Source organism: Pelodiscus sinensis, chromosome 9 (assembly GCF_049634645.1).
Source record: "Pelodiscus sinensis isolate JC-2024 chromosome 9, ASM4963464v1, whole genome shotgun sequence".
Lineage (NCBI taxonomy): Eukaryota > Metazoa > Chordata > Testudines > Trionychidae > Pelodiscus > Pelodiscus sinensis.
Window position 1 is genome coordinate 65,259,951 of NC_134719.1, and position 128,556 is coordinate 65,388,506.

General features: G+C 63.8%; 5 protein-coding genes and 2 long non-coding RNA genes across 8 annotated transcripts; 5 read left to right on the forward strand and 2 right to left on the reverse strand.

Moving 5' to 3' along the window:
• Positions 1 to 9,902: 9,902 nt before the first annotated feature.
• NOS1AP (nitric oxide synthase 1 adaptor protein) lies at positions 9,903 to 59,060 on the forward strand. The gene is given in 11 exon segments (XM_075937089.1): positions 9,903 to 10,080; positions 34,871 to 34,942; positions 44,167 to 44,277; positions 44,481 to 44,539; positions 45,781 to 45,889; positions 46,764 to 46,884; positions 47,035 to 47,198; positions 50,535 to 50,702; positions 53,249 to 53,414; positions 55,855 to 56,130; positions 56,133 to 59,060. Coding segments are annotated over 11 exon segments (1,437 nt in total). The 5' UTR covers positions 9,903 to 9,975; the 3' UTR covers positions 56,219 to 59,060.
• A 742-nt stretch (positions 59,061 to 59,802) lies between these two features.
• On the reverse strand, positions 59,803 to 62,222 carry SPATA46 (spermatogenesis associated 46). Its single transcript, XM_075937091.1, has 2 exons — positions 62,067 to 62,222; positions 59,803 to 60,311 (listed from the first exon to the last, which is right to left on the reverse strand). Exons 1-2 carry the CDS (start codon positions 62,170 to 62,172, stop codon positions 59,821 to 59,823), a joined length of 597 nt encoding a protein of 198 aa, XP_075793206.1. The 5' UTR covers positions 62,173 to 62,222; the 3' UTR covers positions 59,803 to 59,820.
• Positions 62,223 to 63,175: 953 nt separating this feature from the next.
• On the forward strand, positions 63,176 to 65,249 carry C9H1orf226 (chromosome 9 C1orf226 homolog). Its single transcript, XM_075937148.1, has 2 exons — positions 63,176 to 63,621; positions 64,826 to 65,249. The coding sequence occupies exons 1-2, from the start codon at positions 63,176 to 63,178 to the stop codon at positions 65,247 to 65,249; spliced, it is 870 nt and encodes a 289-aa protein (XP_075793263.1).
• Positions 65,250 to 65,603: 354 nt separating this feature from the next.
• LOC142830632 (uncharacterized) lies at positions 65,604 to 66,565 on the reverse strand. The gene is made up of 4 exons (XR_012906077.1): positions 66,424 to 66,565; positions 66,018 to 66,389; positions 65,769 to 65,967; positions 65,604 to 65,715 (listed from the first exon to the last, which is right to left on the reverse strand). It is a non-coding gene; the product is annotated as an uncharacterized LOC142830632 (long non-coding RNA).
• A 4,176-nt stretch (positions 66,566 to 70,741) lies between these two features.
• On the forward strand, positions 70,742 to 87,300 carry UHMK1 (U2AF homology motif kinase 1). The gene is made up of 8 exons (XM_075937090.1): positions 70,742 to 71,036; positions 72,625 to 72,917; positions 78,062 to 78,253; positions 78,820 to 78,914; positions 80,050 to 80,126; positions 82,468 to 82,566; positions 85,998 to 86,086; positions 86,410 to 87,300. The coding sequence occupies exons 1-8, from the start codon at positions 70,793 to 70,795 to the stop codon at positions 86,554 to 86,556; spliced, it is 1,236 nt and encodes a 411-aa protein (XP_075793205.1). The 5' UTR covers positions 70,742 to 70,792; the 3' UTR covers positions 86,557 to 87,300.
• A 12,727-nt stretch (positions 87,301 to 100,027) lies between these two features.
• UAP1 (UDP-N-acetylglucosamine pyrophosphorylase 1) lies at positions 100,028 to 119,837 on the forward strand. 2 transcript variants are annotated; one of them, XM_075937087.1, is made up of 10 exons: positions 100,028 to 100,311; positions 102,094 to 102,298; positions 103,670 to 103,845; positions 105,417 to 105,589; positions 112,154 to 112,347; positions 113,417 to 113,560; positions 114,306 to 114,494; positions 115,137 to 115,184; positions 117,907 to 117,973; positions 119,401 to 119,837. In XM_075937087.1, the coding sequence occupies exons 1-10, from the start codon at positions 100,044 to 100,046 to the stop codon at positions 119,530 to 119,532; spliced, it is 1,596 nt and encodes a 531-aa protein (XP_075793202.1). In that variant the 5' UTR covers positions 100,028 to 100,043; the 3' UTR covers positions 119,533 to 119,837. The 2 variants fall into 2 exon arrangements, with proteins under 2 accessions (XP_075793202.1, XP_075793203.1); XM_075937088.1 differs by lacking the exon at positions 115,137 to 115,184.
• A 1,101-nt stretch (positions 119,838 to 120,938) lies between these two features.
• On the forward strand, positions 120,939 to 125,185 carry LOC142830631 (uncharacterized). The gene is made up of 2 exons (XR_012906076.1): positions 120,939 to 121,016; positions 121,059 to 125,185. It is a non-coding gene; the product is annotated as an uncharacterized LOC142830631 (long non-coding RNA).
• Positions 125,186 to 128,556: the final 3,371 nt, after the last annotated feature.

A 128,556-nucleotide genomic window follows, 5' to 3' on the forward strand; every position in this document is an offset into this window, starting at 1 on the left:
GCGTGCTCCGTCCATGCTGGGTCTCCAGCTACTTTTCTAGGGGCTCTGGGCTTTTTCAGGGCCTGGGGAGGCGCAGTGAAGTCTGGCCCACCCCAGGCTACGCTAGGTCCAGGGACAGAGTCTTTCATTCACCCAGTGCTGTCTGCCCAGGCGCTTGGGGCAGCTTAGCTCTGATGCTCAGGGCTGTGCGTGTCCTAGCTGGGCCGGCCAAACGGTCTAGCTTGGAGCAGCCCTCAGCCGGAGGAGACGTGCCGAGGAACTAGAGATGGAGCGTCGCTGGCCGGGTACCCTGGGTGGGTATGCACGAGGCTGGCCGGAGCCTCCTGCCAGTGCGGCTGTCCCAGCTACATTCCCTGGCTAAGCGAAGAGTGTTGACCAAAATGTGCCAAATACCAAGAGGCATTTCCCCAGGCTCCCCCCGAGCAGAGCAGCCCAGGGCTGCCGATGGGCAGGAACCGGCTGCGCCTTGGGGATGGGACGCACCTTCCCACTTGCTGCGGTCGGTCTCCGGAACCTCTCGCCTGCACAAGGAGCATCACTGGTGTTGGCCAGGAGAACGGGAGCGTCTGCTCTGGCTCCTGGCTGGCCAGTGCGGCTCCTTGGTGCCGTCCCGCCTGGTGGAGGACTCCAGGCTCGGGCTGTGAGTAGCCCTGTCTCTAGGCAATTGGCCTGACTCGACAGGCAGAGCCCCTTGTTACACCTTGCTACTGGAGCAGGCGTTACGGGCTCCTTGTCCTTTCTGTGTGACTCCAGCACAGGCCGAGCGTTAACCCAGGAGCAGAGGGCAGGCAGTTTCCCTGGACTTAGGTGCATTTTGCAGCGGGTTCGTTGTTGTTTGGGCGGGTTAAGGGGACGGCTGACCGGCTGGCTGGCTGGCTGGCTAACCGCGTTGTCAGCAAAGGAAGAGTCTCCAGGGGAGGGAAGAGGTTGCTTTTGGCTCATGCAGATCTGGAGCACAGACTCTGAGATTCAGGTGCAGCTTCTAGTGGCTCTGAGGCTTTCTCGCTGTGTTTCCTGGGGACCGGCCTGTTTCGAGGTCATTGGCTTTCCTTATGTGCGTGTATGGACAACGGCGAAGCTCAAGTATGTGGCTTGTTAACTAGCCGTGGTGTGTTATAAAAGTACGATGGTGATTACTCATTATGGGTATGTCTACACTACCCCGCTAGTTCCACGAGGCGTACAGATAGTTCGAACTAGCAAGCCATTCCACACTATCTAGCCCGTGCCGCATGTAGCCGCACGGCACGGGGTTCGAACTAGCCAGCATTTAAAAATGGCGCCGGCCGGCTTATGCAAATGAAGCCCGGGAAATTCAAATCCCGGGCTTCATTTGCACGTTCGGTATGCATACATTACCCCGCTAGTGCGAACTAGGGTGCTAGTGTAGACATACCCTATGTCTCCTTGTCATGAGGCTGGCAATTAACTCACTTTGCTCCTTTGCTTGGGACCGGAATGTGGGCAGGGGACCCCGTGCAGAACCCCCTAGCGCCTGAATGCCAGCTGGCCGGCTGCTTTTCTGCAGCAGTCGGGGTGTTCGGCGTGGGGAAGGGCAAGGAAGCATTCTCTAGCCCCGCCCCCAAGGGTACAGCAGCCCTGAGTCCAGGGACCGTAGTGGGCTGAAACTCTGTGACGTGTCCCCAGCAGCCAGGCGTGGGCCGTGCCAGCTCTGGGTTGTGCGGGCCGAAAGGGAACGCTGGGCAGTGGTGCTTGGGGTGTGGGCAGATGGGCGCCTGAGTGTTGCCAGCGACTATGGGCATAGGGCCAGATAAGAACCTCGGGGCAAGAGGAGGGTTCAGCATTGAGCCAGTGAAGACGTTTGGTCCAGCTGAGCACAGGGCAGCAGACAGGCGGGGCCCGGGCAGGCCCGGGTGGGCGTGCAGCCGTGCAGTGTGGATAACGGAGGGAGGAATCCCTCAAGCAGTCCTGCTCTTTGGCAGTGGGGAGCAGCCACACACAGCCGACCACACAGTGCCGCCTCCTGACACAGTGATGTCCTAGCTGGCTCGCTGCAGCGGCATCCCAGGCGAGACACAGTGGGATGCAATCGCTGTGCGTGGGCACAGGGCAGTGTCAGCCGAAATCTGCTTGAGACACGGCACCTCTTGGCCCTGGGCTGTTCCGGGCCATGCGAGCCCAAAGCTTGTGGTGCAGGTGTCTGTACTTGTGCTATGCAAACGGCTGGAAGGGGCTGATGTGAAACGGCAGCAGGGAGGGACCTGGAATAGCCTGATTTATCATCGTTTCAGTGAAGCTACTAATGAGCGAGGAGGACAGGGCAGCTATTGCTGTGGGTGACAGGTAATTAGCCGAGTTCCGATTATATACTAATTGCTGCGTGTGGCCATCACACTTCTGCAGCTGATAAATAATTGCAGCGTCCGGCCTCAGCTGAGAATGCAGCTCACTGCTCCTGAGACATCTTATGCTCAGCTCTTGAGCACATGGCAAGGGGCGGGCGAGCCAGGATTCCCCACACTCAGCACTGTGGCTAATTGGAATCACTCTTGGAAGTGATGTCACATATTTATAACAAAGCAGAGCAAAGAATGGTGATCCGCTCGCATCTTTCCCACCTTGGGGCTGGAGCAAGACTCAGTTTACAAGGTATGTTCATTTCCTCGCACAATTGTGGGCTAACATGTTTGACACCTGCACTAATATCATAAACCTGTTTCCATCGCTGCGTGAAAGCCTCCTTTTTATTGTTGCTTTTTGGAGCATCAGATCTTCAGAGCACCTGAAATCTGCTGTGTTTTCACATAACCACTCTACCATGCTATTGTGTGTATGTGACAAGTCTATTAGGGGTGCACTGGGAAACAACTGGATCACTTGAATGATTTGCTCTGAGTGCCTTAGCAATAGGAGAGAGAGCTACTGGTCTCATTGTCTCGCGGCACATGGTGAGCCATCACTGTTGTTGCATTTATGGATCCTGAAAAAAATAAAACAAATTTAGAGATGGGGCGCTGCGAGAGGAATCAGTGTCAGGCGGAGCAGGGGCCTTGTGAGAGGAATCGGTGTCAAGCAGAGCAGGGGCCTTGTGAGAGCAGTCGGTGTCAGGCGGAGCAGGGGCACTGCGAGAGGAATCGGTGTCAGGCGGAGCAGGGGCACTGCGAGAGGAATCGGTGTCAGGCGGAGCAGGGGTCTTATGAGAGGAATTGGTGTCAAGCAGAGCAGGGGCCTTGTGAGAGGAATCGGTGTCAGGCAGAGCAGGGGCCTTGTGAGAGCAGTCGGTGTCAGGCGGAGCAGGGGCCTTGTGAGAGGAATCGGTGTCAGGCGGAGCAGGGTCCTTGTGAGAGGAGTCGGTGTCAGGCGGAGCAGGGGCCTTGTGAGAGGAATCGGTGTCAGGCGGAGCAGGGGCCTTGTGAGAGGAGTCACTGTCAGGTGGAGCAGGGGCTTTGAGAGGGGAATCGGTGTCAGGCGGAGCAGGGGCCTTGTGAGAGGAATTGGTGTCAAGCAGAGCAGAGGCCTTGTGAGAAGAATCGGTGCCAGGCGGAGCAGGGGCACTGCGAGATGAGTCGGTGTCAGGCGGAGCAGGGACCTTGTGAGGGGAGTCACTGTCAGGTGGAGCAGGGGCTTTGTGAGGGGAATCGGTGTCAGGCGGAGCAGAGGCACTGTGAGGGGAGTCAGTGTCAGGCGGAGCAGGGGCGCTGTGAGAGGAGTCAGTGTCAGGCAGAGCAGGGGTGCTGTGAAAGGAATGGGTGTCAGGTGGAGCAGGGGCCTTGTGAGAGGAATGGATGTCAGGCGGAGCAGGGGCGCTGTGAGAGGAGTCAGTGTCAGGCAGAGCAGGGGTGCTGTGAAAGGAATGGGTGTCAGGTGGAGCAGGGGCTTTGAGAGGGGAATCAGTGTCAGGCGGAGCAGGGGCCTTGTGAGAGGAGTCGGTGTCAGGTGGAGCAGGGGCCTTGTGAGAGGAGTCACTGTCACATGGAGCAGGGGCTTTGTGAGGGGAATCGGTGTCAGGTGGAGCAGGGGCGCCGTGAGAGGAGTCAGTGTCAGGCAGAGCAGGGGTGCTGTGAAAGGAATCAGTGTCAGGTGGAGCAGGGGCCTTGTGAGAGGAATGGGTGTCAGGCGGAGCAGGGGCACTGTGAGAGGAGTCAGTGTCAGGCGGAGCAGGGACGCTGTGAGAGGAGTCAGTGACAGGCGGAGCAGGGGCGCTGTGAGAGGAGTCAGTGACAGGCGGAGCAGGGGCGCTGTGAGAGGAGTCAGTGACAGGCGGAGCAGGGGCGCTGTGAGAGGAGTCAGTGTCAGGCAGAGCAGGGACGCTGTGAGAGGAGTCAGTGTCAGGTGGAGCAGGGGCCTTGTGAGAGGAATGGGTGTCAGGCGGAGCAGGGGCGCTGTGAGAGGAGTCAGTGTCAGGCGGAGCAGGGGTGCTGTGAAAGGAATCAGTGTCTGGTGGAGCAGGGGCCTTGTGAGAGGAATGGGTGTCAGGCGGAGCAGGGGCGCTGTGAGAGGAGTCAGTGTCAGGCGGAGCAGGGGCGCTGTGAGAGGAGTCAGTGTCAGGCGGAGCAGGGGCCTTGTGAGAGGAGTCAGTGTCAGGCGGAGCAGGGGCCTTGTGAGAGGAGTCAGTGTCAGGCGGAGCAGGGGCGCTGTGAGAGGAGTCAGTGTCAGGCGGAGCAGGGGTGCTGTGAGAGGAGTCAGTGTCAGGCAGAGCAGAGGCGCTGTGAAAGGAATCAGTGTCAGGCGGAGCAGGGGCCTTGTGAGAGGAATGGGTGTCAGGCGGAGCAGGGGTGCTGTGAGAGGAATCAGTGTCAGGCAGAGCAGGGGCCTTGTGAGAGGAATGGGTGTCAGGTGGAGCAGGGGCCTTGTGAGAGGAGTCAGTGTCAGGCGGAGCAGGGGCCTTGTGAGAGGAATGGGTGTCAGATGGAGCAGGGGCGCTGTGAGAGGAGTCAGTGTCAGGCGGAGCAGGGGCCTTGTGAGAGGAGTCAGTGTCAGGCGGAGCAGGGGCCTTGTGAGAGGAATGGGTGTCAGGTGGAGCAGGGGCGCTGTGAGAGGAGTCAGTGTCAGGCGGAGCAGGGGCCTTGTGAGAGGAATGGGTGTCAGGCGGAGCAGGGGCCTTGTGAGAGGAATGGGTGTCAGGTGGAGCAGGGGCGCTGTCAGAGGAGTCAGTGTCAGGCGGAGCAGGGGCCTTGTGAGAGGAATGGGTGTCAGGCAGAGCAGGGGCGCTGTGAGAGGAGTCAGTGTCAGGCGGAGCAGGGGCGCTGTGAGAGGAGTCAGTGTCAGGCGGAGCAGGGGCCTTGTGAGAGGAATGGGTGTCAGGCGGAGCAGGGGCCTTGTGAGAGGAGTCAGTGTCAGGTGGAGCAGGGGCGCTGTGAGAGGAGTCAGTGTCAGGCGGAGCAGGGGTCTTGTGAGAGGATCGTGCATTCCGCCTCGGGCGCCAGTTGCCAGCAGCTCTCCTCAAGCCGCTCCTGTTTGCAGCCCTGTCTCCACCACACTGCGCCCTGGAGCCTAGAACAGGAGGCAGGGAAGCTGCTCCCCCCTGTGGAGCCTCTGGACCAGTGGGCAGTGGATTCCCTCAGGGAGGCAGGCCCCACAGAAGGCTAAGAGGAGCCCTTTCGCTCCACTGGCAGAAGTCTGTCCTGGGAAGCTGACAGCTCTGGAGTCTCGTGCTGCTGTAGGCTCGCTGGGGTTTGCATTGGGTTAAAGTTTGTTTCATTTCCTCTATGAGAAAGGCCCCTAAAACCACTGCACCAGTGAAAGCTATGCACAGCCACAAATTACACCCACAACTACTGGTGCCAGGCTGCAGCCTCGCATTTCATCTTCAGCTCCTTCTTCCATCGACACACAACTCTGGCCTGGGGTTCAGTTATTCCCAGAGCACAACAAATCCTCTGGACTCAGAGGGTGCGTCTACACTGCAGCGTTTTTCCCGAAAAATGGCTATTTTTCTGGAAACACAATACTTGCATCTACACTGCCATTGAGTTCTTTCGACTTTCTGTTGAAAGAACGGAGGGGATTTTCCGACAACGGTAAACCTCATTCTACGAGGAAGAAGCCTTTCTCTGGCATGTGTGGACACAGAAGAAGGAGTTCTTTCGAAAGAAGAGGCTTCCAGGAAATAACAGAGGTGTTCCGGTGGCCACTCCGTCCAGACTAATCACACTTAAATGCAAGGTAGTGTCCAATCAATGGGGATGCTATCTTTCAAAAAAGCACATCACTTTTTCGTTGCGCTTTTGCTGTGTGGACGGTGTCTTCTGAAAGAAACTTGCAGTCTAGACATAGCCAGAGAGAGGCAATTTTAAGTCTCCTCTTCAGGTTTTTTGGGGTGCTGGGGAAGGTGGGGAGGTAGTTTGGTCTTTCTGCTGGCCCGATAGCCAAAGCTATTTTCAGGCAGCAGATTTTGAGTTCTTTTCTGTGCTGCATTTGGCTCAGTTCCCAGCAGATGGTGCTGATGTATCATCCAGGGTTCCAAATCAGTAGAGATGTGCCTTTCTGAAAAACTCTGGAGGATGGTTAGCTGGAGGTGGTCAGGATAACTAGAAAGCAAGTGTGAAAAATCTGGCTAAGAGTGTGGAGTAATAGAGGCTTCTATAAGACAAAGCCCCAAGGATCCGGGCTGTCCCAGTAAAAGTGGGATATCCAGTCACTGGAATGTGAGCTGGCATGCAGAACATTACCGTGGGCAAGCCTGGCTTGTTGATAACATTCAGAATGCTAAAAAATCTTTTCTTTTATGGAACAACCCTTCAAAAACATGCCTGTACTTTGTTTAGGGACACCCAGGCCACTTCTCAGTCACTCTCCTGTGCCTGGGGGTGTCCAGACATCCCAGGCCTTGGGCTCTGCAAGGCACAGATCCAAAGCCCCATGTTCAAAGAGTTCCACCCCCTTGGGTTTACGCCAGAGTAAACTCTATGCAGTTAAAACCAATCAGGCTGGTGTTAAAATACCAGTCACACTTCACATCACAGTTGCATCACTTTAAAGCAGCTCTGCTAGAACTTGGAAGTGCCTATTAATAGGAACAAAAGGATTCTGGCCTTTTGATGACGGGAGTCATCAAGTCCAACCTCTGCTGAAAGCAGGACCAAGCCCAACTCAATCAGCCCAGCCAGGGCTCCACCCCCTCCCTAGGGAACCCATTCCAGTGCTTCACCACCCATTACAAAGATAGCTTCCCCAATTATCACCTCTAATATCATTAGCTCACAGACATTTACCTCCCCCCTTCATCTCCCTTCTGTTCTGAAATGTGATTTGTCCTTTTCATATTTGTTCATTTTTTTTAATTGTACCCTTTGGTATATATGGTTGTGACAATTTTCTTCCACTGTTTGATCTGAGGAAGTGGGCCTGGCCCACGAAAGCTCATCGCCTAATAAACCATCTTGTTAGTCTTTAAAGTGCTACATAGTCCTGTTTTTTGATTCAGCTAAACCAGACTAACACGGCTACATTTCTATCACCATCCTCCTAGGGAAATCATTTTTCCAACCTAGACCTCCCCCACTGCAACTCCAGACCATTGCTCCTTGTTCTGTCATCTGCCCCCACTGAGAACAGCCTCCCTCCATCCCCTTTAGAACCTCCCTTCAGGCAGTTGAGGGCTGCTATCAACCCCCACCCCTTCTCTTCTGCAGACTAAAAAAGCTCAGTTCCCTCAGCCTCTCTTTGTAGGTCATGTATCCCAGTCCCCTCATCCTTTTCCCCCTCCACGGGACTCTCTCCCTTTGTCCACATTCTGCAGGGGTAGCAAATTCCATGGGCACATGGTGCCCCCACTTCAGGAATATTCAGGGCCTAGCGACATGTTTCCACCAATGTTCCCAGCTCTGCCTGCCGCCACTGCATGCCTCGGAGAATCTCCTGGCCCTGCCTGCTGCCCCCGGGTGACTTAACGGGGCCTGAAACCCATGGCCGCTGCCACCACCAGCAGCACAGAGGGGCTCAGGTGGCTTCCTGCCCACCCTGGCTCCAGCTTGCTCCCAGAAGCAGCCAGCAGACACCTGTGGCCCTGGGGGTGTTTTTCTCTGTGCGCCATCCCAGCTCTGAGCACTGACCCTGCAGCTCTCATTGGCTGGGAACTGACCAATGGGAGCTCTGGGGGTGGTGCCTATGGGCGACAGTGTGAAGACCTGCCCCCGCTTTGAAGTCCTGGCCAGAGAAAGGTGCCGGTCGCTTTCAGGAGACACCCACGGTAACCCGCCAAACCTGCCCCTCTCGTGCACCCCGACCCTCTGTCCCAGCCCACAGCATGCACCCCAACTCCCTCCAGAGCCTGCGCCCCTCCCGCACCCCAACTCCCTCCAGAGCCTGCGCCCCTCCCGCACCCCAACTCCCTCCCTGTGCCCCTCCCGCACCCCAACTCCCTCCAGAGCCTGCGCCCCTCCCGCACCCCAACTCCCTCCAGAGCCTGCGCCCCTCCCGCACCCCAACTCCCTCCCTGTGCCCCTCCCGCACCCCAACTCCCTCCAGAGCCTGCGCCCCTCCCGCACCCCAACTCCCTCCAGAGCCTGTGCCCCTCCCGCACCCCAACTCCCTCCCTGTGCCCCTCCCGCACCCCAACTCCCTCCAGAGCCTGCGCCCCTCCCGCACCCCAACTCCCTCCAGAGCCTGCGCCCCTCCCGCACCCCAACTCCCTCCAGAGCCTGTGCCCCTCCCGCACCCCAACTCCCTCCCTGTGCCCCTCCCGCACCCCAACTCCCTCCAGAGCCTGCGCCCCTCCCGCACCCCAACTCCCTCCCTGTGCCCCTCCCGCACCCCAACTCCCTCCAGAGCCTGCGCCCCTCCCGCACCCCAACTCCCTCCCTGCGCCCCTCCCGCACCCCAACTCCCTCCAGAGCCTGCGCCCCTCCCGCACCCCAACTCCCTCCAGAGCCTGCGCCCCTCCCGCACCCCAACTCCCTCCCAGAGCCTGCGCCCCTCCCGCACCCCAACTCCCTCCCTGTGCCCCTCCCGCACCCCAACTCCCTCCCAGAGCCTGAGCCCCTCCCGCACCCCAACTCCCTCCAGAGCCTGAGCCCCTCCCGCACCCCAACTCCCTCCAGAGCCTGAGCCCCTCCCGCACCCCAACTCCCTCCCAGAGTCTGAGCCCCTCCCGCACCCCAACTCCCTCCAGAGCCTGCGCCCCTCCCGCACCCCAACTCCCTCCCAGAGCCTGAGCCCCTCCCGCACCCAACTCCCTCCAGAGCCTGCGCCCCTCCCGCACCCCAACTCCCTCCAGAGCCTGCGCCCCTCCCGCTCCCCAACTCCCTCCAGAGCCTGCGCCCCTCCCGCACCCCAACTCCCTCCAGAGCCTGCGCCCCTCCCGCACCCCAACACCCTCCAGAGCCTGCGCCCCTCCCGCACCCCAACTCCCTCCAGAGCCTGAGCCCCTCCCGCACCCCAACACCCTCCAGAGCCTGCGCCCCTCCCGCACCCCAACTCCCTCCAGAGCCTGAGCCCCTCCCGCACCCCAACTCCCTCCAGAGCCTGCGCCCCTCCCGCACCCCAACTCCCTCCAGAGCCTGTGCCCCTCCCGCACCCCAACTCCCTCCAGAGCCTGAGCCCCTCCCGCACTCCAACTCCCTCCAGAGCCTGCGCCCCTCCCGCACCCCAACTCCCTCCAGAGCCTGAGCCCCTCCCGCACCCCAACACCCTCCAGAGCCTGCGCCCCTCCCGCACCCCAACTCCCTCCAGAGCCTGAGCCCCTCCCGCACCCCAACTCCCTCCAGAGCCTGAGCCCCTCCCGCACCCCAACACCCTCCAGAGCCTGCGCCCCTCCCGCACCCCAACTCCCTCCAGAGCCTGTGCCCCTCCCGCACTCGCGCCTGAGGTGGGTGGGCGCCGCACGCGTTGCCGTGGCAACCGCCGCCCAGCAACAGCTGTGACGCGGCCGTGCGGGGCGGGGCTCCCGGTCCGCTCTGGCCCCGAGTCACGCGCTGGCCGGCCGGGCTGGCACTGCGCATGCTCCGCGCCCCGCCCCTCGGCCGCCCCGCGGGGAGCCGGGCGCGGGGCGCTGCAGGACCGGCCGCTGCCGCCATGCCCCGCGCCGCCCGCTACAGCCCGGTGGAGCAGCGCGGGGACCCGCGCGTGCCGCTGCACAGCGACCAGGCCTTCCAGCGCGGCCTGTGCTTCGAGGCCAAGGTGCGGGGCGGGCTGTGCGGGTATGGGGCGGTGCGGGGCTGTGCTGTGCAAACGGGACAGGCGGTGCGGGGCTGTGCTGTGCAAACGGGACAGGCAGTGCGGGCTGTGCGATGCGGGGCGTGCAGGGCTGCGCTGGGCTTGCGGGGCTGCGCGGGGCGGGCTGTGCGATGCGGGGCGGTGCGGGGCTGTGCTGTGCAGACGGGACAGGCGGTGCGGGGCTGTGCTGTGCAGACGGGACAGGCGGTGCGGGGCTGTGCAGTGCGGTGCAGACGGGACGGGCTGTGCGGGTATGGGGCTGTGCGGATGCCGGTCGGTGCGGGGCTGTGCGGGTGCCGGTCGGTGCGGGGCTGTGCTGTGCAAACGGGACAGGCGGTGCGGGGCTGTGCTGTGCAAACGGGACAGGCGGTGCGGGCTGTGCGATGCGGGGCGTGCAGGGCTGCGCTGGGCTTGCGGGGCTGCGCGGGGCGGGCTGTGCGATGCGGGGCGTGCAGGGCTGCGCTGGGCTTGCGGGGCTGCGCGGGGCGGGCTGTGCGGTGCGGGGCTGACGGGCTAGGAGCTGCCCGGGGCGGGCTGCCATGGGAAATGCGCGTTTCCTGGTCCCGGTTCTCCCCAGCCGGCGCCGGGAGCCGCGCTCAGGTGTCGGGCGGGCGGGCGCTTGGCTTCCCTCCAGCGGGAGCCGGGGGGAGCCTGGCATTCCCGGGCTGGCTGAGCTGACCCCACAGCCGGGCCTCTAAGGGGGATGGCGATGTCAGCGCAGGTCAACACCCGCCGCTGGCTGGGCCCCAGTCTACTTCTGGAAGGACTTAGGCAGCTCCCCGGGAAGTGCATTCCTCAGTCTGACTCACCCCGCCGTGACTGTCACTTCCCTTTGGCCTTGGTGGGGACAGGACCTGTCCCGGGATCCGCTGCCTCTCTTGCCTGCTGGCCAGCGCGTCTGTGGCCCGGTGGCCATGCAAAGTGGCAGCTGAATTGGACAGTGGCCATGGAAAGATCCGATTTGCTGCCCGTTCAGACCCTTGGTCCAGTCAGTTTGGGGCCGGTGTCTGGCTGCAGCCAGCGCTTGAGCTGCGTGTTCCAGAGAAAAACAAACGTTTCCGCCCCGCCAGGTCTGGCGTGTCACTTTGGACTGGACTGGGGGTGGGAGGTTTTCAGCGTTTCAGCCTCTTGCAGCAAGGCATGCCTGGGGCTGGCTCTTCGGGAAGGACTTGCCTCTAGACTGGGTCTTTGCATCTCAAAGAATTTCAAAGTGCCCTGCAAACTGATCCCATCCCTGTGGGGTTTGTTCCTCCCTCCTCTGGCGTGGGGGGGGTAGGAAGTGAGAGTAAAGCTGGGACGACTAGGTGGGGTCTCGAGCCGGCCGAATGGCGCTGCCCGGGGACCGACCTTTTATTAGGACAACTGGGTGAAAACGGCAGCAGGAGACTTGGAGTGAGGAGGATTGTTCCCCACTGCGCAGTGCTGGGGCATTTGTTTCCACGGAGCAGAATGCTTCCTGCGGCACCTGTGCTTGCCAAGGGCTGCTGATCAGCTTGGTTCACGAGCTGGCAGTACCAGCTTCTTCGTGATTCTGAGCCTCTCGGTGCCAGTTCCATCTTCTCCCCCACACAGAGCAGCCTGTGCTCTTTGTAACTTACACCTCTCTCGCTCTAGCTACCTTCATTGCCCTGCTGGGATTTTTCCGGTTGCTGCTACAGCTTGCTCAGGCAGGGGCTAGCGCTTACGCCTCTTCTCCAAACAAAGGTGCACCTTGTTTTGCAGCAGTGTGGTTACAACAGTTTTAGTTCTTCCTTTTTCACTGTTGCTCTGTGCTCTTTCTTTGCTGGTGCCTGGTAGGTGTATGTTTGGCTTGCCTCCATATGCACAGCAGCGGGCTTTGGATCCGGCCCAGCAAATCCACTTGAAATCTGCGGGTATCCACTTCCACAGACGTGGGTATGTCTGGCTTCTTTTTGAGGATACGGCCACAGTTACCCACAAATTTGCAGGGTTCTAGATACAAAATTTGTATCTGCTTCGTATCCATGGATATCTGGATGTGGATGCTGGTATCTGTGGATCATTTTTGCAGATGCAGATACCGATTTTGTATCCACGCAGGGCTCCGCCCAACGGATCCTTCAAGTTCCAAGCCCCTTGGTGTGTAAGGGAAATGTAGTTTGTTTTGGCAAATGAGCCCTGCCCTATTCTTTTAATACTAGCCAAATAGCCCGTCAGAAAACGGGATTTTTCAGGTCTCTCCTCCACATCCTATTCCCTTTCTATCTCGGTCTTCTCCCCTGAACCTCCGGTCTCTCACTCCGTCTCTCTCTCTCTCCCCTCCTTCTACTGCTTCCCCCCCCCGCAGCTCTCCTCTGTCTCCTGCCGCTCACTCTCTTTCTCTCCTCCTCCTCCTGCCTCTCTTTCTCTCTTCTCCTTCTGCCGCTCACTCTCTTTCTCTCCTCCTCCTCCTGCCTCTCATTCTTTCTTCTCCTTCTGCCGCTCACTCTCTTTCTGTCCTCCTCCTCCTGCCTCTCATTCTCTCTTTCTCTTCTCCTCCTCCTGCCGCTCATTCTCTCTTCTCCTTCTGCCGCTCACTCTCTTTCTGTCCTCCTCCTCCTGCCTCTCATTCTCTCTTTCTCTTCTCCTCCTCCTGCCTCTCATTCTCTCTTCTCCTTCTGCCGCTCACTCTCTTTCTGTCCTCCTCCTCCTGCCTCTCATTCTCTCTTTCTCTTCTCCTCCTCCTGCCTCTCATTCTCTCTTCTCCTTCTGCCGCTCACTCTCTTTCTCTCCTCCTCCTCCTGCCTCTCATTCTCTCTTCTCCTCCTGCCTCTCACTCTCTTTCTGTCCTCCTCTTCCTGCCTCTCACTCTCTCTTCTCCTTCTGCCTCTCACTCTTTCTGTCCTCCTCCTCCTGCCTCTCACTCTCTTTCTGTCCTCCTCTTCCTGCCTCTCATTCTCTCTTCTCCTTCTGCCTCTCACTCTCTTTCTCTCTTCTCCTCCTGCCTCTCATTCTCTCTTCTCCTTCTGCCTCTCACTCTCTTTCTCTCTTCTCCTCCTGCCTCTCATTCTCTCTTCTCCTCCTGCCGCTCACTCTCTCTCTCTCTTCTCCTCCTCCTGCATAGGGAGTGTGGAACCCAAACGGCTGTTTGCGCCGCTTGCTCCCACGTGGCAGCCTGGCTGAGCAGCTGCCTGTGACCTTCAGCTGCCCCCCTGCACTGTTTCCCTTCACCCCAGCACTGATCCTGCAGCCTCCCAGTTGTCCTCCACCTCCCCCTCATTCCCCCGCCCTCCCCCCAGCCAGGGTCTGTTCACAGCCAGGGGGCGGGGCCTGGACCCGCTGTCACGCCGCACGTCACCGTCCCGCCCCCCCTCGCCTCCTGCCGTGGCGCTCGGCTGACTTCTGCGCCACTCAGCTGGGCTGCTGCGCAGGAGCAAGCGACCGTTTGGGCCCCGCGCTCCCCATGCAGCACGGACCCCAAACGGCCGCTTGCGCCGCTTTTTCCCGTGTGGCGGCCCAGCCGAGTGCCCCGGGGGAGCAACGCCAAGCGCGACAGCGTTAGTCACAGGCATTGGGCTACTGTCTATTCGATTCTTTGTGGCTTTCTCTAGCATTAGCAGCCTGATCAAAATAGCTTTGTGAAATCGGCCATCGACACTGGCTTCTCCATTCGTGTGATCGCTGCCAAGTGTCCCGCGGGGCTGGGTGCTGTACAGGCTCCGAGTAAGACGCAGGAGGGAGCTTTACAGAAACACCCAAGTTCCATTCACAAAGTGATGTAGGGCTTCGCTGGAGTCTCATGGAAATTAGGAGCCTAAGGACGTGTGGGGCTTTCGCCAAGGAATTTAGGCTCCTCTGTCACTAACTGCTTTTGCAAATTGTACTTCTAGTCCCCGTCCCAGCACCGAGAGTCTTGCAGTCTCATTTCTAAGGCCTGACATGGGTGGATTTAGCAGCAGGAAGATAAACACCAACAGTGACAGGAGCTCCTTGCTCCTGGTGACAAGATGCTGGCCTGCACCGCGCACTGCCAGCCCTCTGTCCTCGTCCGGCCTTCCTGAAGGCTCAGGCGCCTGTCCTCCGACAGGCCGGCTGGGCTGTGCCTTTCTGGGGCAGCGTGGGAGGCCGGGGATGCCAGAGGGAGGCGGGTTTGGCCCTACCAATACAGAGGCATTCTTCTTACTCTTGGCAGATTTGGGTTGGGGTTTTGCAGTCTCAACACCGGTGAGTCCCTCCCAGAGTGCGGGAAACTTGGCAATCCCTCCCATGATTTGACCTGAGCGGCAGGCGTTTGGTGACTGTCTGTCTCTGGCAACGGTCACCCGCGTCCCGGGTCACTGCGCTGCACTGGGCTGCAGGGAGCTGTCTCAAGCAGCAGTGACACCCCACTTGTAGCGTCACCCGGGCAGGGAGGGCAGTGGGGCGAGGACGCGCAAGGCTCCTGCGGTTGAAGCTGTGTGTGTCACTTGGCCCAGCCGGGAGAGCCCTGTTCACCGGCGCGGGCTGGGCCTGGCCGAGGACCCTGCTCTGCTCAGCCACAGAAGACGTGGTCTTGGAGCCAGTCTGGCATCTGCTCCTTGCCTGTGTGGTGGGCTGCCAGACGACTTCCCCAGGAACGGACTTCACTCTCCCCCCGCTCTGTGCCAAGGGTGCAGAGTTCAGCCCACGTGGAGCGGAGGTGGTGCCCAGTCTGGTCCCTGTCGGCCGGGGGGCAGCCTGGGAGCAGAAGCGGACCCCTCTGCTCCCTGGGAAGGGTGGTGCGGAACATAAAGCCCGGTCCGTTCTTTTATTTGTCCCAGGCTGCATCCGCTGACGCGGCCCAGCTGCCTGTCTGCTTGCGGTCTCTCCTGCCCCGCGGAGGGGGGCGCCTTGGCCTTGCTCTCTGCAGCCCCCTTTGCTCTCCTCCCCTGAAGTGCTGTGTGTCCGGTGAGGTGCAGGTGCACCGCGGAGCATCCTTTCACCCCGTCTTCCCAGATTGTGCTGCTCAAGGGGCTCCTCCTGCCGCACTGCCTGAGCCGTGTCCTGCCTTTCTCCAGCCGCGTGTGGGCTGGGCAGAACTCAGGGAGGTACTGACGCGTCCCTCAGTCTTATGCGGAAGGATCTCGCGGCCGTGGCTCGCCCACGTCTGAGGGGGATGCAGCAGGTGTGTTGCTGGCGCTGCCCTGCCCAGGGGTGGTGAGGCGGGAGGCAGGGAACCTCTGACCAGATCTGGGGGCGCGGTGGGATGCAGTTACCCACGCCGGAGTTCAGCCCGGAGGCCGGGATCTGTGGCTTGCAGCCCCTGGGAGGACAGGAGCAGCACTCGGCTTCTGGCGATGGGAATTCTCAGCCTGCTTGCGCGCTGCGTGGGGGGAGGCGAGCCCAGGCCTGAGTGTACTCGCGGATTCGACACGCGGGCCCGCGCAAAGCACTTGTGCAAAGGGACCTCTCTTGCCTGGAGTAATCGGCCCCCGTGACGCACGGTGCACGAGTGACCCATGCGCTCTGCCTGAGCAGGGGCCTCGCTGGGCCACGGGGGGTTAGAAACGGGTCTCGGGTCACCCTTGAAACCCGCCAGTGAGACTCATCCAAGTCCCCATTGGTCTCTGTGGGTCCAGGGCAGGGCCTGGCGGGGGGTGCGGCAGGAGGAGCTGTGGGGCAGGACCTGCTTCTGGGCCCCTCCTGGCCTTTCCTTGGCTCTGGCGCAGCACTGTCGCAAAGGCCAGACTGCCCCTTGGCGGTGGGCTGGCCCCTCTCCTCTCCAGCAGCGCTGGGGGGGGGGCGAGGAGGGCAGGGGCTGCAGGTTGCTGCTCCGTGGGCTCGTAGGAGTGGCTGGCCCCCTCGCTTCCTTTGCCAGCCTGCAGCATGCTGAGCAGCCAGGGCGCAGGGGTCAGCCAGGCCCACGCCCCACGAGGCGGAGCTGGGCTGCCCGTGCCAGAAGGCGCAGGGGGGCAGGCCAGGGCGTTCCCAGGAGTGGGTGGGGAGGAGCCCTCAGCTCATCACCAGGTCGATCTCACCTGGGAGCCCAGCCGTGTGGGGTGAGGGGTCTGGCTGCCAGCTTAGCCCCACTGAGTATGGGCACCCGCTGCCAGTGAGAGGCAAACCGGGGCGGGCGGGGGAGCGGCAGGGCAGGGCGGAGTTGACTGACCCGTACGCCAGATGACTTGTCCTACATGCACCTGAGCGGAGGGGATGTGCCACATGTAGGTGACACGTGACACATCACCTTCCTATTGGTGCGCACAACAAAATTCATGGGACAAGAGTGCAGCAGGAGGCTCAGGTCTGGGGCAGAGTATGAGGAACAAGAAGTGGGGTGCAAGCTGTGGGGAGGATGAGGGATTTGGGGTGCAGGAGGGAGCTCCAGGTTTGGGGAGGGGCTCAGGATGGGGGTTGGGGTGCAGGAGGGAGCTCCAGGTTTGGGGAGGGGCTCAGGATGGGGGTTGGGGTACAGAAGACGTACAGGTTTGGGGAGGGGCTCAGGATGGGGGTTGGGGTGCAGGAGGGAGCTCCAGGTTTGGGGAGGGGCTCAGGATGGGGGTTGGGGTACAGAAGACGTACAGGTTTGGGGAGGGGCTCAGGATGGGGGTTGGGGTTCAGAAGACGTACAGGTTTGGGGAGGGGCTCAGGACGGGGGTTGGGGTGCAGGAGGGAGCTCCAGGTTTGGGGAGGGGCTCAGGATGGGGGTTGGGGTACAGAAGACGTATGGGGTTGGGGTGCAGAAGACGTACAGGTTTGGGGGGGCTCAGGATGGGGTTGGGGTACAGAAGACGTACAGGTTTGGGGAGGGGCTCAGGATGGGCGTTGGGGTACAGAAGACGTACGGGGTTGGGGTGCAGAAGACGTACAGGTTTGGGGGGGCTCAGGATGGGGTTGGAGTACAGAAGATGTACAGGTTTGGGGAGGGGCTCAGGATGGGGGTTGGGGTACAGAAGACGTACAGGTTTGGGGAGGGGCTCAGGACGGGGGTTGGGGTGCAGGAGAGCCTCAGGTTGGGGGGCGGGAGGGGCTCAGGATGCTGTTTGGGGGGCAGGAGGGGTACAGGTTCTCCGCTGCGGGTGTGGACAACCATATGGGCTGGCTTGGGAAGTCAAACGCGAGCTAAGTCTCTTCCGGGGTGGTGCTAATCCATTGTCTGGGGACAAATCCAATAGCTGGAGAATCCTGCCCTGTCTTCTCAGGGACAGCACCCCCTCTGTGCGCCTCCGTTGGCCATGTCCCAGATCGTCCTGCGTCTGAATGTGTCCTGGCCAGGCTGGTGGGCGCTGGAGGGGGCTTTCGTTCTGTTCTGCGCGCTGTGGCTGGCGCTCTGGGCTGAGATCAGAAGCCAGACCCCTTAAACTGCTCCAGGCTTGCGATCAGAGCCCCGCGCTGCGCCCGGGCAGGGGGAGGGGCGCAGCGCCCCGTGAACTAACGAAATGGGCGTTGAGACCCTCCGAGCCTTCTCTGCTCCGCTGCCTCTTTCTAGCTCCAAGGCAGGAGTGTGCAGGGAGCGTGTTGTCTGGGGGCTGAGCCTGGGAGTGCGGGTAAGCCCTGCCCCTCGGACCAGGCCCGGGCGCATCCATGGACTCCCCAGGAACCCCTGAGCCTGAGCCGCTCTCCACGGAGCTGCGGGGAGCTTGGACAGACATTGCAGCCCCGAGACGTGGGGCCGCGGGGCTGCTTGCTCCTGCCCCTGCCCCTGCGGTGGCCGAGGGGACGCCTGGCTTGGTTCTCTCGTGCGGGGGCAGCGGGGGGCGCTGGGGGTGCTGGGGGACATGTTCCAATGAGCGGTTCTGTGCAACGGCCGCCGAGTTGTTTCCCTGGGGGCTGGGACCAGGTGTGCGGGTGACGCACACACCTGAGCCCCCGGCTCAGACTGAGGCCACAGGCGCTGGGCTCTTGTTCCTCTCAGGCTCTCCTGCCACTTCCCAGCTGCTCCTGGGCGGGCCTCCAGCGGGCAGCAGTCCAGGTCCGACCCGACGGGCCCCTTGCCCTCCTGCAGGTTTGTGCTGAGCCCCTCCGTGCCCGCCAGGCGCCGATGCTGGCGAGTGGAGAGAGCGCTCGTCCCAGCGTGGGCGTCATTCGCAAGCAAGCTCGTCCTTTGCTTTTGGGGTTGTTTCTGTGCGGGGGAGAGGGGAACCTTTTGAGCAGCTCTGAGTCCCGGTGTTAGCAGGCAGGCGGCTGCCCCGCGCTGCTTCGGGAGTCCCTGGCCAGGCCTTGGGCGTACCTGGGCCTGGCTTGTCCTGGGCACACGGGGGTGGGGCTTGGGACAGGTGGTTTGCCCTCTCCGCGGCTAAGCACTGTGGTGTCTGTTCCCGCAGCTGCTGCTGCGCCTCTCCCCCGCGGGCCCTCCCCAGGCCCTAATGCAGCCCCCAGCTGCTAGGCTGTGGGGGAGGGGCCACCCCTCACTCGGCTGGGGCGGGCATGCTTGGATCCTGCCTGGCACGCGTGCTGCGCGGCACTGAGCTGGCTGCATTCTTTCTGCCGCCAGCCCTGCTGAATTCCACCGGGGGCCCTGCCCTGGGCTGTGCCTGTGCAAGAGTGCGGGGGGTGTCGGCAGCCAGGCGGGGGCACGAGCACCCTGCAGAACTGGTGCTTTGTCTTTGCTTGTCCGCGGCTCCGGGAGACGTGGTGCAAAGCAGCTGCTGGCGTTTGCAATGCGCCTGCTGCCTCTGTAGCCTTGCCAGGGCACCTCGTTAGAGAGCAGCCCCCCGCTCGCTCACGCTGCGCTTTCCACTAATTGGAATGAGGGGAGGGCTGAGGCCAGCGTGGGGCGTGTTGTTGCAGCAGCCCAGGGAGGAGAGCTTGGCCGTGCCTGGCGCGGTGCAGACCGGCCCATTGTCAGCGCGCCTGGTGGCCTGGCTGCTGTCCGGTCCAGTGGGGCTGTGGGCCAGGACGGAGCCTTGTGGACAAAGCATTGGGTGCAGAGGCCGGAGTGCCCCGAACCTTCCGGCCAGCACGTTGGTGCCTTCTCTGCCTGTCCACTTCCCTGTCTGCCCTCCTGCAGCTCGGAGCGGCCGCCGCGCCAGGCTCCGGGCAGGGGCTGCGTGTCAGGCTGGGGCTGGCGCTCTGCATGGCACAGGCTGCCGGCCGTAGAGTGGGTGTAGGGGGCTGGGCCCCGGTGTGTGCCACGTGGCAGCTGCTGCCTGGAGGGAGACGTGTGAGGATGCGGCTGGAGCGAGGGAGTAGTCGGCTGCCAGTGAGGGTGGCGCTCATCCAGCCATCTCTGCCCTCTCAGCGCCTGGGCACCTACCTGCCTCCCATGGCCATGGGGCTGCCCTGCTTGTTTGCCTGGCCGGAGGGCGGAGAGGGCTCCAGGAAGGGCTGGGAAAGGCCTGCTGCCACTCGGGCCTTGCTCCCTCCTGCAGCGGGGCTGTGGATTTGCAGGTGATTACTGCGAAAAGCCCAGATGTTGGTGAGCCGTGTGCTGAGCTCTCAGTGCTGTGCACATATGGCTCCCTTAATGCCCTGCAGGCTTTGCAGAGGGCTGGTTCTTTGCTGTCTCGCTCTGCCGGGACTTTGCACACACAGCTTTGTTCCTGCCTCTGTCCTGAGCCGCTCCCCTCCTCCAGCCCACTGCGTCCCAGTTCTTCACAGCTCCCCACGTCACCTGCCCCAGCCCTCTGCATACCCACCAACAGACCCCATGGAGGTTCTGGGCCACCCGGGAGCTTGTTGAGCCTGTTAAGTGATGGCAATAAGGCACTCCTGGGAGGTGCCCAGGCTCACAAGTATCCAGGAGCAGAGGCCTCCCATCCTGGAATCCAGCTCTAGTTTTGCACCAGCCTATCAACTCACAGGGCCTTGGCCAAACAGGATTATGGATTCGCTTCAGCACAGAGTCACCTAAGGATAGTTGCTTTTATTAATTCACCGCATCACTACTACTGCAGGGTTAATACTGCCAGATGGTTACACAGCGACACACCAATAAGCACAGGCAGAGCAATGCATAGGAGAGTAACAGGCACTTAGAAATGGATACGCCCCTTCAGTCTGCGGGGAGTCCCGTTCCTGTCACCTCGCACTGGGCCGCAGTGGACGTGACTCCAGCTGGGGGAATCCAGGGCACCCTCTGAGGTCTAGGTCCCTGGTGAGACTCACCAGGCATGGGACTCACTACACTAGTTATACTATAGGGCTGTGTCTAGACTGCATCCCTTTTCCGTAAAAGGGATGCAAATTAGACACATCGCAATTGCAAATGAAGCGGGGATTTAAATCCCCCCCGCTTCATTTGCATAAACATGGCTGCCGCTTTTTTCCGACTTGGAGTTTTGCTGGAAAAAAGCGAGAGTCTAGATGGGGATCTTTCGGAAAATAAAGCCTTTGGAATAAGGGGTCTTTCGGAAAAGGCTTTATTTTCCGGAAGATCCGTGTCTAGACTGGCGCTTTTTTCCGGCAAAGCTCCGAGCCGGAAAAAAGCGGCAGCCATGTTTATGCAAATGAAGCGGGGGGGATTAAATCCCCGCTTCATTTGCAATTGCGATGTGTCTAATTTGCATCCCTTTTACGGAAAAGGGATGCAGTCTAGACACAGCCCAGTTGTTACCAGGTGAGCGTGCACCAGCTCAGTGCCACTTTCAACATTCCCATGGGGCTGAGAACCGAGGTCGTGTTGTTTACCCCATACTTGGCTCTCAGTTAGCCGTGGGGCTGTGGCTGATGAAGGCCATCTGATAAAGAACACCTGGTGTTTCTGCCTGCGGGGTTCATGGCTGGCCTAGAGGAATCGAACTTTAACCCCTGCAGGCCTACACGGCCCAGCCCTGCTGCCGCGTTCAGGCAATGAAACCTGTGTTCCGCTTATCCCTGTGGCTGGGATGTGGACTTTCCCACGTGACCTGGAGCAGTGGCCCTGTCAGTGGGCGGCAGAGGCAGCTGAGATATTGCTGTGTGGATATTCCAGTTCTGGGAGGCATCGGCAGGGCCTTTGGAGTGGTGCCAAGAGCTTGCTTTCCCACTGCCTGCAGGGTGGCCGCTGCTGGGATCCTGGGTCCGGTTCTGGGACCCACAGTTCAAGAAGGCTGGGATTGGGCCGGCCTTGGGCGGGGGCTGGACTTGATGACCCCGTGAGGTCTGTGCCAGCCCTGGGATTGTGAGATTCTCAGGCTGTGGCTAACGGTGGGAGGGCTCCGAGGAGTGGAAAACGTGCCTGGGAGCGACGTGCAAAGGGCTCTGCCGGGTTAGCGGGAGGAGCCGGTTCAGGGTGACGGCTCAGGCTCAGTCCCTACCTGGGGCCGAGCATTAAGTAAACGGGCTCCGTCTGTGGAAGACGGTCTGACGGGCTGCCAGCCGGGAGCTGTAGCTGGACCGATAGGGCGCCCGTTTTAACGGCGAGGGTCGGTAACCGCTGGCACGGGGGCGGATTCTCCACGCTGACAGCTGCCATCCAGGCACTAGCCCACGGCAGCCGGGCAGCGAGCTCGTCAGCCCTCCGAGAGCTGCTGCTACAGAACAGTGAACTCTCAGCCAAGCACCAGGAAGAGGTTCTGGGGTTCCCCGTCTGTTGTTCCCCACGCAGTTCAGCGCGGCTCCCAGCGGGGGAGTGGGCGCAGGGGCATGGCTGTTGGGCAGCAGCTGGCAGAGAACACCCGATCCCATTGCACACGTCCCTACGCGTGTGCGTGTCAGCGGCATCCCCTGGGCTTCGAGAAACCGCCCTGGCAAACAAATGTGCATTGACTCCCGCCCGTTCACGTAGCCCCCCAGACGTGGGAGACGCCGCCTCCTTCCGTTATACTGTACCCCTGAAAATGCTGGGACCGGTCTCTTAGGGCTGTGGAGAGAGGTTCTGGCGCCTTTCCACCAGCCGCAGAGTCAAACTGCCTGACCCCTGACCTTTGCTGCCGGTGGGATGAGGCGGGTGGTTCGGTCAGAGCCCGGCGGGCTGGCTGGCAGCGAAAGGAGCAGCTGTTGGCAATGTATTTATAGCCGCGCGTTCAGTGTGTGTTCGCCGCACGCCACAGCGAGCGAGACCGGCTCCATCCAGCCCTGCGGAAAAACCCCAGGTGCTTGCTGCTCGTGCCGCTTCGCAAGGCGCGGGCCCCGGGCCCCGGCTCAGGCTGCCTGGGCCCCTGTCCTGAGGCGCCTAGTGGGCGGATTCTAAGGAATGACGGGCCCGCAGTGGAACGGTTTGCTTGCCCAGCGGGACAAGGGCTCCCGCAGTGTACGAGTGGGGCCCGCATCCTGCCTCCTAGCTCTGTGCAGAGCGAGTGCGGGACCCGCCTCTTTCAAAAGCACCTTCCCATCCCTGGCACACGCCCGCGGGCAGCCGCACCAGTCCCCCACCCGGCGGCAAGTATGGAACCAAGAATACAGTGAAAACGTGCACCGACCCAGGAATTCCACACGGCTTCCTGCCCGCACGCGGAACCAATAGTAGGAAATACCCCCCCCGACTGCCCAGCACGGCGCTAGTGGGCGTGCACCGTACCCCCCCGACTGCCCAGCACGGCGCTAGTGGGCGTGCACCGTACCCCCCCGACTGCCCAGCACGGCGCTAGTGGGCGTGCACCGTACCCCCCCGACTGCCCAGCACGGCGCTAGTGGGCGTGCACCGTACCCCCCCCTCCCCGACTGCCCAGCACGGCGCTAGTGTGCGTGCACCGTACCCCCCCGACTGCCCAGCACGGCACTAGTGGGCGTGCACCGTACCCCCCCGACTGCCCAGCACGGCACTAGTGGGCGTGCACCGTACCCCCCCTCCCCGACTGCCCAGCACGGCGCTAGTGGGCGTGCACCGTACCCCCCCGACTGCCCAGCACGGCGCTAGTGGGCGTGCACCGTACCCCCCCTCCCCGACTGCCCAGCACGGCACTAGTGGGCGTGCACCGTACCCCCCCTCCCCGACTGCCCAGCACGGCGCTAGTGTGCGTGTACCGTACCCCCCCTCCCCGACTGCCCAGCACGGCGCTAGTGTGCGTGCACCGTACCCCCCCTCCCCGACTGCCCAGCACGGCGCTAGTGGGCGTGCACCGTACCCCCCCGACTGCCCAGCACGGCGCTAGTGTGCGTGCACCGTACCCCCCCGACTGCCCAGCACGGCGCTAGTGGGCGTGCACCGTACCCCCCCCCGACTGCCCAGCACGGCGCTAGTGGGCGTGCACCGTACCCCCCCGACTGCCCAGCACGGCGCTAGTGGGCGTGCACCGTACCCCCCCCTCCCCGACTGCCCAGCACGGCGCTAGTGGGCGTGCACCGTACCCCCCCCCTCCCCGACTGCCCAGCACGGCGCTAGTGGGCGTGCACCGTACCCCCCCGACTGCCCAGCACGGCGCTAGTGGGCGTGCACCGTACCCCCCCCCCCGACTGCCCAGCACGGCGCTAGTGTGCGTGCACCGTACCCCCCCCGACTGCCCAGCACGGCGCTAGTGGGCGTGCACCGTACCCCCCCCCCCTCCCGACTGCCCAGCACGGCGCTAGTGGGCGTGCACCGTACCCCCCCCCCGACTGCCCAGCACGGCGCTAGTGTGCGTGCACCGTACCCCCCCCTCCCCGACTGCCCAGCACGGCGCTAGTGGGCGTGCACCGTACCCCCCCGACTGCCCAGCACAGCACAGCAACAGCACAGGGCTAGTGTGCGTGCACCGTACCCCCCCCCCCGACTGCCCAGCACAGCACAGCACAGCACAGCACAGGGCTAGTGTGCGTGCACCGTACCCCCCCCCCCGACTGCCCAGCACGGCGCTAGTGGGCGTGCACCGTACCCCCCCCGACTGCCCAGCACGGCGCTAGTGTGCGTGCACCGTACCCCCCCCCCGACTGCCCAGCACGGCACTAGTGTGCGTGCACCGTACCCCCCCCCCGACTGCACAGCACAGGGCTAGTGTGCGTGCACCGTACCCCCCCGACTGCACAGCACAGGGCTAGTGTGCGTGCACCGTACCCCCCCCCCCCCGACTGCACAGCACAGGGCTAGTGTGCGTGCACCGTACCCCCCCCGACTGCCCAGCACGGCACTAGTGGGCGTGCACCGTACTCCCCCCGACTGCACAGCACAGGGCTAATGTGCGTGCACCGTTACCCCCCCCCCCCCGACTGCACAGCACAGGGCTAATGTGCGTGCACCGTACCCCCCCCCCCGACTGCCCAGCACGGCGCTAGTGTGCGTGCACCGTACCCCCCCCGACCTGCACAGCACAGGCTAGTGTGCGTGCACCGTACCCCCCCCGACTGCCCAGCACGGCGCTAGTGGGCGTGCACCGTACCCCCCCCCCCCCGACTGCCCAGCACGGCGCTAGTGTGCATGCACCGTACCCCCCCCGACCGCACAGCACAGGGCTAGTGTGCGTGCACCGTACCCCCCCCCCCCCGACTGCCCAGCACGGCGCTAGTGTGTGCGTGCACTGTACCCCCCCCCCCGACTGCCCAGCACGGCGCTAGTGTGCATGCACCGTACCCCCCCCGACCGCACAGCACAGGGCTAGTGTGCATGCACCGTACCCCCCCCCCCCGACTGCCCAGCACGGCGCTAGTGTGCATGCACCGTACCCCCCCCCGACTGCACAGCACAGGGCTAGTGTGCGTGCACCGTACCCCCCCCCCCCGACTGCACAGCACAGGGCTAGTGTGCGTGCACCGTACCCCCCCCCGACCGCACAGCACAGGGCTAGTGTGCATGCACCGTACCCCCCCCCCCGACTGCCCAGCATGGCGCTAGTGTGCATGCACCGTACCCCCCCCGACCGCACAGCACAGGGCTAGTGTGCGTGCACCGTACCCCCCCCCCGACTGCCCAGCACGGCGCTAGTGTGCATGCACCGTACCCCCCCCCCCCCCCGACTGCCCAGCACGGCGCTAGTGTGCATGCACCGTACCCCCCCCGACCGCACAGCACAGGGCTAATGTGCATGCACTGTACCCCCCCTGACCGCACAGCACAGGGCTAGTGTGCGTGCACCGTACCCCCCCCCCCCGACTGCCCAGCACGGCGCTAGTGTGCATGCACCGTACCCCCCCCGACCGCACAGCACAGGGCTAGTGTGCGTGCACCGTACCCCCCCCTCCCCGACTGCCCAGCACGGCGCTAGTGTGCATGCACCGTACCCCCCCCGACCGCACAGCACAGGGCTAATGTGCATGCACCGTACCCCCCCCGACTGCACAGCACAGGGCTAATGTGCATGCACTGTACCCCCCCTGACCGCACAGCACAGGGCTAATGTGCATGCACCGTACCCCCCCCGACTGCACAGCACAGGGCTAATGTGCATGCACCGTACCCCCCCCGACCGCACAGCACAGGGCTAATGTGCATGCACCGTACCCCCCCTGACCGCACAGCACAGGGCTAATGTGCATGCACCGTACCCCCCCCGACTGCACAGCACAGGGCTAGTGTGCGTGCACCGTACCCCCCCCGACTGCACAGCACAGGGCTAGTGTGCGTGCACCGTACCCCCCCCGACCGCACAGCACAGGGCTAGTGTGCATGCACCGTACCCCCCCCCGACTGCCCAGCACGGCGCTAGTGTGCATGCACCGTACCCCCCCGACCCGCACAGCACAGGGCTAGTGTGCGTGCACCGTACCCCCCCCCCCGACTGCCCAGCACGGCGCTAGTGTGCATGCACCGTACCCCCCTCCCCGACTGCCCAGCACGGCGCTAGTGTGCATGCACCGTACCCCCCCCGACCGCACAGCACAGGGCTAATGTGCATGCACTGTACCCCCCCCTGACCGCACAGCACAGGGCTAGTGTGCGTGCACCGTACCCCCCCCCCCCGACTGCCCAGCACGGCGCTAGTGTGCATGCACCGTACCCCCCCGACCGCACAGCACAGGGCTAGTGTGCGTGCACCGTACCCCCCCCCCTCCCCGACTGCCCAGCACGGCGCTAGTGTGCGTGCACCGTACCCCCCCCGACCGCACAGCACAGGGCTAATGTGCATGCACCGTACCCCCCCCGACTGCACAGCACAGGGCTAATGTGCATGCACTGTACCCCCCCCTGACCCGCACCAGCACAGGGCTAATGTGCATGCACCGTACCCCCCCCGACTGCACAGCACAGGGCTAATGTGCATGCACCGTACCCCCCCCGACCGCACAGCACAGGGCTAATGTGCATGCACCGTACCCCCCCTGACCGCACAGCACAGGGCTAATGTGCATGCACCGTACCCCCCCCGACTGCACAGCACAGGGCTAGTGTGCGTGCACCGTACCCCCCCCGACTGCACAGCACAGGGCTAGTGTGCGTGCACCGTACCCCCCCCGACTGCACAGCACAGGGCTAGTGTGCGTGCACCGTACCCCCCCCGACCGCACAGCACAGGGCTAGTGTGCGTGCACCGTACCCCCCCCGACTGCACAGCACAGGGCTAGTGTGCGTGCACCGTACCCCCCCCCGACTGCACAGCACAGCGCTAGTGTGCGTGCACCGTACCCCCCCCGACTGCCACAGGGCTAATGTGCGTGCACCGTACCCCCCCGACTGCCCAGCACGGCGCTAGTGTGCGTGCACCGTACCCCCCCCGACTGCCCAGCACGGCGCTAGTGGGACTGTCCGGAGCGAGAGGAAAGCTCCCGGCAGGGGTCACTCGTGCCTGCCCCTTGCCTAGAGCCCAGCCCGTCTAGCCCCGGGGATCCAACATCCGCGCTCGGTTTTGCAGCTGCGGATACAAGTTTTGTGTCTCCCAGGGCTCGGCCCGGCCCTCCCCAGCCAGGAGGGAGAGGAAGGGGCAGGCTGGGTTTCCCTGAGGGGAGGGGACCAGCAAGCAGCGTCCTGGCCCCAGTCTTGGGGACGCCGGGGGAGGAGTGCATTCCGGGGGGGGGAGCGTGCCCCCAGCCTGGCTGCCTTGGGGGGCCGGGACAAGCGCCTGGCGCGCGTTTCTGAGGGGCCCGAAGGGACAGGCCAGTGCCTCTAGGAGGGCCAAGGAGCAGAGGGCTCCCCCGAAAGGGCTCGGGCACGCGGGTGGGTCTGCCGAAAACTTGGACTTTTCTTTGTCCAACCCAGTTCTTGGATTTCAGGGTTTGGTTTGTGCTGAGAGGTCTCTGCTTCCTGCGAGCCTGTCCCCCCCCGCCCGCAGAGCCCCAGAGCACAGCGCCGTGGTGGGACCTGGGCCGGCCGAGCAGAGCCCCAGAGCACAGCGCCGTGGTGGGACCTGGGCCGGCCGAGCAGAGCCCCAGAGCCCCAGAGCACAGCGCCGTGGTGGGACCTGGGCCGGCCGAGCAGAGCCCCAGAGCCCCAGAGCACAGCGCCGTGGTGGGACCTGGGCCGGCCGAGCAGAGCCCCAGAGCCCCAGAGCACAGCGCCGTGGTGGGACCTGGGCCGGCCGAGCAGAGCCCCAGAGCACAGCGCCGTGGTGGGACCTGGGCCGGCCGAGCAGAGCCCCAGAGCACAGCGCCGTGGTGGGACCTGGACCGGCCGAGCAGAGCCCCAGAGCCCCAGAGCACAGCGCCGTGGTGGGACCTGGGCCGGCCGAGCAGAGCCCCAGAGCACAGCGCCGTGGTGGGACCTGGGCCGGCCGAGCAGAGCCCCAGAGCCCCAGAGCACAGCGCCGTGGTGGGACCTGGACCGGCCGAGCAGAGCCCCAGAGCCCCAGAGCACAGCGCCGTGGTGGGACCTGGGCCGGCCGAGCAGAGCCCCAGAGTCCCAGAGCACAGCGCCGTGGTGGGACCTGGGCTGGCCGAGCAGAGCCCCAGAGCCCCAGAGCACAGCGCCGTGGTGGGACCTGGGCCGGCCGAGCAGAGCCCCAGAGCCCCAGAGCACAGCGCCGTGGTGGGACCTGGGCTGGCCGAGCAGAGCCCCAGAGCACAGCGCCGTGGTGGGACCTGGGCCGGCCGAGCAGAGCCCCAGAGCACAGCGCCGTGGTGGGACCTGGGCCGGCCGAGCAGAGCCCCAGAGCACAGCGCCGTGGTGGGACCTGGGCCGGCCGAGCAGAGCCCCAGAGCACAGCGCCGTGGTGGGACCTGGACCGGCCGAGCAGAGCCCCAGAGCCCCAGAGCACAGCGCCGTGGTGGGACCTGGGCCGGCCGAGCAGAGCCCCAGAGCACAGCGCCGTGGTGGGACCTGGGCCGGCCGAGCAGAGCCCCAGAGCCCCAGAGCACAGCGCCGTGGTGGGACCTGGACCGGCCGAGCAGAGCCCCAGAGCCCCAGAGCACAGCGCCGTGGTGGGACCTGGGCCGGCCGAGCAGAGCCCCAGAGTCCCAGAGCACAGCGCCGTGGTGGGACCTGGGCTGGCCGAGCAGAGCCCCAGAGCCCCAGAGCACAGCGCCGTGGTGGGACCTGGGCCGGCCGAGCAGAGCCCCAGAGCACAGCGCCGTGGTGGGACCTGGACCGGCCGAGCAGAGCCCCAGAGCACAGCGCCGTGGTGGGACCTGGGCCGGCCGAGCAGAGCCCCAGAGCACAGCGCCGTGGTGGGACCTGGGCCGGCCGAGCAGAGCCCCAGAGCACAGCGCCGTGGTGGGACCTGGGCCGGCCGAGCAGAGCCCCAGAGCACAGCGCCGTGGTGGGACCTGGACCGGGCCGAGCAGAGCCCCAGAGCACAGCGCCGTGGTGGGACCTGGGCCGGCCGAGCAGAGCCCCAGAGCACAGCGCCGTGGTGGGACCTGGGCCGGCCGAGCAGAGCCCCAGAGCACAGCACCGTGGTGGGACCTGGGCCGGCCGAGCAGAGCCCCAGAGCCCCAGAGCACAGCGCCGTGGTGGGACCTGGGCCGGCCGAGCAGAGCCCCAGAGCCCCAGAGCACAGCGCCGTGGTGGGACCTGGACCGGCCGAGCAGAGCCCCAGAGCCCCAGAGCACAGCGCCGTGGTGGGACCTGGGCCGGCCGAGCAGAGCCCCAGAGCCCCAGAGCACAGCGCCGTGGTGGGACCTGGGCCGGCCGAGCAGAGCCCCAGAGCCCCAGAGCACAGCGCCGTGGTGGGACCTGGGCCGGCCGAGCAGAGCCCCAGAGCCCCAGAGCACAGCGCCGTGGTGGGACCTGGACCGGCCGAGCAGAGCCCCAGAGCCCCAGAGCACAGCGCCGTGGTGGGACCTGGGCCGGCCGAGCAGAGCCCCAGAGCCCCAGAGCACAGCGCCGTGGTGGGACCTGGGCCGGCCGAGCAGAGCCCCAGAGCCCCAGAGCACAGCGCCGTGGTGGGACCTGGGCCGGCCGAGCAGAGCCCCAGAGCCCCAGAGCACAGCGCCGTGGTGGGACCTGGGCCGGCCGAGCAGAGCCCCAGAGCCCCAGAGCACAGCGCCGTGGTGGGACCTGGACCGGCCGAGCAGAGCCCCAGAGCCCCAGAGCACAGCGCCGTGGTGGGACCTGGGCCGGCCGAGCAGAGCCCCAGAGCACAGCGCCGTGGTGGGACCTGGGCCGGCCGAGCAGAGCCCCAGAGCCCCAGAGCACAGCGCCGTGGTGGGACCTGGGCCGGCCGAGCAGAGCCCCAGAGCCCCAGAGCACAGCGCCGTGGTGGGACCTGGACCGGCCGAGCAGAGCCCCAGAGCACAGCGCCGTGGTGGGACCTGGGCCGGCCGAGCAGAGCCCCAGAGCCCCAGAGCACAGCGCCGTGGTGGGACCTGGGCCGGCCGAGCAGAGCGGGCGTGCACCGAGCGTTCGCCACGCGTGCTCCCGACACGGCCGCCGTGACTGCCACAGGCTCCGTCCTGAACAGCGTTGGAAGGGGGTGCACCTTGGCAATGGGGGCTGGCGTGCCGGCTGACACCGGGCCTGGACGGTCGGGGTGCTTGCTGGGGGAAGGGCCTTTTTAATTAACAAAATCTAAAGTGAGCCAGGGCTCCTGAGCGCTGCAGTGCTGCTGCAAACCGATTCAGAGCTGGGGGAGCGCGGGGCCGCGCCGGTCAGTGGGAACCAGCCACTGCTCCAGATTTTATGCCCTGTTGTCTTATCGCTTAATTTAAGCATTATGATTCATACCCCAGGAAACAGTGCGCCATGTCATAGGCACCGGCACCTAATCCCGGGAAAGCCAGGGTGCTAGCAAGGGGGAGGGGAGGAAAGGGGGCCGTGCAGGCGGGGGAGGGGAGGGGAGGAAAGGGGGCCGTGCAGGCGGGGGGGGGAGGGGAGGAAAGGGGGCCGTGCAGGCGGGGGAGGGGAGGAAGGGGGCCGTGCAGGCGGGGGAGGGGAGGACGGGGGCGTGCAGGCGGGGGAGGGGAGGAAAGGGGGCCGTGCAGGTGGGGGAGGGGAGGAAGGGGGCCGTGCAGGCGGGGGAGGGGAGGACGGGGGCGTGCAGGCGGGGGAGGGGAGGAAAGGGGGGCCGTGCAGGCGGGGGAGGGGAGGAGAGGGGGCCGGGCAGGCGGGGGAGGGGAGGGAAGGGGGCCGTGCGGGCGGGGGAGGGGAGGAAAGGGGGCCGTGCGGGCGGGGGAGGGGAGGGGAGGGGGCCGTGCGGGCGGGGGAGGGGAGGGAAGGGGGCCGTGCGGGCGGGGGAGGGGAGGAGAGGGGGCCGTGCGGGCGGGGGGAGGGGAGGGGAGGGGGGCCGTGCAGGCGGGGGAGGGGAGGAAAGGGGGCCGTGCGGGCGGGGGAGGGGAGGAGAGGGGGCCGTGCGGGCGGGGGAGGGGAGGGGAGGGGGGCCGTGCAGGCGGGGGAGGGGAGGGAAGGGGGCCGTGCGGGCGGGGGAGGGGAGGAGAGGGGGCCGTGCGGGCGGGGGAGGGGAGGGGGCCGTGCAGGCGGGGGAGGGGAGGAAAGGGGGCCGTGCAGGCGGGTGCGGAGGGAGGGGGCAAAAGGGGGCCGTGCAGGCGGGGGAGGGGAGGAAGGGGGCAAAAGGGGGCCGTGCAGGCGGGGGAGGGGAGGAAGGGGGCAAAAGGGGGCCGTGCTGGCGGGGGAGGGGAGGAAGGGGGCAAAAGGGGGCCGTGCAGATCCGCTGAATGGGAAGCGAGCTGTGCGTTCCCCGGGTTCCTTTGTTCACTCTCGCCTGCGGTCAGCCGGCTGCAGGTAACCCCGTCCCAGTGCCGTGGGGGTCCCTGGCCGGGTGTCGCGGGGGGAGCTCTCAGCAAAGGGCCAGGCCAGCTTTCGACTGGGGTGCAAACACGTCCTGATCTCCAGGCCCGGGAGCGCCCGGGCACGTCCCTGAAGTGCGGAGGAGCCTCGTTCAGCGTCCCAGCCAGGCTGCAGCCCCGGGGGTTGCCTTGTGCTCTTGTCCAGTCCCCTTGGCCCAGAGCTGCTGTGGATGTTGCTGTGCTGTCAGTAGGTGACGCGCTGCCCCCCAGGGATGGCTGCATTTCGCTGCGACTAAGCGACAGGTTGAGGCAGGGCGTAGGGCCCTGCGGGGGAGGGTTGCTCCGGCAATGCGCTGTCAGCTCCTTACCCTTCCGGGGGGGTATTTATGGACGCACCGTGCTCCCCCTGGATTCTAGGGTTACCCAGCAGCCAGGCACCCGCCCTGTGGCCCAGCTGTGTCCCAAGCAGTCTGCCTGGCTCCCTTCCCCAGCCTGGGCGGGAGCAGCCCCCAAGCAGGGCAGGGCTCCCGGGTGCTTCCTGGAAAGGGGCCCATCAGAGCCCTGCGGGGGCACGTCGGGCTCTGTCCCAGGGCAAGCGCACAGAGGCCCGGGCAGCTGCTGGCGGAAACGGGCAAGTCCCTGATGTGCCCCAACCCCCAGCAAAGGCTGAGCCCTCCCGGGGCGAGGGGCAGGCGGGTCTGTGCTCCCTGGGGAGTGTGGCTGCCCTGCTCAGCCTGGGGGGGCGAGCCCCCGGGCAGGGGTGAATCTGGCTGCCTGCGGGCGCTGGGGGCTTCCCACGCAGGGCCATGGGGCTGCCCCAGCCAGCCTGGGCCAGGGCAGCATTCCCGTGCCCCAGGGGCTGTCTGGCACTGTGCCCTGCGGGGAGTGGATGGCCCAGCTCATCCCTGCCCGCCAGGCCAGCTGCTTACAGAGCTTTGCGCTGCAGAGCCAGACCTGAGGGACGTGCTGGGGACTTGGCGATGCGGGGGGCGGGCTCCCTGTGCGCTGCCAGGCTCCCTCCCGGCCAGCACTTCTGCGCTGGAGTCCGCCTTCCAGAGTTCCAGCCCCGGGAAGCAGCTGGGGCTTTTCCGTGACGTTTTTCATGGGGAAAATCCCGGTTTCCAGCCTCACTAGCACAGGAAGCGAGTTGGCCATTGGGCCGTGGCAGAAGGAAGCCGCTGGGCTGGGTAGGTAGCGGAGGAGCTGGAGCCTGCGCTGGTGCAGGGGTGAAACGTGCAAAGTCCCAGGTGTGAAGAAGCTGAGGAGGGCTCGTGTTTCCTTGCACACTGCCTGGCTGGAAGCACCTCTGCCCCGTCCTTCCTTCTCTGATCAACGTCAGCTTCCAGCTGCCATGGCACCTTTGGACTCCACGTTCCTCCTGGCCCTCCCGGGGAGCTGGTGCTGTTCTGAGCAAGCGGCTCTCGCCCGCACGTAGCTGTGGGCATCGCTTCCCACTGGCGCCGGCTTCACGGTGACTGTCCTGGGCTCTCGGCCGGGTGGGGGTCAGGCGACCGAGGGAGGGGGTCTAGACTTGTGGTGTGACTGCTCCGGAGTATCCCGCCTGGTGTTCCTCAACAAATGGAAACGCGAGGAATGTTTAGAACAGCCACGCTGGGTCAGAACCATGTGTCCTGTCTTCTGATACAGCCAATGCCCGGGGCCCTGGAGGGGATGAACAGAACAGGTGAACATCAGGTGATCCTGTCACCCATTCCCTCCCTCTGACAGAGGCTAGGGACACCCTCCCTGCCCAGCCTGGCTAACAGCCACTGATGAACCTGTCCTCTGAACTTATCTAGCTCTTTTTTGAACCCTGTTTTAGTCTTGGCCTTCACAACATCCTCTGGCAAGGAGTTCCACAGGTTGACTGCATTATGTGACAAAATGCTTCCTTTGGCTTGTTTCTAAGTCTGTGCCTATTTCATTTGGTGATCCCTAGTTCTGGCATTGAGACCCTAACTCGTCCTTATTTCCTTTCTCCACACCACTCATGATTTTAGAGACCTCTATCATATCCCTGTAGTTGTCTCTCTTCCAGCCTGACCAGTCCCTGTCTTCTTAACCTCTCCTCAATGGAATCTGTTCCACATCTCTAATCATTTGTGGCCGTTTTCTGTACCTTTTCCAATTCCAATAGATCTTTGTGAGACGGAGTGGCCAGATCTGCTCGCAATATTTAAGGTGTGGGCATATCATGAATTTCTGTATCCACAATGACCCCAAGATCTCGCGAACAGCCGATTGGGATCCTGCTATGTTCTGTGCAGAGTTGGGATTCTGACGTGCCTTGCGTTGCACTTATCAGCATTGAATTTCGTCTGGCGCTGTGTTGCCCGGGCGCCCAGTGTTGTGAGATCCATCTGTAACACTTCACCGCCAGCGCTGTACCTAGAAAAATACTCTCAGGATTGTCCCCAGATTTTGCCCCCCTCGCTGTGCACCCCCTTTTCCAGATCGCTTATGAATCTGAGGAGTAGAACTGGCCTCAGCACAGACTGCTGGGGGTCCCCACTAATGAACTCTCCATTCTGAGAGCTGGCCATCCCTTCCTATGCTGTCTTCCAGCCAGTCGCTGAGCCGTGAGCCAGCCTTCTCTCTGACCCCGGGACCGCTGGCTTGCTTAAGAGCTTTCGGTGAGGGACCTTTCGGAAGGCGTTCTCGGAATCGAAGTATCTGGATCCGCAGGGTCCCCCTTGTCCACGTGCTTGTTGGCCCCTCAAAGAACTCTAGCGGAGTGGGGAGGCCGGGTAGCCCTTGATGTTGACTCTTCCCCAGCAAATTACGTTCATCTCTGTCTGCCAGTGCTGCTCTTGGTTATAGCCTCAGCCATTACATTGCAGCAGGGAGAGTTAGGTTGGCTCTCAGGAAGAACTTCCTGTCGGGTGGTTAAACACTGGACTAAATTGCCCAGGGAGGCTGTGGAGTCCCGGTCTCGAGAGCTATTGAAGAGCAGGACACACGCCCATCAGGGATGGTCTAGGCGGTGCTGGGTCCTGCCAGGAGGGCAGGTGTCTGGCCTCGCGAGGGCCCTTCCAGTTCTACGATTCCATCTTTCTGTGGTCTCCTGGGCCTGAAGTCGGGCTTGCCGGCCTGGGATTGCTGGGCTCGCCTCTGGAGCCTTTACGGAAAGGGCGTCACGTTAGCCGTGCTCCCGTCGGCTGGGGCAGAAGCTGGTTTCAAAGCAGTTAGGAGTTCGGCCGTTTCCGTCTGCGTTCCTTCAGGACCTGGCGGAGGTTTGGCCGAACCGCGCTGGCTCAGTACAGAGTGACGTTCGCTCCGCCGGGCTGGCCGACCGCGCGCCCCAGCCCACACGTTCACCTCAGTCCTCGTCTCGGGGACCTGGAGGTGGTGATGGAACATCCCAGCGGGGTGTTGTGGTACCCGACGCGCAGGCCTTGGGGGCGGCTGACCGCTGAGCTGTGTGCAGCGCTGAGACCGGCACTGGGCGCGGGGGCCAGTTCTGGCATCCTGCTGGAAGGAGCTCAGCAAAGAGCTGCAGACGTGGCGGGGGGCTGCCTGGGAGGGAGAGCCAGGCCAGGGCCGTTTTAAGGGGTGACTTGGGCATCTCCGACAAGCGCCTTTGTGGGGAGCAAAGGGGCAAGAGCCTGACAGGAGCCAGTGGCTGGACGCTGAGGGTTGGCACATTGAGTCAGAATCAGAAACTCACTTTTTTTAGCAGCCAGGGAAATGAGGGGCGAAGGAACCATCTGCAGACAGGCTGTGCAGGCCAGTCCATGGGGCGAGGGCTGTAGCGACTCCGCCTAGGGAGACTGGGCGGAGATTCTGCAATGGGAGAGGTAGGGCCGGGGGGTGAAGCCAAAGGTCCAGACGGGGGGAGAGACGGGACTCGTGACGTAGACCGGCCCTAAGGAGCAGTGGTTCTCGTCGGCAGGGGGCGGCTGGCGGAAAGTCCCTGCGCTCTGTGCAGTTCCATAGGCGTGGGAGCTATGCTAATCCCCCCCTTTTTCCCCAGTACGTTGGAAGCCTGGATGTGCCGCGGCCAAACAGCAGGGTGGAGATTGTGACTGCGATGCGGAGAATCCGGGTAAGTGTCGCAAGGGGCCTGCGCTGGAGGGCGCGGCTGCTGGCTTGGGCCGGTCCCAAACGCCGCTGCTGCACTCGGGGGCCAGCCTGCCCTTCCGTCTCTTAAATCCCCCACTTGCTGGGGGTGCAGCTGTCGAGCCACAGTTTCATGGTGGCGATAAACCCGGGCTCGCAGGTAAACCGCCTCGGTCGATTCTGGCTGAGCTTCGGGGGCTGAATTCAAGCGCCACTTCCTCTCTGGTCTGGCTGTGACGGAGGGAAAGGAGCCCGGATGCGTATGGACGCCTGGGGGGGGTGTAGATTTTTGGAGGACTAAACCAAAACGGAATCAACTTCACCCCTCCTTGAACAAAATGAATGGCAGCCCGAGGGAAGGCGCTGACGACACCAGGGGATTCCTGTGCAAGGGGTGGAGTCAGAATGAGGGGGGCTCTGGTCCGGGAGTAAGTCGATATCACCGGTGCCGCTTTCGCTGCTCCAGACAGCACCCAGCCGGCGATCACTGGGCGCCTGGGAATCAAACCCGGATCTCGGGCTCTGTCGGGGGTGTGTGTGTGTGTGCGCGTGTGTGTGTGTGCGTGTGTGTGTGAGAGCGAGTGAGCGAGAGCACGTTCCACACAGCCATTTCCCCATGTGGTCAGTCGGCTTCCCCTGCCCTTTGTGTGTCTTACACACACACTGTGTTTGTGTATGTGTGTGTGCGTGTGTGTGAGAGCGAGCGAGCGAGAGCACGTTCCACACAGCCATTTCCCCATGTGGTCAGTCGGCTTCCCCTGCCCTTTGTGTGTCTTACACACACAGTGTGTGTGTGTGTGTTTGTGTGTGTGTGAGAGCGAGCGAGTGAGAGCACGTTCCACACAGCCATTTCCCCATGTGGTCAGTCGGCTTCCCCTGCCCTTTGTGTGTCTTACACACACACTGTGTTTGTGTATGTGTGTGTGCGTGTGTGTGAGAGCGAGCGAGCGAGAGCACGTTCCACACAGCCATTTCCCCATGTGGTCAGTCGGCTTCCCCTGCCCTTTGTGTGTCTTACACACACAGTGTGTGTGTGTGTGCGTGTTTGTGTGTGTGTGAGAGCGAGCGAGTGAGAGCACGTTCCACACAGCCATTTCCCCATGTGGTCAGTCGGCTTCCCCTGCCCTTTGTGTGTCTTACACACACTTGCTCTGTGTGTGTGTGTGAGGCTGGCGGCGGGGTGGGGTGTAACTCCCAGGCGTGTCTTTCGAAAGCCGCCAGCAGGTTTCCTTCGGGGCTGAGGGTGACGGATCAGATGTGGAGCGAGAGGCTGTTCGCCCGCGAGGCCTTCCCGGATTGTGGGGCTGGGCAGGGCAGGGCAGATAGTCCATGGTTCAGGTAACATGCTGAGAGAATTCAGCCAGTTGCCACCCTTCCTCTAGAGACAATTTGCATGCAGCGTGAGGAGACTGGGCATGGACAGACGTCATGGCCCGCCCCCCCCACTGGCATGGGCACCAGTGCCAGGAAGGCTGCCCTGGCGTTGCTGCCTCCGCTCCCCTGCGGGGGATGCTGTCCGGGATTTGGGCAGGAGCATGGGGGGCACCCTGAGACAGCAGAGACGGGCTCCCTCCCTCCAGCGAGCACGGCGCTCACTACGGCACCTGCTGATTGTCACCAGTGCACGCGTCCGCTGTGCATGGCTCTGACGCAGCCTGGCTGGTGGGCTCCACGCTGCGGCGGGGCCGGGCGACGTGCCCATAAAAGGCTGCCCTTGGCTGTTTCCACTGCGGACGGGCAGAGTGACTGGTGCCCAGTGGGAGGGGTTTGGAAAAATGAGGAAGGAGACAGGGCGGCTGCTGGGGGGTGTAAACGCTTCAGCTCCCTCGCACGTTCCTTGCGAGGCTTTTCCACCCTCCCCCCGCAGAGACCCTCTGCTCCAGAGTTCTGTTCTCGCGCCCGCGGCGCCGCCAGTGCCACAGCGGAGCCAGCTCTGCCGGCCTGGCAGGGTCCGAGCCCCCGCCGGAGTCCTGCTCTCACAGGCCGAGCTTGTACCCGTGGGCAGCTGGGGGGCGGCTTGTGTGCCCAGAGGCTAGCTGGCAGAGTGGAGTCTCCCAGGCGCTTCCCCCCCAGGAACCCCATTGCCTGAAGGGTGGCCTGGCCACCCGCCTGCGCTGGGCATGGGCCGGCCGGGGGGGGGGCGGCTGGAGGGCCGGCCCGGGGGGGGGGGCGGGCGGCTCGCTGGAACCTGGGAGCAGCCTAGGACTGTCAAAGCTGCCTTGGGTGGGTGCCCAGTTTCCACGCGCTGGCGTCTGGTCCCCGCGCAGCTTGGGAACGCACTGGCTACGCGCAGGCAGGTCGGTGCTCCCGAGCCCCTGGAGTGCGCGGGGCTGAGCGCTGGGCCCAGTTACCGCGTGGCCGTGCTCCCGGCCAGCCCTTGGGGACGTGGCGTGCTGGTCCCTGCTGGGAGCTGCCGGGGGTGGGTGGAGGGGAGTGCCAGGGTGGGGTGTTCCCTGGGCCGGGCTCCCAGCAGCGCCTGCTCGTTCAGCCCCCGCTTGCCCCCTTGGCTTCGCACGGCCGGCTGCAGCCCCAGCCTGGCAGTGAGAGGCGGCTGGGCTGGCTCCGGCGCCCGCCCGGAGAGCCGGCCCCTCCCACCGGCAGAGCACATGCCTCCCCTCCCCTGGCCCCAGCCCAGCCGCAGTTCTGGCCGGGCAGGGCAGGAAGCGTGCTGTGTCGAGCGCGCCGCGGGACCTTTCACCCTCACCTGCGTCAGCAGCTGCCTGGCCCCGACACTTCCCGGATTCTCTGGCTCCTGCCTGGCCCCCCCGCACGCACGTTGCCTCAAGGGACAGTACAGTGCCCGCTACGTCCGAGGGGGGTTCCTGGCCCGAGGGCCCTTCTGGCCTGCCCTCCCCTGCCGTTCCCAGCCTGGGGTCCCTGGCTTTGTGGGGCACTTCAGCCTTGGCCCATGGCCCGTTCTGCTAGCTCAGCTGGCTGTAGCCTGCCATTGTAACTGGGGACAATGTTTGTGAGAGGAGAAGGGCAGCTGAGAGCTGCTGGGACCATCTGGTACTGCACAGCCAGGCCCTGTGTTAGGTGACAGCGCCCCAGGCAATGTTCCCTGTCATCTTTTCCATCCTTGCGTGGAATAAGTTTTGTTCTGTGCACCAAGGCATGTGCGACTGTGCACCACCAGGAGAAACACAAAGCTAGCTGACAGAGCTGTTCCTGTGTGGCAGACGAGGGCTGGTCCAGGCAGGTGTGAAGCAGGGTAACTGGGCGCAGCTGTTCGTGTGATGCGGGTATGCCGGTCTGTCGGTGCCACGGGGGAACCATTCCACCAGTGTCACTGTGCCTGTGAGCGGGGCGATGCGGCCCGGGAGGGAAGATGTGGCGTGCGGGGCTGCATCCCCTTGCCCGCCAGGCCGGCTGTCTGCCGCAGCCCGCGGAGCCGTTTCGCACCCCCAGACGGGGGTTTGGGCCTCGCCTCCGGATGCCAGGCCCAAGGCACCCGGGACTGCGCACCAAGACGACCCCCTTAGATGTGGGTGGGTTCCCGAAGAGCCTGTGAAACGTGACGCCGACAGGAGCGAGTTAGGCAGAATGTGTCTCGCCCCCGCTGAACCGGCGGGGCGGGGCTGGGCTGAGGGGCGCTCGGCGAAGGGGGCTCGTTCCTTGTCGCGCTCTGTTGCTCCACCTGTGTGGCGGCCGCGCCGGTCTCCCCAACGCAGCAGTGGCATGCCACGGTGGGGAGTGGGGACCATGCGCTAGCCCGGCTGCCTCCCTGCCTCGGCCTGCAGAGCCGTGGGAAGCTCTGAGCTGGGACAGGTTTCCCAGGCCGCTGGGCAGTCACCGGCTCCTGCCTGCACCTTGTGGGGCGCTCTGGGTGGGTGGAGGAGCCGGGCTCGGTGGGACGGCTGCCGTGGGGAGGTGGCCCGGGAAAGGGCAGTGCCATGGGCGCCAGCGCCGAGAGCTGCAGGGCTGGGGCTGGGCGTGGTGGAGCCAGGCCGGGTTAAAAGCGAATTGGCCTTCGGGCCGGGGGAGAGCGAGTGAGCGAATCCGTGAACGTGAGCGGGGCCGTTTGGCGGCGAGGACGCGCCCGCCGGGGCTGAGAGGTGGCGCAAAGGAGCCGGGGGCCTGTCGAAGGGGGTTGACAGGCCGCGCCTCAGGAGCTGCGTGGCGCCGACCTGCCTGGCAGAACCCGGCTGGCTGGTCTCCGTCCTCGGGCAGCGGCAGGCTCCCCGCCGGCTCAGGGACGGGCGCTGTACTGGACATCAGGTGCTCGCAGGCCCGCGCCCGGCAGGTGAGCACCGAAGGACGGAGCTGGTCGCGGGGGAGATGGAGCCAGGTGCAGGAGAGGGGCTCCGTCCTGGCGGCAGGCCTGGCGGAGCGGCTGCTGCTTGCCTGTGTCGGCCCCCGCCTGGCCTGGTCCCAGGGCGACGGGTCGCAGCTCTCAGCTGCTGGCTCTGGAGGGCCCAGGGCAGTGGGGAGCAGAGCCTAGAGCTGAGTGTCACTGGCTCCAGGCCTGGCCGAGGGCCTGCGGTAGAGTCTGTTCCCAGCTCCATGCCCTCTGCCAGAGGGAGCGTCCAGATCCGTGGGAGCTGCCCTGAGGGGCTGGGGAGGTGGCATCCCTTGGAGGTTTCTCACTGCAGCCTCCAGTCTGCTGCGAAGAGCAAGGGGGGATTTCCTTCTGCAGCTGAGTGCCCCTGCCCCCCACGTGCAGCGTTCGCCCCTTTCCTCCCGCATGGGGCTCTGGCGGGCCTGTGTCTGTCTGACGGGGCCCAGCCTTGCCGGCCGCGGGCAAGGGGCTTGCTCCTGCCCCTGCCACGCTGCCGATCCCGCGGGGCTGAGCTGTCTGCGCCCGACATTGTCTCTGCTCCCGTTCAGTGTCCCCCAAAGTCCCAGAGGCACTGGCCGGCCGGCCCTCCTGCAGATCCTGCGGGGCTGAGCTGTCTGCGCCCGACATTGTCTCTGCTCCCGTTCAGTGTCCCCCAAAGTCCCAGAGGCACTGGCCGGCCGGCCCTCCTGCAGATCCCGCGGGGCTGAGCTGTCTGCGCCCGACATTGTCTCTGCTCCCGTTCAGTGTCCCCCAAAGTCCCAGAGGCACTGGCCGGCCGGCCCTCCTGCAGATCCCGCGGGGCTGAGCTGTCTGCGCCCGATATTGACTCTGCTCCCATTCAGTGTCCCCCAAAGTCCCAGAGGCACTGGCCAGCCGGCCCTCCTGCCGATCCCGCGGGGCTGAGCTGTCTGCGCCCGACATTGACTCTGCTCCCGTTCAGTGTCCCCCAAAGTCCCAGAGGCACTGGCCGGCCGGCCCTCCTGCAGATCCCGCGGGGCAGAGCTGTCTGCGCCCGACATTGTCTCTGCTCCCGTTCAGTGTCCCCCAAAGTCCCAGAGGCACTGGCCGGCCGGCCCTCCTGCCGATCCCGCGGGGCTGAGCTGTCTGCGCCCGACATTGACTCTGCTCCCGTTCAGTGTCCCCCAAAGTCCCAGAGGCACTGGCCGGCCGGCCCTCCTGCCGATCCCGCGGGGCTGAGCTGTCTGCGCCCGACATTGACTCTGCTCCCGTTCAGTGTCCCCCAAAGTCCCAGAGGCACTGGCCGGCCGGCCCTCCTGCAGATCCCGCGGGGCTGAGCTGTCTGCGCCCGACATTGACTCTGCTCCCGTTCAGTGTCCCCCAAAGTCCCAGAGGCACTGGCCGGCCGGCCCTCCTGCAGATCCCGCGGGGCGCCGGCCTGCCCTGGTGTCCCGTGGCGGGGCGCCTGCCCTGAGCAGCAGAGATGCACCATCCCCCGAGTGCGCTCGTAGGGCCGGCTTTCAGAAGAGCCCCCGGAGCGGTTAACGGCCTCTGTGCTGTTGCCTTTTGCTGACGGTCCCATCGCTGAGCGCTCCCGCTGCGCCTCCCACCGCAGCTGCTCGTTCTTGGAACCTGGGCTCCAGCGGGGGAGGGCAGTTGGCCGTACAGATCGCGTGTGTCTGCAGAGCCGCCCCATCGCCCCTGCATCTCCAGTGCCTCGGGTCGGGGTCAATGGCCGCTCCGCCTCCTGGCGGCTGGGAAGTAGCTACATGGACTGGGGCTCTCGCTGACAAACGGTGGCGTTTCCTGGTCCGGGCTCTGGGGAGCGGCAGTGCCACGTGGCCACGTAGCGGTTCCCGGTGAGCAGTCGTGTGTGGTGTGTCTCGTTTGGTACCGTTCGGGCAGCAGAGAGCGATGCCTCCCAGCCAGGGCTTTGTGGAATTCTCTGAGGGTGGTGCGGGAGCCGCGTGGGACGTGCTGTCCTGGAATGGTGGTTGTGTAAAGACGCTTGCACGGCAAGAGGAGCAATCGCTGGGCTGCAGCAGGTCCGGATTATTTCTTTGTGTTTATTTTACTGAATTTTGCAGCCATCAGTCTGCAGGTGTCACCCAGGTCTTGTGTGCATTGCCCCGGCATTTCTGATGTCACGTCGCTGGCGATACAAGCTGGAGACTTTGCCAGAGCCGTGGCTGTCCCCCACTAGAGAGAGGGCAGTGCAGCAGGGCCTGTGGCGTGTGCTTGTGCGTTGCTGAATCAGGGCCCCTCACAGCCACGTTAACACAGGGAATGGCTTGCGTGACAGGAACTCGACGGGGTCCTCCCCAGGCTAGGAGCCCAGCACTGGCAGGTCTCTGTCAAATCCGTCTGTGGCGGACCCGGGCTTCTTGGAATTATTAAACCTGTGACCAGGCTGCCTGGGCCTGCAGTTCGCTGTGCCCTGCATTTATGGCCGATAAGACTGGGGATGCTCAGGCGTGTCTGGCTAATTGACCCCTGGGGAGCTGGTGCCACGTAACGCAAGGGGTTTCTGCTCGCACTGCCGTTCGTAACCCGCTACGGACGTACCCCGGCCTCTGGAACAGGCCACCATCTGCCCTGCTTTCCGTCTCCGTGGCTCTGGAGCCAGGCTGCCTTCCTGGCAGGGCTAGTGCAAAAGCCAGTGTCCCCGGACAGCATGGGCGCCCCGGAGCCGACCAGTGGCCCAGCCTGTGGTCTGCAGACCCCTGGTGGCCTGCGGCGGAACTGCAGGGTCGGCGGAAAGGGTAGCCTAGAAGTGGAAATACACCTACGGGCGCCGGCAGGTCCCACGGCTCGGGAAGGGCCGGGCCGGCCACAGGCACGGCTCTACGTCGGGGGGGACGGTAGAATTGAACATGCTGGGGAAGGTTGGGAGCCTCTGGTTTCGACGCCACCAAAGCCCCGGAGGAGCCGTCGTGCGTGGGAAATCCAGGCTTTGCCCTGCACATGTGTGTCCTGGGCTCCAGCTGCGGTTTCTTTGGTGCAGTTTGTCGGGTGGAGAGCGAGGGAGCCCCGGGCCCCGGGCAGAGGGCAGAGGGCTAGCCTCGCTCTGTCCTTTCCCAGGCCAGGAGGCTGGGAATCACCTTTCTCAAGTCGCATCCTCCGGCCGAGTCGCCCGTTCCACTGGGTCTGTCTGCACCTCTCGCTGGCGGCTCTGGCTAGTCATTTGTACGGCAGTGGTGACCGAGGCCCCCGAGAGGTTCCCCGTTACGCAGGCCAGCTCCTTTGCTTCTGCAGCCTGTCGTCGTGTTCATAGCGGGCGGTTTGCTAGCACCGGCCCAGCTTCCCCCAAAGGAAGGATCAGAGCTCGCGGGGCCTGAGCTGGCCGTGGCAGATTTCTAGGGTGTGCGGGCGAGCATGTGCCAGGAGAGGGAGATGGCCCCTCCTGCGCTGGAGTGCAGGGGACTGAGCCGAGAACGTTTTCCCACTCTCCGTGAATTCAGGACTCTAAAGTAGGTGCTGCGGCACGCTGGCCCCTGCGCCCTGGTGCCTTGTGCCCCCACTGCAGGCGTTCAGACCTGCCCCCAGCTGTTCCTCCCCCACGGAAGGGCGCCCCGGGACACGCCCTGCTGGCGCCGGGGTGCAGCGGCGCTGCGCTCCCACTTGCCACTCGCACACTTGCCCTGTCGAGCTGCGCCCCTCCTCGCTTTCTACCCGCAGGCCCCGCTGCTCATGGACGCTCGGCGGCTGGCTCGGAGGTGAACCCGTCGCTCACGAGGCCGCCCAGCGTCCCCTGGGATTTAGTCAAGTAACGAGGGGTGTAAACCCCCCTAAACTAGCTGGCAGGTTAACCGCCCCCTGCTGGGCACCTGCCACACCCCAGCTGCACCCTCCAGTGGGAGAGCCTCCGCTGGGTTGCCACCAGCCACGCCCCCTTGGTGGCTCTGAGTTAGCGCCAGGGGGTTCTCCTGCTGTGCCACATCTCCCTAGAGATCCCTCTGCGCATCCCCAGGCCCGCAGATCCAGCTCCACCCCACTGGCCACCCTGCTGCCCCACTGGCCACGCGGCCCTGTGACCTGGTTCTCGTGGCCTCTGGCCTGGTCAGCGTAGCCAATCTGCGCATCTGCCTGGTGTGTATCCAGGCGGGTCAGAGCTCCGTGGCGAGGAGCCGCAGGATGATGGCCACGGATGAGTGCCACGTAATCAGGGTGATGAGTGTCCTGGGGAGATGAGTAAGGCAGGGCTGAAAGGCCAGGCTGCAGGCTGGGGCCTGTGAGATGGCAGCTCCGCCATGCCAGGCCGTAGGCATCAGCGACCTGCAGCGGCCCTGCGGCCATGGAGTCATAAGGCTGCTGCGATTGCTCCACACTGCGCCGTGCTGAGACCACGAGAGCCCGGGCTGCAGCCCCTCACGATGCCCCGCGGGGGACGGGAAGTGCGTGGCTGCTGCTGAGAATGAGGCGCCGATGTTCCTGGGGTGTGGAAATCAAGGCTTTCCCGAGTGGGTCCATGTGGGAGATCCACGGGGAAAGCCCACTGGTGCGTCTGGCTGCAGCTGGCCCCTGGCGGAGGACGAGGCTGCGCAGAGAAGGCCGGGCCTGTGAGCGCGGCCGCCCCGGGCCCGTGTCCCTCGCGCCGCCGCGCTCGGGTGATGGTCGCTCTCTGGAGCTTGGGGCTGTAGTGACGGGAGCCCAGCCCCTACGGTGTCACTGGCTGCAGTAGCCGCTGGTCGCGGCCGTCCGGAGGGCTGACGGGGAGCAAGTGCTGCAGGCCAGCCGGTGACCCTGCGGGGCAGGGCCCGAGCCTGGGTTTGCTGCATCTTTCTCCGAGGCTGTGCGCTAAAACGGGCAAGGAACCCCCATCTCCCCGAAAGGAGTCACGGCGTGGCGGCTGCCCCGGGCGCTCCAGTGCCTGGGTATCCGTGGGTCTCGGCCGCGAGAAGCCCCCTTGCCCTCCGCCCAGGCGGGTGCGGTGCCGGCGGCGCGGGGGTCACTGGCCTTGCTCTTGCCCCCAGTACGAGTTCAAAGCCAAGAGCGTGAAGAAGAAGAAGGTGAGCCTGCTGGTGTCGGTGGACGGGGTGAAGGTGCTGCTGAAGAAGAAGGCGAGTGGCTCTGCCCGTGTAGCCGTGAGTCCTGTCCCAGCCCTCCTGGGCCTGGCCGGGCCGTGGGGCTGATGGCTTGTCTCCGCCCCGGCCCCGGGTTTGTGCCCTTCCTCCTGCCGCCCTCCCTTTGCCCAGGCGCCTAACCCCACGCAGCCCTGGGCGGGGCTCCCGGCTGCGCCTGGCCGGCTCCGCGTCCGGGGCCTCGCTGACAGCTGCCTCTGTTGCAGAAAAGAGAGTGGGCCTGGGACGAGAGCAACATGCTGCTCATGCAGGATCCCATCTACAGGTAAGAGCCCCTGGAGGTGGCTCTGGCTCCCCCCCCCCCGACGCTGCCCAGCCGCTGCCCTGGGTGGCCCCCCCCCCGACGCTGCCCAGCCGCTGCCCTGGGTGGCCCCCCCCCGACGCTGCCCAGCCGCTGCCCTGGGTGGCCCCCCCCCCCGACGCTGCCCAGCCGATGCCCTGGGTGGCCCCCCCCCCCGACGCTGCCCAGCCGCTGCCCTGGGTGGGCCCCCCCCCCCCGACGCTGCCCAGCCGCTGCCCTGGGTGGCCCCCCCCCCCGACGCTGCCCAGCCGCTGCCCTGGGTGGGCCCCCCCCCCCGACGCTGCCCAGCCGCTGCCCTGGGTGGCTCCCCCCCCCGACGCTGCCCAGCCGCTGCCCTGGGTGGGCCCCCCCCCCCGACGCTGCCCAGCCGCTGCCCTGGGTGGGGCCCCCCCCCCGACGCTGCCCAGCCGCTGCCCTGGGTGGCTCCCCCCCCCGACGCTGCCCAGCCGCTGCCCTGGGTGGCTCCCCCCCCCGACGCTGCCCAGCCGCTGCCCTGGGTGGCCCCCCCCCCCCGACGCTGCCCAGCCGCTGCCCTGGGTGGGGCCCCCCCCCCCCGACGCTGCCCAGCCGCTGCCCTGGGTGGGCCCCCCCCCCGCCGCTGCCCAGCCGCTGCCCTGGGGTTGCAGGCTCTGACATGCTGCTGCCCGTCGAGTCCCGGAGAGCACTTCTGCGGTGCAGACTCTGGAATTTTGGACCCCTCCCCCCCACACACATTGGCCCCCAGACGGGCAGCTGGATCGGCGCTGGTCCGAGAGTCGCCGACGCCTGCAGGAGCCGGCCGGAGGGAGAACCGTTCTCGAGCAGGGGTTAGAGCTGCCACTGGGGGCAGGGAGTGGAGCAGCCTTGCACCTGCTGGGCATGGAGACCTGCGCTCCCTGCAGCTGTGGCAGAGCCAGGCAGGTCTGTGTGCTCTGGCTGCCATAGCCGGCCCCTGGCCAGCCCCTGCGGGCACCTCGCTGCCGGCCTTGGCTTGCGGTGGGCAGAGCAGCCGGCTGCTCCTCTGGCCTCCTCCCCGACACCTCAGGCACTGCTGGCCAGGTGGGGGCACTGGCAGGGTCTGTGGGGCCCAGTCCCCGTGGGTCACTGATGGGACGAGCTGCCGGCTGGGTGATGTGTGGCCCCGGCCAGCGCTGGTGGGGGCGGTGGGGTGGGCGAGAAGCTGGGCCGGCCCGCTGAGACCCCGTCCCTCCCCTCTCTCCTGGCAGGATATTCTACGTGTCCCACGACTCCCAGGACCTGAAGATCTTCAGCTACATCGCCAGGGACAGCTCCAGCGACGTCTTCCGGTGCAACGTCTTCAAGTCCAAGAAGAAGGTACCGGCCGCGGGGCTGTGGGGTGCCTGGGAGGGGGCAGGACGGACGGCTCCAGCATGCCCTGCCCATGGGGAGGTCCTGGGAACAGCGCCTCTTGAAGACCCCAGAGCTTCCAATTCTCCCTCCAGCGCCCCCAGAGTGCCTGGCCTTGGGACTGGCGAGGGGCAGGGCACACTGCCCAGAGCCCCCAGGGCTGGCCCAGCCTCCCGCAGCCACCACATGCTGGGCACGGCCCATGGGGCCTCTCTGCGCCATCCCCCACGGCTCAGCCCCAGCGCGCGCCGCAAGCCCCCGGGCAGGGCAGGGTGCCGATGCTGGGAGCAGCGGGGGGGGGGGGGGGCAGCAGGCCAGGGCCGTGCTCTGGGAAGCTGCCAGCTGGTTTGTATGTGCAGGAGCCAGACCCCTTAGGGCAGGGCCCTTGGCCCGCGCTGGGCTAAGGCCTGGTGCCAGTGGAGACGTGCTCGGAGCGGGGCCGGAGGCCAGAAACTCCAGTGCCTGGCTGCTGCCTGGCAACCCCCCGCACAGCTCAGGGCCGTGGCCCTGCCGCAGTTGGGACAGGCCCCTTCCCCAGCGCTCCTGTGGCCGGGAGCAGGCGCCTCCCCCTGGCCTCAGGCTACTGCACTGGGGCAGCCCCCGCGTGGGCCAGTTCCGGGCTGCGCAGGCTGCATCGGGCCCACGGCGCGGCAGGCCACAGGCAGGCTGGACGCATGTGGCGGACGTGGGGTTCCCTGCCCTGTTCTCTGCCTGGGGCGGGAGGGACCTTTGCTCCGACCCAGCCTGGCCGTTCTGTTCCCGTGCGCAGGGTGAAAGCTCTCCCTTCGTGGCTGGGCCCCGGGCCCCTGCAGTCGGTCCCACAGCCCCTGTCTCCCCCCAGAGCCAGGCCATGCGCATCGTGCGCACCGTGGGCCAGGCCTTCGAGGTCTGCCACAAGCTGAGCCTGCAGCAGGACGCGGCTGAGCGGGAGGATGGCGACAGCGAGGACGTGGGCGTGCCAGGTACGGGCGGGGGCTCCTCCGGGGGGCCGTGGCCCCGGCGAGCTGCAGGCGTTCGGGGCCCCCACGCAATGGGCCGGGCTGGGGGGCTCTGGGGGCGTTCCCCGGCCAGCAGCCGTGCTGGGCTGCAGCATCGCCCTTCTCCCCTGCCAGCCTGCTCCCTGCCCAGAGCTGAGGCGGCGGCTGCCCCCGCGGAGGAGACGGACCTCGACGCCGTGGAGATCCCCGTGCCAGGCGGCCGCAGCCCGGACTTCAGCCGCGGGGTGACGGATCTCGACGCCGTGGGGAAGGACTCCGGACGCTGCCTGGACACAGAGGTGCGCTGGGACGGGGAGGCGGCTAGGATGGCAGGGCCAGGGGGGCAGCGGGGCTGGGAGGGGGCGGTGGGGATGGTAGGGGTGGGGGAGGGGAGGGCAGTGATGGGGGGGTGGTAGGGGCGGGGTGGCTGGGCCAGAGCTCCCTGCAGTGGGGCGGATGAGCGTTCGCCCCCGTGGGCCTGCTACGTGTGAGTGTCGCAATTCACCATTAAGCCACCTTGGGCACGGCAGGTCTCGCCGGCAGCCCGGCGCCCTCCTCCCTGCGGCTGCCGGCTACAGCCCTGCCCCTGAGAGTGGACAGCAGCTACCTGGGCTGGGGAGCACCGACCAGCTGCCCACAAGGGTCCACTTGGCAATGCGGAGGGGCTGGAGAGTCAGGCGTGCGAGGGGTAGCATGCGGATGGCCTGGAATGTGGCTGGCATGCGAAGGGCAGCGTGCGGAGGGGCTGGAGAGTCAGGCGTGCGAGGGGTAGCGTGCGGATGGCCTGGAATGTGGCTGGCATGCGAGGGGCGGCGTGCGGAGGGGCGGGAGAGTCGGTGGCGTGGAGAGATCCTCTGGAAAAGGGCTTTATTCCGGAGGATTGCGCCAGTCTAGACGCTTTTTTCCGGCTTTTCCCCAAGCCGGAAAAAAAGCGGGGGACGTGTTTATTTAAATCCCACGGGGGATATTTAAATCCCCTGCGGATTTCCCTATTCCAAAGTTGGAAATTAGCATGGCTATTTCGTAATGGGGCCAGTCTAGACGTAGCCATCTAGTTTAATCTTGACGCCAGATAGATCTTTTGTCCCCGCTACTTCCCTTGGAAGGCCGTTCCAGAACCTCAACCTTCATCTAATCTCAAGTCTAAACTTCCTACTAGCCAGCTTATATCCATTTGTTCTTGTGTCCACATTGGTATTAATCTTAAATAATTCCTCTCCCTCCCTGGTATTTATCCCTCTCATATATTTAAAGAGAGCAATCATGTCCCCCCTCGGCCTTCTTTTGGTTAAGGTAACCAAGCCAAGCTCCTTGAGTCTCCTTTCATAAGACAGGTTTTCCATTCCTCGGATCATCCTAGTGGCCCTTCTTTGTACCTGTTCCAGTTTGAATTCATCCTTCTTAAACATGGGAGACCAGAACTGCACACAGTATTCCAAATGGGGTCTCACCAATGCCTTGTATAATGGCACTAACACCTCCTTATCCCTACTGGAAATACCTCGCCTAATACATCCCAAGATCGTATTAGCCTTTTTCACGGCCATGTCACAATGGCGGCTCATAGTCATTCTATAATCAACCAGGACTCCGAGGTCCTTCTCCTCCTCCGTTACTTCCAACTGATGTGTCCCCAGCTTATAACTAAAATTCTTGTTGTTAATCCCTAAATGCATAACCTTACACTTCTCACTATTCAATTTCATCCTATTGCTATCACTCCAATTTACAAGATCATCCAGATCTTCCTGTATGATATCCCGATCCTTTTCTGAATTGGCAATAGCTCCCAACTTTGTGTCATCCGCAGATTTTATCAGGACACTTCCACTTTTGGTGCCAAGATCAGCGATAAAAAGATTAACTAAAATTGGCCCCAAAACTGATCCCTGAGGAACTCTGCTAGTAACCTTCCTCCAGCCTGACAGTTCATCTTTCAGTATGACTATTCCTCATGTGGTACTGTATCAAATGCCTTACTAAAGTCAAGGTAGATTAGATCCACTGCATTTCCTTTATCTAAAAAATCTGTTAAAAAATCTGTCGGCGGCATGTGCGGGGCTGGAGAGTCAGCGGCGTGCAAAGGGCGGCGTTCGAGGGGTAGGAGAGTCGGTGGCGTGCAAGGGGCAGCGTGTGAGACGCTGGAGAGTCGGCGGCGTGCGAGGGGCAGCGTGCGAGGGGCTGGGGAGTCAACGGCGTGCAAGGGGCTGGAGAGCTGGCGGCGTGCGAGGGGCTGGAGAGTCAGCAGCGTGCAAGGGGCTGGAGCATCAGCGGCGTGCAAAGGGCGGCGTGCGAGGGGTAGGAGAGTCGGCGTGCAAGGGGCAATGTGCAAGGGGCTGGAGAGCTGGCGGCGTGCGAGGGGCTGGAGAGTCGGCAGCGTGCGAGGGGCAGCGTGTGAGGGGCTGGGGAGTCAGCGGCGTGCGAGGGGCTGGAGAGCTGGCGGCGTGTGAGGGGCTGGAGAGTCGGCGGCGTGCGAGGGGCAGCGTGCGAGGGGCTGGGGAGTCAGCGGCGTGCGAGGGGCTGGAGAGCTGGCGGCGTGCGAGGGGCTGGAGAGCCGGCGGCGTGCGAGGGGCAGCGTGCGAGGGGCTGGGGAGTCAGCGGCGTGCGAGGGGCTGGAGAGCTGGCGGCGTGCGAGGGGCTGGAGAGTCGGCGGCGTGCGAGGGGCAGCGTGCGAGGGGCTGGGGAGTCAGCGGCGTGCGAGGGGTTGGAGAGCTGGCGGCGTGCGAGGGGCTGGAGAGTCGGCGGCGTGCGAGGGGCAGCGTGCGAGGGGCTGGGGAGTCAGCGGCGTGCGAGGGGCTGGAGAGCTGGCGGCGTGTGAGGGGCTGGAGAGTCGGCGGCGTGCGAGGGGCAGTGTGCGAGGGGCTGGGGAGTCAGCGGCGTGCGAGGGGCTGGAGAGCCGGCGGCGTGCGAGGGGCAGCGTGCGAAGGGCTGGAGAGTCGGCGGTGTGCGAGGGGCAGCGTGCGAGGGGCTGGGGAGTCGGCGGCGTGCGAGGGGCAGCGTGCGAGGGGCTGGGGAGTCAGCGGCGTGCGAGGGGCAGCGTGCGAGGGGCTGGGGAGTCGGCGGCGTGCGAGGGGCAGCGTGCGAGGGGCTGGGGAGTCGGCGGCGTGCGAGGGGCAGCGTGCGAGGGGCTGGAGAGTCGGCGGCGTGCGAGGGGCTGGAGAGTCAGCGGCGTGCGAGGGGCAGCGTGCGAGGGGCTGGGGAGTCGGCGGCGTGCGAGGGGCAGCGTGCGAGGGGCTGGGGAGTCAGCGGCGTGCGAGGGGCTGGAGAGTCAGCGGCGTGCGAGGGGCAGCGTGCGAGGGGCTGGGGAGTCAGCGGCGTGCGAGGGGCTGGAGAGCCGGCGGCGTGCGAGGGGCAGCGTGCGAAGGGCTGGAGAGTCGGCGGTGTGCGAGGGGCAGCGTGCGAGGGGCTGGAGAGTCGGCGGCGTGCGAGGGGCAGCGTGCGAGGGGCTGGGGAGTCAGCGGCGTGCGAGGGGCTGGAGAGTCGGCGGCGTGCGAGGGGCAGCGTGCGAGGGGCTGGGGAGTCAGCGGCGTGCGAGGGGCTGGAGAGCTGGCGGCGTGCGAGGGGCAGCGTGCGAGGGGCTGGAGAGTCGGTAGCGTGCAGAGTGGATCAGGCTGTGCTTTCCTCCCTGTTTCCAGGGCTCCCTCCGCCCCCAGAGGATCCCGACTGCATTGCCCGAACTGCTGCCCCCCTCCCCCACCCAGCTGCCGGGCCTGGGGAACCCCCTCTCCGCGCACCACCAAACGCAGCTTCTCCAGCAGCTCCTGCAGCAGCAGATGCAGCAGACGCAAGTGGCCGTGGCACAGGTGCTGGCAGGGCGGGGCTGTGCGGGGGCTGGGGGAGCGGCTGGCATGCATGGGGGCAGGTCTGAGCAGGGGGCCAGGACTATGCAGGTCGTGGGGAGGCCTGGGCCATGTGAAGCATGGGGCTGTGCAGGGGGCCAGGGACATGCAGGTCAGGGCAAGGCGGGGGGCTGTGCAGGGGGTCAGGGCTGTGCGGGGCCAGGCGAGGCGGGGGGCTGTGCAGGGGGTCAGGGCTGTGCGGGGCCAGGCGAGGCGGGGGGCTGTGCAGGGGGTCAGGGCTGTGCGGGGCCAGGCGAGGCGGGGGGCTGTGCAGGGGGTCAGGGCTGTGCGGAGGCGGGGGGCTGTGCAGGGGGTCGGGGCCGGGTGAGGCGGGGGGCTGTGCAGGGGGTCAGGGCCGTGCGGAGGCGGGGGGCAGTGCAGGGGGTCAGGGCTGTGCGGGGCCAGGCGAGGCGGGGGGCTGTGCAGGGGGTCAGGGCTGTGCGGAGGCAGGGGGCTGTGCAGGGGGTCAGGGCCGTGCAGGGCCGGGGTTGGGTGAGGCGGGGGGCTGTGCGGGGGGTCAGGGCCGTGCGGGGCTGGGGCTGGGCAAGGCGGGGGGCCGTGCGGGGGATCGGGGCCGGGCAAGGCGGGGGGCTGGGCGGGGGGTCGGGGCCGTGCAGGGCCGGGCGAGGCGGGGGGCTGTGCAGGGGGTCAGGGCCGTGCAGGGCCGGGTGAGGCGGGGGGCTGTGCAGGGGGTCAGGGCCGTGCAGGGCCGGGGTTGGGTGAGGCGGGGGGCTGTGCGGGGGGTCGGGGCCGTGCAGGGCCGGGGTTGGGTGAGGCGGGGGGCTGTGCGGGGGGTCAGGGCCGTGCAGGGCCGGGTGAGGCGGGGGGCTGTGCAGGGGGTCAGGGCTGTGCGGAGGCAGGGGGCTGTGCAGGGGGTCGGGGCCGGGTGAGGCGGGGGGCTGTGCAGGGGGTCAGGGCCGTGCAGGGCCGGGGTTGGGTGAGGCGGGGGGCTGTGCGGGGGGTCAGGGCCGTGCGGGGCTGGGGCTGGGCAAGGCGGGGGGCCGTGCGGGGGATCAGGGCCGGGTGAGGCGGGGGGCTGTGCAGGGGGTCAGGGCCGTGCAGGGCCGGGTGAGGCGGGGAGCTGTGCGGGGGGTCAGGGCCGTGCAGGGCCGGGCGAGGCGGGGAGCTGTGCGGGGGGTCGGGGCCGTGCAGGGCCGGGGTTGGGTGAGGCGGGGGGCTGTGCGGGGGGTCAGGGCCGTGCAGGGCCGGGCGAGGCGGGGAGCTGTGCGGGGGGTCGGGGCCGTGCAGGGCCGGGGTTGGGTGAGGCGGGGGGCTGTGCGGGGGGTCAGGGCCGTGCGGGGCCGGGGTTGGGTGAGGCGGGGGGCTGTGCGGGGGGTCAGGGCCGTGCGGGGCCGGGCGAGGCGGGGAGCTGTGCGGGGGGTCGGGGCCGTGCGGGGCTGGGGCTGGGCAAGGCGGGGGGCCGTGCGGGGGATCGGGGCCGGGCAAGGCGGGGGGCTGGGCGGGGGGGTCAGGGCCATGCGGGGCCGGGTGAGGCGGGGGGCTGTGCACAGCCCTGACCCCCTGCACAGCCCCCCGGCTTGGGGAAGAGTCAGTTTGGCTGGACAACCGTGGAGAGAAGAGACGGAGCCGAGGCTGGGAGTCCAGGGCCCTGCCCAAGGGGGCTGAGGCTGCCTGGCCCAGACTCCTGTGGCCACGTCCCGTCTGTGCTGGGCTGGATCCCGTTGGACTGGCGGGCGGAGCCTGTTCTGGCTGCAGGACCGGGGGTCCCCGACGTGCCGTCACTCTGGCGTGCGGGGAGAAGCCGGAGGCGGCCGAGCGTGGAGCCGGGTCTCGGGGCGGGAGGGAGGCGGAGGTGGAGGGAGGGGAGCTCCGTTCTGAGCGGCTGCGGGCGACGTGGCCGTCGGTTACGGGAGCAGGAAGCCTCCGTGGGGGCGCAGGGGCAGGGCAGGGCCTAGCCACGGTTGGGGGGCAGTTGTGGGACGGGAAAGAGGGCTCCCGAAGTGACCCAGGTGGCAGGGGCTCAGCCGGGGAAAGGCCTGGGCCTGGCAGATCCACACGGGCCTGTCCGAGGGGAGGCGCAGAAGAGGTGGGGCCGGAGGAAGGTGCCTGGGGCATTGGAGAACCCGCAGACGGCCCCGGGCGGTGCTGTGGGCAGGCGGGATGCCGCGTCCCTGGGCCAGTGGGGTGCGTGGCCTGCCCAGCCGGCTCGGACTGACGCATGCCCCGCGGGCGCAGTGCGGGCCCGTCAAACGTCGTGAGGGGCATGCTGCTGCGGGGCAGGTGGCCAGGCAGGTGCCTGCACTGGGGGGGGGGGGCTGCAGGCGAGCGCTAGGCCCGGGCGCCGAGAGGAGGCAGGAGCCAAGCGAGCAGCCCGCCCCGCCCCGCCCCGCAGCACCGTGCAGAGGAGCCCCTGGCAGCCGGGCGGCTCTGAAACCCGGCGCAGGCCCCTCGTGGGGACGGGCAGCCCCCTGCTCCGGGCACCCGCCTTAGCCCTGCCGCTGGGAGCCGCGGTTCCGCGCGCCCACGCGCTGCCTCTCCGTGTCCCGCAGGTGCACTTGCTGAAGGAGCAGCTGGCGGCCGAGGCCGCGGCGCGACTGGAGGCCCAGGCCCGCGTGCACCAGCTCCTGCTGCAGAACAAGGACATGCTGCAGCACCTCTCGCTGCTGGTCCGGCAGGTGCAGGAGCTGGAGCTGAAGCTGTCGGGAAGCAACGCCAGTAAGAGCCCCCGCCCCCGCCTTGCCGGGGCCCCAGGGCACAGCTGGGAGGTGCTTGCTGCTGGCCCACCTGGCGCCCTCCCCGGCTGCCCTGCACTGGTGGGACCCAGGCCCCTATACAGAGGGGAGCCCGGTGGGCGAGGTGGCCACAGAGCCGTGCCCATGGCCGGGGTGGGCGCGCCTGGCACACAGCTCGGCCCGGCTCTGCCGTGACCGTCCCATCGTGTGGGGCTGGGAGCCCGGCCCCTCTGCTCCAGGGGCCACGGGGAGAGGGCTTCCGTGGGCAAGCTGCAGGGAGCCCCTCTGTTCTGACCTCAGCTCTGCCAAGGGCTGTCTGTGTGGGGAGTCTGGGGGGCTGGGCATCGTGGGGGCAGGGCTGTGTGCACGTGGCAGGTGTGGGGGCTTGGTGGGAGTTATCAAGGCAGAGCTGGCCAGGGGAACTGGAGGGGTCTGGACGCTATCAGAGCCGGGGGGGAGCTGGAGGGGCTGGGCGGTGTCAGGGCAGGGGGGCTGGAGGGGGCTGGATGCTATCAGAGGGGGGGGAAGGTGGAGGGGCTGGGCGGTGTCAGGGCAGGGGGGCTGGAGGGGGCTGGACGCTATCAGAGGGGGGGAGGTGGAGGGGCTGGGCGGTGTCAGGGCAGGGGGGCTGGAGGGGCTGGGTGCTATCAGAGGGGGCGGGGGGGAGCTGGAGGGGGCTGGACACTATCAGAGGGGGGAGCTGGAGGGGCTGGGCGGTGTCAGGGCAGGGGGGCTGGAGGGGGCTGGGCGCTATCAGAGGGGGGAGCTGGAGGGGCTGGGTGCTATCAGAGGGGGGAGCTGGAGGGGCTGGGTGGTGTCAGGGCAGGGGGGCTGGAGGGGGCTGGGCGCTATCAGAGGGGGCCGGGGGGGGAGCGTGAGGGGGGCTGGGCGCTATCAGAGGGGGGGGGCTGGAGGGAGCTGGGTGCTATCAGTGGGGGCGGGGGGGGAGCTGGAGGGGCTGGACGCTATCAGAGGGGGAGCTGGAGGGGGTGGGCGGTGTCAGGGCAGGGGGGCTGGAGGGGGCTGGGCGCTATCAGAGCCGGGGGGGGAGGTGGAGGGGCTGGGCGGTGTCGGCAGGGGGGGCTGGAGGGGCTGGACGCTATCAGAGGGGGGGGGAGGTGGAGGGGGGCTGGACGCTATCAGAGCCGGGGGGGGGGGGGAGGTGGAGGGGCTGGGCGGTGTCAGGGCAGGGGGGCTGGAGGGGCTGGACGCTATCAGAGGGGGGGGAGGTGGAGGGGGCTGGACGCTATCAGAGCCAGGGGGGGGGGAGGTGGAGGGGCTGGGCGGTGTCAGGGCAGGGGGGCTGGAGGGGCTGGACGCTATCAGAGGGGGAGCTGGAGGGGCTGGGCGGTGTCAGGGCAGGGGGGCTGGAGGGGGCTGGGCGCTATCAGAGGGGGAGCTGGAGGGGCTGGGCGGTGTCAGGGCAGGGGGGCTGGAGGGGGCTGGGCGCTATCAGAGGGGGGAGCTGGAGGGGCTGGGCGGTGTCAGGGCAGGGGGGCTGGAGGGGGCTGGGTGCTATCAGAGGGGGGAGCTGGAGGGGCTGGGCGGTGTCAGGGCAGGGGGGCTGGAGGGGGCTGGGTGCTATCAGAGGGGGGAGCTGGAGGGGCTGGGCGGTGTCAGGGCAGGGGAGCTGGAGGGGCTGGGCGGTGTCAGGGCAGAGGGGCTGGAGGGTTGTCTGTGGGCGCTATCAGAGGGGGGAACTGGAGGGGCTGGGCGGTGTCAGGGCAGGGGGGCTGGAGGGGGCTGGGTGCTATCAGAGGGGGGAGCTGGAGGGGCTGGGCGGTGTCAGGGCAGGGGAGCTGGAGGGGCTGGGCGGTGTCAGGGCAGAGGGGCTGGAGGGTTGTCTGTGGGCGCTATCAGAGGGGGGAACTGGAGGGGCTGGGCGGTGTCAGGGCAGGGGGGCTGGAGGGGGCTGGGTGCTATCAGAGGGGGGAGCTGGAGGGGCTGGGCGGTGTCAGGGCAGGGGGATTGGAGGGGGCTGGGCGGTGTCAGGGCAGGGGGGCTGGAGGGGGCTGGGTGCTATCAGAGGGGGGAGCTGGAGGGGCTGGGCGGTGTCAGGGCAGGGGGATTGGAGGGGGCTGGGCGGTGTCAGGGCAGGGGGGCTGGAGGGGGCTGGGTGCTATCAGAGGGGGGAGCTGGAGGGGCTGGGCGGTGTCAGGGCAGGGGAGCTGGAGGGGCTGGGCGGTGTCAGGGCAGAGGGGCTGGAGGGGGTGTCTGTGGGCGCTATCAGAGGGGGGAGCTGGAGGGGCTGGGCGCTATCAGAGGGGGGGGCTGGAGGGGGTGTCTGTGGGCGCTGTCCTTGCTCTTTGTTCAGCTGGTCCCCCCGCCCCCGTCTGAGCAGCACCACGGGGGGCGGGCGAGGGGGCTCTTGGCCACGGGCCGGGCGCTGCCCCGCCCGCTCACGCCCCCCCCCTCTCTTGCAGCGGGCTCCCAGGACAGCCTGCTGGAGATCAGCCACCGCGCCAGCGCCCTGCCGGTGCTGTGCCCGCCCACCACCCCGAAGCCTGAGGACCTGCACCTGCCGCTGCTGGGCCAGGCCCTGGGCAGCCCCCTAGGTAGGAGTGACTGGCTGGTGAGGCTGGAGTACCTCCGCTTCCCGCCAGGCGCCGCGCCCCCCTGCGAGCCGCCCCTGGGCAGCCTGGAGCTCATCCGGTTCCGCGAGTCGGGCTTCGCCTCGGAGTACGAGTCCAGCCCGGACGAGAGAGTGAGGAGGAGCCGCCGCGCCTGTGCCACGTCCGGGCCGCGCAGGGCCTGGGGGACAGCCTGGAGGACGAGATTGCCGTGTAGGGCGCGGCCCTCTCCAGGCCGAGGTGGGGGCGTGGCCCCGGGCAGGGCAGCAGGCCTGGGGAGGCGGTAAAAGCTCCTTCCCGCCCCAGGGACAGGACAAAGCCAGGGCTCTGAGCTGCTCGGGCGCCCCCCTTGCTGGGAGAGGTGACGGAGCGAGCACGGCCTGGTACGTGTCTCCTCGGACTGTCAGTGCAGACACGGCCACCGGCCCCTCCCCTGCTGCCTGGGTCTGCTCCGTAGGTCATGGCCAGTGATGTAGGGCTGTACCTCCCTGGCCATAGAAATCTCTCTCCCTCCGCTGAATCCTACACAGCGTTGGCCCTGTAACGACCTGCAGCGAGGAGTTCCAAGGCTCATTGTCCATTCTGGGTAGAAAGGAGGAATTTCCCTTGGTCAGCATTGCTCGTTGCCTGCCATCCTCAGGGAGCCCCTGGGCTCTCACCCGCAGTCTGACCCCCTGCTGCCAGCCAAGGGGGTGGGTGATCCCAGGAGCTCAGCCGGGGCGTGCAGCCCCAGGGAGTTGAGCTGTAGCTTTCAGTGAGAGGCGCAGGCGGGGGCCATCAGGCGTGTCGAGCCAGGTGGCCCTAGGCGGAAGGGGCTTTAGCTGGTGGTGGTGCCCAGCTGCGGTGAAGGGTCCCTGGCTGGGGCTGAGCCGACCCCTGGGGGAAGGGCGAGGGGGAGGCAGTGGCCGTGTCTTCTCACCCATTCTCCTCTGGCCAGGCTGGATTGGGCTGGGCCGGAGGGTGGGGGGGGGGGGCGATGGCTGGAAGGTGCTTGGGGCTGGGAGCGGATTCTTGGCTGATGTGGGGGGGGGGGGAGAACTTGCCCGCACCCCATTGGCTGCAGGCCTGGAAGGGGCACATGGGCACCAGCAGGGTGGGGCGGGGGCTTGGCCAGCCAGCACCCCAGGTGGGAGGGGAAGGGGCACCTGCAGCTGTGTCTGGGCCTGGTGCACTGGTCGAGCTAGGGTGGGGCGAGATGCAGTCGAAACCTGGGTCTCCTGGGACCTTTGGAGGGTGGGGCTGGAGAGGACCCCTCCCCTCTCCTCAACCCTCTGCTCCCCTCTCTGCTCCCCTGCTCTCCTCTCTGTTCCCCTCTGCTCCCACTGCCTGTTCCTGCCTAGCGGGGGCACTGGGAGCCAGGCTGTCTCTGTAAGTGCACTTAACGGGGCGCTGGGCCCTCTCTGTTGGCTTTTGCTAAATAAATCTTCTATTTCTCAAGCTCTGTCTCTCCTGTCTCTGTGTCTCTGATCTCTCCTTGCACCTTCCAGCTTCCGGCCCAGTGCCGGGAATGCAGCTGCACCCGGGGCCATCCTGCGTGGGAATGGAGCTCTCCAGCAGGGGGCTCTCAGCGCCACTGACCCGCACTGCAACCCTGGACCCCGTCCAGCAGGGGGCGCTCTGTGCCACTGACCTGCACTGCAACCCTGGACCCCGTCCAGCAGGGGGCGCTCGGCGCCACTGACCCGCACTGCAACCCTGGACCCCGTCCAGCAGAGGGCGCTCTGTGCCACTGACCCACACTGCAACCCTGAACCCCATCCTGCAGGGGGCGCTCGGAGCCACTGACCCGAACTGCAACCCTGGACCCCGTCCAGCAGGGGGCGCTCTGTGCCACTGACCCGCACTGCAACCCTGGACCCCATCCAGCAGGGGGCGCTCGGCGCCACTGACCCGCACTGCAACCCTGGACCCCGTCCAGCAGAGGGCGCTCTGTGCCACTGACCCACACTGCAACCCTGAACCCCATCCCGCAGGGGGCGCTCGGAGCCACTGACCCACACTGCAACCCTGAACCCCGTCCGGCAGGGGGCGCTCGGAGCCACTGACCCACACTGCAACCCTGAACCCCGTCCGGCAGGGGGCGCTCGGCGCCACTGACCCGCACTGCAACCCTGAACCCCGTCCGGCAGGGGGCGCTCGGCGCCACTGACCCGCACTGCAACCCTGAACCCCGTCCGGCAGGGGGCGCTCGGCGCCACTGACCCGCACTGCAACCCTGAACCCCGTCCGGCAGGGGGCGCTCGGCGCCACTGACCCGCACTGCAACCCTGAACCCCGTCCGGCAGGGGGCGCTCGGCGCCACTGACCCGCACTGCAACCCTGAACCCCGTCCGGCAGGGGGCGCTCGGCGCCACTGACCCGCACTGCAACCCTGAACCCCGTCCGGCAGGGGGCGCTCGGCGCCACTGACCCGCACTGCAACCCTGAACCCCGTCCGGCAGGGGGCGCTCGGCGCCACTGACCCGCACTGCAACCCTGAACCCCGTCCGGCAGGGGGCGCTCGGCGCCACTGACCCGCACTGCAACCCTGGACCCCGTCCGGCAGGGGGCGCTCGGCGCCACTGACCCGCACTGCAACCCTGAACCCCGTCCGGCAGGGGGCGCTCGGCGCCACTGACCTGCACTGCAACCCTGAACCCCGTCCGGCAGGGGGCGCTCGGCGCCACTGACCCGCACTGCAACCCTGGACCCCGTCCAGCAGGGGGCACTCGGCGCCACTGACCCGCACTGCAACCCTGGACCCCGTCCCGCAGGGGGCGCTCGGTGCCACTGACCCGCACTGCAACCCTGGACCCCGTCCGGCAGGGGTGACTTGGTCGCAGTCGGTAGGTATCTCCATAGTGCCTGGGGGCAGGGGCAAGAGGCCCCCACCTGCCCAGGGCTGCCCACAGCTGAGGAGGGAGCTGGCCTCCCCACATGGGATGGCCCGTGTTGTCTGTCACAGCTGCCCCTGCCCAGCCCCATGTCTGGCTCTGACTGGCCAGGACACCCAGCCCCAGGCCTCTTCACCGTAACAGCTAGTGCAGGCACCTCTGTGGCAGGGGGCTGTGGGGCCAGGGAGCGGGGGGGGGAGGCTGACTGTGCCAGGGAAGGGGAGCAGGGGGCTGTGGGGCCAGGGAGTGGGGGGGAAGCTGACTGCACTGGGGAGCGGGAGCAGGGGGCTGTGGGGCCAGAGAGTGGGGGGGAAGCTGACTGCACTGGGGAGCGGGACCAGGGGGCTGTGGGTCCAGGGGGCTGACTGCGCTGGGGAGCGGGAGCAGGGGGCTGTGGGGCCAGGGAGCGGGGGCGGAGGCTGTGCCAGGGAGGGGGAGCAGGGGGCTGTGGGGACAGGGAGCGGGGGCGGAGGCTGTGCCAGGAGGGGGAGCAGGGGGCCCTGGGGCCAGGGAGCGGGAGGGGAGTCTGACTGCGCTGGGGAGGGGGAGCAGAGGGCTGTGGGGCCAGGGAGTGGGGGGGAGGCTGACTGCGGCAGGGAGGGGGAGCAGGGGGCTGTGGGGCCAGGGAGTGGGGGGGGGAGGCTGACTGCACTGGGGTGCGGGAGCAGGGGGCTGTGGGGGCCGGGGGGGGGCTGACTGCACTGGGGTGCGGGAGCAGGGGGCTGTGGGGCCGGGGGGGGCTGACTGCACTGGGGAGCAGGGGGCTGTGGGGCCGGGGGGGGGGGAGGCTGACTGCACTGGGGAGCGGGGGGGCGACCCCTCCAGGGAGCAGGGGGGCCAATCACGCGCAGGAGCGGGAGCCAGGGCCCCGTGGCGAGAGAGGGGGGGCCGCTGTCCCTCCCTGCAGTGGGGAGCCCGCGGGGCAGGCTGCTTGGAATACTCTGCTTTATTGGGGGCTGCGGGGGAGCGTCACTTGGGCGCCGTGGGGCCGGGCCGGGCCCTCCCTGCCCCACAGGGCCTTGAGCCGCTGGTAGTACACCTGGCAGCTGAAGCCCTCCCGGGAGCCGCACTGGACGTGGGTCTTGAGCGAGTGCAGGGTGGGGAAGACGCGGCAGCAGGCCAGGCACTTGGAGCCGTTCTGCGGCGCCGGCTGCCACCGGGCCGCCAGGAGGATGTCGCGGGAGGTGATGCAGCCCTGGGGCTCCGTGCCGGGGCCCGCCCGCTCCAGGGAGCAGGAGGAGCAGGGGCTGTCGGGGAGCTCGGCGGCCTGGCCGGCGTCCCGGGCGCTGGCTGCTGGCGTGTCCGGGCGGCTGCAGGCCTCCCGCGGGCTGGCCCGGCCCGTGCACACCAGGTAGCTGTAGGGGGAGAACCAGGGCCGGTAGATGGTGCAGTTGCGCCCCGGGGGCTCGCTGCTCGGCATGTCGCTGGGGACACAAGCTGCCAAGAGAAGGGGTTGGGATGAGCCCGGGCCCAGCGCCGGGCAGGCTGGGGGCCGGGCTCGCCTTGGCTCAGTGCCTCCCGGGGAGGGAGCTCTCCAGGGCCCAGCGCCGGGCAGGCTGGGGGCCGGGCTCGCCTTGGCTCAGTGCCTCCCGGGGAGGGAGCTCTCCAGGGCCCAGCGCCGGGCAGGCTGGGGGCCGGGCTCGCCTTGGCTCAGTGCCTCCCGGGGAGGGAGCTCTCCAGGGCCCAGCGCCGGGCAGGCTGGGGGCCCGGCTCGCCTTGGCTCAGTGCCTCCCGGGAAGGGAGCTCTCCAGGGCCCAGCGCCGGGCAGGCTGGGGGCCCGGCTCGCCTTGGCTCAGTGCCTCCCGGGGAGGGAGCTCTCCAGGGCCCAGCGCCGGGCAGGCTGGGGGCCGGGCTCGCCTTGGCTCAGTGCCTCCCGGGGAGGGAGCTCTCCAGGGCCCAGCGCCGGGCAGGCTGGGGGCCCGGCTCGCCTTGGCTCAGTGCCTCCCGGGGAGGGAGCTCTCCAGGGCCCAGCGCCGGGCAGGCTGGGGGCCGGGCTCGCCTTGGCTCAGTGCCTCCCGGGGAGGGAGCTCTCCAGGGCCCAGCCCTTCCCCTGCCCGCCCATCTGCCCCACGGCTGGGCTCCCGTGGGAACCGGCAGCAGCTGCGGGGCTTGTGCTGGGCACCGTGGGACGGCCGATGCTCAGAGCCCAGGGGTCGGATGCACTCTCCGTGCGGAGGTCGGAGGTCGGACCCCACCGGCTCCCATGGGTCCTGTTGTGCTGTGCCCAGGGGCCGCTGCTCAGCTACCCAGAGGAAGGGGTGCGTCTGGAGCAGGGCAGAGAGGCCTCAGGCACGGGGGCAGTGTGGGGCTGGCAGCAGAGAAAGGACCCCTCCCCCCTCAGCTTGTCTCCAGCATCTGTTCCCGGAGCCAGGCTGGAGCCATGGGGTGGGGGAGGTGCAATGTGACACACAGAGCCCCTGGCGGGCCCCACGGCCTGACTCGGGCACAAGCCCCTGCGATGAGTCAGGAAGGCGTAGGAGGCAGGGACTGTCTGGTTCACCAGCGCCCACCCCGGCCTGAGATCCTGCACGGGGCTACCCGCCACACGAGCCAGACCCAGGCGTTTCCAGCGCGTGCACCCCCCCTCCCCCCCCAGGCCATCCGCCAGTGCCTAGCTCTGCCAGAAGCTACTTCCCAGGCCTGGGAAAGGCGGCGTGTGACTCTGGAGCTGGGTCTCTGCTACTGACTCCCTGTGGGTCCTCGTCCAACTCATTTAGGCCACCATTTTCAAAGGGGCGTTGCCCATTGTGGCACAGCTGGCCGCTGAGTCCAGCAGTGCGGGGGCCACAGCTAGGTGAGCTCAGTGGGGGTTGTGAGTGTATCGAGGTATTCAAGGGGGCTGCCGCTGCTTTCCCCAGCTGCTCACGTGTCCCCCGGCCCCTCTTAGTTTCGGTCTGGCCCCCTGGGAGCTGAGGGATGTGGTGTGCGCCACGGGCAGGGTAGTGTCTGTCTCGACGCCTGCAGCCAGGCAGCAGACGCACCGAAAATCAGGCCCTGTAGCTCTAACAGCGAGTCCCCAAAATCAGAGCCCACCGTGGAAACCAGCGGTGGCTGCGTGCCTCAGTTTCCCCACCTGTACAGCAGGGCTCGTACCCCTCCTCCACTTCCTGGTTGGCCTGGGCTGCTGCTGGGGAGGTGGGGAGGGGCTGGAGAAAGGTGGCATGTGTGACCCAAGGTTGGGGGGGCCGTTACCTGGCAAGCTGGGAGTGCGCCGGGGGGCTGGCGCGTCGCGTAGGCTCTTCATGGCACAGCTGGGCAGACGTGGCCCAGAGATGGTCAGCAGGGAGAAGTTCTCCATCCCCGGCGGCAGCTGGTGCAGGGAGCAGGTGCCAGCCAGTGAGATCCTGGGGCTCTGGCCGGAGTTCCCGGGGCCTGGCTCTGTGACGTCACCGGCCGACCTCACAGTCCCTGCGCCGGGAGCAGCCGGGGGGAGGGCGTCTGGCGGCCGCTTGTGTCCCGTGCTGTGCGAGGGCGGAATAGCACGTCTTGGCCCCTCGCGCCCGCAGGGCCCTGCCCAGGCACGGCCCCCGAGGGCAGCTGCTCCACGCCCAGGCAGAGCCGGGCAGGACAGCTTGTTGCTGGAGTGGGGGGGCCGGGCCAGCGCCACGGCTGGCGAGGGAAACTGGGCGGCCGTACCTCTAAGGTGGGGGCCAGGGGCAGACTCTGGCTGGGTGCCGCTCGCCTTGGGTGGCTCCCCTCTGCCCCGGCCCCATGCTGCCCCTGCCATTGCTGCGCTACGTACCGGGCAGAAGCGTTTGAGCCGCAGCCTCTGCACCCGGGTAGTGCAGCCCTGGCTCTGGGGAGAGTTCCCTCTCACTGGGAAGGTTGTGTGCACCACACGCTGGCCACGGGCCGGCTCCCCGCACGTCCCCCTGGCCACGGGCCGGCTCCCCGCACGTCCCCCTGGCCACGCGCCGGCTCCCCGCACGTCCCCCTGGCCACGCGCCGGCTCCCCGCACGTCCCCCTGGCCACGGGCCGGCTCCCCGCACGTCCCCCTGGCCACGCGCCGGCTCCCCGCACGTCCCCCTGGCCACGCGCCGGCTCCCCGCACGTCCCCCTGGCCACGGGCCGGCTCCCCGCACGTCCCCCTGGCCACGCGCCGGCTCCCCGCACGTCCCCCTGGCCACGCGCCGGCTCCCCGCACGTCCCCCTGGCCACGGGCCGGCTCCCCGCACGTCCCCCTGGCCACGGGCCGGCTCCCCGCACGTCCCCCTGGCCACGGGCCGGCTCCCCGCACGTCCTCCGCCCCACGCACAATGCACCCTGCCCACGTGCCAGCTCCCCACACATCCACTGCCCCATGCTTGGCGCGCCCTGCCTGCGTGCCCCCCCCATCCACGTGTCAGCCCATCACGTGCTGCCATCTCCCCGCAGCCCACCTCTCCGTCCAAGCGTCCCCCTCCGTGCGCCGACCCTCCTCTCCTCTCTTCCAGCTGACCACAGCCTGTTTGAGAATTCGAACACGACCCTCGCGCCAAAGCTGCAGCCCAGCCGGTCTGTCTCCAGAGCCCTGCAGGGCCCACCCCAGGCAGCCCTGCCGGACACCGCTGGGCCTGCCCTGCGAGCGGGAAGCCAGCACCTCAGGAACCTGAGCAAGGCCGTCGGGGCCAAGGTCAATGACTTGCTGCGCCGGAGGGAGGCCGCCAGCCTGGGCGAGGCCTGGGTGACCGAGGTCAATGCCCGCGCGGGCGCTGAGCTGGTGGGCGGGACGCTCGCGCTGCGTGAGGATCAGGCCCATGCGACAGGGTGAGTCTCGCCGTGGCCCGGCCCGGCCGCTGGAGAGCGGGGCAGAACCCTCGGTCCGTTGTCAGGCGCGGGCGGGGAGGGACCCTCGGTCCGTTGTCAGGCGCGGGCGGGGAGGGACCCTCGGTCCGTTGTCAGGCGCGGGCGGGGAGGGACCCTCGGTCCGTTGTCAGGCGCATGTGGGGAGGGACCCTCGGTCCGTTGTCAGGCGCGGGGCGGGGAGGGACCCTCGGTCCGTTGTCAGGCGCGGGCGGGGAGGGACCCTCGGTCCGTTGTCAGGCGCATGTGGGGAGGGACCCTCGGTCCGTTGTCAGGCGCGGGCGGGGAGGGACCCTCGGTCCGTTGTCAGGCGCGGGCGGGGAGGGACCCTCGGTCCGTTGTCAGGCGCATGTGGGGAGGGACCCTCGGTCCGTTGTCAGGCGCGGGCGGGGAGGGACCCTCGGTCCGTTGTCAGGCGCATGTGGGGAGGGACCCTCGGTCCGTTGTCAGGCGCGGGCGGGGAGGGACCCTCGGCCCGTTGTCAGGCGCGGGCGGGGAGGGACCCTCGGCCCGTTGTCAGGCGCGGGCGGGGAGGGACCCTCGGCCCGTTGTCAGGCGCGGGCGGGGAGGGACCCTCGGCCCATTGTCAGGCGCGGGCGGGGAGGGACCCTCCGCCCGTTGTCAGGCGCGGGCAGTTCCCCCTTTGACAAGCGGTGGGCAAGGCCTGTTGCTTTCTCCCAGAAGCAAATGCTTGAACTCCCAGGCCAGGGCCAATCCTCCCAGCACACACCCACGTCCGCCAGGCACCCGGGCAGCACGCGCCCAGCCAGCGAAGCCTCGGCTTTCAGCAGCCCCCTCGCCCGGCCCGCCTTGCGCACACCCCAGCGGGTACAACACCGTTCTGCGGCGCCGCCCCAGGGACAGCACAGCCCAAGGTGGCAGGAGGGCTGCGAAGTAACGAATAACCGCAGCCCACGGCCGCTGAGACTTACCTACTGGTGGGCTCTGCTCCCAGGAGGCCTTTGGAGCACCCTCCAGCTGGGAAACTGAGGCACAGTGGCTGAGTGCAGCAGACTAGAGCCCAGCTGTCGGAGCTGGTGTCCGCTGCGCGAGTCTCCTGCGGCCCGGGCGTGCTTGTGTCTGCGTGCAGGGGGTTGAGCGCCCGGGGGCCCCGAGGCAGCTGCCAGCGCCGTGGGTCTGCCGCTCACCAGGGCCGTTGTGCTTACAGGCACGTGCTGCTGGAAACCTTCCCCCGGCTGGACCCACCGCCCCCCGCAGCCAAGAGGCGCGCGCCCCGGGCGCTGAAGACCCCCCTGGACATGCTGATCTCCCAGCCAGCGGCGGGCAGCGCGGAGGCCGCCGGCGAGCGGGCCGCCCAGGAGGAGCAGTGGAAGACGGCGGGGGCCGGGCCTCGGCCAGGGGCCGGCGCTGAGCTGGGTGCCCCAGGCGTAGCAGGGCCCAGTGGGGCCGGGCCTCCCCACGGCAACGCCCTCTCCGTGCCTGATCTCCTCCAGGAGGAGACCTTGCAGGGCCAGCTCAGAGCTGCTGAATGGTGCCCAGAGAAACCCGCCCTCCGGCTCAGCCTGTCCCAGCGCCAGCCCTGCAGCCTGGACCAGGAGGGGCCCCACCCGGACCTCCTGTCCTTTGAGTAGCTGCCCGGGGCACTGGGCCGTCGCCTCTCCCCCGGGACATTCTGCCCCTGCCCTGCAGGCCTGGGGCAATCTGACCGTGCTCTGGGGCATCATCCATGACGGGCCCGGGGGCTCGGAGAGAAGCCCGACCCCTGCCCCCATATCCCGTCGCACACGCGCAGGGCAGGGGGATGCACACCCGCACTGCCTGGCCGCCTGGCTCAGGCACCCCGCACAGGACTTCCCCTCTCCCAGCAGGGGCTGTAGCTTCACCCTACACCCTCCCGTCCCTGCGCCTGTCTCACAGGCAACCCTGGGGCTGGGGGCAGGGGCCAGCCACGAGCCATTTCCCACGGGCCCCTCTCCAGCACCGCCCTGCGCAGACCCTGCCCCTGCCCCGGGCCACGGCTCTACCCGTGTTTCCGTCCATGCACAGTCTTTCCTCTGATCTGCCATGGGGCTGGCCAAGCCCCCGAACCCACACGGCCTTGTCTCTGATCTGATCTGTGGGGCCCCCCCACGCCCGCGTACCCACACAGCCTTGTCTCTGATCTGATCTGTGGGGCCCCCCACGCCCGCGTACCCACACAGCCTTGTCTCTGATCTGATCTATGGGGCCCACCACGCCCCCCTACCCACACGGCCTTGTCTCTGATCTGATCTGTGGGGCCCCCCACGCCCCCGTACCCACACGGCCTTGTCTCTGATCTGATCTGTGGGGCCCCCCACACCCCCGTACCTACACGGCCTTGTCTCTGATCTGCCATAGGGTCAGCCAGGCCCCCGTACCTACACGGCCTTGTCTCTGATCTGATCTGTGGGGCCCCCCACGCCCCCCTACCCACACGGCTTTGTCTCTGATCTGCCACGGGTCAGCCATGCCCCCGTACCTACACGGCCTCATCTCTGATCTGATCTGTGGGGCCCCCCACGCCCCCGTACCCACACGGCCTCGTCTCTGATCTGCCACGGGGCCGGCCAGGCCCCACCTAGGCCCCTTCCATGTCTGTACCCACTGCTATGAGCAAGAGGGGCTGCAGCTGGAGCCTGAAACCCCCCAGATGCCTTTGTCTTGCTTAGTGCCTAGCAAGTGAGCCCCAATTCGCGGGCGGGAGGGTGCACGAGGCCAGGGAAAGCAGCCTGGCCCATCTGTGCTGTAAGCTGGGAGCCTAGCAAGGAGCCAGAAGCCGGAGGCCTGGGAGCTGGCCGGGCTGGCCCCCATTCGGCTGTGGGGCTGGAATTCGCTCTGGTGGGTGGCAAGCAAGGGGAGGGGCAGTGGTTTCCTCGGAGGGGTCAAAGGCATGGCCTGAGCGCTGTGTTCCTGGCACCACCGGCTGCAGCGCGATGCAGGCATGTGTCCCGTGTGTGTGGAAGTAGGCGTGTCCCAGCCACCACGGGGCCTCTCTGCATCTCAGGGAAAGGGCCCTTCACCCCCTAGGCAGCAGGCTCTGGCCATCCCCAGCGACAGCTGCCTGCAGGGACTCCCCAGGGCCGGTTCCTGGCGGCTGGGAATGAGCAGAGCTGGCGGCCGCTGGCGATTGGCTCCCAGCGGGGCTGGGGCGCTGTCTTGCGGGGGGGGGGGGGGGGGGAGGAGAGTGCGTTTCCCATCCCAGCACCACTAGAGCTGCACATGGCAATGAAACCTCCAGGCCTTAAATTCCCATCAGGTATTTCCCAGAAGCCCTGTGCACCCCCAGCATGCTCTGAACGCTCCAAGGGGGCTGCGTGCCTGGCCTGAGCCCCCTCCAGACGGCAGCCCTGGCTCAGAGCCCTGGTGTGCCCGGGCTGGGCTGGGCTGACAGGCAGGCAGGGGCTGACGACCCGTCTCTTCAGCTACTTTGACAATCAAGTTTTGTAGGTGGAGACAGTTTTGCCATCTGCCTGAGGCCATGCTACTGAGGGGCCCTTGGGTTTGGGAACCAGACAGCAAAGCTGTGACTGATACTTTGGGGAAAAGCCAGGGACAGGTCACAGGCAAGAAACAAAAAGTCCCGGCCTGTGACCTGTCCGTGAGTTCTACTAAAACACTGGTGATTAACTCGGAGTAGGGGGTGCCCAGATGATTAACTCGGAGTGGGGGGTGCCCAGGGCCAGTGGCACCCTGTTGCACGGGCCTTGGACTGGCTGTTCTGGTTGGCTGCCCAGGGACTGTTGCTGGATTCTGTACATGACCAAAGCTACCGTGCACACAGCAATTTGTATAGAAGTGTGCAGCATCTGTAAGCACCTACATAACGTATCACAGACCCACCGAAAGTCTCTGCGAAGAGAAGGAGTCTCCCAGTGCACCGCTGTGCTGAAAAGCCCTGAGGCTCCGCGAGCCTTACTCTGTGTCGGGCAGGATGTGTTAGGTGTTCTGCAGGAAACTGCAGATTGCACAATAAAGACTCTTTATCCAGTGTGATCAGCTTTCTGAAGGACAGTTAGTCTAGGGAAACGGGCTTGTTCTTCAAGTGCTTATCTGCAGTGATTCCATGCTAATTATTACACCCTGCACCATCGTGTGCTGCCACCAGTGTGGGCTCACCATTGTGCGCAAATCATCGTGCACTGCCACCAGTGTGAGCTCACAATCATGGGCTCACCATCGTGCACTGCCACCAGTGTGAGCTCACCATCATGGGCTCACCATCGTGCGCTGCCACCAGTGTGAGCTCACCATCATGGGCTCACCATCGTGCGCTGCCACCAGTGTGAGCTCACCATCATGGGCTCACCATCGTGCGCTGCCACCAGTGAGCTCACCATCATGGGCTCACCATCGTGCGCTGCCACCAGTGAGCTCACAATCATGGGCTCACCATCGTGCGCTGCCACCAGTGAGCTCACAATCATGGGCTCACCATCGTGCGCTGCCACCAGTGAGCTCACAATCATGGGCTCACCATCGTGCGCTGCCACCAGTGAGCTCACAATCATGGGCTCACCATCGTGCGCTGCCACCAGTGAGCTCACAATCATGGGCTCACCATCGTGCGCTGCCACCAGTGAGCTCACAATCATGGGCTCACCATCGTGCGCTGCCACCAGTGAGCTCACAATCATGGGCTCACCATCGTGCGCTGCCACCAGTGAGCTCACAATCATGGGCTCACCATCGTGCGCTGCCACCAGTGAGCTCACAATCATGGGCTCACCATCGTGCGCTGCCACCAGTGAGCTCACAATCATGGGCTCACCATCGTGCGCTGCCACCAGTGAGCTCACAATCATGGGCTCACCATCGTGCGCTGCCACCAGTGAGCTCACAATCATGGGCTCACCATCGTGCGCTGCCACCAGTGAGCTCACAATCATGGGCTCACCATCGTGCGCTGCCACCAGTGAGCTCACAATCATGGGCTCACCATCGTGCGCTGCCACCAGTGAGCTCACAATCATGGGCTCACCATCGTGCGCTGCCACCAGTGAGCTCACAATCATGGGCTCACCATCGTGCGCTGCCACCAGTGAGCTCACAATCATGGGCTCACCATCGTGCGCTGCCACCAGTGAGCTCACAATCATGGGCTCACCATCGTGCGCTGCCACCAGTGAGCTCACAATCATGGGCTCACCATCGTGCGCTGCCACCAGTGAGCTCACAATCATGGGCTCACCATCGTGCGCTGCCACCAGTGAGCTCACAATCATGGGCTCACCATCGTGCGCTGCCACCAGTGAGCTCACAATCATGGGCTCACCATCGTGCGCTGCCACCAGTGAGCTCACAATCATGGGCTCACCATCGTGCGCTGCCACCAGTGAGCTCACAATCATGGGCTCACCATCGTGCGCTGCCACCAGTGAGCTCACAATCATGGGCTCACCATCGTGCGCTGCCACCAGTGAGCTCACAATCATGGGCTCACCATCGTGCGCTGCCACCAGTGAGCTCACAATCATGGGCTCACCATCGTGCGCTGCCACCAGTGAGCTCACAATCATGGGCTCACCATCGTGCGCTGCCACCAGTGAGCTCACAATCATGGGCTCACCATCGTGCGCTGCCACCAGTGAGCTCACAATCATGGGCTCACCATCGTGCTGCCACCCAGCCCCGCAAGCAGAGCGCCGCGTGCCGTGAGGGCAGGCCCGTGGGTGACGCGCCGGGGGGGGGGCAGCAGCAGGTCGGAGGCCGAGTCCGGCTCAGCCTGGGGTGGAGGCAGCGGCCCCGCCCCTAGCGACAGGCCTCAGACGGGACATAGGCTCTGGGGCAGAGCTGAGCCGCTGGCGGTGGGCGTGGCCTGTCGGGGGCGGAGGCGGGGCCTGTCGGGGGCGGGGCTCGGCGCTGAGGCGGGGGCGGGGCCTGTCGGGGGCGGGCTCGGCGCTGAGGCGGGGGCGGGGCCTGTCGGGGGCGGGGCTCGGCGCTGAGGTGATGGCGGGGGCGGGGCCTGTCGGGGGCGGGGCTCGGCGCTGAGGCGATGGGGGGCGGGGCCTGTCGGGGGCGGGGCTCGGCGCTGAGGCGATGGCGGGGGCGGGGCCTGTCGGGGGCGGGGCTCGGCGCTGAGGCGATGGCGGGGGCGGGGCCTGTCGGGGGCGGGGCTCGGCGCTGAGGCGATGGCGGAGGCGGGGTCTGTCGGGGGCGGGGCTGAGGGGATGGCGGAGGCGGGGCCTGGCGGGGGCGGGGCTCGGCGCTGAGGGGGATGGCGGGGGCGGGGCCTGGCGGGGGCGGGCTCGGCGCTGAGGCGATGGCGGGGGCGGGGCCTGTCGGGGGCGGGGCTCGGCGCTGAGGCGATGGCGGGGGCGGGGCCTGTCGGGGGCGGGGCTCGGCGCTGAGGCGATGGCGGAGGCGGGGTCTGTCGGGGGCGGGGCTGAGGGGATGGCGGAGGCGGGGCCTGGCGGGGGCGGGGCTCGGCGCTGAGGGGGATGGCGGGGGCGGGGCCTGGCGGGGGCGGGCTCGGCGCTGAGGCGATGGCGGGGGCGGGGCCTGTCGGGGGCGGGGCTCGGCGCTGAGGCGATGGCGGGGGCGGGGCCTGTCGGGGGCGGGGCTCGGCGCTGAGGCGATGGGGGGCGGGGCCTGCCGGGGGCGGGGCTCGGCGCTGAGGCGATGGCGGGGGCGGGGCCTGTCGGGGGCGGGGCTCGGCGCTGAGGCGATGGCGGGGGCGGGGGCGGGGCTCGGCGCTGAGGCGATGGGGGGCGGGGCCTGTCGGGGGCGGGGCTCGGCGCTGAGGCGATGGCGGGGGCGGGGCCTGCCGGGGGCGGGGCTCGGCGCTGAGGCGATGGGGGGCGGGGCCTGCCGGGGGCGGGGCTCGGCGCTGAGGCGATGGCGGGGGCGGGGCTCGGCGCTGAGGCGATGGGGGGCGGGGCCTGTCGGGGGCGGGGCTCGGCGCTGAGGCGATGGGGGGCGGGGCCTGTCGGGGGCGGGGCTCGGCGCTGAGGCGATGGGGGGCGGGGGCTGTCGGGGGCGGGGCTCGGCGCTGAGGCGGGGGCGGGGCCTGTCGGGGGCGGGGCTCGGCGCTGAGGCGATGGCGGGGGCGGGGCTCGGCGCTGAGGCGATGGGGGGCGGGGCCTGTCGGGGGCGGGGCTCGGCGCTGAGGCGATGGGGGCGGGGCCTGTCGGGGGCGGGGCTCGGCGCTGAGGCGATGGCGGGGGCTCCGCTGCTGGAGGCGCTGGGCCGCCTGTGGCAGGTGCAGGCCCAGCTGGGCAGCGGCGCCTCCGCCTCCGTGTTCCGCGTGCGCTGCTGCGGGGACCCGCGCGCCCCGCCCGGCGCCGTCAAGGAGTTCGTGCCCCCCGCGCGGCCCGGGCCCGCCGCCCGCAGCGCCCCCGAGTACGGCTTCGGCAAGGAGCGCGCCGCGCTGGAGCAGCTGCGGGGCCACCGCAACATCGGTACCGCCCCGCGCCGGGACCCGCCCCGCCCCCTCCCCTGCGGCCGGCATCGGGCCCCGCCCCTCCCCCTCCGGCCCGCACCGGGACCCGCCCCCGCTCTCCGCATCGGGCCCTGCCCCTCCCCTTCCGCCCGCCCCGCCCCCTCCCCTCCGGCCGGCACCGGGACCCGCCCCGCCCCTTCCGCCCGTACCGGGACCCGCCCCGCCCCCTCCCCTGCGGCCGGCATCGGGCCCCGCCCCTCCCCCTCCGGCCCGCACCGGGACCCGCCCCCGCTCTCCGCATCGGGCCCTGCCCCTCCCCTTCCGCCCGCCCCGCCCCCTCCCCTCCGGCCGGCACCGGGACCCGCCCCGCCCCTTCCGCCCGTACCGGGACCCGCCCCGCCCCCTCCCCTGCGGCCGGCATCGGGCCCCGCCCCTCCCCCTCCGGCCCGCACCGGGACCCGCCCCTCCCCTGCGGCCGGCATCGGGCCCCTCCCCTCCCCCTCCGGCCGGCACCGGGCCCCGCCCCCCTCCCCTCCGGCCCGCATCGTGCCCCGCCCCGCCATCAGGCTGCCCCCCTTGTCCGGGCGGTAGCCCAGGCTGCATGACCGCTCCCCCGTGCCCCCCCCCAGGCCCGGGGGTTCAGATCCGGTGGGGCATGGAGGGGCCGGGCCTTGCGAGCGGAGCGAAGGAGGCTGGGCCCTGAGCCCAGCTCTGCCTCCTGCACATCTAGCCCGGGTGGGAGTGGCGGGGTCGGCCGGGCAGCGCGCGGAAGAGGCCCCCCATGCAGTCACCCCAGCAGCACCTGCAGCCTTTACACATGGGCAGTCCAAGCAGGGGAGGGGGGATGCCGTAGCTAGGGGCTGTGCTGGACTATGTCTGCCTGGGGGTCTGCTTCAGCCCCCTCCCTCCTTCCCTGCCTTGGCGTGTTCCCCTGCTGCTTGGATTCCTTCTCTCCTGGCCATGCTGTGCTGCCACCCGCTCCTCTCCTCCTTGGACAGGCTGGGCCCCCAGCCCCTTGTGTCCTGGCTATTCCTCTCCCCCGGCTGGGACCACTAGACACCGTGCCCCCGGTCTGCTGCGTCGCCAGCTTGCAGACTCCCCGCCAGCTAGCCTGCTCCAGCTGCGTTTGGACTTGTCTGTCAGTGAGTCTCACGCTCGCTGCAGCTCCTAGAGGCCGAAGTCCCACGCAGACACCTCACGAGAGGCCTTTCCCAGCCAGGGTTCAGTGGGGATGGGGGGAGAGATGCAGGATTGGCCCTTTTCTACAGACGGGGGCCCGAGACTCTGGCTAGAGCAGTGCTTCTCACACGTTTGGGTGGAGGCTGGCAGCGCGTGACTTCCCTAGTAACCTCGGGACCCCCGATGGGTCCCAGCCCCCAGTGTAAGAACAGCTGCCCTAGACTAAGCGACCAGCCAAGCCGAGCATGAGGCCACAGTCCAGGGCCTTATCCATCAGACAGCTGCTGGGAGCCCTGTCACGGACAGCACCACTCTGGGTGTGTTGGGAACTTCCGGGGGTGCACGCTGACACCCGGGCTCTGCGTTCAGCCTCTCTGAGGGACAGGCAGGGTGTTAACCCGGGTCGCTTTGCCCTTGTCTGTTTGCAGTGACGCTGTACGGCGTGTTCACCAACCCCTTCGCGGCCAACGGCCCGTCTCGCTGCCTCCTGCTGGAGCTGCTGGACGTCAGTGTGTCCGAGCTGCTGTTCTACTCCAGCCAGCAGGGCTGCTCCATGTGGATGATCCAGCACTGTGCCCGCGATGCGCTCGAGGCCCTGTCTTTCCTGCACCACAAAGGCTATGTGCATGCAGACCTCAAGCCACGCAACATCCTGTGGAGCGCGGAGGAGGAGTGCTTTAAACTCATTGACTTTGGGCTCAGCTTCAAAGAGGGGAATCAGGTTTGGACGCTGCTTGTAGGAGCCCTCAAGTCTGTTGTGTGTCACTGTGCTCTCAGCAGCCACCTGGATTTGCTTGGCTGGGAGCAGTGAGGGGCTGGTGACTCTTCAGTTGCCAGTTTCCAGGAGTCACTATCCAGCCAGTGGTCCAGCTGGGTAGGAATGTGGGGATTGCAGGCCCAGAGGGAAGTGCAGCTAGGAAGTGCTCTGCTCCTAGGATCGGTGTTTCCCTGAGCCCTGGATGGGAGTTTGCATCTCCTCAAACAGGATGCAGATGCTCCCATTATCTGTGTAAATGTCTAATCCATCTCTGGATTCCTACCGACATCTTAGTGGCTGTGTCTTCCTCGGGGCTTACTTGCCCTTTCTAAATGTGGTGCCTTTCAATTCCACAGACGGTCCCTTGCTCTTGTATTGTGCAAGAGCGTAAATGGGCACACATGCCACAGGGTCCCCTCTCGCATTCCTGATGCTGTATGCCACCATTGCCCCATGCCTGTGGGGATCTCACTGGCGCTCGCTTTTCACCCATCTTTTCATCACTTTTCCTGCCTGTCCCATCCAAGGTAGGATGGTGCTATTCAGTTCTCCTATCGTTCCCATTGATCAGCCTGTCACTGAGCCCCAGTTCCTTTGCCCTGTGACTCGACGCCCCCTTCTCCCCTTCCCCCGGTGTGTGGACAGGCCCCACTGAGCACTACCTCACGTTATCACCACTGACTTGCCTCTGTTGCTAGGCAGCCTCCATTCATCCAGCTCGGTTAGGCCCCTCTCTGGAACTTCAGCCTGTCCTTGTCTCAGACAGTGTAAACCGTGTTGTCTTCTAAACCTCGCCATCCTTCTGGGCAGCCCCTTTTCTGGGTCACTCCTGTGCTAACCAGCCCCAGTGCTCCTGAGGAGCCATAGGACCCCTCGCTGTGAACACACAACACTGATTTACCCCACACCCAGAGTCCCTTCATTTCCTTACTCGCTTGCTAGGAGGGATCTACCAGAGTGGCTTTGAAGTAGGAATAAGAGATCCTCCGGAAAAGGGCTTTTTTCAGGAGGATTGGGGCCAGTGTAGACGCTCTTTTCCGGCTTTTCTAAAAGCCGGAAAAAAGCGGCGGACATTTGTATTTAAATGCCGCGGGGGATATTTAAATCCCCCGCGGATTTCCCTATTACGACCTGTAAAATTAGCATGCCCCTTTCGGAAAAGGGGCCAGTGTAGATGTAGCCTCACAGTCTTTGTTTAATCCTGAGCTGATGGTGTCAAATTTGCAGATGAACTGCAGCTCAGCAGTTTCTCTCTGAAGTCAGGTCCTGAAGTCTTTTTTTTCTGCAGGATGGCTACCTTTAAATCTGCTATTGTGTCCAGGGAGATTGAAGTGTTCTACAGGTTTTTGTATATTGCCATTTCTGATATCTGATGTGTCCAGTTATTCTTTTGCGTAGGGACTGTCCGGTTTGGCCAATGTACATGGCCGAGGGGCATTGCTGGCTCATGATGGCGTATATTACATTGGTAGATGTGCAGGTGAATGAGCCAGTGATATGTGGCTGATCTGGTTAGGTCCTGTGATGGTGTCGCTGGTGTAGATATGTGGGCAGAGTTGGCACCGAGGTTTGTTGCAGGGATTGGTTTTTGAGTTAGAGAAACTGTGGTGCGATGTAGAGTTGCTGGTGAGAATTTGCTTCACGTTGGCGGGTTGTCTGTGGGCGAGGACTGGCCTGCCTCCCAAGGCCTGTGAAAGTGAGGGATCGTTGTCTAGGATGGGTTGTAGATCACTGATGATGCGTGGGAGAGGTTTTAGCTGAGGACTGTAGGTGATGGCCAGTGGTGTTCTCTTGGTTTCTTTTTTGGGCTCGTCCTGCAGCAGGAGGCTTCTGGGTACATGTCTGGCTCTGTTGATCTGTTTCCTTACTTCCTCTTGTGGGTATTGTAGTTTTCAACAAGCATTCTGTAGGTCTTGTAGGTGTTGGTCTCTGAGGGGTTGGAGCAAATGCGGTTGTACCTCAGTGCTTGGCTGTAGACAATGGATCGTGTGGTGTGTCTGGGATGGAAGCTGGAGGCATGAAGGTAGGCATAGCGGTCGGTAGGTTTTCGGTATAGAGTGGTGTTTGTGACCATCACTTACTTGTACCGTGGTATCCAGGAAGTGGACCTCCCATGTAGACTGGTCCAGGCTGAGGTTGAGGGTGGGGTGGAAGCTGTTGAAATTGTGGTAGAATTCTTCCAGAGTTTCCTTCCCATGGGTCCAGATGATGAAGATGTCATCAATGTAGCGTAGAGAGAGAAGGGGCGTGAATAGACGAGAGCTGAGGAAGCATTGTTCCAGGTCAGCCATACAAATATTGGCATATTGTGGGGCCATGCGGGTGCCCATAGCGGTGCCACTGGTCTGGAGGTATATATTGTCACCAAATCTGAAATAGTTGTGTGTGAGGATAAAGTCACCGTGCTCAGCCACCAGTTGTGCTGTGGCATCAGGGATACTGTTCCTGACAGCTTGTATTTCATCTGTGTGGGATGTTTGTGTAGAGAGCCTCTACACCCATGGTGGCTAGGATGGTGTTTTCTGGCAGATCACCAATGCATTGTAGTTTTCTGAGGAAATCAGTGGTGTCACGGAGATAGCTGGGAGTGCTGGTGGCGTAGGTCTGAGTGGAGAGTCCACATATCCAGACAGTCCTGCAGTGAGAGTGCCAATGCCCGAGATGATGGGGCGTCCAGGATTTCCAGGTTTGTGGATCTTGGGTAGTAGGTAGTATAACCCCAGTCAGGGCTCCAAGGGTATGTTGATTTGTTCCTGTGCTTGTGTGGGGAGTGTCCTGAGCAGATGATGCAGTTTCTGGTACCCGTTCATCTAGCTCTTCTATGATTGTTATTTCAGCACTGGGCCTGGTCTGTGACTCCCAAGGTCATTCATTGATGTGCTGCTTGTACAGTACAGTACTGATTGTAATGAGTGTGCTTTAGTTAGCAGTCTGTCCTGGAGTCTTTCAGGGCCCTTGGCTGTGTGCCATGCTGTGCTAGGGACTTGTCACTCTGCCTAGCAGAATGTGTTCAAGTTTTTCTGTCCTGGACTGTTTGCTCCTGTAAGTCCCTCTTAACCTTCCTTATTCACAACTTGCCTTTGGGCCTCTGTTTGCTTGTTCTGAGCTGAATTTGACCCAACCACAGTAGAGGTGGGGCTCCAGGGCTCAAACAGAGAACCAAGGACTCCCCGGCATGCGAGTGCGGCTCCCCACGACAGCCCACTGAACAATCCCTGCCCGATTTATAAATACGAAGGGGGCGGCTCTGCAGCACATCCTGCTGCTCCCGAGGGAGCCGTTTGGCTGCATCCATCCCAGGTGACACTGCAGTTGCTGCTCGACAGCAGCTGTGGGGAAAAAAGAGGAGGAAGATGATTTAATGGTGTTGGGGATGCTCGACTTTTGGAGAGGTTCTCTGGCAAAATGAGGGCTTGATCACTTGTGATGAGCAGCAGTCTTGGCTCTTGCCAGTGGTAGAGCTGGCTAAATTCCAGCCCTGGGAATTCCATTTGGTCTACTTGCAGAGTTTCAGCTTCCCAGTGTCATCTTTCTGCCCTGTGCTGCTGCTCAGTTGGGTTCTGAGACCTGGGTGAGCTCTCCAGAGGGGTCTGCGCTCTGTGGTGGGGGAAGCAGACTTTGAAAAGCTCCTGTATCGGTTGGACGCTGGCAGGGCACTTTGAGACCAAATCTGTGTGAGACGTACAGTCAGGTAGTGGAACTGAAATGAATTCTCTTCCAGGCAAGGCTGCTTGGCTCCACACTTTGCCTGGAGAATTTACTTTCAAACTCTTCTTCTCTGCTGTAATGCCCTGGCTTGACTCTAAATCGATGCTCCTGAGCAGCCGGACTGTGCAGCGTATTTCCTCTGTTCCCATGAGACAGGCAGCCTACCAGCATTTGACTTTTTCTTTAGTAGCAAAAGCAGAGCTGTGGATGCTGAACCGGAATGAATTGCTGCGGCTTGCTCTGGCTGCAGAGAGGAGAGCTGTAGGGACCGTGTCTCTGCGTTCCCAGCCTGCATATTGCAGATTGGTCTAATATTAGAAAGCTTTGAACAGAAGTCACTGTCCATCTTCTGCTCTGTGATCGAAGCTGATCGGGAGCTAGGCCCCAGAGATGTCCTGTCTGTCCTTCTAGAGTAGTTCCCGGAGGAGTGTTAGGGGACTTGACCTTACTCAGAAGCATCTAGAACTCTCCCCGCTCAGATGAGAGCCAGGGGGTCACTGCTTGCATTGAGTTTGCTGCTCTGTCTTGTACTTCTCTCTCTAGTACAAATAATTGACGCCAAACCGGTGGGTAAGGATGTTCAGAGGCAGGTAATTGACTAATCGTGTAGTGGATACAATTTGTATCGACTCCCAGCTCTCTCCTGGCTCACCACAGTCCAGGAGCTACCCTGCTGCGGCTCTGCAGGTTTAAATGTGGTAGGAGCACAGGCAGCCAGCTCCTACCACATTTAAACTGCAGAGCCGCAGCAGGGCTAGGTCCCAGACTGGCACGAGCCAGGGCCACTGCAGCTCTGCATTTTAAATGTGGCTCTTACTACTCTTCAAATGCAGAGCTGCAGCGGTCCCGCACCGGTGCGAGCTGGGGCTGAGCTCGGTTTGCTCGGTCCCAATTCGCACCAGGTCCAGCAGCCCCTGTCCACAGCCAGCCCCGGCTGCCATGAACAGAGGCTGCTCTGGCAGCAGCCCCTATTTGCGGTGCCTGGGGCTGTCCATGAACAGGGGATGCTGCTGGAGAAGCCTCCCCTAACCTCTGCCTTTCCCCTTGTTGCCTCTGATAGAGGCAGCAGCAGGGGGTGGGCAGGTGGGACTGCAGAGACACCACTTTTAATTCTGCTCCCCCCCAGTGCTGGCTCCTTCTCCTCCCCCCCCCCCCCCCCCCCCGCTTGCTGCAGCAAAGGGAGGGAAGCGAGTAGTCGAGTAGTCAACTCGAGTACTCGCGTACATCCCTGCTGACAGGTAGGCTACTCAAACTGCCTGAGCTCTCTAGCTTGGCTGGCTGTTGAACAGCTCCCATGTTTCCCTTAAGCTGCCTATCGGGAAAGGACTCTGGAAGCTGGTGTAAAGGGGGGCGGGGAGTCGGAAGGTTGGAAAAGTGGCTGAATCTCCGTGCTCCCCTAGGATGTGAAATACATTCAGACCGACGGGTATCGGGCTCCGGAGGCAGAGCTGCAGAACAGCCTGGCTCAGGCAGGGCTCCCGAGCGAAACGGAATGCACCTCGGCTGTCGATCTGTGGAGTCTAGGCATCGTTCTACTGGAAATGTTCTCAGGAATGAAACTGAAACATACGGTCCAGTCTCAGGAATGGAAGGTGAGGAACCCCTGCTCGGTGGGCCCCAAGTGCAGGTCATTGGTCCTGCTGGAGGAGCTTGCCTTGTTTTGTCCTGCTCCTAGTGCCCCGAAAATGCATTGAAATCACCCCCTCGAGCCGCATGCAGTCCTCTGAGGAGCTGCTGTTCTGGAGCATTCGAATGGCACCGTCCCTGCAGGATGGGCGAAAAGCTAAGGCTCCGGGACTCGGTGGAACCCAGGGCCTTGGCTACGCTGCAGAGTTTGGCGGCGGAGCTGCAGAGAGGCACGCTACAACGCCCCCTCAGCTTCAGCAACAAAGCCAAACCATCTGTGAGGAGAGGCAGAGGCGCTTTCTGCGGCAGAGCGTCGCTGTAGGCACTGCCTCCAGACCTGGCCTCCCCCAGTATCCCACAATGCCTGCGATGACCGCTCTGCTCCTGCCCCGTTCCAGCGAGGAGTGAATGGTTCACCCTCCGCTGCCCAGGGCCTGGGGAGATCAGACTCCTCTCCCCCGCGTGCTCAGCATGTGGTGACTGTTCACCCCGGGCTTCATTTCCTTGCTAACCGGCTGCTTTTGCTTTCCAGGCAAACAGTTCTGCTATCATTGATCACATTTTTGCCAGTGACGGTGCGGTAAATTCAGCCATCCCAGCCTATCACCTCAGAGACCTTATCAAGAGGTATATTGCAAATAGCGAACATGCTGATCCGAGCAGGCTTGGCCTTGCCTTCGGATGCAGGCAGTCCTGCAGTCCTTGCCGAAGCTGCCTCCTCTCCCAGAACTGCCCTGTGGCTGGGCCTGACTCCAGTGCGAGCGGGGCTGCACGGCGTGGGGGGCGTCGGTGGGAACTCGGAGGCAGAGCTCGACGGAACGAGGCTTTGCCAGCACCTCTGCGGATGGAATCCGTAGGGAGAAATGCCTTCCCCGGGTACGGCCTGGCCCAAATAGGAAGCTAGAGCTGCAGATGCTCCTGAGTTCGGAGAGGAGAGGGCTCCAGCGCTGCTGTGGCTTAGAGTCTTGCCTGCTCCTGGCTCCAGAGGCACTCCAGTCTGCTGCTAGTGGGGGGAGGGGGCTCTGAGCAGCAGCTGGTCACAGCTCCCATGGAGGCTGGGAGAGGCCATAGACATTTGTCCCTGAGCAGCCAGTGGTGGAGCCCCTGTGGCCACAGCTTTTCCCAGAAGGCTCGAGGTTGCCTGGCGTCTCATGAGCGGGCCTGTACGGAGGCTTGCCAGAGATGGGCCACCTCGCTGTGGGGTGTAGACGCTTGAGCACCCCCGGTGCCGCGCCTGCAGCTCCTGGCAGGTGGTAGAAATGGAGCCACTCCTGGCTGTGGCCTGTGCTGGGATCTGTCCCTTCCAGACTCCGTGTTGGTGGGACCGGTTACTACTGAACGCTCTTGTGCGGAGCCCCAGCAGGTGCGTTTTGCGCCAGAGTCGCGTGCGCCGTGGGTCGGCAGTCCCTGTGAGTGCCGTGGGTCGGCAGTCCCTGTGAGCGCCGTGGGTCGGCAGTCCCTGTGAGCGCCGTGGGTCGGCAGCCCCTGTGAGCGCCGTGGGTCGGCAGCCCCTGTGAGCGCCGTGGGTCGGCAGCCCCTGTGAGCGCCGTGGGTCGGCAGCCCCTGTGAGCGCCGTGGGTCGGCAGCCCCTGTGAGCGCCGTGGGTCGGCAGCCCCTGTGAGCGCCGTGGGTCGGCAGCCCCTGTGAGCGCCGTGGGTCGGCAGCCCCTGTGAGCGCCGTGGGCCTCGAGTCAGGCTCCAGCCTCGTTGGAAGTGCTGATCTCGGCGCTGGGAGCTGAGCCGTAACGCTGCCTCTCTTCCAGCATGCTTCACGGCGACCCCGGGCAGAGAGCCAGCGCTGCAAAGGCCCTGGGCAGCCCCTTCTTCAGCATCCCCTTCGGTAAGCTGGGCATCTGCCCGCCTCGCCCGCAGCAACGGAGCCCTGTTGCCCCTCAGGCTGTCCTCATGTCTCCCTGGGCTGGTCGCTTGTGCCTGAGGGAAGCCTGCAGCTGCCACAGGCTTTGCCCCTGCTTCGCCCTCACTGGAGAGCACAGAGCAGGGGCGCCCCTCTCCCAGGGCGGGCAGGAGAGCAGGGGCACCCCTCTCCCAGGGCGGGCAGGAGAGCAGGGGCCCCCCTCTCCCAGGGCGGGCAGGGGAGCACGGAGCAGGGGCGCCCCTCTCCCAGGGCGGGCAGGGGAGCACGGAGCAGGGGCCCCCCTCTCCCAGGGCGGGCAGGGGAGCACGGAGCAGGGGCGCCCCTCTCCCAGGGCGGGCAGGGGAGCAGGGGCCCCCCTCTCCCAGGGCGGGCAGGGGAGCACGGAGCAGGGGCGCCCCTCTCCCAGGGCGGGCAGGGGAGCACGGAGCAGGGGCCCCCCTCTCCCAGGGCGGGCAGGGGAGCACGGAGCAGGGGCGCCCCTCTCCCAGGGCGGGCAGGGGAGCACGGAGCAGGGGCCCCCCTCTCCCAGGGCGGGCAGGGGAGCACGGAGCAGGGGCCCCCCTCTCCCAGGGCGGGCAGGGGAGCACGGAGCAGGGGCGCCCCTCTCCCAGGGCGGGCAGGGGAGCAGGGGCCCCCCTCTCCCAGGGCGGGCAGGGGAGCACGGAGCAGGGGCCCCCCTCTCCCAGGGCGGGCAGGGGAGCACGGAGCAGGGGCGCCCCTCTCCCAGGGCGGGCAGGGGAGCAGGGGCGCCCCTCTCCCAGGGCGGGCAGGGGAGCACGGAGCAGGGGCGCCCCTCTCCCAGGGCGGGCAGGGGAGCACGGAGCAGGGGCGCCCCTCTCCCAGGGCGGGCAGGGGAGCACGGAGCAGGGGCGCCCCTCTCCCAGGGCGGGCAGGGGAGCACGGAGCAGGGGCCCCCCTCTCCCAGGGCGGGCAGGGGAGCACGGAGCAGGGGCCCCCCTCTCCCAGGGCGGGCAGGGGAGCACGGAGCAGGGGCCCCCCTCTCCCAGGGCGGGCAGGGGAGCAGGGGCCCCCCTCTCCCAGGGCGGGCAGGGGAGCACGGAGCAGGGCCCCCCCCCCCCAGGGCGGGCAGGGGAGCAGGGGCCCCCCTCTCCCAGGGCGGGCAGGGGAGCACGGAGCAGGGGCGCCCCTCTCCCAGGGCGGGCAGGGGAGCACGGAGCAGGGGCGCCCCTCTCCCAGGGCGGGCAGGGGAGCACGGAGCAGGGGCGCCCCTCTCCCAGGGCGGGCAGAGGAGCACGGAGCAGGGGCCCCCCTCTCCCAGGGCGGGCAGAGGAGCACGGAGCAGGGGCCCCCCTCTCCCAGGGCGGGCAGTCAGATGTGTCTCTCTGACTCTGCTGCACTTACACCAGCAGCTCTGAGATGTGTGTGGAGGGTCCCTGTCTAATGTGCTGGGGGCTGCAGCTGGCACCGAGTGTGTGGGGAGGGCTCAGCTTACAGGCCTGGGGCTGAAGCCCTTGGGAGCTGCCACCCTAAGTGGCTCTCCCCCCCCCCCCCCCCCCCCGGCAGCAGGGCTTAGGTGGGCACAGGCTCTGATCCCCCTTTGTGGGGCCGATACTGACAGGCTTTCTCCCCCCCCCCCCCCCGGCAGCAGGGCTTAGGTGGGCACAGGCTCTGATCCCCCTTTGTGGGGCCGATACTGACAGGCTTTCTCCCCCCCCCCCCCCGGCAGCAGGGCTTAGGTGGGCACAGGCTCTGATCCCCCTTTGTGGGGCCGATACTGACAGGCTTTCTCCCCTCCCCCCCCCCCCGGCAGCAGGGCTTAGGTGGGCACAGGCTCTGATCCCCCTTTGTGGGGCCGATACTGACAGGCTTTCTCCCCTCCCCCCCCCCCCGGCAGCAGGGCTTAGGTGGGCACAGGCTCTGATCCCCCTTTGTGGGGCCGATACTGACAGGCTTTCTCCCCTCCCCCCTGCCCCGGCAGCAGGGCTTAGGTGGGCACAGGCTCTGATCCCCCTTTGTGGGGTCGATACTGACAGGCTTTCTCCCCTCCCCCCCCCCCCCCTCCCGGCAGCAGGGCTTAGGTGGGCACAGGCTCTGATCCCCCTTTGTGGGGTCGATACTGACAGGCTTTCTCCCCTCCCCCCCCCCCCCCTCCCGGCAGCAGGGCTTAGGTGGGCACAGGCTCTGATCCCCCTTTGTGGGGCCGATACTGACAGGCTTTCTCCCCTCCCCCCTCCCCCGGCAGCAGGGCTTAGGTGGGCACAGGCTCTGATCCCCCTTTGTGGGGCCGATACTGACAGGCTTTCTCCCCTCCCCCCTGCCCCGGCACCGCGGGTGGGAAAAGCAGCTCCCCACATTGAGGATCTGGTGATGCTTCCGACTCCTGTGCTCCGGCTGCTGAATGTCTTGAGTGAAGCCTGCCTGCAGAGTGAGGAGGAGTATGACGGTGGGTATCTGGTGCAGCTGGCGCTGGCGCGCAGAGGTGGGCGGGGGGCCATGCCGGGAGTCGCTGACAGTGCTCTGGGCAGAGCCTGGGTGACCCTGAGACTGGAGTGAGTGGCTGGAGGCTGCCTCGAACATCCTCCCTTAATGAGCCTGGCGCACAGCCTCCTGGCAGAGCCGCACCGGGCCCTGAGTGAGAGCAGGCGGCAGGCGGCCTGGGAAATGCGGTGGCTGGGCTGGGACGTAACCTCTCTGTGCAGCCTAGGGGAGCGGCAGAGCTTCCTCGGGGCGGTGAACGGTAGGAGGAGCCTGCTCACCCAGAACTGCCTTGTCGCAGCCAGGGGCGCTCTGAGCCAAGGCTTCCTGCCACCAAGGGCATTCCCCAGGGCCCAGGGCTGGCCCAGGCATGTCCGACTCGAAGCCCCCTGAGGGCCGCACGAACAAAACCTGACAGCTTTGAGAGCCACCTAGGGTTCCCAGATGGTTTGTCAAGGGGGAAAAAAGCATTTTAGTCCCAGGCAGAAGAACCGGACACCCGGCAACCCTAGGGCCACCAAAGAAAATGTTCTTTGTCGGAAAGTCGTAGTTATTTATTATTAGAGATTGTTTTATAATAATACAGTCATTGGATGTGTACAATTGTTTGCTCATATTACATCATTTTTAATATAAATATAAATTTAAGGTACTTTTACATTTTGTCTATGATGCATAACTTGTTTTGTTGAAATAAAAACAAGTAGAGGCCCCGGTTAATCAAATACAACAGGCTTCTGTGAAAATTTCAGATACCTTGTAAGTTTGAGATTTTGTATAAAGATATAATTATTCATGCAATTGCAAAAAATTGACCTATTTGTTGATATAAAATTAATATAAATGTTGTGGGTTTTTTAACCCCTTCCCCTCCCCCAGAGCCAGGCTCTCCCAGGCCCCCCCCCCAACCTAATACCTGGGTCCCAGAGTCAACATTGCCAGCTGTGAGCACCTGCTGGCGAGCCCAGTGCAGAGCGGCCCAGCCGGCCGTGAGCGGTTGCTGCGGCGCAGAGCGGCCCGGCCGGCTGTGAGCACGTGCGCAGAGCGGCCCAGCCGGCCGTGAGCGGTTGCTGCGGCGCAGAGCGGCCCGGCCGGCTGTGAGCACGTGCGCAGAGCGGCCCGGCCGGCCGTGAGCGGTTGCTGCGGTGCAGAGCGGCCCGGCCGGCTGTGAGCGGTTGCTGCGGCGCAGAGCGGCCCGGCCGGCTGTGAGCACGTGCGCAGAGCGGCCCGGCCGGCCGTGAGCGGTTGCTGCAGTGCAGAGCGGCCCAGCCGGCTGTGAGCACGTGCGCAGAGCGGCCCGGCCGGCCGTGAGCGGTTGCTGCGGTGCAGAGCGGCCCGGCCGGCTGTGAGCACGTGCGCAGAGCGGCCCGGCCGGCTGTGAGCGGTTGCTGCGGTGCAGAGCGGCCCGGCCGGCTGTGAGCGGTTGCTGCGGCGCAGAGCGGCCCGGCCGGCTGTGAGCACGTGCGCAGAGCGGCCCGGCCGGCCGTGAGCGGTTGCTGCGGTGCAGAGCGGCCCGGCCGGCCGTGAGCGGTTGCTGCGGTGCAGAGCGGCCCGGCCGGCTGTGAGCGGTTGCTGCGGTGCAGAGCGGCCCGGCCGGCCATGAGCGGTTGCTGCGGTGCAGAGCGGCCCGGCCGGCTGTGAGCACGTGCGCAGAGCGGCCCAGCCGGCCATGAGCGGTTGCTGCGGTGCAGAGCGGCCCGGCCGGCTGTGAGCACGTGCGCAGAGCGGCCCAGCCGGCCATGAGCGGTTGCTGCGGTGCAGAGCGGCCCGGCCGGCTGTGAGCACGTGCGCAGAGCGGCCCAGCCGGCCATGAGCGGTTGCTGCGGCGCAGAGCGGCCCGGCCGGCTGTGAGCACGTGCGCAGAGCGGCCCGGCCGGCCGTGAGCGGTTGCTGTGGTGCAGAGCGGCCCGGCCGGCCGTGAGCACGTGCGCAGAGCAGCCCGGCCGGCCGTGAGCGGTTGCTGCGGTGCAGAGCGGCCCGGCCGGCTGTGAGCGGTTGCTGCGGTGCAGAGCGGCCCGGCCGGCTGTGAGCACGTGCGCAGAGCGGCCCGGCCGGCCGTGAGCACGTGCGCAGAGCGGCCCGGCCGGCCGTGAGCGGTTGCTGCGGTGCAGAGCGGCCCGGCCGGCCGTGAGCACGTGCGCAGAGCGGCCCGGCCGGCCGTGAGCGGTTGCTGCGGTGCAGAGCGGCCCGGCCGGCTGTGAGCACGTGCGCAGAGCGGCCCGGCCGGCCGTGAGCGGTTGCTGCGGTGCAGAGCGGCCCGGCCGGCCGTGAGCACGTGCGCAGAGCGGCCCGGCCGGCCGTGAGCGGTTGCTGCGGTGCAGAGCGGCCCGGCCGGCTGTGAGCACGTGCGCAGAGCGGCCCAGCCGGCCATGAGCGGTTGCTGCGGTGCACAGCGGCCCGGCCGGCTGTGAGCACGTGCGCAGAGCGGCCCGGCCGGCCGTGAGCGGTTGCTGCGGTGCAGAGCGGCCCGGCCGGCTGTGAGCACGTGCGCAGAGCGGCCCAGCCGGCCGTGAGCGGTTGCTGCGGTGCAGAGCGGCCCGGCCGGCCGTGAGCACGTGCGCAGAGCGGCCCGGCCGGCCGTGAGCGGTTGCTGCGGTGCAGAGCGGCCCGGCCGGCTGTGAGCACGTGCGCAGAGCGGCCCGGCCGGCCGTGAGCGGTTGCTGCGGTGCAGAGCGGCCCGGCCGGCCGTGAGCAGTTGCTGCGGTGCAGAGCGGCCCGGCCGGCCGTGAGCGGTTGCTGCGGTGCAGAGCGGCCCGGCCGGCCGTGAGCGGTTGCTGCGGTGCAGAGCGGCCCGGCCGGCCGTGAGCAGTTGCTGCGGTGCAGAGCGGCCCGGCCGGCCGTGAGCGGTTGCTGCGGTGCAGAGCGGCCCGGCCGGCTGTGAGCACGTGCGCAGAGCGGCCCGGCCGGCCGTGATCTGCACTCTGCCATGTGCTCCAAGCGGCCAGCGGGCCACACTTCATTCTCTTATAAAAATGTTCTGGGAGCTGCAAAAAATTTGAATCAGGCCACAGTGGGCCCCCCAAACCCAGTTTGATGGGCCTGGTCTAGCCCGTTCCCCCGCGGGGCCCCGGCTCTGCCCGTCCTCGGCAAGGCTTGTTCCCACGCTGCTGCACCAGGCATGGTGACTGAGGGGGGCAGGGCCTCTGTCTGCAGACCCCATCCAGTGATCAGTTTTCTGCTGATGCTTCTGGGACCAGGCAGGCTCGGCGGGCGGCCCACGCGCTTCTGGCAGTACTCCAGGGCCAGATGCCCCCATGCTGGGTGTGGGACCAGGCAGCGCTGCTCCCTCCCCAGCCTCCAGTGCCCGAGCCTCACTCGGCCGGGCTGCCCGCATCCCCTCAGCGGCTCGCCCTGGTGTCGTTTGCTGAGCGTGGGCCACGTGGCTTCCTCTGCCCTCAGATGTGCTGCAGGACATCCGGGAGGAGTGTCAGAAGTACGGCCCGGTGGTGTCCATGCTTGTTCCAAAGGAGAATCCTGGCAAAGGCCAAGTAAGTGTGCGGGAGGGGCGGGTTGCCCTGCGGCCCTCCTTGCTGCCTAGCCCCAGTCCTGCGGGCAGCGCGTGGCTCGGCGATCCCCGGCCCAGGTGACTCCCAGCTGGAGGAAGGGGTGTGTGGAGATGTTCAGGGCCAGGTAACTCCCCAATTGGCTGAATGTCCAGCCCATTGGTCAGTAGAATCCCCTCCAGGCTTGCGCTGGGTGTGCCCTGCCCTGCTGCCCCGGGCGTGCCGCCTGTCGGCGAGGGAGGGGGAAAATCCCGCCGGCGGGTGCTGGGGGCGTCCCCGGGGTCAGCAACCTCCTTGTCTCTGTCCAGGTCTTCGTTGAATACACGAGTGCTGGGGATGCCAAAGCCGCCCAGAAGTTGCTGACTGGAAGGGTGTTCGATGGCAAGTTTGTGGTGGCCACGTTTTACCCGCTGAGTGCCTACAAGAGAGGCTATCTCTACCAAACCTTGCTCTAGCAGCCGCGGCCGCGCCTTGCTTCCGTGTGCTCCGCAGCTGAGTGTGCACAGCGCTTCCTCGCCTGCTTCGGAGTCGCTTGCGAAGGAACCAGCCCAGGACCAGCCTTGTGCGCCCTCGGCGCTCCCCACGCTCTGCGCTGCTGTTCGCTCGCGGGCCGGGCCCCTCTGCCTGCCAGGAAGGCTCTCGGCGCCGGGCCGGAGTGGAGACTCGGTGCCCAAGCGTTGCTTCAGTGTCTTGATGGGAAAGGACCCCCCGCACGTGCTCTGAGGCCCCTGGCAAAGCAGGCAGGACTGCCCTGGGTCTCCCTGGCCTCGACGGGACAAGGCAAGCAGAAGCCCCTGTGTCGAGGTGGGCGCGGGACGCGGCAGGTTCCCCAGTCGCTGCCACCTGGCCCAGGGAGGCCTGTGAAGTCTCCGCTCTAACGTCTGCTGGTGTCGTGCTGGCCACCTGAGCGCTGGCTTCTGAGAGCAGGGCCCCTGCAGCAACGCCAGGCCGGGGGACTGGAGCCCACTGAGCAGTATTAGCCCTGGCCCCTGCAGTGTGCGGCGGAGCTGTTGCAGCTGGCATCCCTTGTGCTTTGTTCCAGTGCCAAAGGGCAGAGTGCAGCAGGACGCGAAGCGGGGGGTCTGAGGAGGGCTGGAGCGCACGGCGGGGGGGCGTGAGGCAGGCTGGAGTGCATGGCAGGGGGGTGAGGCGGCGGGGCGGGCTGGAGCGCACGGCGGGGGGGCGTGAGGCAGGCTGGAGCGCACGGCGGGGGGGTGAGGCAGCGGGGTGGGCTGGAGCGCACGGCGGGGGGGCGTGAGGCAGGCTGGAGCGCACGGCGGGGGGGTGAGGCGGCGGGGCGGGCTGGAGCGCACGGCGGGGGGGCGTGAGGCAGGCTGGAGTGCATGGCGGGGGGGTGAGGCGGCGGGGCGGGCTGGAGCGCACAGCAGGGGGGTGTGGTGGGGGGCATGGGGCGGGCTGGAGTGCACGGCGGGGGGGCGTGAGGCGGGGGTTTGAGGAGGGCTGGAGCACATGGCAGGGGGGCGCAAGGCGGGCTGGAGCGCATGGCAGGGGGAGGTCAGGTGGGCTGGAGTGCATGGCGGGGGGGTGAGGCGGCGGGGCGGGCTGGAGCGCACAGCAGGGGGGTGTGGTGGGGGGCATGGGGCGGGCTGGAGTGCACGGCGGGGGGGCGTGAGACGGGGGTTTGAGGAGGGCTGGAGCGCATGGCAGGGGGAGGTCAGGTGGGCTGGAGTGCATGGCGGGGGGGTGAGGCGGCGGGGCGGGCTGGAGCGCACAGCAGGGGGGTGTGGTGGGGGGCATGGGGCGGGCTGGAGTGCACGGCGGGGGGGCGTGAGACGGGGGTTTGAGGAGGGCTGGAGCGCATGGCAGGGGGAGGTCAGGTGGGCTGGAGTGCCCGGTGGGGGGGCCACCCGTTGGGGGTGAGGAGAGCCCCCTAGCCCAGCCCCAGGGAAGCGTCCTAGAGGAATCCTGGGGGGCAGCTGCTGGAGAGCTGTCCCTGCACGCTCTGCGCTGAGCTGCTAGCTCCTTGCCGTCCCCCGCCTGCACCTGGCCCCTGGCGCCGGCAAGCTCACCAGACTCCGTCTGCACCACTGGCTGGCTCTTTTCTCTGTGCTGGGGTGTGGCTGGGCCAGGCAGGCTCCAGCACAAGGAGCCTGTCCCCCTGGGGAGCGGGTAAGAGGCCCCGGAGGAATGTGCATGGTTTGAATCCAGCAGGCTGTTGCAGGGACTGGCTGAGTGCCCGGCAGGGCTGCACCAGGGAGCGGCCGTGCTGAGCCGCACCGCTGAGTGTGCAGCAGCTGGGGTGGCCGCGTGTGGAGACCTGGGCTTGGCTCCATGGACGGTCAGGCTCCGGTGGCTTACCCTGTCCTGCGACTGACCAGGCTGAGCCGCGGGGAGGCACCCAGGGCGTGTCCACGCTGGAGACGCCGTCGTGCGAGAGCCTGGCAGTCAGACGCTCTGTACGTGAGGGTGGCCCCGTTCAGGTCCCTATCGCTGGACCCCTTTAAATGTGACCCTCACTGAGGCTGAGTAGCCCTGTCCCGAGACAGGAGATGGGGGATGCACTGGGGGAGGAAGGCGGGGGTGGCAGGGACCCGGGATGGGGGTCCCGCGCAGGGGGAAGGGCCTATGGAGCCGCGAGGCCCAGTGTGGTGCAGTTTGGTCCATGGCAGCTTTCTGGATACAGACATTGCGGGGGGCACGTGCTGAACCCTCCCCTCCCGTGATGCCGGCCTGCAGCCCAGTGGGAGCTCGACCCCTTCCTGCGAGGGGAGCTGGGCAGAGCCCGTGGCAGGCGTGCTGCAGCCGTAGGGCAGCCCCGGCGTCCCTGAGTCGCAGCGCTTCCCTTGGGCAGCAGGCCACCAGCATCTCCCAGCCTGCCTGACGCTGGGGGCTCCTCCAGCCAGGGGCCTGGTCAGGGAGGCCCCAGGCGGCTCCCCAAGGGCTGAGCCTTTGGCTGCCCCAGGCCAGCCCACTTGTGTACCCCATGTAGACAAGTGCTCCAGCTCTCACAAAGGCCCGCCCAGGCCTTCTTCCTCTTGCCTCTCACCCTTGCTGGGGAGGCGGCAGCCCCCACCGTGGCTCAGTGTTCCTGGTTTGCCAGTCCCCGTTCTGACTGAGCCATGGTGCTGCCTGTAGGGGCTGCCTGCCTGCTCCCCCATGCTGCACTGCCTTCGCTCGCCCCCGGGTGGGGAGGAGAGCTGCTGCTTCCTGCACCTGGCCATCTGCAGGCCCCAGGGCTGGGGTGTGTTGTGCTGGCTCCTTGCACCGATCCGTTTTGTTAGCTGCCTGCTCTGAGCCCCTAGGGGGAGCCAGGCTTCCTGCTGGAGTGCAGGGGGCCGGCCGGCTTGCATTTTGGTGGAGCTGGCTACCAAAGACGTTGGCTGGAGCGTTGTTTATAGCTTTAATAGAGTGAACCAAATAAACCTGCCACATGCAAGCAGCGTGTGCCAGCTTGGTCTCTTGGGATGCCGCGCTGAGCCAGGAAGGGCCCTAGGGCTCTGTCTGTGGAGGTTAGTCTGGGTGTGCCGTGAGCTCGTGTGTTCCTCTGCAGCTCCTTTCCATTTAAAAAAAAAATTGCCTGTCTCCTAGAACTGGAAGGGGCCTTGAAAGGTCATTGAGTCCAGTCCCCTGCCTTCACAGCAGGGCAAAGTACCATCCCTGATGAATTTTTGCCTGAAATCCCTAAATGGCCCCTGCAAGGATTGAACTCACAACCCTGGGCTTAGCAGGCCAATGTTCAAACCACTGAGCTATCCCTCCCTCCTCCTGCCCATACAAACTGCCAGAGCAGGGTCTTGGGTGTTGGGGGGAACCTGTCCACGGGCCCCTTGGCAGCACTTGGTTGTGTTTACACGTGTCTGTCCGGTTCGCTGTGGAGCCTGGCTGCAGAGCCGGCATGGTCCAGGGTCCCTTGGAAGAACACGTGGATGGGGGCACCTCTGACTGTTGTCGGTTTAGCGCGACAGGGCAGCAGGAGTCTCTCCTGGATCCGGTCGGAGCCATGCCCGCCCCATGCAAGCAAGTGTCCTAGACCCATTAGCTGGCCCTGGCCCTGGTTGCCAGACCCTGTGCACTCAGGCTCTGTGCGAGACCCCCCAGCAGCACAGGATGGCTGCAGCGTAGCTGGGAGGGGACCTTCTACAAGGCTGTAATTGCACTGTCCTGCCCAGCTCCAAGCAGGTACAGACTGGCGCTGTGCCAGGGACGAGGTGGGAACCCATGGGCTCCGCTGCGGAGGCCATATGGACCCCAGCCCTCCACAAGAGGCTCCGTGCAAAGTGCTCCGGCTAGGTCCACAGCAGCGCCTCAGGGCGGGCGGGGGGGCATAAGAGCGGCCACACTGGGTCAGACGAAAGGTCCATCCAGCCCAGTGGCCAATCTCCCACAGTGGCCAATGCCAGGGGCCCCAGAGGGAGGGAACCGAACAGGGAATGATCAAACCACCTCTCTCCAGCCAGCTGCACCCGCTGACACACAGGCTGGGGACACCATTCCTTACCCGGCCTGGCTAACAGCCATTGCTGGGCTTAACCTCCAGCCTGCGATGCACCTGGCAGGATCCAAGTGGCCCAGCTTGGCTCCTAGCTGCTGTTCCTACAGAAGGGGCCCTGCCCTAGCTCTCTGGTGCGTGGAACTTGTCTGGTTACTCCTGGGCCAGGCTGGGACCTAGAGTGACGACCCTGGCCCCTGATAGCAACTAGCAGCGCTCTGTGCTGGAACCGCTCCGCCGCCTGTCCAGGCCGGGACCCGGAGCGACGCTCTGCGCTGGAACCGCTCCGCCGCCTGTCCAGGCCGGGACCCGGAGCGACGCTCTGCGCTGGAACCGCTCCGCCGCCTGTCCAGGCCGGGACCCGGAGCGACGCTCTGCGCTGGAACCGCTCCGCCGCCTGTCCAGGCCGGGACCCGGAGCGACGCTCTGCGCTGGAACCGCTCCGCCGCCTGTCCAGGCCGGGACCCGGAGCGACGCTCTGCGCTGGAACCGCTCCGCCGCCTGTCCAGGCCGGGACCCGGAGCGACGCTCTGCGCTGGAACCGCTCCGCCGCCTGTCCAGGCCGGGACCCGGAGCGACGCTCTGCGCTGGAACCGCTCCGCCGCCTGTCCAGGCCGGGACCCGGAGCGACGCTCTGCGCTGGAACGGCTCCGCCGCCTGTCCAGGCCGGGACCCGGAGCGACGCTCTGCGCTGGAACGGCTCCGCCGCCTGTCCAGGCCGGGACCCGGAGCGACGCTCTGCGCTGGAACCGCTCCGCCGCCTGTCCAGGCCGGGACCCGGAGCGACGCTCTGCGCTGGAACGGCTCCGCCGCCTGTCCAGGCCGGGACCCGGAGCGACGCTCTGCGCTGGAACGGCTCCGCCGCCTGTCCAGGCCGGGACCCGGAGCGACGCTCTGCGCTGGAACCGCTCCGCCGCCTGTCCAGGCCGGGACCCGGAGCGACGCTCTGCGCTGGAACCGCTCCGCCGCCTGTCCAGGCCGGGACCCGGAGCGACGCTCTGCGCTGGAACGGCTCCGCCGCCTGTCCAGGCCGGGACCCGGAGCGACGCTCTGCGCTGGAACCGCTCCGCCGCCTGTCCAGGCCGGGACCTAGAGTGACACTCCGCCGGGGCGGCCTGGGGAGGTCACTGGGCGCTAGGAAATGCTGCCCCACAGCTGTATTTCCTCCCCCTCTTCTAAAACAAAGCACCACAGGTGGAGCCAGGCAGAACTGGCAGCAGCCCCAGCTGGGATCAGTAGCCAATGATCACCACGCAGCCAGCTGGAGACCCCACCCAGTGCCCTGAGCTGAGTACACCCTGCTCCTGGGCCCCTCTCAGAGGCCACACCTCCCTGGCAAGCACAGTCCATGCAGCAAAACCCTGTAATAAACAGAGGGAGGGCAGTGACTTCATGCTAGTCTGGGAAAACACGGCAGCTACAGGCTTCATACCCATCATCCACGAGCAAAAGCCTCACCCCAAGTAAGCTGGGGAGTGTCCTTTCCCTGCAGTTAAGTCCAAAAGTCCCTTGACCTTGCCCATCCCTTCTCCACACCCCACTCCCAGGGCATCCGCCTGGGACCCCAGCATGAGTCCCCGAGGAGCACCAAAGCCTCCCGCAGGTAAGCCGACCGTAGCCACTGACAGGCCTGGGATGGACGTGCTGGTGCTGGGGGACTGGGCTCTAGGCTGAAGCAGAGCCGCGCCTACTGGATTCAGCCGGTGCCAGGAAGCTGAAATAGGCACCCAGAGCCTGGGAGAATTCTGGGATTTTGCAGCCGGAAGTGGAAGATGGGAGAGTCAAACCTCCCCCCCCTTCCTGCCGCAGGCTGACGCTGGTAGCCCAATGTAACACGATGCTCGTGGCCACTGACTCACGTGCACCATGCCTTGGGTTGGCTCCCGTGGAGCTAACTGCACACAAGGTAACTTGCTCACACGTAGCCGATGAGGGGACTGAATACTGCTCTGTTCTGAAATACATGACACGAGTAATTGGGGCTATTTCTACAGGCCCAGTCAGCTGTTCCAGCCAGTGACTGACCCAGGGCGCTGCTCAGCCAGGAGAAGTTCCAAAATACCAGCATTCGCTAGGGGTGCCTACAGCAGGACACAGACCAAGCCATTAACCTGAACTCAGTTGCGCATGTCTTTGGTTTCATCACTCGTGTGCCCTAAAGCACCTTGTTGCACCCCACAGAGGTGCTGGGGAGTGGCCAGATTTCAAAACCACAGGAAACGGAAGAGCCCAAACGTGTCTGAGAGTAAAAGTGGCAGGGAAGATCCTGCACAAAGAACGGGCCTTTAGTCAGTCATTGCTTGGCAGCCCACGCCCCAGTGCGGCAGGTCCCTGGCTGTGTGGCTGGTTGTGCAAGTCCTTGACGCAGCCTGGCTGACTTGCGAAATAGGAATGAGCACAAGAGGGAAGAACAGGACAAAAACAAACAAGCCAACAGAGTCCGGGATCCAAGGGCGTGCAGCACCCTGGAGCAGAGCCAGGTTGTGGCTCATCGTCCCCTGGTGTTTATTGGCAAAGAGGCAACAAAACTCTTCCCCGAGCTCTGTGCCTCCTCTGAGCCACCGCACTGGTCGTAACTAGCTACGATCAAGCCTCCAAACCCCGGTTCCTCGGTTGGCTCTGTAACCTGGATCCTACGAATCTCACCTTGCTTTCCAGGGACTGGGCTTGCTCCTGGCTGCTTTCGCCACCTTCTGGCCATATAGGGGATGAGCACTTCCACGGTTGCTCATCCATGGCTCCTGCCAGTGCCTGGGCAATGCAGAGAAGAGGGAGCAGCCAGGCTGGAAAGTAGGTGGATGAGGAGCCAGAGGGAACAGGGACAGATGCTAAGGGAGAGGCCAGTGGTGCTGGAACTATTTTTGGGGTGGGGGCCTGATCTGAACCCCCCTGTTCAGTGGCTCGCAGTACAGGGGCTCACACTGGTACAGAGGCTCGCAAAACAGTCTTGCACCAGTACAGGGGCTCACACTGGTACAGAGGCTCGCAGAACAGTCTTGTACCGGTACAGGGGCTCACACTGGTACAGAGGCTCGCAAAACAGTCTTGCACCGGTACAGGGGCTCACACTGGTACAGAGGCTCGCAAAACAGTCTTGCACCGGTACAGGGGCTCACACTGGTACAGAGGCTCGCAAAACAGTCTTGCACCAGTACAGGGGCTCACACTGGTACAGAGGCTCGCAGAACAGTCTTGTACCGGTACAGGGGCTCACACTGGTACAGAGGCTCGCAGAACAGTTTTGCACCGGTACAGGGGCTCACACTGGTACAGAGGCTCGCAGAACAGTCTTGTACCGGTACAGGGGCTCACACTGGTACAGAGGCTCGCAGAACAGTTTTGCACCGGTACAGGGGCTCACACTGGTACAGAGGCTCGCAGAACAGTCTTGCACCGGTACAGGGGCTCACACTGGTACAGAGGCTCGCAGAACAGTCTTGTACCGGTACAGGGGCTCACACTGGTACAGAGGCTCGCAGAACAGTCTTGTACCGGTACAGGGGCTCACACTGGTACAGAGGCTCGCAGAACAGTCTTGTACCGGTACAGGGGCTCACAGTCTTTAGTTCGAATTAGCTGTTACTCCTCCTGGAATGAGGTGTAATAGTTAATTCAAACTAAAGACTTAGTTCGAATTGCTGTTTCACTGCCGTAGCCACGGGCAGTTAGTCTGGACTAGTGGCATTTAAAAATGACAACCAGACAGGAACATGCAAATAAAGCCCGAGATATTTAAAACCTGGGCTTCATCATTTGCAACTTCGAATGCCTACGTTAGCCTCCCTAGTTCAAGCTAGGGGGCTAGTGTAGACAGACCCTAAGGTGCCACAGGACTCCTTGTCGCTTGAGCGCAGGGAGTCGCTGTTGCTCCCAGTTACAGTGTGCTGCTGCCCCAGGCCCTGGGTATAGGAAGCAGAAAATCTGGGGTTGGGCCAAGGGCTAGGGATTAACTGCTGGGCTGGGGGTGAGAATGAAATGCTGGGGCAGTCTGTGAAATGGTGGAGAGCAGAGGCTGAAGGACAGGGACTGGTACAGGCCAGCAGTGGTAGGGCATGCCCCACACAGCCAGGCTGGCCTCACGCCCCTGCCAGGAACCAGTCTGGGGCAGGTTTTGTTTGGTGCATAGGCTAGCTGCCAGTGGCCCCACCCATCCTTCCCCTGAGATCAGTGCCTAGATGACACACACTGCTCCACCCTGTCCCTGGCTAAGCTCATGGCTCAGCCATGTTAGAGAGGGGACCTGCTGCCGGTTCCTTGACTGTGATTCTGAATTTGAGATGGGCCCGAATGGACGAGGAAAATGTGAAAGTCAAACCTTCCCCCATTGCGTACTGGGGGGTTGGGGCTGAATGGGGATGGGAGGTGTGACCTTGGGAGGCAGAGGCCTGACACACATTACCCCCAACACTGTTGTGAGCATATATAGCTCAAAGGGATTCCATACGGTGTCATGATATGTACACTGGCAACCTGCTGGCCACAGTATCAGGGTGAGGTGCCTGGGCGCTGCCGGGGAGCTGGAAATAAGTTCTGGGGGCCACAGACAAAGGTACATGGATTGGCTTGTCTGGGCCCAGTGCTGAGAGCTGGGGCCAATGGAAGTACATTTATGCATGGGGTGACCCAGGCCCTTAGAGAAACCGAGTGGGGAGAAGCCCATTTGGCAAAGGGCTGGGGACAGACACTCCAGGCGGAGGCGGCAGATACGAGGGGCTGTGACAACAGGCCCATGGGGGTCTCTTGCTGAGAGGGCCTCAGGCCCAGCTCCTGCCCCCCCACCTGGGACATTGGAGCTGAGTCTGGCGGGCCAAGGATGCAAATGAAACACTCGGTGGATGTGTTTGTGCCCCGAGGTGCCTGGCACTGGGCTGCCGCTCCAGCACTCCCTGCTGCTTCATGACACTGTGTGAGCATGTGCCTCAGCCCAGCTGGCAGCCTCCCCGCCGTCGCCCCGTCTTTGGGGCCACTCTGGACACTCAGGGGCTACGTCTACACTGGCCAGATTTTCCGGAAATGCTTTTAACCGAAAAGTTTGTCCGTTAAAAGTATTTGCAGAAAAGAGCGTCGAGATTGGCAGGGATGCTTTTCCCCAAAAGCACTTTTTGCAGAAAAGCGTCCGTGCCAATCTAGACGCGGTTTTGCACAAGAAAGCGAAAATGGCAATCGGGGCTATCAGGGCTTTTTTGCGCAAAACAACACCGCGTTGTCTACACTGGCCCTCTTGTGCAAAAGCATTTACGCCAGAGGGCTTTTGCCCGAACGGGAGCAGCATAGCATTTCCGCAAGAACACTGACACTCTTACATGAGATCGTCAGGGTTCTTGCGCAAATTCAAGCGGCCAGTCTAGACACAGCTAAGGAATATCTGGACCCAGGCGGGGGGAGAGGGGCTTGAGGGTTGTGGCCAGCAGACAGAGGGAGTTGGGGGGCAACACAGCTTAGTGGCCGGAAAGCCCTGGCCCTGCCCCTAGAGGTGCCCCAAGGACTCAAAGGTGAGTGCCCAGGGATCCCAGTTAAAGGAGGCGTGTGGGGAGGCATTTGAGCCGGGCCAGCCGATGATCATGTCAAACCAATCTGATAGCTTTGAGTCTCGTGGATAAGGGAGAAGCGGTGGACATGGAATACCTAGACTTTAGTAAGGCATTTGATACAGTCTTGCATGATCTTCTTATCAATAAACTAGGCAAATACAACTTAGATGGGGCTAATATAAGGTGGGTGCATAACTGACTGGATAACTGTTCTCAGAGAGTAGTTATTAACGGTTCACAATTCTGCTGGAAGACCATAACAAGTGGGGTTCTGCAAGGGTCTATTTTGGGTTCTGTTCAATATCTTCATCAACAATTTAGATATTGGCATAGAGAGTACAAGTATTAAATTTGCAGATGATCCCAAGCTGGGAGGGGTTGTAACTGCTTTGGAGGATAGGGTCATAATTCAAAATGATCTGGACAAACTGGAGAAATGGTCTGAGGTAAATAGGATGAAGTTTAATAAGGACAAATGCAAAGTGCTCCACTTAGGAAGGAACAATCAAACAGTTTCTCTCTCTCTCTCTCTCTCACACACATTCACACGCGCGACTGTCTAGGGGGGGAGTCCTGCAGAAAGAGATCTAGGGGTGATAGCGGACCACACTCTAAATATGAGTCAACGTGGTTGCAAAAAAAGCAAACATGATTCTGGGATGCATTAACAGGAGTATAGTGAGCAAGATACGAGAAGTCATTCTTCCACTCTACTCTTGTGCTGGTTTGGCCTCAGTTGGAGGATTGTGTCCAGTTCTGGGCACCGCATTTCAAGAAAGATGTGGAGAAATGGAGAAAGTCCAGAGAAGAGCGACAAGAATGAATAAAGGTCTAGAAAACATGACCTATGAAGGAAGGCTGAAAGAATTGGGCTTGTTTAGTTTGGAAAGGAGAAGACCAAGAGGCGACATGATAGCTGTTTTCAGGTATGGAAAAGGGTGTCACAAGGAGGAGGGAGAAAAATTGTTCTCCTCGACCCTTGTGGATAAGACAAGAAGCAATGGGCTTAAACTGCAGCAAGGGAGGTTTAGGCTGGACATTAGGAAACACTGCCTTCCTGGCAGGGTGGCTAAACGCTGGAGTAAGCTGCTTGGGGGATGGGGGAAGGAGGCTGTGGAGTCTCCATCACTGGAGATATTTAGGAGCGGGTTGATACCGGCAGGGGTTGGGCTAGACCTTTCTCAACCCCCAGTCCCCACAGTTTTCAGACACAATCTTGCTACGGTTGCAACATGTTGATTTGCACAAGGTCATGTCGCGCGGGAAATGTTGGGTGTGAAAATACCAAAATAGCCAAGTGCTGCAAAGCTGAACATGCCCGCCCGGTCTCTTCTCTCCACGCTGTGGGGAGGGGCAGTCCCTTCTCTCCACGCTGGGGGGGGGGGGGGCATTCCCTTCTCTCCACGCTGGGGGGGGGGGGGCATTCCCTTCTCTCCACGCTGGGGGGGGGGCATTCCCTTCTCTCCACGCTGGGGGGGGCACTCCCTTCTCTCCACGCTGTGGGGGGGGCATTCCCTTCTCTCCACGCTGGGGGGGGGGGCCAGTCCCTTCTCTCCACGCTGTGGGGGGGGGCATTCCCTTCTCTCCACGCTGGGGGGGGAGGGGGCCAGTCCCTTCTCTCCACGCTGGGGGGGGAGGGGGCCAGTCCCTTCTCTCCACGCTGGGGGGGGGGCCAGTCCCTTCTCTCCACGCTGGGGGGGGGCATTCCCTTCTCTCCACGCTGGGGGGGGGCATTCCCTTCTCTCCACGCTGGGGGGGGGCCAGTCCCTTCTCTCCACGCTGGGGGGGGGGGGCAGTCCCTTCTCTCCACGCTGGGGGGGGGGCCAGTCCCTTCTCTCCACGCTGGGGGGGGGGCATTCCCTTCTCTCCACGCTGGGGGGGGGGGCAGTCCCTTCTCTCCACGCTGGGGGGGGGCATTCCCTTCTCTCCACGCTGGGGGGGGGCCAGTCCCTTCTCTCCACGCTGGGGGGGGGGCATTCCCTTCTCTCCACGCTGGGGGGGGGGCCAGTCCCTTCTCTCCACGCTGGGGGGGGGGCATTCCCTTCTCTCCACGCTGGGGGGGGCCAGGCCCGTCTCTCCCCGCTGGGGGGGGGGCCAGTCCCGTCTCTCCCCGCTGGGGGGGGGGGCCAGGCCCGTCTCTCCGCGCTGGGGGGGGGGCAGTCCCTTCTCTCCACGCTGTGGGGGGGGCCAGTCCCTTCTCTCCACGCTGGGGGGGGGCAGTCCCTTCTCTCCACGCTGTGGGGGGGGGCATTCCCTTCTCTCCACGCTGTGGGGGGGGGGCAGTCCCTTCTCTCCACGCTGGGGGGGGGGCACTCCCTTCTCTCCACGCTGGGGGGGGGGCACTCCCTTCTCTCCACGCTGGGGGGGGGCCAGTCCCTTCTCTCCACGCTGTGGGGGGGGGCATTCCCTTCTCTCCACGCTGTGGGGGGGGGCCAGTCCCTTTTCTCCACGCTGTGGGGGGGGGCCAGTCCCTTTTCTCCACGCTGTGGGGGGGGGCAGTCCCTTCTCTCCACGCTGGGGGGGGGGCAGTCCCTTCTCTCCACGCTGGGGGGGGGGCCAGTCCCGTCTCTCCACGCTGTGGGGGGGGCCAGTCCCGTCTCTCCACGCTGTGGGGGGGGGGCCAGTCCCGTCTCTCCGCGCTGGGGGGGGGGGCCAGGCCCGTCTCTCCCCGCTGGGGGGGGCAGTCCCGTCTCTCCCCGCTGGGGGGGGCCAGGCCCGTCTCTCCGCGCTGGGGGGGGGGCCAGTCCCGTCTCTCCGCGCTGGGGGGGGGGCCAGTCCCGTCTCTCCGCGCTGGGGGGGGGGGGGGCAGGCCCGTCTCTCCCCGCTGGGGGGGGCAGTCCCGTCTCTCCCCGCTGGGGGGGGGCCAGGCCCGTCTCTCCCCGCTGGGGGGGGGGCCAGTCCCGTCTCTCCGCGCTGGGGGGGGCCAGTCCCTTCTCTCCCCGCTGGGGGGGGGGCCAGGCCCGTCTCTCCCCGCTGGGGGGGGGCCAGTCCCGTCTCTCCGCGCTGGGGGGGGCCAGTCCCTTCTCTCCGCGCTGGGGGGGGCCAGTCCCTTCTCTCCCCGCTGGGGGGGGGGCCAGGCCCGTCTCTCCCCGCTGGGGGGGGGCCAGTCCCGTCTCTCCGCGCTGGGGGGGGCCAGTCCCTTCTCTCCGCGCTGGGGGGGGCCAGTCCCTTCTCTCCCCGCTGGGGGGGGGGCCAGGCCCGTCTCTCCCCGCTGGGGGGGGGGCCAGGCCCGTCTCTCCCCGCTGGGGGGGGGGCCAGGCCCGTCTCTCCGCGCTGGGGGGGGGGCCAGGCCCGTCTCTCCGCGCTGGGGGGGGGGGGCCAGGCCCGTCTCTCCGCGCTGGGGGGGGCCAGTCCCTTCTCTCCCCGCTGGGGGGGGGGGGCCAGGCCCGTCTCTCCGCGCTGGGGGGGGGGGGGCAGGCCCGTCTCTCCCCGCTGGGGGGGGCCGGTCCCGTCTCTCCCCGCTGGGGGGGGGGGGCCAGTCCCGTCTCTCCGCGCTGGGGGGGGGCCGGTCCCGTCTCTCCCCGCTGGGGGCCCCCCCAGATCCTACCTGGGGGCGGGGCGGACTCGTGGCCTCCGGGGGTCCCCGCCAGTCGCAGGGTTCTGTGGTTCTAGGGGGGGGGAGGGAGCTTCCCCCCCCAGCCGCTGACGTGGCAGCAGAGGCGTTGCCATGGTAACGGCCAGGCGTTGCCCGGCGAAGGGGGGTGACGTGGAGCAGTCGGCGATGGGGAGGAGGGGGCTGTGGCCCCGCCCACGCCGGCTCTCAGCCAATAGGCTCGCGTCACGGCCCCTGCACGTGGCGGAAGTGGCCCGTCTGCCGAGCGCCGCCATTGGTGGTCGCGGGGGCGGGGCCGGCCCGGAGGAAGGCGATAGGTGAGGGCGCGCCCGGGGGCGGGGCCGAGGGGCGGAAGCGGCTGGAGCGGGGCTATAAGAGCGCGCGCGGCCGGCCGGGCCCGCGCCCGCCATGGAGCCCGAGGCGCTGCGGCGCGGGCTGGAGGCGGCCGGGCAGGGCCACGTGCTGCGCTTCTGGGCCGAGCTGGGCGGCGCGGGCCGGCGGGCGCTGCGCGAGCAGCTGCAGGGCCTGGACTGCGGGGCGCTGGGCGCCGCCTTCCGCCGGGCCGGGCAGGGCGGCGCGCGCCTCGGGCTGGACACGCGCATGGAGCCGCTGCCGCGCGCCGTGCTGGGCAGCGCCACGCGCGACGCCGAGCGCCTGCCCGCGTGGGAGCGGCAAGGTGGGGGCGGGGCGGCAAGGTGGGGGCGGGGCGCGGGGGGGGGTCTGCACGGGGCGGGGCGGCAAGGTGGGGGCGGGGCGCGGGGGGGGGTCTGCACGGGGCGGGGCGGCAAGGTGGGGGCGGGGCGCGGGGGGAGCCGGGTATCTGGGGGGGGTCTGCACGGGGCGGAGCGGCAAGGTGGGGGCGGGGCGGGGGGGCCGGGTAGCCGGGGGGGGTCTGCACGGGGCGGAGCGGCAAGGCGGGGGCGGGGCGCGGGGGGGGGTCTGCACGGGGCGGAGCGGCAAGGTGGGGGCGGGGCGCGGGGGGGCCGGGTAGCCGGGGGGGGTCTGCACGGGGCGGAGCGGCAAGGTGGGGGCGGGGCGCGGGGGGGGCCGGGTAGCCGGGAGGGGTCTGCACGGGGCGGAGTGGCAAGGTGGGGGCGGGGCGCGGGGGGGCCGGGTAGCCGGGGGGGGTCTGCACGGGGCGGAGCGGCAAGGTGGGGGCGGGGCGCGGGGGGGCCGGGTAGCCGGGGGGGGTCTGCACGGGGCGGAGCGGCAAGGTGGGGGCGGGGGCTGGGTAGCCGGGGGGGGTCTGCACGGGGCGGAGTGGCAAGGTGGGGGCGGGGCGCGGGGGGGCCGGGTAGCCGGGGGGGGGGGGGTCTGCACGGGGCGGAGCGGCAAGGTGGGGGCGGGGCGCGGGGGGGCCGGGTAGCCGGGGGGGGTCTGCACGGGGCGGAGCGGCCCCTGGGCTAGTGTGTCCGGGTCGGTCCGAGGCGCTGCTACCCGCGGGGTCCCGTCCCCCGCCCCTGGAGACCCCCCCCCCGTACCTCACAAGGGCCGGGTTACACGGGCGGGTGACTTCCAGCGCAGGCTGGCGTGGCCAGCGCTTATCTCCCGCGGTGCGGCTCGTCTGGGCTGGGGCGGGGCTTAGCAGCCAAATTAGCAATTACTCGAAAGGGCTGCAGCTGTGAGTTCCGTGTTTGATTTACTAGAGCTAGTCCAGCCTGATTTCAATAGCATGACAAGTGGGTGGTGTGCATACACACTCTGCAACGTGACTGGCTTTTCAGCTGTCGGTGGTGATTAACCTAGAAGACGTATCCTGATTGTTTAGTAACTTAGAAGATGCCTTGGCATTAAGACACAGCTGCAGGAGATCATGTGGCTTGCTAGCCTCAGTCTGAGGATCACTGGTCCAGGCTGTCCCAGGTCTGGCAGACCACAAGGAGTTGAGGGCAGCTGACTCCCTGGTCCTTGAAGCCCAGCACAGTGGGTCCCAATGCTTTGGGGTAAAATACAAATCTAAAGAGACTTGACTGAACCTGGACTACATGGCTGCGGTGGGACCATCTGACAGCCCCTCCCACACAGTCACTACATGAAACTGCTGGCTGAGGTTCTGTCCCTGCAAAGGATCCCCTCCCTGCCCTTCCAGGCCACTCCTGGGTAGAGTGGTGTGATGCTGGCTGTTCTCAAGAAGGGTGTGGGGTAAACACCACATGCATGCCCAGAACTTAGTCTAGTCCTGTTGGGGCTGCTCTGAAGCTCATTCTTGTCTCTTCCAGACAGAGTTCCTTGGCTATGATTGACCCAGACAACAGAGCAGTATGCATGTTCCTCTCCCCCTCCCATCCCGTCCCCTTGCCTAACTGCAGAGCCTGTGGGATTGGCTGTGCTTCCTTCGTCCCCAGAGCCAGGCAGCTTGAGTGCTAGAGGTTTGTGGCTCCAGTGCTGCTGCTGCTCAGAAGCTGGAAGGTGTCATGTGCAAAGGGCAAGCTTTTGATTACTTTTCTTTCTTGTTTAGGTCTCCATCAGATTTCTCAGAGCAAAGTAGCTGTCCTCCTCCTCGCGGGTGGACAGGGGACGCGGCTGGGTGTTTCTTATCCCAAGGGAATGTATGACGTGGGGTTGCCATCCCACAAAACGCTCTTCCAGATCCAAGCTGAGCGTATTCTGAAACTGCAGCAGCTGGCTGAAGAACAGCATGGCACTGAGTGTGTCATTCCATGGTAAGGGAAGTGGATTGTCAGGCCTCCTGATAGGGCTTTGGGTCTGGTCCTGGCTTTGTTTCCCTTGTGCAGACTTGGGCACGACTGAGCTCTGCTTTGACCTTGCTGACATGAGGGCAGTCGGCAGGGGTATTGCTGCTCGCCCCACAGGAAGTCCTAATGCAGACATGGGATGCCAATTCTGAGGCTGTAAATTACCAGGTTAAGGTGCACTGGTGTCATGTCTGTTTCTCCCTGGTCAGTTGGTTCATTTTCCTCTTGAAAGTGTCTCCTCTGGTCACTGGCTTCCGGCACTGCTGTATCCTTGCCGCTGTGAGCAGCTTGTGTGTCCTCCTCGCTCTGGGATACAAAAAAGGATGCAAGAGTATCGGGGCTGCTAACCCGCTGACAAAACAAATGGCGTGCCACACATACACATTCAACGCACATGCTTGGGGCTCCCCCCCACAGTGGGGCTAGCTGGGGCTTGTGACTCCAGCCCCATGGGCGGGAAGCCCTGTCCCTTGGTGCTCTCCCAGACTGGGTTGAATGTGTGGTCCACAGGCTGGATGAAAAAGAGCAAGGGCTTGGATCTGGTCTGTGGGCAGTAGGTGCCCCACTCCAGCTGTCCATCTTGGGTCTGCGCTACTGTCCTGCCTAGGGCATTGAGGGAGACCAGCGTCAGTACAGATTTACCGTATTCCTGATGACTGTTGCTAGTATTAGAATCCTTATCCTACTATGCGCTGCGCTGCCTGTTCCCGCAGAATCCCCAAAGGTCTGGAGACCCCTTGGGTGGCTGCTGGAGGGGGCTCAGAAGCTAGTTAGCAACATGCAGCAGCAGAGCTAGATGCCATTGACAGCGTCCTCAGCCAAATTACCCTGCAGTATTGTCCAGGTCTGCTCAAGGAGGCTCAAAGGAGCATGCTAACAATGTGTCAAGGTCTGTGTGGACTTGGTGTTGGTTTTGCCAGGACACTTCCTGAGCCAAGGAGAGAAGCAGGCTTGTGTCCCCAGCTTCCCTTCAAGCCTACTTGGTGCCATGAGGTTGGGGGGGGTGAACCTTCCAAAGATGATCTAGACAGCTCAGTCTACTGACCCCTGAAGAGAGCTAGCGCCAGTCTTACTTCCCGCTGGACAGCATCCTGCTTTCCCCTGCCAGGACCCTTCCTGGCGTCCGCACTGATGTGTCAGTGGATGCGATGCTGCAGAGTTCACTGGTCTGGGGAAATGCTGATGTGACTCAGCGTTAGACTTGTGAGCTGCTCTGATGCGTCCTGGTCCCAAGGGTCCTGTTGGCTGTATGTGGGCTCCAGAAGCAATCCTGTGTTGATTAGGCAGGCACAGAGTCTGGCCCCCAGAGACGTACTTGGGTTGTTCTTGCTGTGGCAGGTACATCATGACGAGCAGCAGAACCATGGAATCTACAAAAGAGTTCTTCTTGGAGCACAATTACTTCGGCTTAAAGCAGGAAAACGTGATCATCTTCCAGCAAGGGATGCTGCCTGCCATGGATTTTGATGGCAAGATCCTTCTGGAAGAGAAGGGCAAAGTTTCTATGGCGCCAGGTCTGTGCAGTTGACAGCCCCTTAGTGGGGGTTTAGGGGTGTGAACTGCTCCAGCAGGCCTGGGACACCAAGAGATCATTCTGGCTGGAGGGTTTCCAGTGCAAGATCTGGAGGGTAATGGTGAAAAGCCTTGAGGAGATGGGAGTAAACCTCCTGGGGGTAGGAGGGCAGTGAAAATTCATTCGCACTCCTCAGACAGATGGAGCCAGCTGCTGGCAGGTGTTAGATGCAGAATTGCTTTGTTAGAGTCCTGTGGATGTTGCAAACCTGTTTCGTGGCCTGTGCCAAATTCAGCACCATGCCCCCATTTCCGATGGATTTTCAGTATTGCTTTGGCTGGCCGCAAGCGGGGCAGTCCCCGAGAGCAGTGGACGGCAATGCGTTGAGTGCAGTGTAGGAACACCGCCCGCCTCGCCCAGGACATCTCTCGGGGGGACAGGGTAGATTGGAGGGTGAGGACTTGTGGGGGTGACATGCGCACAGGCTGGTTCTCAGGCAGATCACTGCTTCTCCTCAGGCCAAGTTTGCCAAAGCATTTTGCAGGATTAATGCCATTACATCCCTGTCTCTGCTGTTAGCGTGCGCCTGCCTGCCTGTCCCTCTCCCTTAGGCAGACATGGCTCTAACACAGCCAGGCCTTTTGCCTGCAGACTAGGAGTGCCCCTCTTGTATGGTACCTAGTTATCTAGGGGCAGCAGCCTGCTCTGCTACAGCACAGCTGGGTTCCTATTTATCCCTGGGGGAGGGTGTGTTTCTGCAGAGCCACGCCTGTCCTACCACTCCTCCCTTGACTTGCTGAGGGAGTAGCTCTGGGATGCCAAAGAGCTCGCTTACCCCATATGTAGAGCCCTGCAAGTCCACAGGTATCCACTGTATCTCCATGGGTATCTGGACTCTGGATGTGGGTCCAGGTGCAGAACTGTGTATCCATGCAGGGATCTCCCCATATGCCATTGGATGGGGGAGGGTCAGGGTATCAGGCCATTGTTAGTTGGACCCTGGCCATTGGTGCCCTGCAGCCCCTAGGGAACAATGGCACTTGTATTGAGCTGAGGCCTGGCCCCAATTTTGCATCTCTGCTGTTAGAACAAGCCCTTTGGTCCTCATGATCTGACCCTGGGCACCTTGCTCACCACCTTCCCCATAGACACTTCAGTCTTGTCGCCCCCTTGTCCCTGCACACGCTGCTCTGGCTACGACTGCTCTTCCTCTCCCCCAGAGCGGGCAAAGCGGTTCATCCACGCCGGGCCGGGACCTCGCAGCAGGCCCCGACGTGGAACAGCTAAACCAGGAACTGTTTGTGTCCCTGCTCAGGGCTGCATGACGGCTTCTGTTTGGCCCAGCCTCTGCTGCAGGGTTGCAGTGCCAGGCCCCTGCATGAGGGATGGGATGGGACAGGGCACCAGGGGCAGAGGAGATCTGGCCTGGGCTCCCTGGCCCCTCTTCCCAATGTCTAGCCTGCTCCCTGGCAGCTTCTCTCAGTCTCTGGGTCCCATGGCGCCCGGCTGGGAACGGTCTCGGATGCTCACTCCTGCAGGCCTCTAGTGCATAATGTGTTCTTGCCTGAGCAGATGGCAACGGGGGGCTGTACCGAGCCCTGGGTGCCCATGGCATTGTGGAGGACATGGAGCGGCGTGGCATCTGGAGCATCCACATGTACTGCGTTGACAACATCTTGGTGAAGGTGGCTGATCCCAGGTTCATTGGGTTCTGCCTGCAGAAGGAAGCGGAGTGTGGTGCAAAGGTAATGGGGCTGCAGAGGGTGGAAGGGCAGAGGAGCTGGGCCTACACCCCTGTGTGCCCTGACACAGTTGTTACAATTGCCCTGTTGGCAGGAGTCAGCAGCATGCTCCCCAAGGCGGTATCCAGGTCCCCAGCCCCTCCCTTGACATGGGCTCCAGAGACCCGAGAGGGGCTGGCACTGACCTCACTGCCCTGAGGTTTGCAGGCTGCTTCCATGTTAGCCCCTGGACTCGGCCCACACCAATCCATGCCTGAAGCTGTGCACATGGCACCATAGGATGCCTGTGGCAGCAGACTGTGCAGCTCGATCAGGCTGGCTTCATGCCCTTCTCACTTCGCTGCCAGCAATGCTGCTGCAGGCCGTGTTCAGCTGATAGTGCTCGGCTGCAGTAGGGCCTTGTGGGTCAGAAGCACGGCCAGTGGAGGAGTGCTCGGCTGCAGTAGGGCCTTGTGGGTCAGAAGCACGGCCAGTGGAGGAGTGCTCGGCTGCAGTAGGGCCTTGTGGGTCAGAAGCACGGCCAGTGGAGGAGTGCTCGGCTGCAGTAGGGCCTTGGGGGTCAGAAGCACGGCCAGTGGAGGAGTGCTTGGCTGCAGTAGGGCCTTGGGGGTCAGAAGCACGGCCAGTGGTGGAGTGCTCGGCTGCAGTAGGGCCTTGGGGGTCAGAAGCACGGCCAGTGGTGGAGTGCTCGGCTGCAGTAGGGCCTTGGGGGTCAGAAGCACGGCCAGTGGAGGAGTGCTCGGCTGCAGTAGGGCCTTGGGGGTCAGAAGCACGGCCAGTGGAGGAGTGCTTGGCTGCAGTAGGGCCTTGGGGGTCAGAAGCATGGCCAGTGGAGGAGTGCTCGGCTGCAGTAGGGCCTTGTGGGTCAGAAGCACGGCCAGTGGAGGAGTGCTCGGCTGCAGTAGGGCCTTGTGGGTCAGAAGCACGGCCAGTGGAGGAGTGCTCGGCTGCAGTAGGGCCTTGTGGGTCAGAAGCACGGCCAGTGGAGGAGTGCTCGGCTGCAGTAGGGCCTTGTGGGTCAGAAGCACGGCCAGTGGTGGAGTGCTTGGCTGCAGTAGGGCCTTGGGGGTCAGAAGCACGGCCAGTGGAGGAGTGCTCGGCTGCAGTAGGGCCTTGTGGGTCAGAAGCACGGCCAGTGGAGGAGTGCTTGGCTGCAGTAGGGCCTTGGGGGTCAGAAGCATGGCCAGTGGAGGAGTGCTCGGCTGCAGTAGGGCCTTGTGGGTCAGAAGCACGGCCAGTGGAGGAGTGCTCGGCTGCAGTAGGGCCTTGGGGGTCAGAAGCACGGCCAGTGGTGGAGTGCTTGGCTGCAGTAGGGCCTTGGGGGTCAGAAGCACGGCCAGTGGAGGAGTGCTCGGCTGCAGTAGGGCCTTGTGGGTCAGAAGCACGGCCAGTGGAGGAGTGCTCGGCTGCAGTAGGGCCTTGTGGGTCAGAAGCATGGCCAGTGGAGGAGTGCTCGGCTGCAGTAGGGCCTTGTGGGTCAGAAGCACGGCCAGTGGAGGAGTGCTCGGCTGCAGTAGGGCCTTGTGGGTCAGAAGCATGGCCAGTGGTGGAGTGCTCGGCTGCAGTAGGGCCTTGTGGGTCAGAAGCACGGCCAGTGGAGGAGTGCTCGGCTGCAGTAGGGCCTTGGGGGTCAGAAGCACGGCCAGTGGTGGAGTGCTCGGGCTGGCAGCAGCGTCTGCTGCGGGTGCTTTGGAGTGTGAAGCTTTTCTCTAAGTGCCAGGGAGTGAACTCTGCTGAATGTTCAGGTTCTGGAGCCCAGATCTTCCCCAGGGAACAGTATTGGCTCCAGGGCTGTCCCAGTCCAGTGCCTCTTTTCAGCCAGGCCTTTGGGATGGCCCAGCCATTGGCGCTCTCCCTGAAGGGGGAGTAGATTAGGCGCCTGTTGCTATTTCAGGCATTGGTTCCTGGACTGGCGCCTGTGCTGTTTGGTAGTGCATCGGACAGAACTGCATCCTCACTCCAGTTAGATGCCTGGGCACCCTTATCCCAGGCGTTTCCTATGCATGTAGGCCAGCTATCAGTGGCCCGATTGCATGCTACCACCCCGGGCCTCGCCTCACTCCATGCACGGGCAGGAGTGTGAAGCAGGTTGAATGGGTATTGAGGTTTGTCCTCGTGCATAACCCACGTTTTTACTGTTTGCCATCCAAGTGCACAATAGAGTAACTCCCGGGCTTTCCTGTGGTGCTCTCATCCTAGTGTCTTAGCGCTGCGTGGGCGTTAGTGAGCATGGTGTCTCCCGCCTGGGAGATCAGTGGGTGGCATCTCACTGACAGCAGGGAAACCAAAACACAGAATAAAGCCACGTGGCAGCTCACTTCTGGTGCCAATTGGAGCAGCCTAGGGCCTGATCTTTTGTTTAGAGTACTTGGAACTTCATCACACTTCAGATATTGAAAGCACAGTTCCCATTGCTGCCTTACAGCTGCTATTGCTTAGCCTTCTGCAAAGCAGGCCACATGGTCACCAGTCAGACCTAGAAAACGAGGCCCGGTCTGTGCTAAACAGAGGATTGACGCTATGGAGTACCAGAGAAACTCAGCCTCAGGTACTCCAGCAGTGGTGTTTACGTTGCTGAAGTTGTCTACTAAACCAGAAGGCTGACTAAATAGACCGTAGTGTCCACCTGCACTGTTGGATTAAAATGATGAGAAACAAAGATGTAAGAACATACGAATGGCCAGTCCATCTAGCTCAGTTTCCTGTCTTCTGACAGCCAGTGCTTCAGAGGGAATAAATACAACAGGCAGTCCCGAAGTGATCCAAATTACCAATACTTGTGTACAATTAAACTTGAAATTAGCAGTGACCCGCCTTACTGTGATCTATTAAAACAGTTTAAATAAATGTTTGATCAGTGAGTTCCCAAACCTGAATTTGTTAATGCGGTTTTATTATACAGAATTGCAGGGGAGCTATCTTCTGGGGTGAACTCAAGCTAGCTTGATAAACAGTGGTTTAATAAATTTCATTAAGTATCACAATCAGACTCTACAGAAGAGCAAATACTTATTTTTCAATTCCTGTTGAGAACTTTTGCCTTCAGTTTAGCTAGAAGTTACAGAGAATGCTTTCTTCGTTTGGGCTAGTTCATAGTTGAGAAACCAACTAGGAGCTGATTTCAGTAAATTAGGTATTCAAAAATCCTACAAGAATGTGCATCTTTAAGTGACTAAGCTTTAAACATCTGGGGGCAATCTTGTTTTTAATATATCAAGGTCATTTTAGTTAAAATGCACAAACATTTGAAAGTTATTAATTGAATTCCTATTTACATCCCAATGTAGCCTGACAAATTTCAAAACCCTAAATCACCATTTTCTAGCCTAGTGAGCCAAGAATCTGAATAAATGTGTTCTGAGCTGTCACTTACATTTGTTGCCGTCCTCTTTAATATTTGAGTCAATCCTTGAAGAAAATATTTGCCTCTTTTCTGTTGGGGGAGAGAAGGGTTAGAATCCAGTTTCTGGAGCAGCAGCCAGCTGCCTTTGTTCCTGCGATCCCCAGTTTGGTTCACTACACTCTACCACCACCAGCCACAGCTGAGGCAGAGAGCCCAGGCCAGGTCTGTCCTGGGCCCTGAGTGGGGGATGTGTGTTGACATGCTATTTGCTAGAGAACAGGAGGGAGGGGCTGGGGTGTAAGGAGTTCTGGTTGGATTTTGGAAGTGTGCGGTTTAGCGGTTCGACACTTCGGTTCCTGCCTGTGGGACTGATCGCTCTTCCCCCGCCCTTGCCCCGACTACTGCATCCTCCACAATAGAGCTACCCCTCTGTACCCAAAATGTTCCTGCTGGGGGACCAGGCACTTCTCTTACTGTCCTTACCCCCCAGAGAAGCAAATGCAGGGAAGTCTTGCTCGGGTCTAGTAGCCTGGAATCAAATAGGCTCAGTGGCTCTGGGGCTATGCAAAAATGAAGAGTCCTGGGCAGGCTGGAGCATTGCTGCTGGCCTGCTTGTTTCAGAGCTCTCACTGAGAGCTGGGCTGCTGGCATGGCTGTCAGCCTGAACTGTACAGTCAGCACCATGCGGGTGCACGTCAGGAGGGCTGGGTGCTGGAAGTGTCACTGCAGCCAGAGATACCTGCGTGGGGCTTGCCTGGGGCTGGTGCTCCTGATGCCAGTAGTAGGTGTCAAGACGGATTGCGGGGACACCAGGGTAGCAGCACGGTGTCCTGTGGAAGGGCACAGTTCACCTCAGCGCTTCTGGAGCAAGCCCCTCCCCTGCTGGAGACTGGCTGTCTGGGAAACTTACTAGTCCAAGCAGAATCTGCTTTGCCTGCTCGCTCCATGCGCACCAAGTACCCTCCCTTCTCAGACACCAGGCCGGTCCGTGCAGGCCGGCTTTCTCGCTCCCTCGTGTGGCTGACTAGCTTTTCACTAGTGGATTCTTTTCTCTGCTGCCAGACACCACTTGGACCGATCACATCAGTTCTCTCCCCCCTCCCTCGGCTGTCTCCTAGCAGAAGCAGTTCAGAGCCAGGCTGGCTACTCCTGCCTGGGGTAAACTGCTCCCTGCCGCCTCTTCCCTCGGGAGAGCAGTTTCCTGATGATCCCAGAAGCCTGGGAGTCTGGCTCTGCCATTTCCTGTGCTGCGGGGAGCGTGCTCTGGTGTGACCGTACGCTGTAGCTCTGCCTGGAGTGGGGTAGGCTCTAGTTCCCTGCTGGTCCCCTTCCTGAGTAGGAGGAGGTTGCGGGGAAGCAGAGCTGGAGTGCCCGGCTCCTGGTCTGAGCTGGCTGAAGAGACCAGAAGGGAAGAGATGGCCCAGGGTAGCAGGAATCCAGGGAAACGGCTGCTTTTCACTCCCTCTGAGCCCAGGGCCTGGGGTCTGCAGGAGGAGCGCTGCTGAGGTGAAAGGGCCGTCCCTTCTCCCTTGGCAGGGGGGAGGCAGCTGATGCCACGCACACCTCTGCTTTCCCCTCCTGCTGGTGCTGCACCTGTGTGTGGGGTAGACAGGGCCTGGGATTGTGCACAGATTAGAGGGTGATGCGTAAGCTGAGAGGCAGTCCTAACATTGCAGGGAAGAGACTGATTCCTTCCCGTCCTCCTCCGTCACTGGGGCTGCCGGCGTTCCAGCCACCCCTGCAAACGCAGGCTGCTGGCGTTCTTGCTTCACGTGTCACGCTACCTGGCCCTTGTCAGCCGTGTGGACTGGATGTTGGCAGGTAGAAGGAGCACTGGGTACGCAGAGCTGGCTTGCTCGGAAGAACGGAGCAGGTGCGTGCCACCAGTAGACGCACGACCCCCCAGATATGCCATGTTTTAAAAATGTACCACAGGGCTAAGGGGTTAGGCGTTGTAGAGCTCGCCGCTCTGCAATGCATGGACCAGAGGACGGCTAGCGCCGCTGGAGCGAGAAGCGCTGCAGTCGCGCGAAGGGGCGATCGAGGCATGGCGGGAGGGAGAACAGCAAACCAGACACCCAGGCCAGCGCCGCGGCTCCAGTTGCAGTGGTGGGCCCAGAGGCGCGAGTGTTCAGCGCCCAGTCTCCTGTGCAGTGCTTTGCAACGGGCAGGCCCCACGCTGGCCGTTTTCTCTCCCCAGCTCCGTGTCCCCGATGCGTCCCCATGGGCACGGCAGCATGCAGCATCCTCCAGCTGCAGAGCCAGGCCCCTTAGCAGGAGGGAGTCTCTGGGGCAGGCTGTCCTGCAGGTGCACCAGAGGCTGCCACAGGAGAGCAGCTGCCCGTGGCAGTGAAGTCCTCTCCTGGCAGAACAGTGCTCCTGGGAGGTGAGGACTGGGTCGCTGGTGCAGGAGAGGCCAGGAGCCAGGGAAGCACGTGGGAGGGGGCAGCGGGTAGATTTACCTTCGCAAGCAGCAGTGTGAAAGTTGGGAGCTGACGTGGGAGGGGGGGCTCCCACCCGGGCCCCTCTGTGAAAGTTGGGAGCTGATATGGGAGGGGCTCCCACCCGGCCCCTCTGTGAAAGTTGGGAGCTGACGTGGGGGGGGGGGCTCCCACCCGGGCCCCTCTGTGAAAGTTGGGAGCTGACGTGGGAGGGGGGGCTCCCACCTGGGCCCCTCTGTGAAAGTTGGGAGCTGACGTGGGAGGGGGGGCTCCCACCTGGGCCCCTCTGTGAAAGTTGGGAGCTGACGTGGGAGGGGGGGCTCCCACCCGGGCCCCTCTGTGAAAGTTGGGAGCTGACGTGGGAGGGGGGGGCTCCCACCCGGCCCCTCTGTGAAAGTTGGGAGCTGACGTGGGGGGGGGGGCTCCCACCCGGGCCCCTCTGTGAAAGTTGGGAGCTGACGTGGGAGGGGGGGCTCCCACCTGGGCCCCTCTGTGAAAGTTGGGAGCTGACGTGGGAGGGGGGGCTCCCACCCGGGCCCCTCTGTGAAAGTTGGGAGCTGACGTGGGGGGGGGGCTCCCACCTTGTGGGGGGGGGGCTCCCACCTGGGCCCCTCTGTGAAAGTTGGGAGCTGACGTGGGGGGGGGCTCCCACCCGGCCCCTCTGTGAAAGTTGGGAGCTGACGTGGGAGGGGCTCCCACCCGGTTGAGGGAGCCCGCTTTCCCCCGTAGAGGGACTTCCTGGGCAAAAGCCGTGTCGTGAGTCCCCGTGTGTTCTCTGGGCAGGTGGTGGAGAAGACCAATCCCATGGAGCCGGTGGGTGTGGTGTGCAGCGTGGATGGCACGTACCAGGTGGTGGAGTACAGCGAGATCTCGTTGGCCACAGCACAGAAACGCAGCCCTGATGGCCGGCTGCTCTTCAACGCAGGCAACATTGCCAATCACTACCTCACCGTGCCCTTTCTGAGAGACGTGGTCAAGTACGGGCCAGCTGGGGCCGGGGCCGGGCGCTAATGCGGGGCCAGAGAGAAGCGCTTGCACTTGGAAATCAAGCCTCACCCCGGTGCAATCAGGCAAAAGCTCTTGGGCAGCATCTCACTTTCTCTTAAGCACTCCAGGGGTGGCAGCTTTCCCATGGGGCTGGGGCCAGCGTGTCTCCTGCACTAGCCCCTTCCTTCACAGCTAGCTCCCTGTGCAGCAGCCCAGGTGGCTGGCAGGTCTGGCCAGAAGGAGGCTGCTCTGAGCTCTGTGGTGCCTTCAGAGAGTAGCATGGCCCTGGCCGTACAAGCTAGGCAAAGTGCCCTGCGGACATCGCGCTTGCAGCCAGCCAAGCGGCAGGGGGTAAAAGGGTTACCTGAGCCTCCCCCCCCCCCCACTCTCACACACACACACTGGCTAATATTGCCCTGTTCCTCCTGTGACTAGCTGCTGGGGCTGCGAATGTGTGAACTGGGACAGTCACTGGTGGGTAAATGTGGAAACAAACCAAAACCTGCTTCTGGAAACTAACCTCTGATCAGCAAGGGCTGAAACCCCACTGGGCTGTCTAGAAGGTTAGTAAGTGGCACCAGGATGCACATGTGCAGCCAACAAAGCACGGGGCCAGGGCCAGGATCTGGCCCTGCACAGGTCCACTAGGAGCATCGCGTGCTCAGCATCGGGCGGGGAGATCAGCATCCTGCTTCGTCCCCTCCTTGTGCTCTGCTCTGCCTGCTCTCCCGCCTCCCAGCAGAAGGTGGAAGCCTGGGAGCACCTGGGCTTGCTGCACTGCAGCAGGCCAACCCGCCGAGGGGGTGGGGGCCTGCCGGCGCCCCAGAAGCAAGGGAAAAGTGGTTTGATCCAGAGGGCATTCAGGGGTCAGTGGGATTTCGTGTCTTGTGCTCTGGCTGTAGGGTAAGCAACGTGCCCAGGGCTGGGGGCCGAACGAGAAGGCAGCTGGGAGGACGAGGGAGCCCCGCTCACTCCGGGCCGCTCCTGGGTTGGATTGGCAGCGTCTAGAACGGGCCTGCCGACCATAGCGGTACTGACGCCTCTTTCTTGCCCTGGCAGCATTTACGAGCCTCAGCTGAAGCACCACGTGGCCCAGAAGAAGATTCCGTACGTGGACCTCAGCAGTGGGCAGCAGGTCAAGCCAGACAAACCGAACGGCATCAAGATGGAGAAGTTTGTCTTTGACATCTTCCCGTTTGCCAAGTACGCCAGGCTCTTCTGCTCGCCAGGCAGACGGTAGAGCTCTGCTGCAGCCTGTCCCCGGGGCTGCCAGGGAGGCGCTGGGCGTGCCCGGTGCTGGGATGCTCTGAGCCAGGCGGTGAGCCCGGCCGTCTCCCAACAAGGCCAGCCCAGCGTGGGGTTCCAGTGCATACTGTGTAGGGTCCGCGTGGCCGCACGCGGGGGCCTGGCTCTCCACACGGCGCCAGGGAGAGCTGGCTGCTACGGATAATGGACTCTGGGTCCGGGTCCCCAGGTGGCACCCTCTGTGAAGGAAGCAGCACGACAGGGTGGGGAAGTTCTTTGCTTCCTGCTCCACCCCCACATGGTTTCCCATTGTGGGCTGCCGTCACGCCCTGCCACAGGTCACCACTACCAAACCATACAACGTGGGGGGGCGTTTTCCTGGAATTGGGGTGAGAAACCTCTAGCTCCCTCTGGTGCCATCTCAGTCCCCCTTCCTCTGGGGACGACTTGAGTCCTGAGCTCTCATCTGAGCAGAGCGTCTCTGGGCTGCCAGCAGCAAGGAGAATGCGTTGAATTCCCACCCCGAGGGCAGGGGACACGGTGCGGCCCAGGGCTGCAAGGCCCAGGTCCCTAAGGACTTCCAGGTCTGAGTGGGTCAGTGCCTCGGCCCAGAGGAGCCAGTTGTGACGCCCTGGCATTAGCTGTGCTGCTGGTAGCCGAGCTCTCGGGGGCACTGAGTGGTTCCTGCCTTGCCCCGCTGCAGGCGGTTTGTGGTGTACGAAGTGCTGCGTGAAGACGAGTTCTCCCCGCTGAAGAATGCAGACAGTCAGAACGGGAAGGACAATCCCACCACAGCCCGACACGCCCTCATGTCGCTGCACCACTGCTGGGTCCTCAATGCCGGGGGCCACTTTGTGGATGAAAATGGCACCCGCATCCCTGCGATTCCCCGGTAAGCGGCCCCACCCTGACTCCTGGGCCATCTGGGGGGCTGGCGGGAGCGCAGACGTCTGGCTCTGTGTGGGACCTCGCTGGGCAGCGTGGGAGCTGCATTGCCTGGCCTATCGGGGGGCACTCCCCTGCCCTCCGGAGTTCGAGGGGCAGTGTGGAGAGCCTGGGCCGCCGGCGCTCTAGTCCTTTCTGAGCAGGGCACACTGGAAGCAGAGCAGGCACAGAGTTCCCTGCTGCTGGGCAGCCATTCAGAGTTCCTGCGCAGGCCTGGTCTCGGGCGCTGTTTGCTAGCTGCCGCCAGTGGAGCTTTGCCCTGGGTGGAGTTGCAGCCTGCAGAGATCAGGCGCGTATGCCAGTCCCTGGGGCTGAGCTCTGCCGGGCCAGTAGCTGCACACGGCGTGGCTGGGGCCAGCTGCCTTCCCCTGCCTCCGTGAAGCGGTTCCTAGAGTTCACCACCATGCAGCCCAGCCCGAGGACCGGTGGTAGAGCTCTAATGGATGCTCTGGGCTGCAGGCCTTCCCTCTCACCAGCTCCACCGGGGCCCGAGCAAGAGTCTGAAGAGCAGCTCTGTCTCCTGGCTTGGTCTGGTTCCAGCTCCGTTTGCTTCGGTCCTCATTAACCCTTATTTGTTCCCACACAACAGCATGACACGTGGAAGGCCAGATGCCATCCCAGCCGATGCCCGTTGCAAGTAAATATCTGGTGCCAGGCTGTGTGCCATGCGTGGTGATGGGGCTCTGCTTAGGTACTAACGGGCTCTGCATTTCACTGCAAGGCCAGGTGCCTGGGGAGCCGCGGTTCGCTCCTGCTCTCTGGCCTCTGGATGGGAGCTACTAACAGAATGGCAGTGAGGGTGCATGCTGGGAAACAGGGAGCATGCCCTGCTAAGGATTCCTGTGGCTGCTGCTTCTCCTGGCCACTAGATGCAAAGTGCAATGATTTCTGATATTCCAGGTCGTCTTGCTGGGGCCTGTCGCGTGTCCAGGCCTGTGTGCGTTCATTCCGCCTGCTCCTCTGAGTGCTGTAACTCCAGGCAGAACTTAGCTGCATTTGCTGATGTGCAGGAGCCAGGAAAGTCTCCAGCTCCCTTTTGTGGCTGCGCTCTCTCTTGCGTGGACCTGAGTCTGGTGCACACTGGGAACAGGCGAGAGAACACACCCTGGAAACGGGTGTAGGAGCCCTTCAGGTCCTTACAAAGCAGGTGCGGGCTGGTTGTGGCCCCCTGTCAGTGTTCCTCCAGCACCATTGACTGGCTCAGGCTGCGTCTACCATGTCGAGTTTTTTCCGAAAAAACTTCACTGGTGTCCACACTGCAACTGCATTCTTTTGAAAAACCATGGAAAGAGCAGAGGGGGTTTTCCGACACTGGTAAGCCTCTTTCCACGAGGAAGATGCCTTTTTGCGAAAGCTCTGTTGGAAAATGTCAGGTGTGGACGGGGAAGAGGGAGCTCTTCGAAAGAAGAGGAAACAGCCTGGTGGCCACTCCGTCCATAGCAATCACAGCTTTCACGTGAGACAGCGTCCCCACTGAACGGAGGCTCTTTCGATGCACTTGGGCAGTGTGGACACTCTATAGGAAGAAGTATTTTCAGAAGATCTCTTCCGACAGAAGCCTGCAGTCAAGCTTGCTGGCATTTGAACTCGGACTCGCAGGGTATGTCTAGACTGTCGGCAGGTCAGCATTGCAAATGAGGCAGGGATTTAAATATCCCACACCTAATTTGCATACATTTGTCGGCAAAAAGCAGCAGTCTAGAGGGGGATCTGTCGAGAAAGAAAGCCTTTTTCCACAGATCCCCTATGCCTCCTTCAAGGGGGTTTACAGGATCTGTCAAAAAAGGCTTTCTCATCAGATCCCCCTCTAGACTGCTGCTTTTTGCCAACAAAGTGCTGAGTCCACAAAATGCGGTGGCCATTTTATGCAAATTAGGCACGGGATATTTAAATCCCTGCCTAATCGTCATGCCTCTGCCAACAGAGGGATGCGGTCTAGACATACCCTCAGAGTGTGTGTATTTCTAGCCCTAAATGGAGACTGCCCCCTTCAGTGGTCGGCATCTCAGGCTTGTGTGAGGGACACTCACTGGAATGCTGTTCCCGTCAAGCGTTTCCACCTGAGCCTTGCATCGCATGTGGTTGGGGTAAGGTCTGGGGGGAGTGGTCTTTCCAACTTGCTGCTTGGTTCTGTGATTCATTCTGCAACACACACAGCTGCGCCTGTTTGTGGCCCGGGATAGCCAGGGGAGAGGTGAGGCACCGTGGGGAGAAAGCAGGGGTCCGGGGCTGCTCTGGCTGCCCAGGGACGACGTTAGGGAGAGGAGGGGAACAATGGAGGTAGTTTTCCCACTTCACCTCTGCTTCGCACAACAGCCCGGGCTGGGCGGATCAACCCCCAGAAACGTCCCCCAGCTGCAGGAAGCTGCACTGCTGGCAGGGGCGGGGTGAACTTGGCAGGGGACTCTGGTGCAGGAGGTGAGTCTGTGGGGTGGATGCAGGGGGAGGCAAAGCTTGTGAGGGGGTTTGGGTCGGATCCAGTTGCACAGGGGCTGGGCAGGCAGGGCAGCTCCATACTGTGACCCTCCCTCTCCCACTTCCTGGCCTTCTCACAGGGAGGGCTCACTGTGTCTGCCCAACCCCTGTGCAGCTGGAGCCCTCCCAGCGAACCTCACTCCCCACATGCCCAGGATCACCTTCCTTGCTCGGGGCTGTGACCAAGCCCCGGGGCTCAGCAGTGTTTCGCTGAGCAGAGTCCCTGCCTGAACAACTGGGCGGGTGGAAGCTGACGTAGCTACAGCCTGGTGGCCGTGGATTACCGACTCCCCCGGGAGAACAGCTTCCGTGGGCGTAGGTAGTGGCCGTGTGCGCAGTGGTGCACTGCAGCATTTGAAGTGTGGACACGCTCTGGCTGGGCCTGCCATCTTGTGTGGAGTCCTGGAAGAAATTTCCTTTTAAAAAAGCTGGGTGACAGCTACCAAGAGCTGCTTGCAGTCCTTGGCAAACTGCACATGCACCCAAATGCGCTCCAGCTTCTGAAGGAGGCTGAGGGAAATCGTGAGGCTAGGCCGGAGTCCCCGCATGCAGAGACCGGCTCAGGCTCTCCTAAATGGCTACTGCTTGTGCTCTGGTCCAGACAAGCAGTCGGCTACAGCTTGTGGGAGCGGCTGGTCGAGGGCAACGAGAACAGGGTCACTCCACAGGGTCCACCTCATCCGTCGCTGCTCTGTCTTAGCTCAGCGAGGATCAACCGTGAGTGCACAAGTGCCAGCCTGTTCCCGCCTTGGTGTCTGGAGCAGGCGTGTGCACCGGAAGGCTGCTACTGCCTGAGGCTGAGTTCTCCAAGGCTGTAACCGGCAGAGTCCCCTCAACCAGACGCCTCTGTCTTAGCACTCATGACTCTTCTCTTTCTGCCGTAGCTTGAAGGACGCGAACGACTTACCAGTTCAGTGCGAAATTTCTCCCCTCGTCTCCTATGGTGGAGAAGTAAGTGGTTTTTTCTTTCTAGCTGACACCACATATGAAAAGGCAGCTTAGTGAGGCTTGGGGGTGATTGTGTGGGTTGTGCAGGTGGCCTGTCCTAGAGAGGGGGAGGAAGGTGTGCTTGAGACCCTCCTTTTTGGGAAGCCTGCCTGGGCCTCCTGCTCAGAGGGGCCTGACTCTGCCCCTGCCGGGTGAAGTCTGCTTTGTGTGTTTGCTGAGCAGGCTGGTGTGCTTTGGCCTCTGTAAAAACGTGGCCCCTTTGCCTGTTGGCGACATAGTGAATACAGCAGTGAGTCCCCCAGGTCACAGTGTGTCACGCTGTAACGGGCTGCATCAGTGTTCTGCAACACCATGCAGTGCATGATTAGTAGCTGAAGGGAGTATCCCTGGGTTCTTGGTGCAGATAGAGCCCTTGCTTTGAGCGGCATTGCTCAGCAAATCTGAAGCTGGCATTTCTTGGGTAGGGCCACTTCAGTCCGCAGAACACAGTCCAGCTGCCACCCCTTCGATGGCTCCTTAGTCGGTGCACCGTACCTCTCCTGTCCCGTGCACAGGCAGTGTTTGCCAAACGTGGCTGAGGACTGGGCAGAGGGGCCCAGGTGAGCACGCTGTCTTTAACTGGTACCCTGAGCTCGTGTGGGTCACCCCTCTCCCAGCCATATTTGTGTAACTGGGTTGGTTGTTCCTCCTTGTGCTGGAGGACATCCCAGAATGCATTGCTGCAGATGCTGCTCTGCATACATGTCCTCAGAGCTGCGCAGACTCCTCCAGAACTCTGGAAAACCACTTGGGCGGCACAGCAGATGGGACGGCAGAGGCCTTGCTGTTTAGACCAATGGTTCTCAGCCAGGGGAATATGTACCCATGGACTTTCCACAGCAACTCCTCTACAGATTTGCCTAGTTTTAAAACAGGCTCTAATAAAAGCACTAGTGAAATCCGCACAGACGTACACTTCGTACAGACTGACGTGTTTTATTGCTTATCATACGTATAATATTTATATGCCAGTCGATTTTATAATCATAGGCAAAAATGAGTCGGTCAGCAATTTGTCAGGACCAGTGTGCTGTGACGCGTGAGATTGTTCTGTCTGATTTTGTAAGCAAGCCTTTTTTAATGGGGGTACACAAGACAAATCAGGCTTCTGCAGGGGAGCCAGTCGTCTAGAAAGGCTGAGTCCCTTGTGTAGACAGAACAGAGCCTTGTATTTTATAACTGATTAAGATGATGGACATGATATTGCAGTTAAAAGTTACCATGCAGATGGGCCCAGAGATTAACTACTAAACCAAACCTTCCTGATTTGCTCTCCTCACTTGGTTAAGTATCTAGCTCCTGTCTGGAAGCAGGCAGAGCCTTGCTAATGCTGCCAGTTCCACTGGACTGGGGTCACCTGTTTCCTAACAGCTGCTCTTTTCTCCTTTTAGGGCCTGGAGAAGTATGTGGAAAACAAAGAATTTCACGCACCGTTGATCATTGATGAGAGCGGGATCCATGAGCGGGTGAAAAACTGTGTAGACTCTTTTTCAGGAAGCCAGCAGGCCCAGCATAGCTTGTGACGTTAGCTGTCAGACTGGAAATCCAAGGAAACGAAGGCTGTCACTGGAAATGGTGGTCCTGCCATTTGAACTCACTGGCTCGAGGCACATTGATGGCCTCTGTTTTAAGTTAAACAAACACTTTAGTCGAGCCCCTGCCAGTACATACAGACGTGATGTTTGAGCCATGGGCATTGATTTTAAATGTGTATAAAGTAGCAAATGTCCATGCAGAGGGCATTTTAGGGTACGAGGAGGGGCTCATCTTAAACGTTTTTTCTCAAATATACATGACTATTTTTAAAAACAAAATCTATGTAACTGTCCACACTCTGCCTTTTGAGAGTCGTCATTTTGTTAGCAAGTACGTCTGTGTTGGCTTTGCATATACCGCATTCCCAGGAATTGCGTGTATGGTATTCATGTAGCATACATGGTGTGTTATGTTAACCGAGTGTATTACGCTCTTCCACATTCATACCCAGGATCTTACAGCCCTGAAAAACTGAAATCAGCTTTGGCATTAGAAAACTGGAAACTTGTCAAAGCAAAGCGACATAAATACCTTGTACCAAGGTCAGGGAGGAAGGGCTTTCCGGGCTCACCTGCACTGGAAGGGAGTAATCAGAGCAAGAGAAGGGAAAGTGTAGGGAGGTACCAAGAACAATCTTGCACAGCCTAGTGGGTTACATTTAAACCGGCCTTACACAGGCCATTTAGCTTGTAAACCGTCCCACTGTTAATAGAAGTGTGCTGGAGGGCGTGTCTGACAGGTGGAGATGCTGCGAGGTAAGAATTGTTTCCCCGCATGGGAGTACCCGTGTCTCCTCTTTGGAGTGCACCGTTTTGTCTTTCAACAACTCATGTGGCTAAGCTTGGTCCCGTGAACGTTCTTCGGGCTTGTTTACTCTAGAACAGTGTTTCTCAAACTGCTCTGGGGAGCCCTAGGGTTCCACGAGACCTCCAGGGGCGCCGCGAGGTTGACAAACTGGAAACGGCAATAGCTACGACACACATAGGCTACGTCTACACTGGCCCCTCTTCCGGAAGGGGCATGTAAATTTCAGCAGTCGTCGTAGGGAAATCCGCGGGGGATTTAAATATCCCCCGCGGCATTTAAATAAAAATGTCCGCCGCTTTTTTCCGGCTTTTAAAAAAGCCGGAAAAGAGCGTCTAGACTGGCCCTGATCCTCCGGAAAAAGTGCCCTTTTCCGGAGGGTCTTATTCTTAGTAAGAATAAGACCCTCCGGAAAAGGGCACTTTTTCCGGAGGATCGGGGCCAGTCTAGACGCTCTTTTTTAAAAGCCGGAAAAAAGCGGCGGACATTTTTATTTAAATGCCGCGGGGGATATTTAAATCCCCCGCGGATTTCCCTACGACGACTGCTGAAATTTACATGCCCCTTACGGAAGAGGGGCCAGTGTAGACGTAGCCATAATGAGGGGACTGCTGGGGCGCCGCGTAGGTACGACACTCACAATCGGGACCGCTGGAGCGCCGCGTAAGTACGACACACACACAATCGGGACCGTTGGGACGCCGCGTAGGTACGACACACACAATCGGGACCGTTGGGGCGCTGTGTAGGTACGACACACACAAGCGGGACCGCTGGGACGCCGCGTAGGTACGACACACACAATCGGGACCGTTGGGGCGCTGTGTAGGTACGACACACACAAGCGGGACCGCTGGGACGCCGCGTAGGTACGACACTCACAAGCGGGACCGTTGGAGCGCCGCGTAGGTACGACACACACAATCGGGACCCGTGGGGCTCCGCGTAGGTACGACACGTACAATCGGGACCACTGGGGCGCCGCGTAGGTACGACACACACAATCGGGGGACCCCTGGGGTGCCGCGTAGGTACGACACTCACAATCGGGACCGTTGGAGCGCCGCGTAGGTACGACACTCACAAGCGGGACCGTTGGAGCGCCGCGTAGGTACGACACACACAATCGGGACCCGTGGGGCTCTGCGTAGGTACGACACACACAATCGGGACCACTGGGGCGCCGTGTAGGTACGACACACACAATCGGGGGACCACTGGGGCGCCGCGTAGGTACGACACACACAATCAGGGGACCCCTGGGGTGCCACGTAGGTACGACACACACAATCAGGGGACCCCTGGGGTGCCGCGTAGGTACGACACACACAATCAGGGGACCACTGGGGTGCCGCGTAAGTAAATATTTATGCATGTAAAGGGCTCTGGAGCCCAAAAAGTGTGAGAACTGCTGCTCTAGAGGATTAAGTTGGTTCATCTGAGGCAGCAGGGAGGGGTGTGTGGAAAATCCCCCCCCTTGAGTTCCTTACGTTGTTCAGGCCTCAGTCTAGGGATGGCCGTAGATCAGTGGAAAAATTCTCCTATTGGCCTCCTGGGGACAGGGGTTACCTGCGCTGTTGGGCGAACCCCTTCCGTTGGTGTAGATGGGGTCTGACTGACGCACTACTGAGGTGCAGCTGTAGCATTTTAAGGGCAGACGTGCCATTAATCATGAACCCTGAGTGTAGTCAAATCAAGCGGTGATAATAATTTGGCAAACCAGGCTAGGGGACATGAGCCAAGCATTAGTCAAACCTGTTTGTGCCGTGCTCAACAGCTAGCCCGTTGGATTTGGAGTTGCAATTGCATAGAGTTGGACTTCGGGGGTCCTTGCCAACTCAGGGCAAAACTATATTAAGTGTTGTTTTGGCAAATAACTGGTTAACAAAGATTCTGGAAAGCAAAAATGGCCTTGTGGGCATAAAGCCATACTTCAGGCATAGTTAAAGGTGAATTACAAGTCAGATGTTTTCTGGGCAGAATATCCAGAGAAAGCCAAAGCTGAAGTGGTGACTGTTCACAACAGTGCTAAAATGCCATGCAGTATAAGCCATAGCAAATGAAAGGGAGAAACAGGCCGTTTTAAAGGTGTTGATGCCCAGTGTGTAACAGTCCCTGGCAGCGATTTGGTCACATTAAAGGCAATCCAAAAAGCGCTCTCTGGAGTCATGTTTGTAGTCTGTTTAAACTGGAGATGGAGGGAAAAGGGAGAAAGGGAGGGGACGATGCGCAGACAAGAATCGGTGTTTACACAGTGACACAGCCTGTTCATCTCAGAAAGAAGGGGCATTACTGGAGCCATTTGGGGTGCATACAAAAGCAGCAGGCACTGGGGCAACAGATACAGGTTTGCAGGGACAGGTAGCAACCCCCACTCCCCCCAGAGCTGGGGTAAAATCCCGAGGTTCTGGCCCCACTTCCATTGCCCAGAACCACTCTCCTAGCCGATGACATACCCCTCTAATGTTTTTACCTTCAGTTCTGCTTTTCCTTTCTGTCCTTTCTCTGTCCGAACCCTTCCCTCCGCTCCCCTTTCCTCTCATGTTCTCTTGGCTCAGTTTGCTGAACTCTGCTGCTTTGTGCTTTGAAATGCCCTTCCAGATTGATTCATTTCCCTGCCTATCTTCTTTCTATCCCTATTCTGTCGCTACATCCCTTCCTGGGATGTAACCTCGACAATGATAGTTACTAGAGAAACCTGCTGTTGCATAAAGTCAGAGAAACTAAAAGAAATTTCCAAAATGCCAAAGGTAAAAGCTTTAAAGTCAGTAAAATGAATAATCTTAACCCTTGTGAAATTCAATAGCGAAAGAAGATATGGATGCCTAGCAAAGAATGTTACCTCTGCTTGAGACCCCAAAGGTTGGGTTCTTTTTTTAATTAGATGCTAACTAATATATATACATGCGACAAGGAGTCCTGTGGCACCTTATAGCCTAACAAATGTATTGGAGCATAAGCTTTTGTGGGCAAAGACCTACTTTGTCAGATGCATGTTGTGGAAATTTCCGGAGGCGGGTATAAATATGCAGGCCAGAATAAGGCTAGAGATAACAAGGTTAATTCAGTCAGGGAAGGTGAGGCCCACTTCTAGCAGCTGCTATGGAGTGTGACCACCACATCAGTTGAATTAACTGATTCAACTGAGGTTGACTTAACCTCGTTAGCTCTAGCCTTATTCTGGCCTATGTATTTATACCTGCCTCTGGAAATTTCCGTTACATGCATTTCACGAAGTGGGTCTTTGCCCATGAAAGCTTATGCTCCAATACATCTGTTAGTCTATAAGGTGCCACAGGGCTCCTTGTCGCTTTTGCAGATCCAGACTAACATGGCTACCCCCTCTGATAATATATACATGGGTTTTTCTTATTGATCTAGCGCAATAGTCTTAAGGTAATATTGTAAAGTAATGTAAGTTGCCTTAAATTAACTAAATTAGTACAACTGAGGGAGCAAATAAACTAATAGGGATTTTTAATCGAAGTGTTTAAATAAAAAGGAAACAACCTACTTAGCTTAATTCTTTTAACTTTTTGTTTTGTAACATACCTTTCCATAGTAACGCTTAATGCTTCATTATGTATCTGTAAAGACAAAGGTTGGCTCCATTTGTCTTGAATTGTAAGTCATTCTGCATGTCATATGTTGTCCTATGTGTTGTGAGTCATGTGACTTTTTCTTTTCCTATATTTTTATGCTCTGTTACAACAAAATCAATTTTGCCGGCATCGTTATGAGACTGTATCCAGTAAACGGCGTGTTCTCTGGCGCTGGCCCCGCTGGCCTGTCTGCTACCTCCTAATACAGAGCTTCAGTCTAGTCCCGGGGCTAATGGCCTGCGCTGCATGTTACGCCACTGCACATTCTGCACTGCACTTTCATGCAGAAGAGGCAGAAGACTAGCAAGCTGATACCAGGGATTTATTCAAAAAAGCAGCTTCGGATAGGGGCAAAGGAGGCAATGGCACAGGGCCCCGGAGCTCCCAGCTGCTGCCACCGCTACTGTGCCAGGGGTAGCAGCCAGAGCCCTGGGCCCCCCTGAATTGCCACAGGAGTGCTGTGCCACCATGCCATGCAGCTCTGAGGGCTGGGTGGGAGGGCCCAGTGATGCACTCCAGGTGGCACTAGACTGACTGCCATCAGCCACACCCCTTCCACCTGAGGCCCTGCCTCAGAGACATGCCCCCCCACACTTTGCCCCCAGCCCCTTGGTGGCTGTTGGCCCTGCTGGTCATAGGTTCATTACAGATTCAGACCTTCTGCAGCTACCATGATGCTGGAGATGATGCCCATGAGGTTCTGCAAGATCCTGACGTGCCTTCTGAATCCGCAAGTGTTACAATATGTTCATTTTAGTTTGTTGTGTATTTTTAGTGATCTGCACATACCCCATGCTCTGCCCTCAGTGATGTGTAGTGTCATACGATCACCTACTGTACAGAAAACTTTATACACCTAAGTGCTTCAAGAAAACTGCTCCACAATGCAGTTCTGCTATTGGATTGATGAATACCTGTGTACTATGGTGTACTTTAGTCATTTTACTGTTTGCTAATTCTTTGAAAATTGGAATTCCATTAAGTATAGCTCTTACTTAACCAGAATGTTTGATTAACTGGCACTCCCCATGTCCTCAAGATGCCAGGTAACAAAGCTTTTACTGACTTTAACGTGAGAGGTACCATGCTATTTCAATACTATGGTTACACTTCATAACGCCACTAGAGCTTTTCTGCAATGCTCACAAAGGGGCCTGTTTATCAATATATGTACATATATTTCTGCCTCAAAGAATTATTCACCTGCAAACAAATAAAATGTTTTTAAAACAGGGGAACGTGCCTCAAAGCAAAAATAACATTAACAAGACCATAACTTTGTTATATACATCTTTATTCAATCTTAAAATGTAGTGGCGAAATCAGGTCTAAATCTCCTATATACCAGGCCAAGCCTAGAACTTGCCACACTTGCCTCTTTGTGGTGAGGGCCTCATAGCCCTGTACCGCTTCTATCTTATCTATTTGGGGTTTTAGCTTCCCTCCTCCGACCACATACCCCAGGTACGCCACGTCCCCCCGTCCAAAGAAACACTTGCGCGGGTTGGCTGTCAAGTTCGCCACTGCTAAGGCGCCGAAGGCCGCTCTCAGGTGTTTGAGATGATGTTCCCATGAGCTGCTGTAAATGATAATATCATCAATATATGTGGCTGCATAATTTAGGTGTTCATATAGTACCCTATCCCTCAGACGCTGAAATGTGGCCGCTGCTCCATTTAGGCCGACGGGCATCGTAAGGAACTGATACAGCCCAAAGGGGGTGGCGAGCGCCGTCTTTTCCTGTGACGCCGGTGTTTAGGGGATTTGCCAATACCCCTTGGTAAGATCCAGGGTCGAGAGGTATCGAGCGGTACCCAGTCCGAGTAGCTCATCTGCTCTGGGCGTAGGGTCCGTGTCACAAAGTGAGATATGGCGTTTATTTTGCGAACGTCTATGCAGAATTGGTCCGAGCCATCTCGTTTGGCACCAGGGCGACAGGGCTCCTCCACTCGCTTCGGGGCTCCTTGATTACGCCCATCTGCAACATCTGCTCCAGCTCCTCTTGCATCAGCTCCCAGTCGTACCCTTTGCCCGGGGGGGGGGGGGGGGGGGGTTGAATATGATGGTGCATCAGGGTCATCTTCCCAGGGAGGGTCAACAAGACTGTTGGAAATTCTTGTAGCACCGCTGCCAATTCCTCCTTTTGGGACAGGGTTAGGTCTTCGGCGAAGTGCGTCGGCCTGGGCCTCCATGGGCCCAGTTCTGGGTCTGGAGCCTGCGAGGAAATCATCATCCCCTCCCAGGCCACCCTTTTTTTACCAAATTCACGTGATATATTTGAGTGTCTCTACGTTTCCCTGACAATTTCATCTCATAATCTACTGGCCCCACTTGCCGCAGGCCCTCGAAGGGCCCTCGCCACTTCGCCAATAGCTTAGAGTCGGCGGAGGGTAGGAGCAATAGTACACGGTCCCTTGGGTGAAATGTCCGGAGTTTAGTACTCCGATTATAATATTGGGCCTGCTTTTCCTGGGCCCGTCCCAAATTCTCCTTAGCCATTTCCCCTACCACCCGCAACTTGCGCCTCAAGTCCAGTATGTAGGGGACCGTGCCCTTCACTCATGAGTCTTCCTCTTCCCAGGTCTCCCATCCCAGGTCTGAGCTGCCCCGGGGCTGCCTCCCATACAACAGTGCAAAAGGGGAGAACCCCGTCGATGCCTGCGGAACTTCATGTATTGCGAAAAGTAGGGCAGGCAGCAAAAGGTCCCGATCTCATGGGTCTAGGTCCACGCAGCGCCGGAGCATTCCTTTTAATGTCTCATTACATCGCTCCACAAGCCCAGCAGTCTGAGGATGGGCTACTGACGTTCGGAGCATTTTGATCTATAGGAGGCGGCACAGCGCCGCTGTAAGTTTAGCCAACATGTTAGTGCCTTGGTCGGTTAATAATTTTAGGAATCCCCACCCGTGCAAATATTTCTACCAGTTTGTTCGCTGGCATGGTGGCCATAACCTGATACAACGGCACGGCCTCCGGATAGCGGGTCGCGTAGTCCACGAGTACCATAACATACTGGTTGCCATGCCGGGTCTTTTCTAACGGCCCCACCAAACCTAGGGCAACCCGGCTAAAAGGGACATCTACCACTGGTAAGGGCACCACCCCGGTCCTGCTTTCTGGCACTCCGGGCAAGAAGCGCAATAGTCCCTGACCTCCCGGTGAATCCCCGGCCAGAAAAACCTTTGCATCAGCTGCTGCAGAGTCTTTTCACGGCCCAAGTGTCCTGCCCACGGGTTCGCACGGGCCAGCTCCAGCACTTGTCGCTGGAACTGCGGGGGGACTAGCAACTGGAGGACCTCCCTGTCCGTTGGGGCGTTTCTCTACCCGGTGCAGCCGGTCGGCCCTTACCTCGAACCCGGGAGTCGTTCTTGGTTCTGGTTGGTCTAGAAGGGAGGTTTCTGGGGTGATCACGTGTTCCCAAGCATTCTTCAAGGTGAATTAGCTGCTGCTGCTCACAATGCTGAGAGGCTAATTGCTGCGGAAGTTGCTGCTGTCTATGGCTTTCCACCAGCCATTCTAATAGCTTGTTGGGCTCCATCTCATGCCCGCTACCCGACTGTTACCACTACTGGGGGGTTGTTGCTATCCTTAAAAACTTTGCGGGGTGACTTTTTTTTTTTCATGATACCCACGTTCTCCACCAGTGTAAGAGGGTGGCGAACCACAGTCTACTGCCACCCCCCCTAAGTTCTCTCAAAAGGTCCTGTAAGCGGGTAGCGACCCAGAGTCTACCACCACGGCCCCCTCTAAGTTCTCCCAAAAGGTCCATTTTAACCATCGGGCTCTCTCGCATAAGAAATTCATGTTGCCTGTCTACACTGGCCTCTTGCGCAAGAACAGTTGGACAAGAGGGCTTCTTCCTGAGCGGGAGCATCATAGTTCTTGCGCGAGAAGCCCTGATTTCACACATTAGAACGTCAGTGTCCTTGCGCAAGAACTCGCGGCCAGAGTAGAGAGGCGGCAAGTTTTTGCACAAAAGCGGCCGCTTCTGCAAGATGGCGCGGATGTAGAGGTAGCCAGAGTGTATACGGGCTGGGCTAGCAAGGGATGGAGCAGGAGAACAGAGGGCTGGGGGGGCTGGGGGGACTGTGGCTTGTTCTGACATTGAAGAAGTGATCTTGGGGGTGAAAAGGTGGGGGAGCCGCCTAGCAACCCCCCCCAGGCGCTCTGTGCCCCCCCAGGGGCTCTGTGCCCCCCCAGGGCTCTGTGCCCCGCCCCCAGGGGCTCTGTGCCCCCCCAGGGCTCTGTGCCCCGCCCCCAAGGGCTCTGTGCCCCCCCAGGGCTCTGTGCCCCGCCCCCAAGGGCTCTGTGCCCCCCCCGGGCTCTGTGCCCCCCCCAGGCGCTCTGTGCCCCGCCCCTGGGGCTCTGTGCCCTGCCCCCCGGGGCTCTGTGCCCCCCCAGGGCTCTGTGCCCCGCCCCCAAGGGCTCTGTGCCCCCCCCAGGCGCTCTGTGCCCCGCCCCCAAGGGCTCTGTGCCCCGCCCCCAGGAGCTCTGTGCCCCCCCCAGGGCTCTGTGCCCCGCCCCCAAGGGCTCTGTGTCCCCCCCCGGGCTCTGTGCCCCCCCAGGGCTCTGTGCCCCGCCCCCAAGGGCTCTGTGCCCCCCCC

What these genes read in the sequence shown, in the direction of transcription:
- SPATA46 (XM_075937091.1), bottom strand. Translation starts at nt 62,172, where the DNA reads ATGGAGAACTTCTCCCTGCTGACCATCTCTGGGCCACGTCTGCCCAGC. An exon ending in GCGCACTCCCAGCTTGCCAG is followed by an intron (nt 60,312 to 62,066) that starts GTAACGGCCCCC and finishes TTCTCTTGGCAG; the next exon opens with CTTGTGTCCCCAGCGACATG.
- C9H1orf226 (XM_075937148.1), top strand. Translation starts at nt 63,176, where the DNA reads ATGCTTGGCGCGCCCTGCCTGCGTGCCCCCCCCATCCACGTGTCAGCC. An exon ending in GATCAGGCCCATGCGACAGG is followed by an intron (nt 63,622 to 64,825) that starts GTGAGTCTCGCC and finishes TTGTGCTTACAG; the next exon opens with GCACGTGCTGCTGGAAACCT.
- UHMK1 (XM_075937090.1), top strand. Translation starts at nt 70,793, where the DNA reads ATGGCGGGGGCTCCGCTGCTGGAGGCGCTGGGCCGCCTGTGGCAGGTG. An exon ending in GCTTCAAAGAGGGGAATCAG is followed by an intron (nt 72,918 to 78,061) that starts GTTTGGACGCTG and finishes GTGCTCCCCTAG; the next exon opens with GATGTGAAATACATTCAGAC. An exon ending in TCCAGTCTCAGGAATGGAAG is followed by an intron (nt 78,254 to 78,819) that starts GTGAGGAACCCC and finishes TTTGCTTTCCAG; the next exon opens with GCAAACAGTTCTGCTATCAT.
- UAP1 (XM_075937087.1), top strand. Translation starts at nt 100,044, where the DNA reads ATGGAGCCCGAGGCGCTGCGGCGCGGGCTGGAGGCGGCCGGGCAGGGC. An exon ending in ACTGAGTGTGTCATTCCATG is followed by an intron (nt 102,299 to 103,669) that starts GTAAGGGAAGTG and finishes TTGCTGTGGCAG; the next exon opens with GTACATCATGACGAGCAGCA. An exon ending in CGCATCCCTGCGATTCCCCG is followed by an intron (nt 114,495 to 115,136) that starts GTAAGCGGCCCC and finishes CCCACACAACAG; the next exon opens with CATGACACGTGGAAGGCCAG.